This window comes from Simochromis diagramma, unplaced genomic scaffold, assembly GCF_900408965.1.
Source record: "Simochromis diagramma unplaced genomic scaffold, fSimDia1.1 OVJJ01000705.1, whole genome shotgun sequence".
NCBI classification, from domain to species: Eukaryota; Metazoa; Chordata; class Actinopteri; order Cichliformes; family Cichlidae; genus Simochromis; species Simochromis diagramma.
The window spans coordinates 5855187-5961015 of record NW_024387448.1 but is presented as its reverse complement, the minus strand read 5'-3'; the positions used below and the strand labels follow the sequence as shown (position 1 = coordinate 5961015).

Genomic DNA, 105829 nt, shown 5'->3' with positions numbered 1-105829 from the left:
TAAAATCTAATCTTCTATTTCTGAGAGTAAATTGCACTGTTAAAAAAAATGCAACTCGGAATTTGTAAGCCATTACATTTTTGATTCAGGATTTTTTGTTTGTTTTTATATCCTGTGCTGTCTGGCAGGTTTCGCAATCAGATTAGGCTTAACTCACATTCCAGAATTAAGGAAACTGACTCACACTTGGCTTTTCTCAAATCATCTTATCCTCTTTATCCTCAAAATACTATTTTGAATTTAATGTCTAAAATTTGATTTTAGTCTCAAAATGATACATTAAGATAATATGTTTATCCTAACATGTCATTAATACTTAGAGGTGGGAAAGATGGGAAGCTCAGATGTTTTGGAACTGTGTCGGGCCTCTGAAGCTCAGATGTTTCGAAACAGGTTCTAAACACCCAGGTCACATGACCACGACTAAATGAGGTTAGTGTACATCACCCTAGTTTCAAAAGCCAGTGAAGCTGCTTCAGGACAGGGGTGATGTGGTGAATAGAGGGAATCTTAGTGATAACATGGGCAAGCAGAGACCCGGACACGTTGAAGCTTATTGGTAGAAAACAGTCATTTCTACAGTCATTGGTTAGACCAAAAAGAAGGTAATTACAGTAACAAGGCTATGAACTACTAGTACGATTTTCCGTCGTATTGAGACTGCAACAAAACGCTGCTTAAATTTAGAGTATTGAGACTTGCCATTGTGAAATGCACATCTTAAATGGTTCGTTGTAAGGCTCTTATTTTGAATGAATTTTTCGGACACTCCACGCCAGTTGGTGGCGGTAATGCACCATTTTGATGTTTACTAACCTTGTGAAGAAGAAGAAGAAGAAGAAGAAGAATTTTCCGGAAGTGTCGTCTGAACTCACTGTGAAGGTATTCGGTTACACTCTTTGGACTGCTCTGTGTTGTTTTCTGTTTAAAATTTCGGATTCTTCAGAAAAAGGAAACAGATAAGCAATCTGTAATCTTGGTAATTTAATCAACGGATATACCGAAAGCATTTATTGCCGTTTTCCCTAAAAGGGAGGTAAGTACACGGTTGAAGAACTAGTGTGCTGCGTCATTATGAGTTAGCGCCTTAGTGTTTTAGCAAGGCTAGCCGCAGCTAAGAAGCATGTGAGCGGACGGTAAAAGAGGACGTTTTATACTTCAACTTTCAAATTAATTAGACTGTATGTCTTGGATATATTTTACTCTCTCTTTCAATGTATTAGAACATTAATGATTAAATCAAAGCTAACCGTATTTTACGAATATTAGCTTGACGGTAAGGCGAACGTGGTTTTAGGACAACCAGGGCTCTGTCAGCAAGCTCACTATAGAACTATAGTGAGCTTGCTGACAGAGCCCTTAATATTTGTGATGATGTTATTATTTGGTATCTCAATCTGCGAATGTTGCGATAATGCGGAAATGTATCTTTATATTGAACAAACGACTTTCTGTGGTGTGTTGTCGAGCACTTACTGTAAAAAGTACCTATTGTAGGTGAAGCTAATGCTGAGCCTTAGCTTAGCAAGAGGCTAGGTAAAGCTAGGCCTTAGCTTAGCAAGAGGCCATTATACGTTCCTATTACGTTTAAGCAATAGATATCTCAGCGCGCCTGTAAGGAGAATGTGCCAGTACCTAACACGAAGTGGTTCATAAGTGATTTAATAGGAGTGAATTATTTTTCGAGCCCAAACGGGAAAATACTCTAAACGTCTTTCATATTAGTTTGGTAGAAAATAAACACTATGCCGACAATTTTATAAATGTTTGGATTATTCTGTACAGTTGTAAATTAGTTATTGTTCATTGGCCTGTGTTTACTGTATTACCTTTGTTTGGTAATCAAATCTACGCCAACATAATTGTATGTTTCTGTCTTTACATGTTCAGGTCTTTGTGGACAGGTTTCTTGCAGTCCAGCTGACAAACCACAATGATCACTAGAAGAAGAAGTCGCACTGTCACCAACACAGAAGTGCAGTCTCCAGAGGTTGAGGCGGTAGATGTGGAAAGTATGAAAGATCTTCCGATTCCATGTGACGGATTCCAAGTTAAAGATGTGGATGCTGCTGGAGTAGAGCTTGATGACCTGTTTGAAGACTTAAAATGGACACTAGACAGAGATGCTTCATCCTCGCTCTTCAATATTGATTTGGCTGATCTCTGTGTGTACAACACCAAAGATGGAGACTCCGGGCTTGAAGCTTCAACTGCCTCATCTCCTGAGAGATATTCTTCTGACTCCCAGAACAGCAGGCAAAAACAGTCAAGTCACGTGACTAACAAAAATGCAATCGCTGCCAGATTAAATCGTCTCAAGAAGAAGGAATATGTCAATAGCTTGGAGCAGAAGATCGGCATGCTTTCAACGGAAAATAGCACGCTCAAAATAGAAAATTCTCAGCTGACCAAGAGAGTGGAAGAGTTGGAAGATGAAACCAGGTACTTGAGGGCTGTGCTGGCAAATGAGAGCATGTTAGCCCAGCTCTTGTCCAGGCTGAGCGGTGTGAATGGGATGAAATTATCTTCCTCACTTTTCCAGGGGCCCAACTCAAACGAGCACGACTACGCCCTGCCCAGGAAACGGGCCAGAGTGGAGGAAAAAGAAACATCTGGTGGCGTGTGTCTTCATGTGGACAAGAATCATGTCTCAGTGGAGTTCTGCACCAAGTGTGCAGAGAGTGCAAGCACGGTGCTCAAAATGTAGGGTCAAGTACTTCTCTTTGTTTTCAGATATTGAGACTGAGCTTGATGGGGCTCAGTGTGCTGAACTTGAGGCTGGATGAACGCTTTGAATTGATTAATTACCTAAGAACTGTGCATGTGTTTTTGTGTGATGATGGAGTTCATGTTGCTGCTAAACCTTGTTGACAGTTTCTTCTAGGTAATTGGTTGATCCACCATGCGGGATGAGTGGCTTTCAGAACGCCTTTGTCTGCTTGACTCCATGGTAAGGATCAGACAAGAACAGACATTTTCTGTTTTGTTTTATTTCACAGGGTATAGCATTCAGCCGCGACGCCAGTGTTTTTGTTTCTATAACTTTATTTTCCTGCTAGTTTTTGAGCACGTCTTTTCCATATGGATTGTTGTTATAGGAAATAACTTGATTAAAGTTAATTAGGTTTTACTCTTAATTGTCTTTTATCGTCTTTTATCTTTAATCTTAAGATGTTAAGATAAAGGTGCGGGTCCACAAAGAGTGATCTTATATCGTCTCAAATTGGAAAAGCAATAATCTGTCGGAAGACAATTTTTTGTATGTTCAGTTTTTGTAGAACTAATCTCTTTGTGAACCTGCACCCCTGTACAAAAGAATACTTTCATTTAGCGCCACCTATTTTTCTTTATGCTAAAGTGGATTCTGCTGGTGGAAGGGGAAGAGGCTGGACAAGCGGCTGCCATCGTGGCCTGGTATTTTTTTAAAGGTAGTATCGGTATCAAATGGTATTTGTGATCCTATTTCATCACTACTCCACAACATCTGTAGCTGCTGATCCTGTCAGCATAGCTCCCGCAGCATTTTTAAGGGCTGACAATAGCTTCTCGTTTATGCAAACACAAGTTTAACAGTCTAAGAATTATAACTTGTATATATTGTTGGAATGTATATTTAACATACTCAGACAAATCTGCTGTAAGTGGAAAAAAATGTGTAAATGTGTACATAACTCTGAACACATACTGTTTTAGGTAAATGGCCTTTGAGAAATGTTGGACAAATAAATCTTATTTACAGTACTTTTGACTTAAAAGCATCTGCTGGTTTTGTTTTGTTTTTGAGTCTTGTTTAGTACTGTTGATATTAATGTGTCTCTTTTTCTCTCTCTAAACAGCAAGCTCTCTGCCGATAAACTGAACATTTGGGTCAAGTCTGGTAAAGGTTGTCAAAACAAATGACCAAGACCTCATTTGATGGAAGCACAAAGCATGAGGGCCCACAGGGGTTTTCTTGCCCATGTTTTAGCCCATTTACTTCAGATTACACAGCCACATCCTACACCTAAAATTAGTGGCGTTTTTATAGGTCTCGGTCAGTCCACTTAAACTGTACCAAGCCAGTCCCTGGTGATCTTTTCACTCCTACGCGTCAGGGTATATTTACACTGCTGGGATTGCCAGCCCTGTGACTGTCAAACACCATTTTCAGTAGTTGTGTAGTTACTTTGGAACAGGAAACCTTACTTTGAGCTTAACTCATTAGTTCAATTCAAATGTTCGGCTTTCATAAGTTGCTCTATCCTTAAGTTTGCGTCACATGAAAAGCTGTCCATGTGAAAACTAGTGGAAAGCTTTTATTTTCAAGTGAAAATGGGTGTAATGAGTCAGATCTCTACACAGTAAAGTGTGGTCTGTAGACAGCAGATGGATTTAAGTGAATTGCTTTAATTTCAATCACTAATATTGTATACATTGTAATATAGTTTATTTGAAAACTACCTTTGATCCACTGAGATCTTTCATTTTTCTTCAGTGCGCGTATGCAGACTGGAATGATTGATCAGCCAGGCATTAAATTGTGATGCATGTGAAAGTGGAGTCTATTAGGTGAGCTTAGCATGGAAACCAAATAAGTACATAGCTTCTCTGACTGTCCAAAGTTTATTTATATATTTTTCTTCTCATGATGGTTAGCTACAGGCTGTTGGACTCTGATTTGAAAGTGTTGTATAACATTGCAGAAAACCAAAACCATCGACAGTGGGAAACTCATTCACTCACAAGTCAGACTGTAAGATCTGTAGCTTAATGATCATCTGTGTCAATCCTCATGGATATCAGTCTGCATGTGAGCTGTATACTTAAAAAAATTCCCCCCACTTGTAGTACAAATGGCAGTGTTTTTTTTTTTTTTTTTTAAATGTATGAATTCACATACCTCATGTATGCCTAAAGAAGTCACCCCCTGCTGGCAATGAGGAATAATGCATATTTAAGGTACTTGAAGCATTGCATGTGACATACGTGGACATTGTTGACTATTTGTTGTACAACTGTGTAAGAAATGAGCAGTCAGTTTAAATCAGGGGTGTCCAACATAAGGCCCGGAGATCAGACTTGATCCAGGAAAGATGCCAACCTACTAGATGTCTTTGGAAAATGTGGAGGGCATAGAATTTGGACTTTATTTACATAGCTTTGGCAGCTGCCTGTGCTGCTAATAAAAACACTGCCACAGACATTCATACTACGAAGTAATAGACAATTAAATGATAGAGAAGTTTCCTAATTACAAGGCAGTCTGGGTAATTTTTTTAATAAAAACTGTCGTTTTATGTTTACTTCTTACAGTTTAAGACCAAAGGATCATGCTGAGCTGCATTTCTTTGTCATGTAGTAACACTGAGATGTGCTGTTGGGATATTGCAGGGATTAGATTTGCAGTTAAACAACTTCTTGTGTGTGTATAGTTTATTAATCAATGGGGGGGTGGAATTACTCTCTCTGCCTTTAACCCATTCACTCAGTGAAGCAGTGGGCAGCCACATAAGGTGCCCGGGGAGCAGTTTGTAGGGATGGTACCTTGCTCAGGATAGCCGTTCAGCAGATTTGAACCCCCGACCTTCCAATTATGGGGCAAACACGCTACCTACTGAGCTATCACGGACAGTATCCCGCATTCTTGATTTTTAGTTCACAAACACTTCTTGTAATGGCTTACAACTCCTGAAACTTTGGAGGCTTTTTATACAGCTCTTTATACAGTAAAGTTACAGTGGGATACAAATAATATCAGGGTGATCCTGCCACAATTTGTTCCCCCTGTCCAAATCACAGAAAAACACTAGTTTATGTTTCTAAAACCAGTTTGCACAGCTGCATTTTTTTTGAAAAATGTATCAATAGTAATGTTGAATATTATCACACAGAAAAAAAACAACTACACGTAAAATAATTCCATCGTGACGCCTGTCTTTCTAAATGGAGGGACAGTAACTGCGTGTGTATATGTAAGCGTGTAAAAACTGCAGATAGGAAGATTATCCATCTGCCATTGTAGAAATTCATCTCATGTAAACATGGCGCACAGCGTGACGTGAAAAAAGGCACATACCTTTTGACGTTGCTTGACGAACTCCTCGTCCACAAATACAAAAACTGAGTTTTTGAAAATCTCCAAATCTGACAGGAGTTCTCCTTTTTCGGCACTTTGAAACGGCGTTTACGTGTAGACGAAAGGTCCAAACGCATAGAAAAAGCTGCATTTTCAAAAATACCCGTGTAGATGTGGATGTAACGTAAAACAGTAGTTTATTGCTACCTGTAATTTATTGCAGCTTTTATTTGTTTAATTGGTTTACTAAATGTTTGAGGTGTGAAATAAACTAGGGGATTTAGGTGGTGGGGGGCGCGAAGATTTTCTTGTAAAACAAAGGGGGGCCAAGCAAAAAAAGTTTCAGAACCACTGTTCCAGTGAATGCCATATTTTAATTCATTTTTGTGTTTAATATATTTTGTGAAAGCACTGTTTTGACATCGACCTATTTGGTCAATGTTGCATGTTATACAGTGCGTGTTTCAAGTTTCACATAAACTGGTTAACTTTCAGCACTTTTAATGGAACCACCAGGCATAGAAGTGGTTCGCTTTGCACCAGGTCCAAGTACAGAGCTTTCCATCAGTTTCAACCCCAATTCTGAAGAAGCTGACAAAGTGTAATGACATGCATCTCTCATAAACCTACAGTTTAATCACAATGTATCTCAGGTAACATCAAATGTTTAAGCTGAGGAAATGTACTATTTTGAGAGAAAATTACTCATTTGAAATTTTGGCAGCAGCACGTGATCAGAAAGTTGAGGCCAGCCCATGTTTACTACAATGTTGCAGTAGTCCTTTAACCTCCTAGGACCTGCCGTCCACATATGTGGACATCACATTTTAGGTTATTTAGACCAAAATACTCAATTTTGCCCTACATGGGCCTGATATCTACTTACGAGGACATTATACTGCTACTGTTCTATCAAAATTTTAAACGAGTATCCTCATATGTGGTTCTCATTCTTCTTAAAAACAAAAATAAGGTAAAAAAAAAAAAATCTGGTAATTCTTTGTTTTTACATTCATTGGGCCCTAATATGCCCAAATATCAAAGAGAAATTAAAAATGCATGTTGTGGAAGAGTTCGGGTCTTAGGAGGTTAAACATCTGAGAACTGAGACCAGTTGTTGGATTTTGCTGGAATCTGATACAAGATTCCAGCAAGAGCTTCACAACTGTAAGAATAAAATAAACATGAATTGGATGTACTTGGGGGATTGTATTCAAAACTCCACTTATCCTTATCACAAGGCCATGCCCTTATCAAAACTGCATTAGAGGATAAGCAGCAGTCATATACAGTGGGGCAAAAAAGTATTTAGTCAGCCACCGATTGTGCAAGTTCCCCCACCTAAAATGATGACAGAGGTCAGTAATTTGCACCAGAGGTACACTTCAACTGTGAGAGACAGAATGTGAAAAAAAAATCCATGAATCCACATGGTAGGATTTGTGAAGAATTTATTCGTAAATCAGGGTGGAAAATAAGTATTTGGTCAATAACAAAAATACAACTCAATACTTTGTAACATAACCTTTGTTGGCAATAACAGAGGTCAAACGTTTACTATAGGTCTTTACCAGGTTTGCACACACAGTAGCTGGTATTTTGGCCCATTCCTCCATGCAGATCTTCTCGAGAGCAGTGATGTTTTGGGGCTGTCGCCGAGCAACACGGACTTTCAACTCCCGCCACAGATTTTCTATGGGGTTGAGGTCTGGAGACTGGCTAGGCCACTCCAGGACTTTCAAATGCTTCTTACGGAGCCACTCCTTTGTTGCCCGGGCGGTGTGTTTTGGATCATTGTCATGTTGGAAGACCCAGCCTCGTTTCATCTTCAAAGTTCTCACTGATGGAAGGAGGTTTTGGCTCAAAATCTCACGATACATGGCCCCATTCATTCTGTCCTTAACACGGATCAGTCGTCCTGTCCCCTTGGCAGAAAAACAGCCCCATAGCATGATGTTTCCACCCCCATGCTTCACAGTAGGTATGGTGTTCTTGGGATGCAACTCAGTATTCTTCTTCCTCCAAACACGACGAGTTGAGTTTATACCAAAAAGTTCTACTTTGGTTTCATCTGACCACATGACATTCTCCCAATCCTCTGCTGTATCATCCATGTGCTCTCTGGCAAACTTCAGACGGGCCTGGACATGCACTGGCTTCAGCAGCGGAACACGTCTGGCACTGCGGGATTTGATTCCCTGCCGTTGTAGTGTGTTACTGATGGTGACCTTTGTTACTTTGGTCCCAGCTCTCTGCAGGTCATTCACCAGGTCCCCCCGTGTGGTTCTGGGATCTTTGCTCACCGTTCTCATGATCATTTTGACCCCACGGGATGAGATCTTGCGTGGAGCCCCAGATCGAGGGAGATTATCAGTGGTCTTGTATGTCTTCCATTTTCTGATGATTGCTCCCACAGTTGATTTTTTCACACCAAGCTGCTTGCCTATTGTAGATTCACTCTTCCCAGTCTGGTGCAGGTCTACAATACTTTTCCTGGTGTCCTTCGAAAGCTCTTTGGTCTTGGCCATGGCGGAGTTTGGAGTCTGACTGTTTGAGGCTGTGGACAGGTGTCTTTTATACAGATGATGAGTTCAAACAGGTGCCATTCATACAGGTAACGAGTGGGGGACAGAAAAGCTTCTTACAGAAGACGTTACAGGTCTGTGAGAGCCAGAGATTTTCCTTGTTTGAGGTGACCAAATACTTATTTTCCACCCTGATTTACGAATAAATTCTTTACAAATCCTACCATGTGAATTCATGGATTTTTTTTCACATTCTGTCTCTCACAGTTGAAGTGTACCTCTGGTGCAAATTACTGACCTCTGTCATCATTTTAAGTGGGGGAACTTGCACAATCGGTGGCTGACTAAATACTTTTTTGCCCCACTGTACCAATAAGTCAGTAACAGACTATTCAGTCTGTCATAAGGACTATGTCTCTGTTAAATAAATGCAACTGATGATATTTTTCAAAAGCTGTCACATCAGAAAAATTGGCTGGCTTTGTAAGGAGCTTCTGCTGAAGTAAAAGTGGGTGGGTTACAGTTGCAGTCTCCTCTAAGAATAACTAGTACTTCAAGAAGAAAAGAGAAATGACTAAAGCATCTAAATAATTTTTACTGCAGATATGTGGCTTTGACCTAAAGTGTCATGAATCCCACCTGTATTTCTTATGATGTTATAATAATGTCACAGCTGAGTCTGTCCAAATATCACTTGAGAGACGAGGACAATGCTATTTTAGTTTGTTTAAACAAGTTACATATTCAAAGGAGCTTGCAAAGAAAAGCGTCTGGACTTCTTTAAGTTACTTGAAGACGTTTCACCTCTCATCCGAGAAGCTTCTTCAGTTCTAAGGTCAAATGGTGGAGAGTCCCAGATATAAACCTAGTGGGAGTATCCCCCCACAGAGGAACAAAAGGACCCCCTGATGATCCTCTAATCGCCTGAGCCAAGGTGTGAAACTGGGTGTGGGTCCCAATCAGCCAGAGTTTTGGGTGAGTTCATTGTGAAACCTGGCCCCACCTTATCATGCGAATTCCTGAGATCAGATGGCCCAGGATGTGAGTGGGCGTTAAGGTGTCTGGGAAGGGATCTCAAAACTGGATTATAGATGGCAGAGAATTGGTGTCCACTGTGAGCGACCATCTTTGAACAGAGGCGGTGGTTTACGACACCAACTCTCTGCCATCTATAATCCAGTTTTGAGATCCCTTCCCAGACATGGTCAAAAGTATTGGCACCCTTCACAAGTGTCTTTTGCAGTGATATGTCACACTTTAGCATTTTAAAAATCCAAAGCAAAGGTTATAGGTAGTCAGACGTCAGCTGACGCTTGGTCTAGCCCTGAGTCTCGGCCAGGCTTGGACCCGGATTCAGACTGTTATTTTATTAAAACAAACAACAAAAAACAACTGAATCCGGCTCCAAAGCCGACCAAGACTCCGAGCCAGACCAGGGGCCCGTTCTTCGTACGTCGCTTACTACATCCAAGATCAAATGACACATCCAAGACCAAATCATCGCGCTAACCGTGAGCTCGCTAATCCGGTTCTCCTATATATCCCCTTTCACATTAGAGCCACAACAGGACCCACTAGAACATGGGAACAAGTAAAAGTGAAATATAAGAATATTCTACAAAATGGTAATATTTATCACTTATATTGCTTTTCGTCTCTTGGAAAGAGACCCTGGAATAATCTGTTTGTTTGTTTATAACAGCAACCAAGAAAAGGGCAGAGCAAAAAAAGACAGGTGGTGGTCCTGCACCCCCTCGTCAACAAGTTGGTTAAGTAAATAATACCCTCACGGGAAAATCGATATCTCTCAATGAGCACACTGTCGCGCTGAGCTAAAGGATCCTGTCTGTCCCGCAATATACGCTGAATTCTGAGGACTCTCCTTATCAATCTTGCACCTTCCGCAATGGGTTGCTCGCGTAAACGGACAGGACATGGCTGCGACAGGCTTCCCAAATCCACCTTCGCTTTTATAGCCGTGGTCTCTCATCTTGATTACACGAAGTAATTTACAATTACTACTCTGAAATATGAATTACATCTGTAATAATCACATACATGTAATAGAATGTTAATAGTACATTTCCCTTTTTTAGGAAATGACCTGTATGTATCTGTGTGAAATCAATAAAAGGATCAAGTGCTGCATTATCTTCAGTTTACATTGATGTTATTTATTTATGGTGAAACAGTGGTGGAATATCGCTGTTGCTTTCGTATAAATGAAGCGGACCTACCTGCGTGGCTGCGATCTAATCCTGTTTACATAAAGTAAACCTGCTCCCGAGCAGGTTTACGCTTACGGCTCTGTTGCTATGACAGCAAGTCCCGGATGAGCTTCGGGGAACCGAACGATCCAGGATCACGCGAAATCGTCAACAATCAAATCCAGCTAACTTACTTAGCGAGGTACGAAGAACGGGCCCCTGGACTCCAACCACATCAAAGCCAGACTCCAGATCCCAGAGTCTCAGTTATGAGTAATAACAAAGCCATATTTGCTCACCTCTGAAGAAACTCTAAAGTGGAAGCCAGCTCAGATGGATAATGGATGTTAAAATTGTAGTAGCTCCCACAAATAAGATCCACAATGTCTTTCAACTGGAGAGCTAACTGCCATACTTCATCCTCATGGTTTTGTACTTTGTCACCAATCAAAACTGGCAGCGATCTCAAAAGGTTCCAGTTTTGAACGGCTTGCCCTGATAATTTGGATCCGTCAGGTTTGACAGTACATGGCTTTGTAAGTGCTTCGGATCCTTTATATTTAAACTGTTTAATGACAGATAGACTGGAAGAAGTTTGTGCGTCTTTTTAGCAGAACCCAGGGGATTCACTACCTCAAATGAATCTTGGTACAAAATCAGTTTGAGGCTTTCAGGGTTTTCATTAAAGAACTGGTGACATTTGAAAATTTTTCCATCATATAAATCCTTAAAAATTTCTACATCAGGACCCCCAAACTGTTGTGACTGTGTATTCCTCCATAACTGTGACTCTAAAAAGCTCTTCAGAGTTTCTCCAACTGGTATGTAGTAAGCAAATTTTTCTGTCATGTTTTCATCCATCCCCAATGGCACTTTCTTGGGTTCTGTGTATTTAAACATTTTTTTGAATGTTTGATTTCTGGTGTGTGTTGTTCCTAGTTGTCCCTGATGGCAAGCAGAGAACAAATCTGACTCTTTAATGCAGTCACAGATTTTAGTGACTGCTTCACCTGATAGGTTCATTTCATTTTTTAGTAAACAACTTACCTTATTTATTGTGTAGGCTTGACCCAATTCGTGCACATTCTGCATTTCCTCAGCAATAGTCTGTATAGTAGAGGCAGGAATTAGCAGCTGTCCTTGCAGTTTAAGGTAAAAGAGACACATGCTTCTGAGATAAGAATGACTATCCTTCTCTGGCATATCACTGGCTGAACTAGCAGATGGCATGGCTTCATGTGTGTTTTCTGAATATTCTGCACTGTCATTTGGGGGCTGAGGACAATTGTACATGTCATCAATACCATCTGGGGAACAAGCTTTATGCTTCCTACACATGTGAGAAGTAAATGATGACTTTTTTGTAAACATATGCTTACAACCACTTACTGGACATGACACAGACCTGCCCTCTGTAATATGATCGTTTAAGTGAGACACTAGCTCTTTCACTGTTTGGAAATGGCGGGCACATAATGAAACCGCACATTTTAAATCTGCAACAAGAGCTTTAGGAGTAGCTTGAAGTGCAGGTGCATTGTGCACACGATAAAAATGCCGCTTGAAAGCAGAGTACGTGGTGAATGTTTGGCTGCAATTAGCGCCAACACATTTAAAAAAACAACAAGGCTCATTCTTATGTACTCTGCAATGTAGTACATAGCCTCTTAATGTGACCAATACCTTTTTACAAAAGACGCAGATGATCATTTTTAGTATTTCAAAAGTTTGCCTTTGCTTTTCAGCTGAACTAGCATGCTAGCGCTAGGTTATTGAGCATTGGTCTAAATATCAACTGGTGTTTTTATCTCGGAAAAAAAAGTCGCCAAGATATTAAACTTACCGTGCAGACTTTCTGACGAACAAACACAGATCCTCAAAAAAACACTTGAAATCGTATGTTTGTAATTTGTCCTAAAAACGTAGTTGCTAAAAGTTCGACGTTTTCTTCTCCCATCTTCTCTCTCGTGCTGGCTTGTTAGCTATAGTCATGAACTAGGCGCTCTTCTCCTCCCGCCCTCACGTCATTATCCAATCAGAGACGAGCTTCAGATGCACATTCAAAATTAGGCGCGCTCAGTGCAACGGAGAGTAGCCTAAAGTAGCTTACAGCTCTGTGGAGATGAGGCACCATAGAAATCCTATGGGAGGCACTGTAAGTTTGTTTAGCCTGTAATAATGAGACATTGCTAACCTAACCCAAAAAAGTAGTCTTGTCTAAGTATCACATTGCAATTAAAAGAAACATAAAGAATACAAGCATTACTTAGTCGTTAAATAATAATTTCTTATAGGTTACTCTACAATAGGCTGCAAATAGCCCGAATGATTTAAAAAAAAAAAAAAACATAATGTACACAATTTTAATTGTATATTTTTATATAGCCTATAAATAGAGAGGCAACCTCTCAGGTTCACAATGACATCTTCTGTGAAAACATTTTTATTAGTCCTATTCCTGAATTTGCATTATTTCATGAATCATGTTAAAAGTAGGCCCAGTACATCCATGCAGTTGTAAAGTGACTTACATATAATTCTTGTATTTTTAAAAACAACTGACTAAAACTATAATTTTTACAATATTTGCATGTCAAATTAACATAATTGTTTGGTTATGAGTATTAAGGTATTTCACTGTTTTTATTCAAAGTATTTGTAGTTTTAGCCAATAAATTTGATTATAATCACACATTTAATCTGACAAAAGCCGAATGACGAATTAGCGCTTTCAGTCAGAGATTGAGCATGCACCGGTTTATTGTATTTCCAGACTTGCTTTCGGCACAATTTACAGTGCGCGCTACTCTGTTTTTTGTCAGACTTGAAATAGCCGAAATACCTTCACACTACGGAACTTCTATGGCTCTTCCGTTCGACAATCTTTTCATATTTTCAGTTCTTACCCTCCCTGACTAAATCGGTTTCAGTTATGTACTGAAATATAAGAATGGACATTAGAGGGTTCTTTCAAAGAAAAAACTCAGGTAAATGTTATTTTATATATTATGCTTTGTATGTTGTTCAGTATATTTCTATGCAAAACAAGAGGGATTTCAGTACACAGCAGGATATTCACATTTGTAACCAGATATTTACATACACTTTAGGGAGAAAACATAAAACATTTTTACTGTAAAACATCAATTTAGAGTAAACTTTTGTTTTAGATAAATATTGAAATATCTTTTGAATTAGTTAAATGTCAGAATAAAGAGAGACAGAGCTTTCTATTTATTATCACTTTGATCAAATTTAGGAGTACATGTACACTAAGTTTATTGATAATTAATAAGAAAACTCCAGACGATTCCATTCTGAGCTGAAGAAGCTTCTGATAGGTTAGTAGAGTCCATGTGAGTAAATTGGTGGCACAGCTGTGGATGCATATAAGGCAAAACACAGAGCCTGTTTTTTTGAAATGGGAAAATTAAGAGATATCAACCAAAACACCAGGAAAAGAACTGTGGAGCTCCATAAGTGTGGCTCAAGTTTGAATACAATTTGGTGCCATTTGCAATTAAGAAATACAGATAGTTTCTCTCTTTACTCTTAAAGTTAACAAATATGTTTTTTATATTTATCAATCTAAAAAAATAAACATTTAGTCTGATTTGATGTTACAATTAAAAAAGTGTTTGTGTTTTGATCTGAAGAGTATACAAATATGTGGTTTCAACTGTATATTTGATGATTGTCAGCACAAAGAGGGAGAGAGAGGAACAGAGAGGGAGATGGAGAATGAGGACAGAACAGAGATGGAACAAGAGCAGGTGAGACACACATGTTAGTCAAATGGTCGTTTACCAAAAGTATCACCGTATCATAGGTCCTCATGTATCTCGTACCTAGTGTTTCTTTTTAGGTTTGCTATTTTTCAAATTCTATATTTATTAAGTTATGCAGGCTTGTTTGCACAACAAGGCTAAATAATTATATAAACTTTTCTCAATCTAAATAGTGGAGTTTGGTAGAATTAAAAAAATAAGTGTAGTGCAGGTCTATGATGATTTTTAGTGCTACTATCATCTACACTCAGAAAAATTATGGTTCTTAAATGGTTCTTCAGATGTCTTCATGGTTCTTTAAAGAACCATCATACGTCAAAGAACCTTTTTATTTTGTGGATGGTTCTTCAGCTATTACAAATGGTTCTTTAAAGAACAAAAGGTTCTTCATCCTTAGCAATCTAAGTTTGATGGTGTAAATGGCATAAATATTTATTCACTATAATGAGGCTGTGAATTATACTGTGTGTTTTCTTTGTGTGCATGTGTGTGCGAAGGGGGAGGGCGGGATACCTGGCAATTACCCTTTAAGAGAAGATGGTAGGAAACTGAATATTCAAATAAAAGTTAGAAATATTTGCAAACAGTAGACACAATACACACATTCAAATACTGTACTTTCGTTTTAAATTTTAATAAAGCATTACTATTTTCTACTCCAAGGCATTACTTTTGAGATTATTATATATTTTTGAAAATATAGCATAATGATAATACTAGTTATTGTAAACTTTACAAACCACCCAGCAGTATGTAAAGTCAAATTATAAAATACAAGTAAATAACAATTGCAGAACAGAATGTCAGTGTAATGAACACACTTATCTGTAATGAACACACACTTCGTTTTGACAAAGCACACTGCTTAGGTAAATGATCTGAGTAGTTGTTCATCACTGAGCAATTTGTTAATATGTGTTTCGAGCCAAATAAATGACAGGGAGAGAGAGAGAGTGACGTTAGAACACGTCATACTATAACCTCCCGGGAGCGGACGGAGGGGGTCAGTCGTTGGGATGCGCATGCGCAGACAGAGTGTGCGAGCGGCGGGCCTTGACCTTTCGGGAAAAAAACTCACGGACGGTGACAGCGAAACGGATAACAGTCTTCAGTACCTGCTGGACTTTGAAGCTGTGGATTCTGGGACTGTTAGAAAAGGTAAAACATTTTCATTAAAACCTTATCACTGTTTTGTTTTTGTTACTCGTCATTGTAGCTTGCTGTTAATGTTGTGCTAACAGTAGCGATTAGCGATACGTTAGCCGTTGAGGTCAGCACAATTTAGTATCCAACTGTTTTCCTAACAAAACCACTGTTATAATTAAGTGAAGCTGCTCCCAGCTAATTTGAACCTTTGGCTTCTAAAATATGTGGTTCAATTGCGTGCTGCGTACATAACCTAATGTCAGCTAGACCGGAATTAAAATTTAATATATTGTTAAAGTCACTAAAATGGCGCCTGAAGCCTGTTGTGACGTGAGCTCTGTGTCTGCTCTAGAAACTCTGAAATTCTGTAGATCTGAGCCGTACATTAAATACTCACATGAACCTGTACTTTTAATTCTGTATGAGCTGTATAAAATACAGCTATGCATAAGAGTTTTGAATGAATAATTAGATTAGATAACTCTTTATTGTCTAATCGAATTATATAGAAATGAATAGAAATGTGACATGAGAAGGTGTGTCTTTGACTGTTCCTGCATAACTTAGTTTCGGACTAGTTGACAAGTTATGCTCCGGTCATTTGATGTTTCCAAGATAGATGTTCTTTTGTAATATAGTTAATTTTTTTGTATATTTCATTTATCCACCATCATACATACAAGCTAAGAAGAGGTCGTTATACTAACAAGAGGTATCAGCGCTGGGCCAAAGTTCAGCACATGGTTAAAGTTTGTAATCCAGCCAGGGTGTAAATATCACTCAGCAGCCAGAGCTGAAGCAGGTAGCATCAACACATAAATCTACTCTACCCGGCTTAAATCACAAGAGCACCTCTGACCAAAAAGCTGTAGATTTTTCTTGTTTGCACAAATTAATCCAGATTCACATTAATTGTGTTCACAGCTCCAACAAAATGAGGAAGAGGAGGGGGAGAAACACAATTAGGTTGAATTACAATTGGATGGAAGGCGAGGACAAGGAGAAGGAAGCTTAGGATGAGGAGGAAGAGAAGCAGCAGGAGCATCTTTAGGGATCCCTATGATGTCATCGAGGTTTGTTTCATTAATATGGTCCTCTCACAAAGAAAGATGACTTGTTTTAGTTCACCTACTTCCTGTATTAAATAGTGATGTGCAAAATGTTGTGAAAAACCATGGAGCAGGCACGTATAGTGCATCTGCAGGTAAATGAACATCAAATCTCTAAGACAGACTGAAATCTGTATATTTATCACCCTTATGATAAAACCCACGTCAGCCATTGGTTTATGGACTTTGTATTTTTTTAGCCTCAGCATCTGCTTTATTGCTGTTGCTATGTTGGGACCATATTAGGATGAAGGATCAGAATCTGGAGTCATGCACACTATTGTTTCATTTAGTGTGTATCCATAAGATTCGTACAGCAGATCCAAGTTGTGCCTTGAAAACAGGAAAGTCGTCTGCATAGAGGAGAACTGAAATAGCAGGCTTGTACAAAGTGAGGCTTTGTGCACTCGTTTTACTTCTGTCACCCTGGTTTGATGCAGATTTCACTTGAAATCAGGCAAGAACTGGACTTATTTTTTATAATGTGTTCTTGTGAATTAATTGTGTATCGCATATGTTTGATTTAACTTTCTGCAAGACAACAGTCGTCCACTGGCCAAAAAAGTTTTCCAAATACCTTCACGTGATCTAGCCTGGATTTAGAAAAGAATAGCAAAAAATCTGCACCTCCTGCTTCAGATGCAATTTGTGTTTCTGTGTTCAGAGGCAGCGGCGAGAGGGGAGACCTCGGCTCATCCAGCTGGAGAGCCTGACCAGGAGGAGTCGAACATTAACTCAGCTCTTCCAGGGCACCCTGCAGACTCGGCTGCTGGCATCGGCGAGGGATGACGTGAACGCCAAACTGGAGTCCATCACAGGTCAACTGCAGGTATGCGAGTCAGACCTTCTGAGGAGGGTTTCACTTTTCTCTCTTCTTTATAATTGACTCTTTTCTCTCTCTTTCAGCTCCTTGTCTCAGAGTGGGAGGGATTTGAAGCACAAAGGGAGGAGCTTGTCATTTGGTTGGCTGATATGGATGTCCGCCTGAGTGAGGTTGACCAGCTGACAGGAAACACCAGTGAAAAACTGAAACAACTGCAGGTGTGGGCTTGTTTTGATATGACATATGTTTGATATGAAACATACGTCAGAGACATTGTCCTAAACTGGACTAACAAAGGACCACGAGTACAACATGAAACGTACATTACATAGTGTAATGCTAAAGTTCATTGATCATTTTAATCATAAACTTGTTGTTGAAATATTTTTACTGAACATGCAAACATCTGCTGATGAAAATGTGTTGATTTATTGGTCTGTTATGAAGCTATTGCTATTTCTAATGTGTTTTATCACTTTCTGATGTTTTATTAATTAAACAATACATGTATTATTTGTTGTGTTATCTGTAGCTAGTATTTATATATATATATATTTATTTATAGTATAGCAAATATATTTAATTATTACTGTTTAAAACACTAATATGTGACATGTATTAGTATTGATGTTGTGCTGAGGGCTAAAATGCCTTTTTGTCTTTTGGTAACTACAAAATGACAATAAATCATTAATATATGTCTATGCTGTGCTCGTATTTATTTTACCCTACTCAAATTCAATTTATGATGCATTTTATTTTGAAAGATTTAAAATGTTTTTTTAAAGAACCACTCAAAAAAGGTTCTTTAAAATGGTTCTTTTAAAGAACCATTTGAAGGACCTTTTTAAAAAAGGTTCTTTAAAGAACCATTTTTAAAAAGGTTCTTTGAAAAACCATTAAAGGTGCCCCAAAGAACCATTTCTTGATGGTTCTTTGGGGCACCTTTAAAGGTTCTTCAATGAACCACTGAAAGAAATGGTTCTTCAAAGAACCATTGTTTGAAAGGTTCTTTGTGGCACCAAAAAAGGTTCTTCTATGGCATCAGTCTAAAGAACCACTTTTGGTTCCAGTTGGCACCTTTATTTTTCTGAGTGTAGTTCTGATTCTGGTTCTGTCTTGGTTAAATCCTAAGTAGTCCTGATTTTGAACTGTTGCAGTCCTGTTTTAATTCCGGATCAGTTCTGGGTCTGGTTGAATTGGGGTTTAGTCCTCGTGTCTTGATACAGCCCCGACTTTGTTCTGCCTTGCTGCTTAATTAAAAAACTAGTTTAAGGTGTCCTGCACATGTGATATATATTTTTCCCTATATGAAGTCATTCTTTTTTGAACAAAACTCAAAACAGAGCCTATTAATCTTTCAGTCATTTCTAACCCCCCCCCCCCCAAAAAAAAAAAAAAAATCCCACATGCCCCGGGTGTTTCAAATGTCTGGCTCCGCCTCTGGAAGAGAGTGCTCGGAGACGCATGAGAAGGGGTTGGTATAGCAGTACGTGGCGAGGGCATACGACGGCCAGTGTTCGGAGAGACAGAGGGAGCTGTGCTGCTGCTGGAACAGCTTGAGGCCAGAGGACGCTACGGTGGGGGATTAGTTGGCAGCGGGACAGCGCCCTACCTCCTACGGCGAGACCATAGTGCTGGCGTGACGTCGCTTTTCGGTGTCACGCCAGCACTATGTCTTTAGGAGCTCTGCCCATTCGGGGTAAGTCCTGCGACATATCGTGCTGCAGTATCCCGAGCCACTGGAAAGAACAGTGACTGTCGCTGCCCCTCTCTTTTCCAGTACCCCGGAGCGGAGAGACTGACAGGACGGCCGGGGACGCCGCCGGGCTTTCCTTGCCCGTTCCGATTTTGCTGGACTTTAACGCCGTGGCTGACACAACTGGACTTTTAGTATTTTATTGTGTGTGTTCTCCCTGGCCAGGGTTGTTTTAATTACTTTTAAACTTTTAAACAGTTTTGTATAATAAATTATATTTTAGTCATACAGATTCATATCGTTCTATTCCCTTGGCTGCTCCACTGATCCGTTTTGTTTTTTTGTTTTTTTTGAGGGTTTCCCTCAAAGTAACACCTGGTCAATCCACTTTACATATTCCCATCTAGTGATATTATTTTATCATTATGTTAATATACCCCAAGGTTCAGTTAGCTTTGCACAAAAATGGAAACCTCCAAAGAGCTACTTTTCACCTTGAGTACATTTTTACTTGAGTAAAGAGGTTGAATCAGTACTAGAGTATTTTTTTTTTTTTAACAGTAGTATTTGTACTTCAACTTAAGTACAGAATGTTTGTACTTTTGTCAACTCTGTTTATACATACACAAACCTCGTTAACTTTAATATCTGAATTCACCATTGTGACAGGATGTATTACAGAAAATGAGAAACAGCATAACAAGCCCACTTTAATACTATCCACTCCACCTGTTTGACAAGCCACCATGTTTGTTGCGCAAGAGGTTTATTGAAGAAAGTAGCTGAAGCGTCAGGTTCATTGATGAAGAAATCCACACAGATATAAATCCTCGATGTTCATCAGGTGATTTTAGTTACCTTTGAGGGACAGGATGATACATCACCTTGTGCAGAGGTTTAAAAATGGAAGGGCATTCCTGCATTATTGTGAACAAACAACAGGACCACACAAACTTTGTCAAAGTTATTATTGTAGAATACTTTGATTTTTTTTCTTTCATACAGACAAAAGGTGTTGGACTTAATTCCCATTAAATTCTCTTAGATTTCCATACAGACTTAGTCTACAGTATACAGGTGTGTTCTTTCTCATATATAGATATTTATTCGCTTAAATAACAGGCAGGTAACTCTTTAATATATTCAATAGTCTTCATGGTTTTTTTTTTTCTTTTTCTTTTTTTTTTTTCTTTTTTTTAAATTTCAGCACAGTTAAGGCTGCATTTTCTGTCTGCAGAACAGGACTGCTTTGTGCAAGAAGGGGGACCATTCCACACATAATATTTACAATAGTATGTATAATGAATAATGTAAAAGCCTTCATTTGTTCCTGTGGTAACATGGCAGTAAATACTGGTGGCAGATCTAAAAGAGCAGCCTAAACAGCACATGGAAGCACTGCACTTCTGCAGTCTCTAGCTCTGCATCGCCTTCTGATTCTCCATCTTCTGGGTCCCCACTTTGTCCAGTCTTTCAGACTATAATGAGGTACATTTGTATCTCCTGTTCTCTATTTATAGAGTGGTGTCTCTGGTCTTAAGAGACTGTAAGCATCTCTGCACCTCAGCACACTTCAAGGGCTGTTCACTGGACAGAAAACACAGCCCTCAGAATATGCTCAGGAGAATGTGCAACTGTCTTTCCATCAGTGGGAGCACCGGTGGAGAAAATCAAGAATAATAATCATAATAATAACAATATAATACAAGCGCTTCCATTTTGTTGTTCCTCTCTTTACAAAAAGCAATTCAAATAAAAGGAAGAAACATTTTAAAAAAAAGTGTAACAGGAACATAGTACCTGTAAATCAAAGATCCACATGTGCACATTTGGGCGATCTGTACAATGGTGCAGTTGTACAATTTAGAATTTTGATAAATAATTCTGATAAATATATTCTTCTTCACATTGTTTTGTCTTTTGTGAATCTGGCTCACAACATCATGATGTAACATGGCTGGACAGATGGACAGAGATGGCTGGACAATCAAATTTACACCACTTGAGATTATCGCCCTGTAGTCTGGTGTGTGTGTGTGCGTGTTTTCATACATACAGAAAAAAGCGCTGATGTAGCTGTGCTGAAATAGAGGAGACTTGAGCAGGATGTGCGCATGCGTGCGTGTGTGTCTGTGTGTGTGAGAGACAGAAAGAGAGTGAGCGAGAGGAAGAGAGCAGATGTGGAGAGATCAGTAGCCTAAATGACTTACCAACACATAAAGTGTGACATTAATGATACCAAATGCATGCTTCAAAACAGACAGACCAATACAGTGTCACCACCTGCCCCACCCAGCTCAGGTCGGTTTAAGGTGGTGACGATGATGATGAGCATTCAAGAAGACAAGAGTTCTGTACAGGTAAGGGTGTTCCCAGAAAGCCCTGCGCACTTACTGAAACAGAACTAGCAGGACAGATGCGTTCTCTCGCTGTGGTTTTAATCCAATGGTTGGGTGCGTTTGTCGACATGGCAGCCTTTTGCATAACGTCTGCCCTTGCCTTAGTCTGGCGGTGGGACAAGTCAGCTGCAGGGGAGGTGGAGGGGCAGAGAAAGGGGAGGTAGCAGGAGTTTGCATTGCTTTGAGGTGTCACACTCTGAGGCAACATGAAGTCAGCGGGCCACCCACACCTAGTACAATATGGGATACAGGAGGGCGCTCTCACAGCTGCTCTGGAATGTGATGTTTGGAATGTATGTTCCATGGAATGTCAAGGTGGAGGTGATGTCACTGGTGTCGTCACTATGGTGGCTATCTGATTTTTTTTTTTCTCTTCTTTTGTTGTTTTCGTTGGGCTGTGTGCTCATGCAGTGTGTTATGGCCTTTTAGGTTGGCAGCTTAGACATAATGTCTGGCAAAGTGGCTGACTGGGTTTCTTGTAGTGAGTTAGATAAAGGCATGGGTTCAGCAGGAAGTTAGCTTAGTTTAGCTTAGCTTGACATAAAGACTAGAAACAGTTCAGTTCTTCTAGCAGCACGTATAAAGCTCACAGGTTAGATGTGGTTTAATACAGAAGTGTACTTAGCCTGGCCCATAAATCACTCTGCACACAAACCTTCCTAAAACCATGACTTATCCTTCTATTTCTAACCATTTCTTTTAGGGATTCTCTCAAAGTTTAGATGATTGGTTTCCAGCTTAGCAAGCCTACATTTACTTCACTGTTTGCAATGTCTAACCAGATGTTTTTTTATATGGGTAATTGTGGTTAATTGTTTGTTTGTTTTTTAAACACTAGTGAGCTGTTCTATTTTTTTTACACTGAAATTGAGTTGAGTCATATCTCCTTCTGCACTGCATCACACCATGGTGTGATCCACAGATGTACAGTAATGTAGTTGCTGGCTATGTTTTTAAGGGCTATGACCTGGAAAGGACTTGGTTGATACTTGTGTTTGTTACCAGAGGCTTTGGCCTTATTTCCTGGATGTGTGTTGAAAAGTGAATGAAATGCAGCAAGTTTAAATTCCATGCCCTTTCATCTTTTATATGATGAGGCACCACAACAGCAAACCTTAAGAAAGCTCTGTTGTAAAAACTGTAATAGATCTAGATTAGTGTCACAAAGAAAACTTACTACCTGTTTCATGAGCCTGCTGTCCAGAGTCTGGCTGGGGATGTTTTAAGCCCTGAAATCTTTATTGCATCCAGTTTTAATTTTAAAATAATTTAATAAATGAGACTTGGACCTGCATAAACAGCATAAAGTGGAAATAAATGGAAATAATGTGTCAACAACTATGAGACCATTATTGGGACTGTGAGCTTTGTGGTGTAGCAGGAGCAGTTCCTCTTGTTTGCTATCTAAAACATCCTCCTGCAGCACAGTCCACTGTCACCACAATGCTGCTCTTTCTTGTAGCAGTTTGATGTCTCTTGACAGCCAAGAGAGAAGAGATTTTGACCTGCACGTGTCCTGTGTTTTTTAAAGGTTACAGAACCATCAATGTATAGGCTTAACCCCTGTATCAAACACTATCAGCCTTCACTCACTACTATTGTTATATCTGCATTTAGGATGGCATTTACAGATCCTTATCTGTGTGTCATATGTTTTCATAGATATTGTGACAATAATAATGGATTGGATTTATATAGCGCTTTTCAAGGCACCCAAAGCGCTTTACAATGCCACTATTCATTCACTCTCACATTCACACACTGGTGGAGGTAGCTACAGTTGTAGCCACAGCTGCCCTGGGGCAGACTGACAGAAGCAAGGCTGCCATATTGCGCCATCGGCCCCTCTGGCCAACACCAGTAGGCGGTAGGGTAAAGTGTCTTGCCCAAGGACACAACAACCAGGACAGAGAGCCCGGGGATTGAACCGGCAACTTTCCGGTTACAGATACGCTTCCCAACCCCCTGAGCCACGGTCACCCCAACATGAAAAGCTGTCAGACTTTAACTAAGATTTTGCTTGTTTCCCTGGCACAAAACAAAAGCAACAAAATTGCATAACTCAAAAATTTAAAAGGGAGATGTCATGTGGTAATTGGAGAGCTTTACAGGTGTTTCTGAATAAGTTAGGCTAGCTCTTTATGCTAAATGGAGCTAACTAGCTAAAACACATAGCCTTATATCCTTAAAGGTATCCCAATCGATGACCTGTACATAGTAATGAAGGGGAATGCGCAAGGACATAATAACATTTACAATACGCTCTTGTTGGTTGTACCTGATATCTAAAAGTGAACACTGACATTAGACGCGGGCATGTGGTTGAGACACTGAGCAGGTTAAAATGGCACAATCCTTTTGTCTGCGCAGAGGGCGCTGGTTATGTAACAGAGACGACCTGATCATGTGAGCAGGAGGGGCTTCCAACCAAGTGCACGTTAAGTCTTAAAGGGCCTTCGCCTGTGCATTGCGTGTTTGATGGCATTTAAAGGGTTAATGCTTCCCAAGCATTCAGCTTTTTTTCCAAAAAGAAAAAAGCTGACACACACGCACCGACAAACTCTTGGACGTAATGCGACAAAATGAGCAAAGGAGGAACAGCAAGAGAGAAGACGATGGGACACGGAACAGAAATGAAGGGACTGGAAGAGGATGTCAGCCATGGAGGTTGCCCAAGGTGACAGGTGCAGATATTCCCCATGCATACTGGGGATATGGCAGGAGGCTTGAAATGAAATTTACACAGTACGTAGACATGTATATATATCCAAATTAACATGACATCTCATACACTGTTCATCTCAGAGCAATATTCCAGATAACAGGTCATGTGAACAAATGGGGCAGCATTCAAAGACAAAGTGAGGTGATGAATGAGTTCTGTGTTGTTGCTTCCCAAACATTTATATCTATGTATCTATAGACAGATACATAGATATAAGTGCCCTGATCTTTTAGACATTGTCGCAGCCATTGTATTTAAATGAACAGCAACCTTTTTTTGTTATGCTTTTGTTTGTTTTTTTCAGAAGAGACAAGACAATACACGTACACACAATGAACGAGAAAGAGGGATGAAAGAAAAATAACTCAAAGTTTCTGAGAAGAAATAAAATGATATATAAGAACGAAATAAATGAGCACCATTATGTTGGGAAATAAATGAATGGGAAATGGAAATGACTGTTAAAGCATTTTACTTATATTACAAGCAAAGTAGTGACTTTGAAGCGGCTGCAGAATCTACCCAGATAAATGGTGGTAGATAAATGGTGGTGGAAAGTGGGTGACAACAACATTAATGATGAACACCAATAGAAATGGAGTGAGTCAGCCCCCATAGCCGCATGGCCTTGTTCTGCTGAAGCATTAGGGAATGTGTGGTTTTCTTCTGGACGTCTGCCCCCCCACTCAGACCCTGCCAAAGCAGACCTGCAGGTGTGTGTGACAAGAGCGTGCATGAAGTCGGTGTGCAGCTGGGCAGGGTGAGTGGGGTTCCACAAGAAGGGGGTGACAGACTGAGTTGGATGGTTTTGTGGGTAAAGGAGGGGAGGGACTGGGGTGAAGGTGGGGAGTCAGACTGAGAGGGCTGGAGTAAGGGCAAAAGGGGGGAAAGTGGCAACATGTTCTCAGGGAGTTGTAAGCAGAAGTCTCCGGCCATTGTCCACTCCCTCCTTGTCCTTTGCTCCCTCTTGTGAGCTTGTTGAAAGGGCGATTAGATGAAAATGTCATGTGTGTGTGTCCTCAGCCCTCTCTTGTTCTCACCCTAACTTCATCCCCCCTTTTTCCACCCCCCCTCCCAAACCCAAGTTCAGATCAGTTATAAGGAGGTCTCCACACAGTAGAGATGGGCCGGGTAGGGGGTTGAGGGTTTCACCGGCCTGTCCCTGCCATGATGATTATGGTGGAGGTGGTGGTGGTGATGACGGGGGCTTCGGTTGTAGGTGATGACTGCGTTGGTGCTGTTTCGGTTGCTGTAGGCGACCATTGAATCAATGCTGCTGCTGCTGCTGCTGCTGTTGTTGTTGTTGTTTCGGTTGCATGGGGTCACCGGGAGGCTGTACTGGCGGTAGGGACGGGTGGGATGGGTGCGAGGTGGGGGTTGGGGCTGCGTGGGAGGCGGGGGCGGCTTGCGGAGGGCCGGGTGCAGGTGCTGGTATCTGCTGAGTTCTGATTCGTCATCCACATCGGTGTCGTCGATCAGCGGGATGTTGTGGATGAGGTCATTGATGAGGAACTCTGGGTGGACCATGAAGTTGTGGATGGAGTTGCGGGATTCCGGTTTCTCCCGGCCCTCGTACAGTGAACTACGGAATGCTTTCACCACTCGCATCTGCCCAGAAGAAAAGAGATCAGGGAGAGACCACAAAAAAGACAGAGGAGAAAGTCAGAGAAAAAGAAGAGAAAAAGGAGACATGGGACCCCAAAGACAGACCCACTTGTGTCCTCCAGCAGACAAACAGAGTGAGAGACAAGCAGACACTCAGGGCCAGGTGGCTGCAGTTACAATAAAGGCAATGTAACTTCTAATGGTCAGTTAAATTTTTGACCAAGAGCTGCTGTGGAAGCTGAAATTAATAGGACTCGCTCAGGACAAAGGACAAAGGCACATCAATCTTCCACTTTTTAAACAGAGTACAAGTAAAATAATATTTTGAAATGATAAAATATGCTTCATTTTTTTTTTTACTAAGATTTAAGGTGTTTTGACACTGCAAGTGACTAGTGCTCTTCAGAATGATATCAATCATTCTAATCGACACATCAATATTATTTTCAAGGATAAGAAACCCTTAATTGTATGTTAAGTTCATTCTCTTAACTTTGGATATGGTTAGGCTAGCGCTATATCTCTTGCTTTTTTTTTGTTTTTTTGTTACTTAAGTTAAGCTAAACCTAAACATCAAACTCTTAGTATGAAGAAAGATTTTGAAAAAGATTTTTAAAAGGCTTAAATACACAAATCTGAACTGATACCCTTCTTGTGTCAGTCTGCTAAATATAAATGTACAGCTAGCACACTGTTAGCTAGGTCTTGATTTCTGATCTTCTGCTCTTGATTTATCCTGTTTAAAATCCCCATCGGAGCAGTAGCTTTTAAAAAAAAAAGAATTTATTTATTTTACATGAATTACATTTAGAATTTAAGTAAAAACACAATAAAAGCATTTAATAAATGATGAATAAGTGATATTATATTTTAGGCTTTAAGGTGCTAAATAGTATGTGTCATCTGAACAACTTGACAAATTAGTTCAAATCCCTACTTAGCTCTTTTCGCTCTGCCCCACAGATGCCTTTTTGAATCATGCATCTTTAATTGCCCAGAGTGATCAAACCCAACTTCTTCATGCCCTAAGCCCCTTGATGTCATAGATTTTAACACTGTATTCTTAAAAGCAGCATAAATACTGTAAGACCTATGTTTTTAATATTTATATTATGGCACGGATTCAAGTAAGAAGCAAGTTAAGAAAATGCTATAAAGATGACGTGAGAGCACAAATTGATACAATCATTTGACTGGTATGGAAGAAGGTTGACAAATAGCCATGGAAAGGAAAACATGGATTAAATAAATATATTTATAACTTTGTTTAGATAGATGTTGTTTTAGGTAGTTTATTTCTACACCTGGATCTGCATGATGTCATTGAAAGTGGACATCCCTAACATAGACAAAAACAGCCCTGGCTATGAGCACAGAAGTCTCTTCTAGCTGTTGCTTAGACCTGTTGTTTATGAAGGGAGGCCAATCAAAAGAAAGTTGGCTTAAAGTGAGGGTAGTGTTAAAGGACGAGTTTCTTTCAGACAGGACCTCTATGACCTGAGAGGTTGTTATAAGACAGCAGAATAGGTTATCTTGAAAATAAATTGGTGCATTTCATTTAATTGAGATATATCACCATATCATGTAATAACCACCTAAGTCCTTTGTGTTGCCTGCATGTATGATCCGTTCTGCATAGAAACACATTTTTCAGAAGCTACACCACATTGTTAAATAAGCAGAATAGATCTTGTTTAAAGTTTTTAACTATATCACCATCCAAACCATGGCACTGCACTAATTTAATAGCAATCTGTCTGACAATTGTCCATTTGAAGATTAATTATACTGGGGTAACATCATATCTGGATTAATTTAGCGTCAGCTAGACATCCACCTGATCCTGTGTGTCTCCAACACACAAAAGTGAAAAATAAATAGTTTTAAAATGAGTTGGCTGATGACATGTTTCTGTCAGTTCTCACACATCAGTCACACCTTACAAGACAAAAACATTCAGTAGCCATCATCACAAAAAACACAAAAGCTGCAGAAACTTTACATCACACACACTTGGCATATGTGTCTATATGGCTGTGTTTGTGTGTGTGCATCTGTTGGGCTGGTGATACATTATGCATGGGAAAAACACTCATACCGCAGCACACACAGATGAAGGTGTTTGTTAGGCACAAATGGAGAAAGAAGCAGGGATGGTGAGTGTGTTAATTCAATATACAATAAAAGAAGAATTTTGCAAGAACCTATAGCAGTGACCAAACACACATACACACATAAATAATACATGCATGCAGCAGAGTGGACCAGAGTTATCTCCACATCGTGCAGTTTGGAGTCTGAATTCCGCATGCATCGGGCAGCTGTCAGTCATGGGGGCTGTTTGTTAAAGAGAGCTGCTTTATAAACACAGCCAAACTGTGAGTCATTCAGTCAGCACCCCGACACGTGTGCTCATGCACATGTGCAAAGTGTTCTGTGTGCCATGCAGCAGTGACAGACAGGAGAGCAGAGTGACAAGAATGATGACGATGAAGTTGCTGCAGGATGTAAAATAACAAATCTTGCAAAACAGAAAAGTGACATCATGAAGAATCAGCAGGTTAGAACACTATGTGATTAGCTAGATTACTAGTAACAAAAGAGTGAAGCTTGGGTGTCAGCCCTGCCACACAGAGAGAGACAGTCAGGTCATGCTTAATCAGATCTTTGTCACTTACACTCTCTTTCTGTCTCTCCCTCTCTCTCACACACACATGCTCGCACACAAACACACGCACAAGTGAGTTTTACGAGTGCACTTCAAGGTGGTGTATGCGTGCATAAATACATTCCTTTGCCATAGCAGTTGGTCCATGCACCCCTCTCCAACGCCCAAACAGAGGAAAAGAAGCAGCATGAGCTCAAAAGAAAGAGAGACAGTTTAATGCAAATATACTGACAGGCAGAGGCAGACAGAGCCTTATACAGAGACAGTTTGGCCGAATGAGATCGGCAAAGAAAAAGCTTCATGTTCACTGCAACACCTACTGGAGTCCCAACTGTGATTATGAGAGGCGGATGGTCAAGCAGCTGAATGGAGTTCAATGCTGCAGTTGGCCAAACTAGGAGAAGTCTCTATATATGACTCTGGCTCATATGATAGACTGAGAGACATACAGATGTACAAGTCAAGCGGTAGGTTCAGTGCTTATCTGTTTTTCCAAAGAGCATGTCAGACAGTAGAAAAACACCTCATGCAGCCTGAGAAGGTTTCAGAATGTTACTTTCTCACTTCGTCAGTGCTCGGTTTGTTTTCATTTTGTCTCCATGGTAAGAGTAAACTTTCGAGTATATGACGCCCACCAGTGTGACCAGAGAGGCCCGGAGGTCAGGGCACTGCTGTGTTACTTATTTCTCTCAACCATTTCTTTTCTCTCTCTCCCTCTCTCCCTGTTGGCTCTTTCAGCAGTGCTTGATGGAAAAACAATGATGGTTAAAGTACGAGGAGAAAAAAGGGCGCTGGAAGATAGAGAGGCAAAAGAACTGCTGATGAGAAGAGACTGCAACATAAATACTGGGAGAAGCTGTGAGGTAGATGACTGGTTAATGGTTCTTATTTCCCGAAGTGAGGCCCAACTGAAGAGGCATTCACCCCTGGATATAATGAGCTGTAATCCATAGCGACACCTTGTGGCATTAAGAGCATCTTTTCTTCATATGTCATATGCTCACATCCCATTTAAGGGTGGAGGCTGATGTATTTTTTTAATTTTTCATTTAAAAATTCTTTACTAAAGAACTGAATGGATTAGAGTAAAATATCTTATTGCCCTTTGTTTTTTCCCGACAAAAGTAAACTTAAAGGTTAATCTCTTTAATGGGACTTGCTCATGGAATTAACTAACTCAGCTTGAAATGAAACGAAACTGGATCCATAGATCACTTCTAAAGATCCAGAGGAATCTCTAAGATCCAACACAGCTCAGGTGAATGACGGCAATAAACAAAGACTTTTATCATTTTTATATCTCCACTTATTATTTGTGATATTTCCTTCGGATTTGCCTTTGCTGTCTTCTCATAGAATTGGTCAGGGAGTCAGTGGTGTCAATGTCAGGGTGTAGGCACACCATAATTCAACAGGGCACAAGTCTGGTTGCTTTAGAAAGAACTTTGGGTAGTGGATTAGAGTCTGTCCCTGAAACAAACTGTGGATAAGCAGCAATGCTGGGGGACAGGCCACTCTGTGTGGATAGCACATGGGCATCTGCAAGTAATGTGAATTTGGTGCTTTGGTCCAATCAGACAACCAACCCCTGGCAATGAAGAGGACATTTCCCTCATCTTAAGAGGTAAATTTTTTTTTTTTTTTTTTAAAAAGGGTGATAATATAAAACAATTTCCTGAATTGTGACAGCTTCACTGCCAACTTAAACTTGTGGTCACTCATAGTATTACAATCCAAATCTCTTTCACACTGTTAACAAATTAATATAAATAATCATAGAGTAAAACTGTTTACAGGACAGCCACAACTACTACAAGGCCAATTTTACCTTAAACATTTTTTAAAACAATTTTCAGTCCATTTGCCCCAGAAGTATGACTATCCCAGCTGACACTGGACGAGTTGCAGGGTATAAACTGGACACTGCATCAGGTCATATGCGTACATGTTTGCACTGGCATAGAAGAGGAAAACACTGAAAAAAAAGTGGGGATTTTATTTCTAAAAAAATGTCACTATAAAAAGATTCATTTATACCCCTTGTAAGCTGTTATGAAATCCAGTTCTAGCTATGTGTTATGTGTGCAACTACGCTTGCTTACACACCACTTGTGAAAAAATAAAAATGGTGCTCACAGATTTCCAATTTCCAATAAACATTCAAATTAATGTAACACAAAGTCAAAAGAGAGCCATGACTTTGATTTTCCTCCGGATTGTGGGTGTAAAAGCACACTTTACCCACTGTAAGCAGGTTAGAATGCGGACATTCACTGATAGCAGTAATGTCTACAACCAAAGAACATCTGAATACTCACAAATTTCTCACAAAAAAATGGTTAAGCATTTTTATCACGATTTTGACCAAAGGGACTATAGATGGCATATTAGGGCCACATTAAGAACAGAAACATTACTGTTAATTTTGAGAATAAAGTCAAAATCTTGAGATGAAACTCAAAAGACAAAAGCTAAAACACAATTTTGACTATGCAAGTTGTAGAGCGTATAGCAGCTGTGGCAGTGTTTGATTTGAAATGACAACTTAAATCTCAACATTCTGACTTCATTCTCAAAATATTATTTTAACTTTTATTTTAATAATATTTAATCTCAAAATCTCTTTCTGTAATCATTACAGAAAGCACTTAGAGTCCGTGGTAAATCTTTAACAGAAGAATCAGCATGCATTAGCTGAATGGTAGCATTTTATGGCAAAATCTTGGCCCACGTAAAGAAAGTGTTGTTTGGTTCAGTTAATACAGAGGGAAAGGTTCACCTTGACTGGCACATGCATAAAGAGCCATGGCTGAATACTCTTCCAGGCACATTACAATATGTGTTAGCACCATACTTTCATTGTTGGTTCACCTGACCTCTCCTTTAAGAAAAACCCTTTCTGAAATATATATATATATATACATTTCTCTGGCTTAGGCTTGTGACACATTCGGATTTATATTTTCTGCATAAACCAAGCTGGAGTTGAGAACAATGGGAGATTTTATTTGACCACTGGATGCCTCCAGACAGCACAAAGTGATTCAGAGAACACAACCTGGGTCACATCAGACTCAAAGTTAATGCTTGGTCCTTCACATTCTCTCCCTGTTCCATTTGTTTGTCCAAATCCATTTTGTTTCCCATCAGGGGCTCAGCCACTACAGGATGGCTGCAAAATGTAAAAAGTATGTGTCACGCTGCTGTTGAGTAACAGATTTGGACATAACAAGCTCTTCGAATTAAGGTAGAAGACTAGAAAAAGCAAGCAAATGAGCTAGCAGACCTAAAAACTTGCTTCATACTTGGACTGTACATCCCTCCTTCCACTCCTCTACAACCAACTTTACACCAAACCAATGTTCTACTTTCAGTGTTGATTTTTTTAACATGCTATATTATAAAGTGTTGGAGTGAAGGATATGTTTCCAAAGTACTTAAACAAAGCCCAGGTTCCTCCTACTGTCTGCACAGGGTGATTGTGACAATGAGGTGTCAACAGTGCTGCCTTGGGCCTCTCTGTATTTACACCTACATGTGATGAGAATGGTGGAGAGGAGGTCAGCATGAAATGGAGGAAGGGAAGGATGGACGGAAGGGAGCAAGAAAGGTAAAGAGAAGCAACTGAGAAGACGGTTGATGACAATCAAATGAAGAGACAGCACAAACACACACATGCATGCACGCAGTCACACAGACAGGTATACGAGCACAGGTGCACACACTCACACGCCAACAGAGAATACACACAAGTCAAACTGCAGCTCTCGGATATGTCAGCCAAGAACACGTGTTCAAACAGGCTTTCACACAGACGTGCAGAACTGACATACAAAGAAATCAAGAGAAAAGATGGAAGGGTGATTGCTATTCTAGTAAGAAAATGGAGGATGACAAAAAGGGATGAGGTAAAGGACAAAGTAAGGTCCAAGAAAACTGAGAAAAAAAAATTAAATGAAGAGAAACCTACTAAAGAAATCTTATCAATATGCTACACAAGAGCCTGTATTTAGATCTGATAAAATCTAAATACCACTACAAAAGAACAACTCTACTTATGAAGAACAATTAGAAAACATTTCACATAGTATTTCTGCAAACAGGGAACCTGTAATATCTCATAAATAAGGAAGAAAGACAAGAAAGAGAAAACTGCCATTGAGAGAGAGAGAGAGAAAGGGGTGAGGAAAAACAGAGTGGACAGAGAGAGAAATTAGGACTTTTTGGAGACGTCAGGGGGCCAAACTTGTGACGTTGGAGCTGGAAATACTGTTACAGAAATAACCAGTTGACAACAATTTCAGCACCGAACAAAAGTGAGAGAAGAGGAAGAAGGAAAGCTAGAAAGATAGAGGCAAAAGGAACCGTTTCTTTATAAAACTACATTCTTAAAAAGAGCAGTGTGTTATAGGGCTTTTATACTCGAAGGTTTACAGTATTGCTGAAGCCACATGGAAGCCTTTTGTTAATGATAATGAATTCTATGGCAGTGAAAAATATTTGTAGCATTTTCCAAAGTATGTAGAGACTCAAGAATGTATTAGAGAAGTACTATATTGTGTTGTTGTTAAGAGAATAGAAAGACACCTTTACAATAGAGATTTTTACAACAGAGGCAAACCACAGTAACTACGCTTGATCTCAGTCACGGACAAGAAATAACACATTGTGCAGGAGGAGCTGTTATCTGCTCTCTAAACTTCAGGATGCATCCATAGCTTCTGAGAATTATGCATAACAAACTCCTTGTTTTTTTAAAATCTGAGTCACTTATAAAAGTGTTGCATCTTTTGCATCAGGGCACATCAGACAGAGAGAGAACAGTTAGCTCCCTCCTGCACTGACAAACAACAAAAACAGTCCCTGGCCTGGGACCAGGAGTGGGTTGGGACCAGACCAGACAATACCAGAACTACACAGCCGTGGCAGGATTGGGTGCTGTTTGAAAGGGAGAATAAGAGCAAAGAACAGAGGACACATTGCACACAACACGAGTAGCGAGCGAGCCGGAGGGACACAACCATAGAGAGTCAAAATACTGCAGTCCACGTGCCGTGCAGCTGTGTGGCAGTGTGTGGGTGGTTGAGTGGGTGCGAGTGTGTGTTTCTGTGTCTCTGAATGAGTGTGTGAGTGTGTGCATGTATGCACGAATGCTTCTGTATGTGTGTACATGCGTTCGGCGGACTCACTCCCAGGGGCTGGGCTGGTATTGGCTGTTGCAGTGGAGAGAGCTACGTGAGAGGGGGTAGAGATAGTGTTTACGTCGTGGAGCTGACTGAGCACAGAGGAGCGCCGTCTCACCGCTCCCTGAAACGAACCGCTTCGCTTGAACGTGCTCACTACCTCCATCTGCAGGACAGAGATACAAACAGCATCATTCAGTAAGGGCAGGAAAGTCCAGTCTGAGTGTGTGCGTGTGTCTTTGGTCCTTTTAAAAGATTCTCCTGTCACAGACAGAGTACAAAATTCTCTGATTTCAGTGTATCATAACTGATTCATGAATATTACTAACAAAATCTGTGCATCTACACACTACGCACTCAGACCAAACCCTCTTAATGAAAAACTGGCCACTTTATGCAAAGACAGGCACTTAAGCAAAGAGTCTGGGCTGGCTCTCTGACACTCCTTAGGAGGAGACTGCTGTCGTTTCCCTGTCTTAAAGTCCGCTCTCACACAAAGTTGTGGAAGAATCAATCAAAGCAATCAAGCGAATCAGTGGCCTGTCTAGTTGCATAAGCTTGCGTACAACATGTAAATACTCACTCCTGCACGCACAAACATATACACACACATACACTCACACCATTTATCTCCTGTTATGTTTCTGAGCATCTAAAATAGCACTCTCAAGGTAGAGAAGGCCATTGTGTGATTGTGACTTTGTGGAACAAAAAGGTTAGCTGCGTTGGGGAGAGAGAGAAAAACAAAAACCTGAATCATTATGTTTGGCACAATTCAGAAGAGCACAACAGCATGGATGAGAGAGACTGACTTTTGAAGAGTAAGAACAAATCTAAAATTGTAACTCTCAAAGAAGAGTCAAATATGCAGCACTTCTTTCTTTCCAAAAGTCTCTTTAGTTAGCGTGTGACGGCCATGATACTAACAGTTTATTTAGGCAGTAAGAACACTCCCATAGTAATGTGGATTTTATCATGCTGCACATGATTAAAGAAGTGCAGCTCTTTGTGATTACATACCACATCTTTTAAAGATTCCCCAATCTATCTGTAATTAACCTTAAACAAACTGCTTGTGGTCATGACCAAGTGAAGCTTCTGGCTGACATGTCTAGAAATCTGTTGGTGAGACTTTTGGTTAGGGCCTGGTTAAACAGTACCTGGGTCTGGATACGGTTGAGGCCTCTGAACCAGAGGATCTGTCCACGGCGCAGCTCTCTTTCTGCACAGTCGATCTCCTCCTCATCCTCTGCCAGCTCCTCCCCTTCCTCCTCCCCTGGTTCTAGTCCCAACCCCGCCTCCTTCAAACACGGCAGTCGCTCTGCAGGAACTGTAGCGATTACCTGGAAGCCAGATTTGTAACAATGTTACTTGACCAGAACAAACCAGAGTGACAAAATAATGAGCAGCGTGTGTGCTTTTCCAACCTTAGTTCACATGCAGTGGTTTATTATTTAACTGTCAGTTTTAGCACAAAATAGCTCTGAAGTGTTCTCTCAGGCAGTGTGAATATATTTCCTTAGCCTCACCTTGGAAAAAACCAGGTCTGCCAGCCTACACTTGCTTAGTGTTGTTTGATTCAGCAGGCTGAAGAGCTACTTACCTGCCCCCAGAGCAGCTCTCCAACTCCCCCCCACCTCCACAAACAGACACCAAAGCCACTGCTCAATGTTGAGAGGAGCACAGCTGAAGGGTTTCCCTCCAAACTGCACAATCACGATCTGCAGCAGAAACACGGGAAAAGAACTCATTATACATATACACAAACAAAGCAGAAAGCAGTGCTACACCATGTAGCTCTGCTCTATCCATCACTAACTTTCACACTTCTTAGCATATGACACAAGTCCCATCATAGGGGCAGAGTTCTTATGCCACCAAAACTTACAATCCCAACAAAAAGGGGAGTCCTAAGGGCTTAACACTGAGCCCTATTTCATCATGCCCAATTTCATCTAATCTCGCAAACTAATTAGGGTCGAGCTTGGTTAGTACATAGATGGGTGATTACCGTTGAATACCAGAGCCTATTTGAGTGGTTGTGGCTTAGAATGGGTCAACAAACAAAGAAAGTTTGTGATTGATCCTTGGCTCCACAAATCTATATGCTGAAGTATCATCAGGCAAAGTACTAAAGCAAGAGGTTCGTACGGAATCAGCCATTGGTGTGTGTGTGAATGTGAATGTTGTTGTTGTTTTTTCTACTCAGAGGACAATGTCTGAACATCAGGCTTTTCAATATGTTAGTGCTAACACTGATAAGTAAAAACCACAAATGATTATATTAAATAAAGGATGATATTACTTTCAGGTTGTGATTAATGTGGCAGAGGTATGTACACATACATATGAGGTCAGAATTACTAATCTCCCACCCAGAAAATGTCTGTTATTAAAGTAACTCTCAGGTGTTGTTAAATGGAACAAGAGAATTTCAACACAGCCAAATATCCTAGTTTTATGTGGATGCTTATATTATTTTACTTTGAACACAGAAATACTTTTTTTTCCACAAAAAGCAATCATTTGCCTATCCTTTTTGCTCGATAACAGCCCGCAGTCATTTGTTGTCTCACTCATGTCTCCTGAGCAATCCACGCGGATTCTTCTTTGGTGAATCTCTCAAGCTCCTCCAGATTTTATGATCTTCTGGCATGGACCTTGGTCCACGAATTTTCAATGTGATTCAAGTCAGTGCTTGGTGCAGGCCAGCCAGTAATATTCACTTTGGTCTTCTGGAGGTATAATTTGGAACATTGTCGTGGGGGAAGGTGACAAAGCGACAACCCAGACCCAGTTTTGCTTCTGACTACTTAAAGCTTTCTTTCAAAATCTTTACATATGCTTCTTTCTTTATAGTTCCTTCCACATTGATGAGATTCACAATTCCAACCGCTGAATAATATTCCCCCCACCGTGTTTCCGTGTAGGAAAGGTGTTCTTGGATTGTACATCTCGCTTTTCATTCTCCAACCAAAAGAGTGTGTCTATTCAATTCAATTCTATTTATACAGCGCTAAATCACAACAGTCACCTAAAGGCGCTTTATATTGTAAGGTAGACCCTACAGTAATACATACAGAAGAGCTAGCTCTATGGCTAGAATTCTAGTTTCATCTCATCTTAACAATGGATGCATAATTGTTATGACTGCCGTCGTGTGCTGGGGTTCTGACATGTAAATGTGAGTGTGCAGGTGCGCCTCCAGGAGTGGTGGATCCCGAAGATGGTGTGCCTGGATTGGATGCTGCTCTGGAGGCGGAGTAGAAGACGGCGCGGTTGAAGACGGCAATCCATCCATCCTCGGTTTTACCCCAATCGGCTGGGGCTGCGTCATGCCCTGTGTTGCTTTGTGAATCCAGGAGGAAGTTGGGCACAGTTTTCTCATATTTTGTTAGTCAGGAAAGTAAGTGATTGTTGTTTGGTTATTTTTCTCTGGGGCTAGGCAAGCAGTTGCTCCTCTGAGTTAGTTTCCTTTTCTTTGTTATTTTGGCATGGGTCCACCCCAAAGCCTGAGTGACTCCTATGAAACCCATTTTTGTTTCGTTCCTGTAAATAAACCATTCCTTATTTTAACTGATGGTGTGATGTGCTGCTTGGGGTTGAACTGGGGGTGGATCATTCCTCTTGCTGCGGTCGGGTCCCCTAGACCGGCCGTAACAATAATCTTTTCTCAAGGTTGTCGATAGTATGCTGCAGTCTAACTTGAACTCGTCTGCAGAAGTGGTTTTTCTTGGTCTTGTTAAAGGTAAACCTTGTTAGAGAAACCATAGTTGGCAAGCACAGCAGTAATGCATATCTTATAGCTGATCACCAGGTTTGCACAGATCTTAAGAATGATTCTGGGAAACGCTCCAAATTCCTTAGTTGTCTTGGCTGCCACTTGACAGCTTAAAGCTTCAGCTCCCTCCACAGCTTTTCTATAGGACTGAGGTCTGACTTCTAGATAGACCTTTATGTGGTTCTTCTTTAGCCACTCCTTTGTTGGCTTAGTGGTGTGTTTTAGGTTACTGTCATGCTGGAGAACCCATCCATTGCCCATTTTCAGTATTCTGGCTCAGGTAATTTGTCCTGTACGCTTAGCACAAATACAGCCCCAGAGCATAATGGTTCCACCTCTGTGCTTGAGGGTGGGGATGATGCTCTTTGGATCATAAAAGCATTTATATAGCTTCATTTGACCACAGCACTTTATTCCAAACCTTCTCTGAATCATTTAGATGGTTACTGGCAAATTTAACACAGGCGACTGTGGCTCAAGAGATGGCAGTTCGTCTTGTAATCAGAAGGTTGCCAGTTCGAGCCCCGGCTCCGACAGTCTCGGTCGTGGTGTCCTTGGGCAAGACTACTGGTGGCGCCAGTGTCCGGCAGCCCTGCCTCTGCGCCCCAGGGCAGCTGTGGCTACAATGTAGCTCGCCATCACCAGTGTGTGAATGGGTGGATGACTGAATATAGTGTAAAGCGCTTTGGGGTCCACAGGGACTAAGTAAAGCACTATACAAATACAGGCCATTTACCATTTTTTTATATACATGTGCCTTCTTGAGCAGGAGGACCTTGTGGGTCTTGTCGCTGCAAGATTTCAATCCATTATGGTTTTTTCATCATTTGTCTCTGCTGTAGTAAATAGGCAAATATCCGAGTCAGCAAATAGGTTTGATAATAAATAATATCAACTCATTAATATACTGGCCTAAAATGTATAAGGGCATCTGCACCCAAAAGCCTGTATCAGGCCAGCTCTGATAAAATGTCCTTTATTTCAGGGTCACTGACTTTGTACAACACAAAAGACTGCAAGTGTTTTAGTCTTATTGCTGCAGGGAAAACACTCAACATTGACAAACAGAATATGTTCCTGTTGCAGTGTGCTGATTTAAACGAATGAGATTTGAGTTTAATGGAGTATATAGTCACTGAACACTTTAGTCATTGTTTGTATTTCCCAGATTTCTTTGAGTGTGGATTCTTCTGATTCCAAAAACAATCAACTGGAGAAGAGGCTTGCAGTTGCCCTTTACTGGGAGATGGAGCTTTTTTGTTTGTTTGTTTTATAGAAACAGGAAAACATGGAGTGGGCTTTGAGAAGAGTGAGTGAAATCATATGACCTCCATATATGTGAAATATATTACTTTAACTTATCTCCAACCATCAGATGTACTGCTCTTGTGTCACCCTGCAAATATTTGTTGGTTTCTAAAAGCACACTTAGATCAAGTGACACGAGTTAAAACTTTGCGTGAACTCTGAACTCTTCTACAAGTACAACCTCTTCTACTTTTTCCAGATTATCTGTGATACAGATAAAAACATCAACATTACATAATCATACAATGCTGCTCTTAAAACTGGATTTTACCACTACTTGAGTTGTGGAAACTTCTGGACCCCTGGAGATCTGTGACCCCTGGGCTGATTCATCTTTGGTAACTCAGACTTGATTGTAAGCTGAGAACAGGGAATCTCTGCCATATTAGGCAGAGCAGTCAGTCTGCCCCAACTTACATTACTGTGTAAAAAGATGTATATAATGTATAGAACTAAACTTTAAGAGTAATTATTCCAAAACAATATATGTGGCTTGCTCAAACCACTTCTTTAAGCTCAAAGTAAAGCAGCACTCTTATGTCCTCTAAGGTCTACATGCCTCAGTGGATGTACCAACAGCACTTGATCATTTACACGTGGAACAAGGCTTATCAGTGACACTGCCATCTTTGGACCAACCCAGAGAGTCAGAAATCACACTGTGAATACGATCCATCATATCACATATAATATCATTTTGTAGCTTTCTTACTTATTTCTTCCTCTTTCACCTCTCTCAAGCTGCTTCCACTCTTCAGCTCTCTCTGATTTTTTTTTATACAAATCTGTTTTTTCATCACTATTATACCCCAAATCCCTTCTGCTCCCCTCAAGCCCCCCCTCTCTTGTTTTTCTCTACCCAGGGTAACAACAAGCACGGTAGAGTTCTGAAAATATTCTTCTTCTTTCTTCCCTCCTCTCAGTCTCTCTTTGTTTTCTTGTCTGTATTTCTGTGTACACAGAGTTCCTTTCTCATTGCATTGCTAATGTGTTCAGCATGAGTCAATTGATCCAAATATGGACTGAATCTATAAAAGTGACCAAAACAGCAAAATAAATGACTAAAATATAAAACCCAGTTACAGTCTTACTTCTTTTGGGAACATTACTTTTTACCCCAAACTAAACTATGTTGTAATCCTTTACCAAACTGTTGAGAAGAGACATTCATTTATGTCTCACTATAAATAATTATGATACAAAAAGAATTTAGAGTTCTGGATATGGAAATGTTAAAATAAATGACATGTCAGTGACATGCCATTTATGTAATGAAGTTCCAGTAAAAAAAACATGTGTTTTGTAGACTATGAGCTTCCATTGCTAGTCTTGCATCTTAGAATAGAACTTAACTGAACCAAATGCAAATGGTCATTTTTAATAGAATTCATCCCTCATACGGTTATTATAAAGGTGAGAATCTTAGCCATAAATCCAACCCAAGCTATTTTTGTAGCATGCTGTAAACACTTTAATTTCATGGACTTAAGTGTGACATTTTAACACTGGAGTCTGTGAGGTTTGATTCACTCTTGAAACAGCCACAAGTGGTCATTGGAGGAATTAGTTTTTGGCACTTGAATAACACAGTATGCTGTACCACAAGAAGGACAAAACATCAGCGGCTCAAAATTTCCTCTATGAAATACTAAAAGGTGTTAAAGGATTAACCTGACCTGCACAGCAAAAGTTCCCAAAACAATGGAGCAGAAGATTGGGTTAGAAAAAATGCCATCAAAAACATTTCTCTCTCCATGGATTTTGCGAGCATTGATCTCGTTGAAAAGCTGCATGAGGACAAAGGTGTTGAAGATAATGGTGTAGTGCTCAGAGGGCGGGGAGTGAAGCGGAGCATTACGACCACTGTCAATGTTGAACATTCGTTCGCCTGGAGAGCACAGAAAAAAGGAAGAAATAAAAGAACATTCAGACTTGGTCTTAGGGGTAAGATTATAGACAGGTTTAGGTTAGGGCTAGCATGGCCAATTAATTCAGGATGTTACCATGCTGCCAAAAAACAATTTTAAGTACATAAAGTCACAAAGAAAGGTGCAGTTGAGTGTGTTATATTATTCTAAAAATTTTCTAAGGTTTTCTTCCATATTGCCCAACCCTACTTCTGAACTCGCTAGTCCTCAGTGCAAAACAATATTTTACCTCAATGATATAACACACTGTTGGCATTAAAGAAATTGTTCATATTTATTTGATAGATTCCAAACTGAGCATGTAAATGGGGAATTTTCTTCACACATAAAAGTTATGGAGTTCCACAGGGTTCTGTGCTGGGACTAATATTGTTTCACTTAGACAATATTATTAGAAAAAATTATAAATTTTCATTCTTTCTCCATGAAACCAGATGATACAAATCAGCTAGTAAAACTACAGGTATGTCTTAAAGCCCTAAATGCCTGAATTTATTTCTTTAAAAAACTGAATGGCAATGGGCCTAGAAAGAACAACCATGTATTAGCTTATGCAGTGGCTCCTTTTAAAATCCAGAATTGAATTTAAAATCCTTTTCCTCATAAATTTTTTTTTTTAACAAGTCATACTTTAAAGAACTCATAGTACATTATTATCCAATCAAAGCACCTAGAATGCACGCTTACTTGTAGTTCCTAGAATTTTTAAAAGTACAAAGGAAGACAGAGCCTTTAGTTGAGGCTCCTGTGGAATCCAGTTTGGATGTGGAAGAAATACACTCTCTAATTTTCTGATGAAAAACTTGCCTTTTTGATAAAAAGTTATTGTTAGGTGACATGATAGGTGTCCTTTGTGTCTCTCTGTTCTCTTCCCTTTCCCCTCACCCTTAACTGGCCATGGTAAATGATCGCCCCACCCTGACCCTGGTTCTTCAAGAGGTTACTTCCCGTTAAAAGGCAGTTTTTCCTTCCCATCAAATGTTTCCTCACAGGGGATGTTGCTATTTCTTTCTAATATTGTCGTACATATTAGCCTACAATACAAAGTGTTTTTAGGTGACTACTGTCGTATATTGGGAATATAGAAATAAAATGGAATTGAATTGATTAACCTCTTAAGCCCCAATGCCCCCTGATACGGGGGCAAAAGGCAGGAGATCAGTTAGGCTTGGGGCTTAAGAGGTTAAGGTTAGCATAAAGGGAAGGAGAATACATTATACCCTTAAATATCCTGAGCCTGTGTATCAACCAGTACTCAATCTGAGTATATAGCCTGTATGTGTGTTTATTTTTAAGTGTATTTCTGTACCTATGAACAGCAGGGTAAAGATGATGACCAGCTGGTACACTCCATGGCCCAGGATGTTCTTCATCATGGTCAGTGAAATGAGCGGGTTGTTCCGGCCATAAGGCTTTCGTAGCAACAGGGCCTCAGTAGGGGGCTCGGTAGCAAGGGCCAGAGAAGCAAACGTGTCCATGATCAGATTCACCCACAGCATCTGCACCGCCTTCAGGGGAGAGTCCTGCAGAGAGATTTGCAACCATGGGTTGGTATCACAAATCGTGCATAAAGTTCTCCTGCAGTAATTTATTTCTTCTACAGTTGGAATTACTAATTATTTTATTAATTGTCTATGTGTGTCTGCGTGGTAAAAGTAATCTAAAAGTGACTCTAAGGTTGCTGAGGACAGACTGTCTGCAGTTAAATTAGTTTTGTATTTTCCATTTGTTTTTATTTAGTTTAACATTTTTATCTTCAGTTAATTTCAGAGTAGGTTTACTAATTTAACTTTTGTTTTTATATGTGTGTGTAGGTTCTCGGTCATTCTGTCATGAATCGCTGTACGATAGGCAGGAGTTGGACCCAAAATGCAGGCACTCAGGCATGAGGTTTAAACACAAAGAACTCAGCTTTATTTGCTGGCAGGAGTTAGGATGCCTGGGTCGTTGACCCAGGGTTTTTGAGTTTATTATATTATTTATAATTTCTAATCTTGGGTTTCTTTGTTAGAGTTCTCTTTTATGGTTTATGTCTCTGTGCATCCTTAGTTGTTGTCTCCCCTGTCTGCGATATCCCCGTATCCAGTCAGTGTCTGTGTCTGTCCTGGTCCCACGTCTCTGTTCCCTCTGTTGCAGTGCCTGCGTGTGAGTCTTTGTCTTTAGTTCAGTCTGTGTTATGTTTCCTGTTTTATTTTGAAGGTCCATGTCTGATGTTAATGTATCTGGTTTCGCTTCCCCTTATCTCGTTAGGCCTGATTTGCCCCAGCTGTGTTTCCCTCCTGTTACCCATTCCCTGCCTGATTGCTCCCTCTGTGTATTTAAGCCCTGTGTTTCTCTGTGTCCGTGTCGTGATCTACCCTCATTCATGCTGTGTGACCTGAAAATATTCCCGCCCGGCTGCCTGCCTGCCTGCCTGCCTGCCTGCCTGCCTGCCTGCCCGCCCGCCCGGCCGCCCGCCCGCCCGGCCGCCCCGCCAGCCCTGCCAGCCCTGCCAGCCCTGCCTGCCCCGCCTGCCCTGCCTGCCCTGCCTGCCCTGCCTGCCTGCACACAGCCGTTACTTGACAGCAGGAGAAAGTCATACAAAAGCAAACTAAACTGGAAACTCACAAACTAAACTCACAGTGAGACACAGGGATATCCCAAGGTAAGTTTTCTGTTCCACATTCGGAACAGAAAACAAAAGCAGTGCACAGTAAACACCGGAGCCCAAGAAAACAGCCCAAACACAGTTCAGTTCAGGGGGCCGACCGTGCGGACGGCTACGGCGGCGGCATGGAAACAGTTCAGGCGGCCGACCGTGTGGACGGCAACGGCGGCGGCGACTCAGACGAAGGAGATCTTGGGGAAGAGCCGGCCATGCAAGGTGTGAACGAGGAAGTGGCGAGTCAACCGCAGGACCAGACCACACGGCAGCTTAGAAGCTGCGGAACCAGAGGAAGCTGAAGCTGACGCTGCAGATGAAGATGAAGACTCGGATGAGGCTGGACCAGACGTGGATGAAGACTCGGATGAGGCTGGACCAGACGAGGATGAAGACTCGGATGAGGCTGGACCAGACGAGGATGAAGCTGGACCAGGCCGTGGCGTCTTGGACCCTCCAGCGGAGACGAGGAGGTTCTGGCCAGGCTGACCAGAGCCGCCAGCGGAGACGAGGAGGTGCTGGCCGGGCTGACCTGAACCCCCAGCGGAGACAAGGAGCGGCTGGAGAGGTTCTCCTGAACCCCCAGCAGAGACGAGGAGCGGCTGGAGAGGTTCTCCTGAACCCCCAGCGGAGACGAGGAAGTGCTGGCCGGGCTCACCGGAACCCCCAGCGGACACGAGGAAGGGCTGGCCGGGCTCACCAGAACCTCCAGCGGACACGAGGTAGATGGCGGCGTGGGAGCCGCAGAGTGCTGGACCTGCTCACTCGAGCCTCCAGCAGGAGCAGATGCAGGGCCAGAGGGTGTGGGGACCCCTGACTGAACATTAGGCTGACTAGGTGGGTGAGTGTGTGGCTGACCAGGGAACTGAATTGCTACAAGGGACTGAACTGAAGTCTGAACTGGCACAGGGGACTGAACTGAAGTCTGAACTGGCACAGGGGACTGAACTGAAGTCTGAACTGGCACAGGGGACTGAACTGGTAAATGGCCTGCATTTGTATAGCGCTTTACTCAGTCCCTAAGGACCCCAAAGCACTTTACACTACATTCAGTCATTCACCCATTCACACACACATTCACACACTGGCAATGGCAAGCTATACTGATGGCTGTAGTGAGAGTGGTGAAAATGGAGTAGGTGGTGGAGTTGATGACTGCACAGGAAAATGAACTAGGGGTGACTGCACAGGAAACCGAACTAGAGGTATTAATGACGGTTGGGGAGAACGTGGAGCTGGTGGTTGAGTAGATGACTGAGCTGGAAACTGAGCGGCGACTGGGCGACAGACTGTACTGAAGGAGACTGAAGTGCTACAGGGAGCTGAACTGGTGGCTGCTGAGCTGCAGGAGACTGAACTGGGGACTGTAGTGACGGTTGTGGTGACAGGGACACGGGAGACTGAGCTACAGGGAGTGGAGACACTGAAGACGGAGTTATGAGTAGCAGGGCTATAGGCTGTGCTGCGGGCAGCAGTGACGATTGTGGTGGAGGTGTAACGGGTGGAGGAGTGGCCGAATTGGTTGCGGGCCGGGCGGCTAATGGCTCAGCCACAGAGTGCATTAATGGCAGGGCTATAGGTTGAATGACTGAGTGAGTAGCAGCCTGAATGGCTGAGTGTAGTGATGGTTGTGGTGGAAGAGAAGCAGCTGGTAGTGTGGATGATGGAGCTAAGGGCGACTGAGTGGCAGACCGAACTGATGACTGAAGCAATGGTAGAGGTGAAAATGGAGCTTGTGGTGGGGTTAATGACTGTGCTAGCGGGGACACAGGAGACGCAGCTAGCGGGGACACAGGAGACGCAGCTAAGAGAGCTTCAGGAGGCTGGGCAGATTCACATTACTATCCGTAGCACAAAACACAACCCCTGAATGAATAGTCCCACGGTTCGACACAGAAAAAGAGAGTTTATGAGAGTGAGGAGAGAAAGTCAGGAGAGAATGGAGCCAGCTAAGAAGAGGAGGTTGTCCTCCCCTGTGTGGGAACATTTTGATTTTATTCCTCCCAACAAGGTATGTAAATTTCTACAGAAGATGTATTTTCATAATACTGATGGTGCAATACAATTTATGTTAAGCGGCTTTACTTTTGTACAAGGTGAAGTGTTTGCTATGTGCCAGGGAGCTGGAATATAACAACAACACCTCATCCATGCTTAGGCACTACAGAGCTTTGCATGAGAATAAGGGGAACACCAATTGTGGAGCAAGACCAGATGAGCCATCAAATGCCATGATAATATAGCATGCAGTAATGTTACTATATGATATAACAATATTATACAGCTGTTATAAGTTACGTGTGTGATATTTGTATTTGTGCTCTGTCTTTATTGTCTTTCCTCAGGCGAACAATCTCAAATAGATGAAGACCTGGTTAGCATGGTGATTGAGGACTCCCAGCCATTTAGCATTGTGGAGGACAAAGGATTTAAAAGATTTGTTAAATCATTAAATCCTACCTATGTTCTCCCCACTAAAAAGGCCATAAAAGCAGTGAAAATTTAGTTTTTACAGAATAAAATGTGGGCAGGACTGAGGCTCAAAGCCTCAGTGTGTAGCTGTCCATACCTCAACGTTACAAAAGCACAACTACTGTCCACACCCCAACCACACCTCACCTCACAGTAAATGATCGTTTCCATATTAAGCATTTCCAAATAATCATTTTCCATACTGCCAGTATAAATATACACAGTATACTGCCATCACTACAATATACATGTTTTACACACTCCTTTTGTTGTTGACATTTACAGGCTGTGTGCAAAAGGCCACACTCTTCAAATTCATGCCAACTAATATTTTTACATCCAGTAGGTGTCCTACTAGAGCAAATGAAGCTTCAAGAAGCTTTGCGCTGGGGTGAACCAATTGGATGAAAAGCTTCAGTGCTTCACGAAGCTTCATCTGCCCATCACTAGTTTAAACACAAAGAACTCAGCTTTATTTGCTGGCAGGAGAAAGTCATACAAAAGCAAACTAAACTAAACTAAACTGGAAACTCACAAACTAAACTCACAGTGAGACTCAGAGAAACACAGGGTTTAAATACACTGGGAAGTAACGAGGTGAATGAGACACAGAGGGCACAGCTGGGAGAAATCAGGACTGACGAGACAAGCAAAGCAGGACGCATTCACATAAGACACGGACCATCAAAGTAAAACAGGAAGTATGCCACAGAGACGCGAACTTGACACGGTGGAGACAGCAACTAAGAAACACAGAGACATAAACCATAAGAACCGAAAGACACAGAGGGAAACTCAAACATGCAGACACAGACTTACACAGAACAGAGGGGACACAGAGAAACATGAAGGGCAAGGGATCGAAACTAGAAACCATGGAATAACTCACACAAGTACAATAATACAAAAATCACAAAGAACTAAACATGCTGGGTCAGGAGACCCAAGACCCTGACAGATTCAGGTCATGGTAATCTAAGGAGCTTGGAAAAAAAGCCAAGTCACTAAAAGAAATGTCTTTGGAATCCTAAGTTAAGTTTCAGTTGTATCCCTACAACTGAGGCAGTGGAGATGGTCAGAAAACGAGTACAGCAAGACAGCTCCTTAGAAAACAGAACCAGCTTCACCCCTGATCAGATGTGCACCTTGTTAGGCCTCTGGCTTACCACCACATATTTTAAACGCAATGCAGGTTTCTGTAGAGGAAAACCTAGAAGTGCCATGGGCACATTCTTTACATGGAGGAAGGGGAAAGTAAAACTCTTGGCTCTTATAAAGGGACAGCACCTAGCCACTGGTACAGACACCAACTAGGGATGAACAGAATGACAAACAGTGCTGAGAAGTAACTAGGGATGGGTACCGGTATCCGGTGCCATGATGGCACCGGTTCTGACATAAACGGTAGGAGACTACTAACATGGTTTAGGGCTGTCTTTATCCTAATTTCAGTTCACAGACTACAGACTGTTAGACTTGATGGACAGCATTAACAACCTGCTAGCTGCAAACAATCATGTAGAGTTCTGAAAGCAGACAAAAAGAAAACATATTACTGATGAAAAAGTTTTCTATACGAAATCACTGCAAGAAGTGCAGCCTTACCTACTGTTTTTTTACTGTTACTTATTATTTATATCTTTAACATGTTTCTTTCCACATGTTTCTTTTTCCATAGCCGACAGCGCCTCTGTCACTGTGGACGGGTCACTATCACATGTTGAAATGTAACTGATGCAGTTTTAGAACGCTCAAAAACAGCTGAATTTAATTCTTTCATCTAGATTTTAATAGTACAGAATATAGCCATTTTTAAATATGTTTCCAGCTTGTTTCTAATGATATGATACAGTATGAAAGCATGTAATGTGAGATAAAAAGATATATGATCTGATACTCCTTTGCAAACTGACCAGAACCATTGGTGTCCTACAATAGTCCACTCTCAGTGAAGTAGTGTGTGTGGCTGTCACCTCCAAGAACAGGAACTATTCTTTGAGAACTAGCCTTCTTTCTAGTTACAGCACCTCTTCCATTGTGTCTGCCTGTAATGGCAGATCTAGAAAATTGTACTTTACATTGGGTGGGGGCAAATCAGTCTAGGCAGGGTGGCACATACCTCTTAGTGAAGTATGTGGAAATCTGCCTGGTCTCCTCTGAGTTTCAGCCATGACTTAGGGACTGAAAGCAGCAGTTGCCCAGCTGACCGGAGGGAACTAGTGGTTACATAAGGCTTCAACAAATCTGACAAATAAACGGGGCCAAACCATTTAAGGATTTAAAAAACAATAAAAGAACTTTAAAACTGATCCTAAATTTGATTGGAAGCCAATGTAGAGAGGCCAAATGTGGTCGAACTTTCTTCTACCAATTAAAAATCAAGCTGCAGCATTTTGAACTAATTGTAAGACCAGCCCCTATTAAAATGGAATTACAGTAATCCAGGCGTGAAGTAATAAAGGCATGAATTACAGTTTCTAAGTTACATTTGGAGAGAAAGGGCTTGCCTTCGATAGACGTCTGAGGTGGTAGAATGCTGATTTTACCACCCCATTCATGTAGTCATCAAAGGTAAGTGCAGAATCGATCTTTACTCCAAGATTTATGTTTGAACTATTCAAATGAGAGGTCAGAACAGCGAAATCAACATCTGGAGGGTTGGAAAATTGATTTGGACCAAGTAAAATCGCTTCCGTTTTACGATCGTTAAAATTAAAAAAAAAAAAAAAATTGTCATCATTAAGGAGAGGTTGAATTGGGAAGGTATCCGCATGACTAAAAGGTAAATAAAGCTGGCAGTCATCAGCATATAAATGAAATGACACATTATGTTTTCGGAAAATCATGCCAAGAGGGAGAAGATATAGCCAAAATAAAAGATGCCCAAGAATAGATCCCTGCGGCACGTAGAGGGGCCACAGAGGATGAAGCCGACCCCAACATAACACGAAAACTTTTGTTAGACAGGTATGATTTAAACCTCAACAGTGCCAAGTCAGAAATTCCCACACAATGGTGAAGGTGGGAGATCAATAGATTGTGATCCACTGTGTCGAAGGCAGCGGTCATGTCCAATAAGACCAGCACTGCATATTTACCACGATCAGCAGCTACCAGAACATCATTGATAACTCTTTCAAGGGCTGTTTGAAAAATTTCAGACAACTGGAAGTCATTCAAGTAGTCCATCAGCTGAGTATAAACAATCCTTTCCAAGATCTTACTTAGAAAAGGAAGCTTAGAGATAGGTCTAAAATTTGACAAGACTGAGGTATCTAAGCCAGGTTTCCTAAGCAAGGGATGTATAACTGCGTGCTTAAACTCACTAGGTACTTGACCTGACAGAAGAGTAGTGTTAATAATGTTCAGAATTTGAGGTCCAATAATACGAAATACCTTTTGGAGAAAGCGGGGAGGAACCACATCATTCGGAGAACCACACGGTTTAGCATTTAACACCAGTTTCTCTAAATCAGGCAGAGCAATTGGTAGGAAGGCGGATAGCAAACATGAGCACGAAACATGCTTAGAAGGGTCGGCAATAGAAGGAGTTGGAGGTCTCATGCTTTCAACCTTGTCCACAAAGAAATTAATAAACTTATTACACAAAGCCTCAGAGGACGGCACGGAAGCATAGCAAGTACAGAATTTATAGTGTTATACAGAACACAAGGGCTATGCCAGTTTTCTTCTGAGTGGCTGCTACTCAGAAGAAAAAACAAACAAAAAAGAAAAACAAAATTAAGTGCATGGTGAAAACTAAATGTCTGAGATGACCTTTAGTACAAATGTACAAGTTACGTCTGACCCAAAAGCTCAGACTGCTTTCAAATACTGTTTCAGAGCATTTTTCTACTCTTGGCTACCAATCTCATTGTTTGCAACATTGGCCAAATTCAATATGAGCATCAAGATGCTTGGAAGCATGATAGTTCCTTCTTCGTAATTAAAGATTGTTAAAGTTGTTCATAATACAGAAATACAAACATGTAGTTACTAGGGGTGGGCTTAAAAAATCGATTTTCCCAAATCAAAACTATTTTAGTTTGAATAATGCGATATCGATTCATTAAATCCTGTATAAATGTATTTTGCCAGAAACACCAGAATCTCAGGTTTAAGCTGACAAAACTATTTCAACAACCATCAAACAGCTAAAACAGCAAATAAGAGCAGGTAAACAGATTCCGCAAAAAGATGTAAACACAAAGCGCGGATCTCGCCGTTCACCCGGTGGCACATACGCGACACGCCATCGGGTGCCGAAAGTTGACATGTCACAGATTCTGAAACTGCAGGTTTTGTCACTCTCCCACCAAAATTCACTGAACCAGCAGCAATAGAAGATCAAAACTACGCTTCATGTTTGAAAAACATTAACATGATTTCTCTCTTGCTTTTGCTGTTCTGCTTCCACCAAGATAAAAATCATACTTCCTGCACAGCTATGTGTAGACCAGTTTACCATCAGAAATCAGTTTTCTGCATTATTCGTTTGCTTATCAAACACCAGTCTACGTTGTGCACAGCACTGTCGCCCGCTGTTTTTTTTTATTCAAAAATGACCTCCAACTAGAAAGTCTAATTTCTGCTGTTCAATATCGAAAAAATTTTAGTTTTTACAAAATATGCCTAATTGCAAAATACTTACCTCTGCCTCTAATAAAACCCCTGCAAAAAGCCAGGCCAGGAAAATCTCCTTTATGTTTTTCTATGCTTTATCCTCAGTTACTTTGACACAATTTTGACTGTCTGAGTCAAAACTGAATCAAATCAAATCAGTTATAGAAATAGAAATCGATACCCAGCCCTAATAGCCCTATTACATAACTGTACATTTCTAAGTTGATCATCGTTACTTGTCAAACATATAGAAATGTTTCCAAGTGTCAGGACATCACTGCTTATATAAGCTTGGTGTACAAATGCATAAAAAAGCATTGTGCATTACGTTTGCCCTAGCAGGTATAAGTGAGCGACATTTACAGAAGTGATATCTGTGTGTGTGTGTGTAGGAAGGCACATGTGTCAGCATATATGTGTATTCATCTGTCTGTCTACCTGGGTGATACAGGCCCCGGTGAAGGCCACGATGACAGCCACTACGTTGACTGTGAGCTGGAACTGCAGAAACTTGGAGATGCTATCGTAGACGTTTCTTCCCCACATCACCGCCTTGACAATGCTGCTGAAGTTGTCATCAGTCAGGATAATGTCAGACGCCTCTTTAGCCACGTCCGTCCCTGCGATACCCTGACAGAGATTGAGACAGAGTGAGGGGGAGTCAGAGACTCATGACATGATTCATGCAAGCATTCAAGCATCCAAATTACTTTGGAGTGCTACTGTCTCAATATCATGCTGTCCTGCCTCCAAGTGCTACCACTTGGCATGAGTAAGAGCTGTGGCCAAAATAAAATGCACACTACTCAAAACACTTGTTATTACAAAGTACAATGGAAAATACTCTGTCCTTTACAGATTTATAATAGATGTATTTTATACATCTTGAATCATAAAAAGATTTACTTCAAAAATACAGAATAAGAGACTGATTACTACAAAAAATGTCATGACAGAAGCACATTAATCCCAAATAAACACTAATGGTGAACAGTATCTCAGGTTACCATGGCAAAGCCCACATCAGCCTTCTTCAAAGCTGGGCCGTCATTAGTTCCGTCTCCTGTTACTGCAACAACCTGCCTCTGTTCTACAACGCTGCTATCAATGATGCCTGGGTGCAAACACAAAGGAGGAAAAAAAACAGTTTTAATTGGCAGTGAATCGGTTTGTATATGAGTGTGTGTTTTGGTTTATGGACTCACCTTTAACCAAAGTGTGTTTATCAGTTGGTGAGGACCGAGCCAGCACGCGCAGTTTGGGCCAGATTTTATCGATACGCTCCTGTTCAATCTGTTAGTTTAAAACAAAGAAAAGCCATAAACTAGTCTCTGCTTTAACTACATGTCACTGTGGATTCAAAGCGTTAAACATGTTACAAAGGTGTGACTGACAGAAAAAAATAATAAGGAGAAGAAGCACTTGATTCTTATATACTGCCCTCCCTCATTCAGTGTAACCATCCTGCACCCTTGTATAATGATCACTTACACACAGCATTTTTAAGTGTACATTTAAATTCATACTCCATAGAAAACTAGAGCCACAGCACTAATCAACAGCCATCTATCCCATTAAGCATTCTGCTAAATTCAAAGCCTAAAGCTAAATAGGCGGGATAAAAGCATTGCCCATACAATTTTTGCCTTTTATTGTGTGCACTAACTACAGTGGATACAGCCATGCCAGAGGTAATCTGAATCTCTTTATATTGGTTGCAAACCTAAATAGCTTTCCTTTGATAATTTAACTGATTTTAGATGCCATCTTGGTGCAAGTGGACTATGAAAATAGAGTAGCTAATATTCTGTGTGCTGCATCCTGCATGCTCTGTCTAAGATAAGATAAGATAAGATAAGATAACCTTTATTAGTCCCACACGTGGGAAATTTGTTTTTTCACAGCAGGAAGTGGACAGTGCAAAAGTTATGAGGCACTAGGCATCTACCTCGCACAGTGTACTTCCTGTAATTAGAATGCATCTGACTCCTAGTGTGTTTCATTTTAGATTTGTGAATTATTTGTGATTTGTGAATAGTTTCTCCTCCTGTCATGGTTTGGCAGCCCTCGCCAGTTGACCTTCACCCGATGTGTCTGTGTATTGTGTTTTGTTTTGGTCTTGGCTCCCCTCTGGTCTTCTATTTCCCTGTTTGTGTGTATTTGTTTTTGGATGTGTGTGTGTTTCCGGAAGTCCAGTTGTGAACGTCTGCAGACCCTGAAGATTTCCTGCGCTGAAGTCAGCCACACCTACTGCTCAGCAGTTCTCGCCAGCTGCAGCTGCTTGTCATCGCGGGCAGCCTCCCTACTTAACTGTGTGGCTGAGCTTCAGTCGATGCTGGATTGTTGAGTTTAGTTGTCAGTATAGCCCCGGCTCAATAGTGAAAACTTTGTGTGTATATCTGTGTGTTGCTCGCTAGACTAATCGTTGCGTCTTGTCTTGCCAGGATTTGGGATTGGAGCCCCTGTACAGATTGAAATTTGGAGTTTCCCGATACACGCCACAGACATGAACACTGTGTGGGATTTGGGAGAAATCGCCACGGGGGCCACAGTGCGGGGATTGTCACATTGTTATTCACCTTTGTTCACTGTAAATAAATTCACTGTCTCTCTTTTGGAAAAGTCCTGTGTTTGGGTCGGATTCTTACCACAAATGTCACACCTCCCAAATGTCATAAATTCACTACAAATTTATGACAGAAAGTTTTTTAGAAAATTGAGCCACCTATGACTTGTCAGTTTATCAGCATATTTTACATATTGACACATTAAATAATCAGGCCCCATCTTATCTTAATGACCTTGTAGTACCATATCACCCTATTAGAGCACTTCGCTCTCGCTCTGCAGCCCTACTTGTTGTTCCTAGAGTATTTAAAAGGCAGAGCCTTCAGTTTTCAGGCCCCTCTTCTGTGGAACCAGCTTCCAGTTTGGATTCGGGAGACAGACACTATCTCTACTTTTAAGATTAGGCTTAAAACTTTCCTTTTTGCTAAAGCATATAGTTAGGGCTGGACCAGGTGACCCTGAATCCTCCCTTAGTTATGCTGCAATAGACGTAGGCTGCCGGGGGATTCCCATGATGCATTGAGTTTTTCCTTTCCAGTCACCTTTCTCACTCACTATGTGTTAACAGACCTCTCTGCATTGAATCATATCTGTTATTAACCTCTGTCTCTCTTCCACAGCATGTCTTTTATCCTGTCTTCCTTCTCTCACCCCAACCGGTCGCAGCAGATGGCCGCCCCTCCCTGAGCCTGGTTCTGCCGGAGGTTTCTTCCTGTTAAAAGGGAGTTTTTCCTTCTCACTGTCGCCAAAGTGCTTGCTCATAGGGGGTCATATGATTGTTGGGTTTTTCTCTGTATCTATGAAGCGCCTTGAGGCGACTTTTGTTGTGATTTGGCGCTATATAAATAAAATTGAATTGAAATTGAATTAAATAAATACAAGCTTATATATAATAAATGTAACCCGGATTAAAAAGATGCATAAATAGTAAAAGATAAGTAAAGTCTGAGAATATAAATACCAAAGAGTAAAATTCATTTGTTCAATTTTCTTGTATATTAAAAAGATCAAAGTTCATGTAAAATGATTAAAAACATGTTTGCAATGTTTAAAATAAGTTATCTTTCTTTTAATGGGAATTGCTTGTGAGAACTGTAATTTCCTACGGTCTGTGAAGGTAACACAGGGTGGAGAAAGAAAAGGAGAAATAAAAAGACAAGACAAGGAGAGAGGGCGGTCTTGTTTTTATGTAATGTTAGTAAGTGTGTTTTGACTTTTCGTAAAGACAAGTCACAATGTCACTAGTAGTGACATTACACGTAAAGTTTCAGCGTGAGTCTGCTGGACTGTGTGTTTTGTTTCTTGTGGCCGCGCACGCATTGAGTTAAAGTGAGGCTAACCCAGCCGTTCGCTAATAAGGACTACTGTAGACTGCCGTTTCGCTAAAGTTGTGGAACGTAACAAGCTGCAGAGGATCGTTACTGAACTGGATAACGACAGACAGACGCCAGATAGTCACTCAGAGTACCTCTGGCAACGTGGGAAGCTAAAACAGGTAGCTTGTGGAGCACGTGGAGATCACAGACCTTCCTCATCTTTGTGCTACTGCATCCTGTTGCCTGGATTAATCTGGTGGGAGTTACAAGTTTCACAAGGTACTGAGTTTATTTATTTATTTTTTGCTCCTTGAGTGAAGAACTTCCGGTTGGGAGATCTTTTGGATTTATACTGGCGCAATACAGGCCTGCAACGTAGGGTGTATTTCTGACGGCTTTAGGTTTAATTTGGGACTATAATTGTTTTATCACTGGTGGTTTACATTGTATATGAGGAGATTCTGTGTACAGCTGGTAAATTGCTGTGTGTGTTTTGCTTTGCCTGAATACTGAAACCTGCCATTTTATTATTTTATTGTTTTCATTGTTTGGTAAATTGAAGGAGGGTTGCAATGCTCTACTTTACATGGTGTATGACATAATTTACTGCACTGTAGACACTAGTGTTCATTTTCCCGTGTAGTGCTACTGTTAAGGAATAAGCTTCATTGATCCCAGAAACAAAAGAGAAGTTAATTTAAAAATATCATACGAGAGTACACTAGAAAAAGAACCCAAAGCCCATTTATTTAATGGTATTGAGTAAATGAGGGCTACATAAACATTTGGATAAATGAGTGTATAAACGATTCACACTGCATTAGAGAAGTGAAACTAATGCAAATGTTCTGTAAACCTGCATTATTTTTAATGACCAGCAGGTGGCGACTCCTATGATTGTAAAAGACCTCTCCAATTGTGTAGAAGTCAGTGGCAAACTTGCACTTAGCTCTCAGGAAACATTTTCACTTCAACATGAAAATGATTTTATAAATTTAATTAACTAGCTCATATACAATAGCTAATAGCTTATTATTGACAAATCGTGGCTGGTGAGTGTGCAGTGTTATGCTCTCATGATGATTTCAGAAAGCAAAGTTGGCAACACATGTGTCTGCTTCATTCTTGTTAAAAACAGGGTCAATAATTCAAAAATCTCTGTTTTAAGTGTCTTTAAAGGAAAGAGAAGCCCAGCTGTTTGCCATGAAAGAGATGCAATCATTTTATAGTTTTAAAACAAATGTATTAGTGTGCATGGAATCCAGTTGACAAGGTATTCAACTAATTTGAGACCACCACTTACCTCTCCTTTCTCGTTCCTGATTCGTCGGTTAAAGTCTTTGCCCTCTAGACAGATAAAATCATCTCCGGGGTGGATGATGCCACATTTAGCAGCAATGGCCCTGGCTGTGTTAATGTTATCGCCAGTCACCATCCGCACTGTAATGCCTGCACGCTGACACTTACGGATGGCATCGGGCACCTTGGAGGACAAGGACGTTTGTTCACAAAAAAATATAACAATATTATTTTTAACAGCACAGTCGCATTATGGCATGAACAAACCCAAAGAACCAATTCAAATTCCAACTATTCCAAAACACATGCTAGCTCTCAAATCCCATACTTCCATACTGACACTTGGAAAAAGTGTATTCACTCAGTAAAGGACACCTAAATGCTAAGTGTTTGACGAGTGGCCAGATGGTGTACTCAGTTGCTGAGTGGACACATCTTGCCCTCGACTGTCACTGTCCTGAGTAATACAAAGCAGCAACCGAAGGACCACCAATTTCCAGCCAGTGGAAGGAGCAGAAATCATCAGTACAATAATCATACTAATGCTAGCTGGCTACCTATATGGCTAACAGCACAGTTTACTTAATACACAAGTATATATGTAGTGGACTATACAAAAATGAAAATGGATTTATCCAAATTACCCAAACTGAGGCAAACAAACACACTTCGTTGTATCCTACCTCAGGCCGTACAGGATCCTCTATCCCAACTACAGTGATGCAGGTCAACTCCGTTACTATCTCTGTCTCGTTGTCCCATTCTGGTTCCGGATTGGATGGAAGGTCACGGTATGCAATGCATATGGTCCTCAACCCCTCACATGCCATGGGCTCAATCACCTATTAATAATCATTATTGCAGCAATAATCAGGAAGATTAGACCACACTATATTGTCCTGTATATAACATTTAAATATGAATACACAGCTGGAAGGAAAAGACCTCAAGCTGCAGACAGCAGTAATGTAAAGATGAGGTGACTAAAGCTGCCACAGTGGAAACTGAACTACTGAGCTGGAACAAAATTGTGTAAGAAATTATTTTTCTCACGGCAGAAGTTGTTTATCAAAACGCAAATGTAGGCCAGTCAGGCAGTCTGTCAATTAACAATACTCAGCCTGCGCAGGCTTAGAACTATGTGGAACAAATACATGTGTTTTGCTGTTAAAAGTTTTAGTTACATCAAAGCTGATCTGGTGAACACGTATAGCAGATTTAGAATGTAAGTCTACCAACGCTGGTCTTAACTCACATTCTGTTCTGTGATGCTTATGGTGTTTAGTGTGACTCCAAGTGTGACTTCTTATCTATAATGTGTGAAGAATATTTTTGCTAGTGGATATTTAGGGTACAATATGGGCAGACTGAGTCAGGAAAGCAGTGGCCTTACAGAGTTTTTATCTGGTTTCACAAAGTAACAGCCAAACGTAATGATGCTGCAATAGGCCTCTGTCTATCAGCAGAATACTGGTACAAGAGATCCTTGAGGCAGCACCACTGGTGAAGCTTGTGCTTATCATGACAATTTCACGATGTAATAAGAGGTGTCGGCATCTCAAAGTTTGTCCTACACAATAGCATAGCTCCTCACTAACATCACGCATCTAACAAGATTATTAAACAAAAGAGGTACAGTATTCAACTCTGTACAACTCGGTATTCTGTTTTATTTCACTTTCTTAGCTTTCTCATATTTCTGTTTGCAGCTTTACCTGCTTGGCATAAAACAGCAGAAAGGCACAGTTAGAGACTGTGACGATTACTTTAAGTTTTGGCACTCAGCACTCAATCTGGATTTTAGTTTCTGTTTAAGTCACCCCTCTGGATGGAATTTCTGTTTGATGTTTGTGGAAAACAAAAGAAAATCTATCATGTTTTGTGACATGTAAAATCTTCTAGTTTCTGAAAATGGAAAGTCTTGAAAATTACTGAGAAGGTAGCTAAAATCTATTAGGAGAAGGACTTTTAGAATGATACAATGAAGGAATCAGAAAGTCTTACCTGTTTTACCATCTCATCTCTGTCACGTGGGCGGAAACTGCGAGATTCTCCATTGGCATCAAGAATGTAGGAACACCTGGAAGACAGATGAAGATTTTTGGGGAGGAAAAAGAGCAGCTTTTATTTTACAGATTAAAACCATTTAAACAATTACATTAAACACAGTGTGAGCTGTTGCTGTTATATTAGTTTACATAATCTCGTGTAACACCAGACCACTTCCTCCTTTGCTCATCCTCCCCTATCACTCACTTCTTTAACATGATTTCAGATGCTCCTTTGCTGTAAAGCCGGAAGGAACCATCAGGCAGCTTGATCACCGTGCTCATGGATTTACGCACTGAGTTGAATGTATACACCTGAGAGAGAGGGGAGATGTGTGATACATAAGAGTACAATCAAAAATAGACTTTAATATCTCTGACTTAACGCCCCACGGGGTGTGCTGAAGGTGTACTTAAGGGTTTGAATCTTTATCAATGTGAGAAATCATGCTTGCTGCACTGTCAGCATGTCAACTCATCATAAAGTAGGGGAAATCAGCTATACCCTCATCATTTCATCACTGAAACGCGATTGTGGTTTATGTAGCTATGAATAAGTGATGATTTGAGTCATCACTGTGATCTGCCAGCACCAAGGAAAACAACAGGCTTGTTTGTCTCCCATCATTGTAGCGGAGAGAATGCTGTTGAACCCAATCGTCAAGAGAGTGTTTGAAAATCCTGTAAGATTTTACAGCAGAGGTGTCAAACTCAGATTTACCAAGTCTGATACCCCTTCTCATTTAGTAAGCTTAAAGATTGCACAATGAGAATCAAATCAAGGGCCAAATGTACAGCATAGTTCAGTTCAATTCCATTTCAGTTATTCAGCAACAAATCACAATTAAGTATAATCCTTGCGACCTGCTTACATCATCAAAAGTGCAACAGAATGCAGTTCTTGCTTTGTTTTGAGTGTGATTAGCTCCCACTTGATTTTGTTTATTAAAGCATATTGTGAAAATGTATAATTTAATTCTCAGACTTTAAAAAACACAATATAAAGTCTGTTGATTCTTTCAGTTAGATGAGTTCAAATACATAGTGACCTAACCTTCTGGCAAACTTTTACTAAAATGTTCTAAAAATAAAAATTTAACTGGTAAAAGTGAAATGTGCTGCATGAGTTCCTACCTTGTACAGTCGCTCCTCGGGGATCTGCTCTCTGATGGGGGCATAGTCCTGTTGTAGGTCTAATACAAATCCCAGCAGGCCACACTCTGTCTTGTTGCCCACCTGCTTTGCCAAACCCCCTTCCACATCAGGTGGCTGATGGAAAGTTAGTTGAGGTGTTTGATTGGAGAGTGAGAAATGATGGAGGGCAGAGAAAGTACAAAAATAAAAATGACATTAAAGAAAAGGAACAGGAAAAAGAAAACCCACAAGTCCAATTAATTAGTGACAACCAAGGACCGGTAAAGCATTATTAAACCAGAGAGCAACCTGCAACATAATGGCACCTCTGTCAATACATGACTCACTAAGATCTTGGAGGTGTAGGCGCTGTTGATTGCGATAGCATTGACTAACAGATTCAGTGTCCGGGGGTTGATTTGTCCAGGTTCTGGGATCACACGGTGGTGCACATCACCTGAAAACAAGAATATCACTTTAATCCCCATTGGTAATAGATTTTTTCTGTGCTGCTATTGTGCCATCAAGCTGTTAATGAGTCACCCATGACAGAAAGTTGTTTTGTCAAGACAGAAGACTGCTATGCTGCTAAAGCTTTTTTCCCCATTGTTTCCACTGGTGAGTTTTTGTAAGAGGAATGTATGTAGTACAGTTATGTGCCAATACATTACTGACGGCATTTCACAGAGGCACTGTTTTCATCATGCAGAGTGCTGCTGAGCCTGTCAGAACAGTTGTATAACGTATTCTGTGGCTCTGCAGGCGCTTTGTCAAGCCCTAGAAAATAACCCTGCCGATGTCATCACGTGACTACAAATTTATGACAGAAAGTAATTGTTACAAACTAGGACATTGTGTTTGAATGACATTGCTAGAAACTACTGAGTAAAAAGGATTCAGTATGTTTTGGAGCTTGACTCATAGCAAGAATTAAAAGTCAAAAGTTCATCTTAGCCTCTGCCAGTCACTGTTAACCAATCTTTTTGAAACACGTTTCTTAACTTTGTAAAAGTGAGAAGTCTGATTTTGAAAAAGGAACATGAAATATAAACAGCAACAAAAAGGAAGAGGTGGCTGTAACCAATTCATTGCGGATGTAGAGAAACAGTCAACAACTAGCATGTAAAGTATTAACTAACAACGACAACTATTATTGTTGTAAAAGAGTTATATAAAGCTGCGCATCATCTGCAAAACAGTCAAAAGATCTAATATTTCTGGACACACTGAGCAGGCGCATGCATAAACAACAGTTCCATCTCCTTTATACCTTGAGGCAATGTTAAAAGGGATGTCATATATTTATTGTTTCAAATCATAGATCAACGTTTCAATTAATGAGGTCAGTTTATAGAATCTTTCAATTTATTTATTTAACTAGAACTAGACTGTCACTAATTGCAATACTGAACTACACTACAGAATATTAGAATGGATGAAAGTTTGATTCATTCTAATATGAACTAAGGGAGAGGCCAGCCACCCTTCGGAGGAAGCTCATTTTCTGCTGATTGTATCTCGTGTATATCTCGTTCTTTCAGTCACTACCCACAACTCTTCAGCATTCACAAATTTGTTCACCAATCTTCAGCATGGCATTTATGAATTATCACTTGTACTCACCGATGTAAGCCTGCACTACAGTCATGCGGTTCGTGGTGAGGGTGCCTGTCTTGTCAGAGCAGATGGCCGTAGCATTACCCATGGTCTCACATGCATCAAGGTGCCGTACAAGGTTGTTGTCTTTCATCATTTTCTATAAATGACATAGCAGTGTGTGAGGGGAGGACAGGAGGGAGGGTGGGATGGTGTGAATGAGGATAGATAGATAGATGGATAAGGATAAGGGAGGATATGGAGAAAATGTTAAATGTAGAATTAATGTATTAATAGTATACACTACGACACCAAACCCTTTTTCTGAAACTAGATGGACACTTTCTTAAGGTTCTCAATTATATTCTTTTAGAAAACTGATTTAGACACACCTCCTCCCCATCTTACCTGCCACCAGTGTCTAGACTCCGGAGGGTCCTGTTCTAATTCCTAACACCACTGGGATTCTGTTCTGCTATCATGGGTCATCTGAGTCTAATTGCCAAATATGTTAATAGAATTCTGTATCTCAATAAATCACTTCACTTCTTACAAATGAGCTCTCTTCATTGAACTGGCACAGTGGGATTCTCATGGTCTCAGAGCTCTTAATCATTTATTTATTTTCATAAGGATTTCTGCTCTTTTATTAGGTTGCATTTTTAGTTTTCACTTTTCATGTGTTTTAAAGTATTCAGCAAAGAGTTTTTCACATTTCCTTTTATCACAACATGTAATTACCCCACTTTACCTTACATTTGACCTTGTATACATGACTGTAAATGTCACTGGAACAACATGTGTACCACTTTGCAAGAGGAAAGAACAAAGATTGCAATCATGATTTAATGGATTAAAGACTGTGTGAAAGAACCACTGAAATCAGTGTAATATCACCCTTTTTGGGGACTTGCCTAGCCCTAGGGGGGACCTCACAGATGCCAATCCTCAATTTCCCTGGCCCTTCCTCTGCCCGACCCTCCAGTGATAAGAGTGGGCAGGTTCAGCCTGTCATTCTCTGTCCTCTTCGCTCTCCAGATAACCTCCAACATCTCCATCTATATTCAACCTTGAGGAAAAGGGGCTTGGGGCAGCGAAGAAAGGCTGGTTACAAGACTGAGTACGGTGGCCTCACACCAGAGAAGTCTCTCTTTCAATTTCTGAGGATTCAAGATTCAGGAGCCTGCTCTCCTGCCTCAGGATGGCCGTTCAGCGTACCAGAGCTCCCGCTGCCTGGCCCGTCAGCCTTGTCGTTTACATGGGAACATACAGCACAGGACTGTTTGCCAGCCTGTGTCAGCCAAGCTGGGTTTTCCAAGACCATGCCTGTCATGAGTAAGACTGACGTGTGCCTTTTCTGAGTTGGCCAATCTAAAATTTGTGTTTCCTCTTCATCAGTCGGTCGATATGTCTGGGACCATGAAGTTTGTTTCTTTAATGAACATTAAGAACGTTGAGTCTTGTCTTCCTGAGCCAGCTAATAAACAAAGTGTGTTTTGTATTTCAGAAACTGTTAATAAGAAGAACATGTTTGGTGCTTCTGTACTGGCCAAATTTAAAACAGTGTTTCCTTTTGCTAAGCTAGTAGACAAGATAAGTCCATATGGTCTTACAGAGTTGATCTTTTCAGAAAGTGCTATTGTGTTTTGTCCAGCCTTTTTAAAGCCCGTTTCTGTGACTGAGCCACTCTCCCCAGAGACTGTTAAGGTTTCACAGCATGTCTCCCCAAGAACTGATTCACAGCACGACTCCCTGGAGACCATTAGTGGTTTGGCTGAGCTGGCCTCCCCAGAAACTGTTGCCCTGCTGGGGGTTTCCTCAAAGACTGCTAAGAGCGCAACTATGCTAAGCAGCCTAAAAGACTGTTCCGCTTCCTAGCTTGGTTTTGTAGAGACTGCTGCTCCACCAAGGGCCACTCCAGAACCTAACCCTTCACCTTTCCCATCCCCCAGAGTGAGCGTAGCCAGGATCCACCCTGTCCCTGCATCCGTACCCACTCCCAGGGTGAGGACAGCTGTGGTTCCTTCTACTGGTCCCTGCTTCCCAGGGAAGCTAGTGCCCAGACAGGGCTCAGCATGTCCCTACTCCTGTTCCAGTCCCCAGGATGAAGGTGGCTAAGTCTCTTTTAGCTGACTTTTTTTCCCATGACAGTCTCAGCATGAAGCCAACGTGACCAGCTAAAGAAGTAGCAGTTCCTACATGTCCATGTGGTAATCATTCATTAAAGCTGACAGGCGAATGTACCTTGACAGAGTAAGCCAGAGAGATTGTGACAGCGAGAGGTAAGCCTTCTGGGACAGCAACAACCAACACAGTGACTCCAATAATGAAGAACTTGACAAAGTACTGGATGTAGACTGGAGTGCACTCTGGCAACCATGAGTGACCTGCAACACACAGCAAACTGCATATTAAACCTACACAACCTCTGTTGAAAGCCTAAGAAATGTTCGACATGACAAGAAAACACTGTTGTGTTTAAAACAGTAATGAGCGATTGTGTATGTTGGGAAGCTGCATAAACACAAACCTTCAACGACAAATGTGTTGATGACAAAGAACAGCACCAAAATGATGACAGTGATGGCTGACATCACCAAACCTGTAGGGAGATTAAGGAAGAGACAACTCATCAGAGTTGCTCAGTCAAGACTGCATTGCATTTTATGTTGGGCCTGTAGTGACACATGCCAAGAATAAAAACATGTCGTTCACATTCTTGTAGCAGTCAAGAACATCATCTTGCACACATGCCTGTCTCTAAACAGTAATACAGCATCTTTCTACCCAAGTCTTCACACTTTCACACTCAGACCTTCACACTATTCCCACAATTTGTTTTTCATACTGAGAAACCCATACATTGTTGCAACAAAAGCTCAGTAGGACATACAGCTGCAGATTCCACTTTGTGTGCTGATATTTTAGAGGACACTGAAACTATAAGGGCGTGAAATTCTGCCCGGTATAGGGATGAGTTGTGTACCTGCTTTGCCAATCTGAACAGCCAGTTTTGTGAGCTTTCCCTGCAACACACTCTTCTCTTTCTTTGGAACATTGGTCTTCTTCTTCTCTCTGTCCTCTACCTCTCCTCCTTCTGCACTCTTCAGAGGTTGCATCTCCATGGCAACTCCCCCATCCTGTTTTTTGGCTGAAAAAACACACACAGCAAAAAGATTTGAAAACTGTAAATGTCTTCAGCACCTGACAATAAAACAAACTCCCTCGACATGCAAACCAAATTCCAACCAAACACAAGCCTCTACCTTTGTTCTGATTGTTCTCCACTGCACCATCAGGTTGCTTTCCTGAGACAAAAGGAGGCCAAGTTAGACAGGGCCATAAAGGTCAAAGAACAAGAACACAAAAAATAATAAAACAAATAGTGCATTTTTATTGTGACAACTTGCAGAAACAGAAAACACACAGAACAATACTAAAGGGAACAGTTCATACTTCATACACTGGGTTATACAAGAGAGTGAGAGGTATTTTCAAAGGTATTATCCAAAGGTAATCCACATAATCTGATATCACCACAATGGTGTTCCTACAACATGATGACCAATGTTGCTCTGGTAGTCACCTCACACAAATGGTTTTGGCTTCATGACATTGTTCCAATCAGTGTTTTCTCCATTACAAAAAACACAAAATAGCACTAGAAACAGAGATCATGCTTCCCTTATATAGGCTTCTCTTGACAAGCTTCCTGTAAAATATAAAATTGAATTGAATTTAAAATCATTTTCTTCACATACAAAGTCTTCAATAATAAGGTGCAGCCATATCTTAAAGACCTCATAGTACCACATTATACTAATAGAGCACTTTGCTTTCAGACTGCAGGTCTAATTACTGAAGGCACTCTTCTGTGGAACCAGCTCTTGGTTTGAAATTGGGAGACAAACAGTTGATGATTAGATTTAAAACATTCCTTTTTGATAAATCTTATAGTTACGACCGCATCAGGTAACCTTGTAGCATTCCTTAGTTACACTGTCAAAGGCTGCTGGGAGATTTCTTGTGATACACTGAGCATTTCTTCGCCACTAACTTCTTTTCAAGCCCAGATGTTAATGTCCCTACTGCTGCATATCATTATTTTTTTGTCTTCTCTCTTTCCAATAGATTGTATTTTGTCCTTGTTTCTCCATGCTCTCATTTTTCTTCCCCAACCACTCATGGCTGCATCTCCATGGTTCTGCTGAAAGGGAGTATTTTCTCCCTATCATCATCTAGCCCTTACTCATAGGGGATCTTCTGATTGTTAGTGTTTCCGCTGTAATATTGTGGAGTCATCACAATATAAAGTTTTTCTGTAGTGATTTTAGGATAAAAAAGGTGTGTGTGTGTGTGGGGGGGGGGGGGGTGGAGGGTGACAGCTGCTCTCAAACCAGTGTGGGATAAAACCAAACAACTTAAAATTGGTTAAAAATTCTACAGCACTTGCCATAATCTTTGACTTGTTGTCTTGTTGTTGTCTCTTGAATGTTTACTATGTACTGATGAAAAAAATAAAAGTCCACTAAGTCTTAATATTTTGTTTCCCCACTCCTGCACACCCACCACAACAACATGAGTTGCAATAACAGTTCCAGAGTAACATCATTATGATACTGCAGGATGAACATCAACACGGTGATATCAGATACAAAGTGGCATCATACGGCACTGTCACTTTTACTGTGTACACTATGAGTTCAATTCATTGGTTGAGGAAAGGAGTGGGGCGGATAACTTTATGCTCACATACCATTGGTGACTGTGCTGTAACTGGCATCTGTAGTGATGAGCAACTCAGTACTCTCCTCTGTTAAATGTGTGACAAAGGAAGGTTTTTGTGGGAAGGGGCACATGAAGGATTTGGCAAAAAGGGAAAAACAAAAAACAGCAAATCTGTATAAAAAAAAAAAAAAACTCAAGAAGTGAATGTGGTTGTATGCACAGCTCTGCGTGCATAATGTGTATTGCATAGAATGAAACCTCAATATAGGAGACAGATTAAAGAAGAAACGTAAACAGCCCCACAGCAAAATCCCACTGCATGAGGAAAAACTAACAAGTTCTGGCATTTGTAGAAGTCTTCTGAATAATGTATTAGTTCCAGTAAACGAGTGTCTGAATGATCCAGCCCACAGAGGCAGCTGCACTGAGCTGCAACACATTCCAGGATGCAACGAACACTTTGGGAACAGAACGAAAACAATAAGCTGTAAGAGTATTCTTTAATAAAATAAGTGTCATCAGGCCTTTTGTTGCTGTCTATTTCTGCATTCCAGGAACATGCGTTCTCCTTTTTCAAGACGTCAACAGTAGCAGACACATTTCAATGCAGAAGTGCCTCTACAGTACTGCAGCAGTACTGTAGAGGCACAGAAGAGTGCACTAATAATGATATTAACCTTAAGTGCTTCTGAAAATATTTGTAGCTTCTGCTGTCTGCAGCTCTGCTCTGACTGCATGGCTCCTATGGAACAAATATGAGCACAGACTAATGCTTTGTGCACTGACCAATCAACACTCTTCCCTGAAACTCTCCAGCTGCCTCACTCTCCCCTGCTCTTTCAATAATTGATTCAATCTGCAGCCTCAACCTCTCTCTCTCAGATTAAGGGTGAGGAGGAGAGACAGTGGAGGGCAACGCCAGAGAGAGGAAAGTGAAAGAGGGCACAGGAGCGGGGTAAACAAGAGAAACAGTGAAAGAATCGGAGAATGACGGACAGGCTGATAGAAGAAAGGGAAAATGAGAAAACAAGTGGGGAAAGAGAAAGGGAAACAGGTAGTGGAGAGAGAGATGACGAGGATGTGGGCTAAATTATCTATGAGGTTAAACTGGTGTGTTTCCTGCTGAAGCTCTTATCTGAAATCATTCAGGCATTCAGCTAACCCCATACACACACATCCCAGCACACGCATGTCACAATGTGTGAGCATGGATGGATTATGAAACAATAGCCCCCTGGGCACAGACATGTAACAGCCTCCCCCCCCCCCCCCCATAAGAGCAAGACCTCCCTATTGAAGCAGACACAAAAGAAGATGGCTGTGTTATTTGTAGTTTCTGGTCTTTTCTTTACCATATTGTCTTATTTTTATGCTGGGTTTTATGTCTTTTGTGTTTGATTATTTTGTTTCTGTTGGTGTGTGTCTCTTTGTAGTCATCTTGGATATTCAAAATGTATAATATACATTTTGAATGTCCTTATAGATTTTTCACATCAGCACAGTCTCATTTAGTTACAATTTCAATGTAATTTCATTTATATAGCATCAAATCACAACAACAGTTGCCTCGAGGCTCTTTGTATTAGTGAGTTTTTTTTAAGCTTACCACACTGTGAATTTTCATTTTTTGTTTTGTTTTGTTTTTGTTTTTGTTTTTTTTAAATTTCAGTTAAATAATGTTGTAATATGTGTGTCAGATGCTAACCAAAAGATAGTAAAGAAAGGGCGACTAAACCAAAGGTCACAGAGGTGATAAAAGAGAGAGCTTTATCTGCTTCATCTTTTTACATCCTCTACTGGTTTGAATATATCAACAACAATACTGCACGTATTAATAATAAAGATGAAAATATTTAAACCTATCATAAAGGTGAAATGCATCTTCAACAAAATTATCTTAATTATTCTCATTTATTGTCTCCACTGGGTCACTTACCTTTCTTCTCTTTCCCATCTTCCTCCACATCTCCAGCTCCCAGGAGAGTGAAGATGATGCCTGTCTGTGAGTTGACACCAACAGCTGTCACCAGCATCCTCCCCGAGCCCTCCATCACATGGGTACCTTTAATAGTTTAGATGAGTGCTACATGTAAAGTGTTGGTCTCAATAGTTACAGTAAAAAAAGACAACCTGGAGGGAAAAAATTAGTTAAGGTTAAACCCTAACCCTCAGGAGCAGGGTCACAAAAATACTGACTTGTCTTTCATTGACTTGAATTGATGGCAAAAAGCTTACAAGACTTGACTTGGTGACCCATAGTATTTATAAATTGAATATGTTTGTATAGTTTTACAATCTGTTACTTTACCAGACAGTTATGAATAATAAATAACATCACAAGGATGTGCTTTATCTTCATAGCTGCATGCACACTTGTAGTTGCAACTGCTGGCGCAAGAGCAACATGAAAAAAACTCAGACTGCACAAGCCAACTAAAAATTAGCCACTGGATGTTTCATTCTGTTTAAAAGCTACAGCTTGTTTCCGCCTGATGTTTGGCGTCAGGCCGACAGGTACTTTACCAGAGCTTTTTCATTGGTTGCTGGAAAAAAAGTAGTGACACAGACAAACAACAAGAGCAGTCAGAGAACGCAACTCCCCCCAAAGGGCAAGTGCTATACTAAAACTTTGATGATGTTTTTATTACAACATGTTGATGAGGGCCTGCTTTTATAACATGCTGATGTATGACCTTTGACCTATGAACTTGAAGCATTACATACTATAATTGTGTATTGTATTACCTTTACCCATATGGTTGGAGCAGAAGTGGCTGAAATCTTTGGCTTCTATAAGCTGTAAAACTTAAGATTTAAGATATATTCATGCAGTGTGTAATTTTCCAAAAGTTTATGGTGTCATTGTGATGTCACAGGGTGTTGTACTGAAGAAAGAAAAAGTGTGTTGCATTGTTCTCTCCATAATATACTGATTTTGACATTTGGTGTTGGTGTTGACTTGACCCAATTTTCACCAAAATTAAATCAGCTCGAGCTGATATTGGTATCTACCGCCACACAAACTGTAATTAGAATGTTGATATCTTAATAACTGTGGACTCTAGTCTGCTAACAAACAGACAGACAAAAAAGCGAACAGAATGATCTCTCTGATCTCTCTTTTTGGTGGGAGAATTAAATATAATAAACAGTGAGTTAAGGGGCATTAAATGCCCAGTACATTTAAGTACGTTATGTACTTAAAAATACCTGGGGGGAAAAAAACACTTGCCACTTTTTGAGCAAAAAAACAACAAACCTGAGAGCAGCATGGGGTCCTTATCCACAGATTTGCGTACATGGTCAGACTCTCCGGTAAGAGAGCTCTCATCTATCTTCAGATCATTTCCTTGGACCAAGATACCATCAGCTGGCAGTAGGTCACCTGAACATAGACATACACATATCAGTGTTTTACTCAGCTTGCTTGCATTATATATCCTCACTATTACTGCACAGCACCAATTAAATTCACTTGACTTTAACTGCTTTTTATGCCATTTCCCTCTCTCGCTGTCTCTTTTTTTCTCACTGCAGATAGTATCCCCATCAATGCATGCATGCAAATGGCGTGACATAAATTCTACAACAAACACAAGAAGGAACAATAAATGTATGGAATGGATGGTGTTCTTGATTATTTGTGTGTCTGCTCGTTTCAGTGGTCACTGTGGCTGGTAGCTTGACTAATGAAAAATGCCTTACCTAAAAAAAAAAAAAGCTTTTAAACTCTTTACTCTGTGGCAAGAAGTATAATCATTTAAAAAATAATTACTTTCTATCAATGAGAAGAGTGTCCAAAATTTGAGTGTACACGTGTGCATTCACTGTTGAGGTATTGATTGCCATCTCCCCCTGGTTCTTTACCTGACATGCAAACCCATATTATAAATGAGTGGGGAAATATCAGTGATATTTTTATGTTTTAGCATGACACAAATGATTAGCATCATCTAAAGGACATTTGTGATTCATAACTGAAATCAGTGTTATTCAATCATCCACAATCCAGGGTTGATTCTCTTTCCTTCTATGACCTTCACATTTTCTTTTAGACACTGCTGATTTGGAAAAAACAACATCCCTCTTAGTTCCCACTCATTTTACAGGCTGTCATTCTGGATGCTTGAAGCTTTGCCTTGATTCCTCACTTCCAGTACCAGCATCAACAGAGAGTATCAATAGCTAATGGTATCTTTGGTCCCAGTCTTAGAGACTTAGAGACTTGTTTGGTGATTACCTGGCAAACACTGATCATTAGGGTAAAGTATTCCCCGCAAGTGGTTTCTGAAGGTTCCTTGCTGTCTCTATGATTTTAGCTGAACCACAGTCATGCAGGCCTACAGAATGATCAGTGGCTCCAAGCCATGAAAAGTGTGTTTCTGGGTGGTTGGTGGTTGGTTGCTGACACTAGGTAAATTGGTCACAAAAAGGTATATGGTGATTCACCATGGTCTCCTGGTGACCAAATTACATGGAGGTTAATGGTGCAGAAGCTTCTTTGTGACCAATTTGACCTAGCAATATAAGCAACTTCCAGCAACCAGCTGGTCGGAAAGGCACATTTTTCCCTAGTGATCAGAATTTGCCAGGACTGTCTCTAGGCATGTGTGACTGAGGCCTTACCTAAAAAAACCCTAAACATATCTGAGTGCAAATGCTGGTTAGCTAACCTGTTGAATTATTGTTATTATTGAACAAGCTAGCACAAGCATATGTATGACGTCAAATAGTATTGATTTTAGCCATAAGGAAATCATATAATGACCTAAAGTGAAAATGGTGCCTAGCATTGGTTAATATTAAGTTAACACCATCTTATACAATATCTATCATATCTTAGTTGTTGTACAAGATACATAACACACAGTACATAAAACAGAGCCTCGTGCATGTCTCATCACTGTTTTGGATGACAGTAGCAGACACATGAATTCGACACAGGCAATAGTGTTGATGTGGTTCATTTATTGCTATGGGTGTCAATAATTGCAATGGTTTTCTGAGGTTACACAGAGCTCCCCTAACAGCATACATTACATCTGTGTTTTACTAAACTGAGGTAGGTTTTGTGAAATTTGTACATCAGCTTTCATTCTTTATCAGATATGTTTGTGATTGACTCTTGTGATTAAGTTTTATTTGATCTGCAGTGTCCTTAGATCTTCTAAATTAATCAAAATACTTACAAAAATGAAACTGAACAAATCATTTAATTTGTTGGTATGTTGTTGGGTTTTTTGTATGGGAAGATCTTATAATGGATTCCTTACCATATTTGACCTGAGCCATGTCCCCCACCACCATGTCAGCCACAGGGATCTGGATGACGTTTCCTTTTCGCACAACAGTGAACTTCTGCTCTTGCTCAATTCGACTCTGTAGACCCCGGAACTGCTTCTCTTTGGACCAGTCGTTAAACGCTGTCACCAAGACAACACACACAACAGAAAGCAGGATGGCAGCGCCCTCAATCCAGCCAGCATCTGCCTCGCCTTCATCCTCTGCACCCGCCGACACATTCCCGCATGCTGAAGATGGAGCAATTGTTTAGAGTCAGATATTTTTTGAACATGCCTCAGAAAATCAATAGCTGTTTTCCCAAAAAATATCTAATTTCAAACGGGGAGGAAAATAACAGGGAAAAATATAATAAAATGGTCCACAAGAAAAACTCATATTAGGTAAATATCAAAACCTCATCATTGTTTCTGGTGAGTCACAGAGAGCAAAACAATATGGCTTAAGCTTAGAAGTGCAGAGGCTACTTTTGGCTGTTATTTTCAGCATCATCTAATGACTACACATGGTCATTGCTCTTTTTAATTTGCATGTGTGGCTGGTTTAACACAGAGCCACAGTGTCCCATATCTGCATCCTCTGATGAGACCACTTCCTCTCTATCATGACTCTTCATTGTCACTGAATGGCTCACCAATCAAACAGACCCAATTTGGTGAGCCATTTCACTTTCTGTCTCTTCAGCTTTTGTCTATTGTGTGCTTGTATTTTTCTTCCTTATATAAAAAGATTCTTATTTTTTTCACTCCTCTCTGATTTCACCAAACAACAGGAAAATCAACAGCAACAAAGTATAATATTTTGCCAAACAGAACATCTAGAGGCAACATTTGAGAATGTTTTGATGGAAGTACTTGTACATCTAAATGAGATAATAAAACAGCATGCGAATTTGTCACAAGAATAACTTAAATCATCCTGGTCTGATCCTAAGTAAAATGGGTCTACTGGAATGGGTCTCTGTATACATAGACAATTTGATGTTTAAAAGTCTCAATGCTGATGCCATTTTGGGCGTCAGCATCTTGGTCTTAGTTGGCTTGCACTTCCTTTTTTCCAACAGCATTTAGTTTTTCACTAGCAGATTGGATTTGGATGAATTTAGCTCTTCTTTATTAACTTTTGACTTCTCTTTTTCAATTGCCATCAACATGTAAATGCAAGCTGGACCACAGTGCTGAGCAAAATAGCTTGCTACAACCCTCTCCCTTTGTATTCTTTTCCAGTGTTTGTGTGTTTTCTTCATATAACCTTAACTTCTCCTCTGTCTTGTTCCTCCTCTCTTATCCTACTGTATGTATACTGACAATGTCTTACTTTTACTTCTCTCTATCTCGTTTTCATTTTTCACGTCCACCTTTTTCACTCTTGCTGACAGACCTTTTGTCACACCCTCCCAAACCAGCAACCACACCCTTTGTCCACATCCTCACATTCAGTTTCTTTTCCAGGAGGCTGGTAGAAGGAGAGGCCAAGGGAGATGATGGCAGCGGCCTCCAAAATGATAAGTGTGACATCCTGTAAGGCCTCCCACACAAGTTCCAGGAACGTCTTGGCCTTTTTGGGGGGAATGAAGTTTTGGCCGAAGGTTTGGCACCGACGTTCCAGGTCTGCCGGCTCCCCACTGAGACCTGATAAAAGAGGATGAGGCACGTGAGGCAAGACTGAGACAGAAAATGCAATTTCGTAAAATAAATGCTTTAAGATTTACATAGCCAAGTGAAAAAACAAAACACATTTGCATGCACAGATGTGCAAGTTTCATTCCTAAGTGAAGATATATGTGGAGATAAACCAACAGTGTACATAGGGACAGTAAGACACTTGGAATGCGACATACATGCACAAAGCATCACCCACACTAAATTTAACAAAAGCCCTTTGCCCAGTAAAATAATCTCAAAGTCTTTAAAAAATGTAGCTAAACATGGCTCTATATTTCGTTTAAGGATTTTGTGGACAAGAGACTAGGCGTTGAGTCTTGTTGTACTCTCTCTGGGAATTTTAATGGGTGATAGGGGGTGTCACCTGAGTCCACCTGAAATCAGGAGGACTGTTGTTGTCAAAAGTCTATCTACACTCATCATGTGCATGGATATCATGGTTAATTTGGGTGTTTAATGACTTCTTTGAACTGTTCCTTTTCCAGGGTGGAATGATTGTACACCACATGTCATTATGACTTTAAATAAGTTTGAATTTATTTGGGATTTTCTCCAATATAGACAGAGTTAAAAGCATACATACAGACTTAAATATATACATACCGTATTTCCCGGACTACAGAGCGCACCTGAATATTAGCCGCACAAGCTAAAATCAGGGGAAAATCCTGTTTTGTACATACATTAGCCGCACCTGACTAAAAGCCGCAGGTGTTTCAATGTTGACTTATCATATGTAAGAGAATATGCACAAATCGAATTGTCAGGAAAGAGATGGCTGTTTGGAGACACACCACTTTTATTAATATTTTGAAAAACAAGTTATGGGTACATATTTGCATAACCTTTTAGGGTATATGTACAAGTAGTGGTAATTACAAGTACAAAACATGTACTGTGCTTCATAAATGAGTAACAAATGTAGTACATAACAATAACCTACAGCACACCAGAAAAATAGATTCAGACTACCTTTTAGGCTCAGGTGCAGTGACACGGCTTTAACAAGAAGAAAAGTCAGTCATTCACCACCATCTTTCTCTTCTTCCTGCGCACTAAAACCACCAAAGTCCTCTTCTCCAGTGTCGGAAACGAACAGGCTCAGGGTGGCTTCATCATCCACTCTCAGCTCCTTTCTTTCGTTGTCACTTTCAAAACCAAAGAAATCCTCATTGTCAGTGTCAGAGTCGAACACCCTCTGAAGAGCCTCCTCTCCATCAGGCAGCAGTCCAGCCCTTCGAAATCCGTTGGTGATCGTGGATGTTTTCACACTTTTCCACGCTGTCAGAATCCAGTGGTGGAGTTGGGCATAACTTGCTTTTTGAAAGTTTATCGCCGCTCATCATCCACGCCTCCAGCTGAACGCGTAGTGCTACTTTGAAGTTTGTTTTTCGCGCTACTTCGTACGGCACTACGTTGCCTGGCGGATGGACATGTGACCAACATACCACTCTTGAACTCCGATCCTTCCGCCAGGCAACGTAGTGCCGTACAACAGCGGAACAAACAAAACAAATCCGCTCATGGACAATCCATAGAAAAGCCGCACCTGACTAAAAGCCGCAGGGTTCAAAGCTTGTGCAAAAAGTAGCGGCTTATAGCCCGACAATTACGGTACACTTAAATCTTTTAAGACGTGCTGCTCAGTGTTCTACAATTTCTTTTAACTAGACAAGGCAATGGCCTATTAACATGATCATGTTTGACTGTAACTGTAACTATCATCCAGCACAAAAAGGATATGTTTGAAATAACTAATCAATATTCAGGGAGAAGGGAGAAGTCAGTGAACTCAGTAAAGATTTACACAGATTAGGAAGGTCTTTGACAACGTCTGAAAGAAGAAACAGATGAGATCTGGCACTATATTAATTGACTTGAATTGAATTGAACAGAACTGAATTGAGATACATTTACTTACAATGTAAAGAATAACCCAAGAACCATCAAGGCTCAAGCTTGCTATGAACTAGTAAACTAGTAACTACTGAAACATCTCTGACTGTCAGCAGTAAAGTGAATTTTGCACCGCTATGGACTGAGAGGGTGCCAACCAAGAAAAACTGGCACCTTCAAGCTCAACTGAAATTTGCAGTTGCCTTCTGGAGAAAAACAATTGAGCTACTTGGCCACAAGGATGAAATGCATGTTTAGAGGAGTGAAGGTGAGGCTTTCAGACCTAAGCACAATACACGGTGGTGGTAGCCTCATGTTCTGAGGTTGTTAATAAATTAGATGTAATAATGGAGAACTACCTTCAAATTTTTCAACATTGCTTCAGATTAACAGTTAAATAGTTGAAATATGGACACAATCGGGTGGACCGACACAACAATGATCACAAACCCACTGGTTTTTGAATGGATAACATTAAGCTAAGAATAATTAAGAACAATAAGCTAAGAATTGGCCTTCCTGAAACTACAACCTCAAACCTATAGAACGTTTGTGGATTATGCTGAAAAGCCAGATTCAGGAAATACAGCAAATTTAAATAAACCTGAAGAGATTGATCAACTATCCAAGAATTGTGCCAGCAGCTTGTTGATGGCTACCAAAAGTGTTAAGGTTCAACTTGCTTAGAGATATTTAAACAAATATTAATGGGAGCTCTATGTATTTTGATCCTGTGTGAATTAGAGAAAATCCTAAATAAATTTACATTTAAAATTGTGCAGCCAGTTCTTTAAAAAGTAATTAAAGCTGTATGCTGTACAGCCATTCCACCCTGTAACCAAAGGCTCAAATTTACCATGACATTTATGCCCATGATGAGTGTACGCAAACTACTGACTACAACCATCCATCTATGAAGGTAATACATCTCCATACTCACCCTCCTCTCCCCTCCCTAAATGATTCCGTTTCCATAGTGACTAGGACATCAGGACCAGGGCTTCCTGTCTCTAAGAGGTTTCTGCCCAGCAACAGGTGATGTCATTTCTCCTGCATGGTAGGTTTGAAACAGAATCATTTTTTTCTTTTGTGATTGGCCGCGGGGGATAGGAAATGGCAATTTGTATGCTACTGTGGTTGGCTGAGCTCAATGACTCAATGACACACATGCATGCAGTGCATGCATGTGTGTGTTTTTAGACATCCTGCTCCAGCGCGCTTGCAGGAGAGTTGTGTGGCAACAGGAGAGAGCGAGAGAGAGAGAGACAGAAAACAGGTGACCTTATGCTGAGTAATTGTATCCTCCTTTTATTAGTCCCACCTCTTCATTCTATTCCATAGACTCTCTACTCCTCCTCCTCTCTCTTTCTCCCTCACTCAATCTCCCCTTGATGTGTCCTTGACAATGCGGCAAGCTGTTCTAGCTTTTCCTCCTCAACCACATCACACACACACACACACACACACACACACACACACACACACACACACACACACACACACACACACACACACACACACACACACACACACACACACAGTTTATCTTATGCCCTCTTTCTCATCATTTCTTCTCACATTCCATGTCTTCAGTCTTGGTATAATGGTCACACACTGCAGTGTTCTAGTATCCATACACTGTGCGTAAGTGAGAGAGAGAGAGTGCTTCCATGCTGATCGGTGGATCATGTTACAGATGATGTTCAGCATTAACTGCATCATAATGTATACTTGTGTGGTGTGTTTTCCCTGGTGTGTCTGTTCAACACTGTATATACCCATAGTCTCCAATATGATCTGTCAATACACATTCCAGCTCTATGTTCGCCGTGATTGTAATCATAGAGAGCATAAGAAGCAGCTTTTGTTGGTGTGTCAGATCTGGAGCAGAAAATATTTCACGGAAATTATCAGCCACAAGTTTTTAAGCAGATCATTACAAGGTGGTGATAGGAGCATCTTTCTTCATGTGTGTTTGCACTTTGGCTGCTTTGAGATGACACCATATGTGATTTGTGAAAGCGAGCACAGTGCAAGAGAAGATGGTCAAAGTGTGTGGAGATCACCATTTGTGTGTGTGTGTGTTTGTGTGTTGTTTGCCAACTGTGCTTTGTAGGGACATCTGCAGATACATGACACCGTGTCAGAGAGGGAGAGAGTGACCGTGTGTATTTATGTGTGTGTTTTTGCATTAGGTTTGTTGGGACTTGCTGCACTGACTCCTGCCCAGCTCACAGTATCAAATTAGCAACACTCAACACAGACTTACTGTAGCTCAACACCCACCACCCCTCTCGTGTTTTTTCAATCTCTCTTCTCTGTCTCTCATTCTTACACACACATCTCACAGATTTTACTTACACTTGAGTACACACACACACACTCTCTCTAACTTCTTGCTCTATTCACCTCTCTCTGTTCATCACCATCTCACTCTTCTTTCACTCTCTCTTGCTGACTTCCCAAGCCAACTTCTCTCTGCCGTTGTGTTGCTAGGTTACAAACTAGTTGAAGGAGTGGGCGTAGTGTGGTACCACACCCCTGGTAGAATACACAAGTGTGCGCATCTACACATTCAAAAATATTAAAGACACAAATATCCAAAATCTAGTTTGGCAAATTCATTATAACTTGATCTTTGGGAATCATGTGTGTCAGAAAAAGAGACTGCATGAAAAATTTAAGCACTGCAGAAGAAATTAGTTGCTTAATCACTTAGTTGTATGAAAAGATCAGCTGACTTGTTTAGTGTTTCTCACACACACACTTTGCATGTTCTTTTTTTATCCGAGACAAGATGTAATCAACATAGTTTGGAATAATACACAAACTTTTATTTTGAATAAACTGGTTACCAGCTAACATAAGGTCTGTGTTGTAGCCAATTTGAACATCCACCATTTGAAATGCAGCTGGCGATGGCAATTGTTCTGCTATATTGGATTTGGATTTCTGCTGCAAGTTGGAAGGTCAGTCTAACCAGAACCTGAACCAGCTGGAGAGCCAGCGATGCTGTGTTGTAGCTCACTGAGTCTGTAGAACGAAAAGAGGAATACTGTTGCCAGTGGCAGTGCAAGACTATAAAGATGAAATGGGAAGAACTCATAAGACAAACACCTGATTATTGTTATAATATTATTATTATTGTTTTTATCGTGCGATCGTGGCTCAAGAGTTGGGAGTTCGCCTTGTAATCGGAAGGTTGCCGGTTCGAACCCCGGCTTGGACAGTCTCGGCCGTTGTGTCCTTGGGCAAGACACTTCACTCGTTGCCTACTGGTAGTGGTCAGAGGGCCCGGTGGCGCCAGTGTCCGGCAGCCTCGCCTCTGTCAGTGCGCCCCAGGGTGGCTGTGGCTACAATGTAACTTGCCTTCACCAGTGTGTGTGTGAATGGGTGGATGACTGGATGTGTAAAGCACTTTTGGGTCCTTAGGGACTAGTAAAGCGCTATACAAATAAAGGCCATTTACCATTATTATCATGTTACAATATATTGGTAGCATTATGAATTCATTTAAGAAAGCGTGTGTGCGCCTTTCTCTCATGCACAGGAACACACATGCAAATGCAATACAATCTAATTCTGGGGGAAACACTTATTTATTAAGTTAAAGTTTGTCTCCTGGCATTGTCGATCTCCTTTTGTCTGCTAGAGTCTTTCTGAATAAGCAGCTGAATCAGTTTAAACACCTGAGAGGGGCAGGGAGGGCTAGCTGGTTAGCAGAACTATCAATATAACTGTGACAAAATTAATTCCTAGTTAATGTTTTTTCCTAAGTTAATCACAGATCAGCTGTTCACTATAGTGTATAAAAAGATAAAAGCTCAAAATACACTTGAGCCAGACATCATTCTACCTGGGCAACCCTACCAAAGTGTGATAAACGCTGACATTACATATTTAAAGGTTTCATACTCTGCCATGAATTATATGTGTGTAAAAGTAAACCTCCGTGTCCCTGAATAGGGGCAAATCTTTGAATATGCAATTTGGTTCAGTTCCATCTCCACCAACACCTACACCATTCACTCAAGCCTAGCTCCCCGCCTCCTCACAGACTGCAAGCTGTAATAATTCATCCATAATGTTCTACTCAAAAACCAGAGGAGGAGCAAACTGAACAGGTATCAGAACGGGCATGAATTTTATGTGAACTACAATGTTATAAATGTAACAACAGTTACCAAGCATTACAAAGCATTACCAATTGATGCATTAATGTACTCACATTACAGTTTTTCTGTGACACAATAATGATGCCAGTATGTCACATGGTCACATAATGTAGAATTATCAGCTTCATATATTAGAAGAAAAACAGAAGAAAATCAACTATTTTTATCTGGATTTACATAACATACTTCTTTTGAGTGGAGATATGCACATTCCTTCAAATTTGTTACCTAAAAAGACAATAATGAGATAGTTATACGTGCTGTTATTGGATACATATGTGGAACAATAGGATGTCAACTGGCTATTACAAGACAGTGTATCTCAGGCCATGTTGCAGAATAAGGCTATATAAGTAGCAGCGGAACGAATTACCTTCTACAGTGACCAAACAGAAAAATAATGTCATTTTTACTACTTAGCATTACATCTATTTTTTTTTTTTTTTTTGCATTGCAACCGCACTACAGTACTGCACAGTATTAATATTGGGCAGTGGGCACACCTCAGGTTTGAGGGGTGTGTTGGCTGCTAATCTCCAGGGCAAACTAATGACTTCAACCTAACAATGACAACTTACCACATCCCTATGGGTTGTGAACAAAAATGGCCATTGTGCACATCAATTAACTTTCACTATTGTGTCATGATAAGCGACAGTTTATTACACACTGAGAAGAAGGACTGATGTCCAAATTTAAAGCCTTGTTTTCCTGTTACTATGATGTTGATCAGTGTGAGCAATTTGTCTAATGCTCAGCTTGTGTACAGTTGTGTACAACTGTAAACAAGCTTCGTCTTGATAGTTATAAAGAAGACAAAGCAAAAGAGGAGTAATGTTGTTGGTGTAGCTAGGTCGAACTGAGACGGCATAAACAGGCAGTAAACCACAAAACACTTGGTTGCCATTGTCTATTTATATCTTTTTCTGGACCTTGCTAGTTAACAACATTAAACATGACTGATACCCTTGTCTTTCACAAAATGGCAGGAGTTTGTGCCTCTGTAATGGCCTAATCTCACACGGTGCCCACCATGCCTCCAATAGCAGTTAGTGTGAGACTGGAGGCATGGTGGCTAATGTTAGTGGTTTAACTAACATTAAATATAACAAAAAGGTGAGATATCTGACAACAATGATGAACTTCACCTCCATCAACCGCCAAGTTCTCCCAAGATATTAACATGATTTGAGATATTATTTCCACATACTGAATAAAACATTCAGGTCATTTTGCAATTTTTAGTCATTATACATGCCAGAAAGGAGGAGCAGACCAAGGATCTGATCATTGACTAATGGCTTGCAATTGGGAAGTTGTTAACCAATGAGCAAGCAGCTTCATAGTCAGAGCCGCCATATTTGGTTTCAAAACACAAAGCTGTTGTTGCCAAAAAACACTCATCTTAACGCTTCAGAACGAGTGCTCACAAACCTATAGATGGCATTATGGTGGCTATATCCATCTTTTATACCATCAATGTTTAAATTTAGAATATTACATGAATATTGATATTATTATATATTGCTGATAATATAAAATGTTGTAAATATGATAAATCAGCAACTCTGGCAAGTTACCGCCACCAGGCAAGTCAATTTGTTACATCACGTCTCCTTTCTCAAGCTGTCAAACTCAATTCTGTTGTCATCACTCTGGTCCATTAATTTGCTTGCCCACCTTCTGCAAGCCAGTTAGCTTTCTCTGTTCTCTGTGCCTTAATTCTGTGCTCCTCTGTCATTCTACCTTTCAGACTCTCATTCATGCCACCTGCCTCCCCATCTACACCTCATCATCTCTCCAGTCACTAGTATCTAGGCCCCAGGAGGTCCTGTCCTACTTCCTACCATTGTTGGACTCCACTCTGCTGCGTAGCTTTATCACAGTCTAATTATCAAATAGTTTATTACCCAAACTCATTGTTCCTTTAAAAAAAATAGTTTTCAGTTATTTCAAAACATCCTATTTATTCATTGTTTAAGTCTACAAATAATCAAACATTAGCGATAACTAATCTCCAATATACACCAATCCAACTTTTTCCAGTTCTGTACTGATGATATTGGCACTTTGGCTTCAGGTATCTGCTGATACCAAATACTGAAATCATACCACAAATAAATTAATAAGCCTAATTTATCACTGTTCTCATTAGTCGTTTTTTTATGATAAGCAACAGACTCATTTAACACCTCTTTGTAAATTAGCAGTTTAAAACCTAATATAGAATGCAGAAAAAATCACTAAAAAATCGAAATAAATTTGTCCCAATTTCAGCCTCTACTTATCTCAGTTTGAGAGTTTTTAGTGTGCAGCTCTTCACATCTAAGAAAGACAATGCTAACTGAGTTGACAAAAGAGACTGTTGGTGCTTTTCATTTGTGTCAATGCACTTTGCAGTTCATTCAAAACTACTTTAAACATGCAAAAACAAGCTGTAAGCCTAGCAGGTGTGAAAGACCTGCAAACTTGAAAAATGGGCAGTTGAAAAAAGTAAACGAATTCAAAGACAAAAAAACATAACAAAACATTTATCAAATTTGAAAGCAAGGGCGTAGATTTGGCATGGACGGAAGGGACACGTCCCCACCAATATTCAGCGATTACTGAATCGTCCCCACCAATAATTTGATCTCTTCGAGTAAAGAAAAACAAAACCTATAGAACGAAAAGAAAAACGATCTGTCAACGTCTCGTTCACCTGGCGGTGCAGAAAGAGTTAAATTACGTTCTCTACTGGAGTCCTACCTCATGTGACAAATATGGCCAATGTGATTGGCTGTGCCTTTCAGGGAGCTCTGTTTAGTTTTATCAGCGGCAAGCCTGCGCTGCCAGGACCTGCAAGGAGGAGAGGAGGATGGCAGCAACAAGGAAGAAGCTGGATATAAGAGAGTGTTTCAAAGAAACCTGTAAGTCACTTAAAGTTAAGTTCACTCATAAAATGTGTCCGTCATAATAACGTTACAGGCTATGCTAGGCTATGGCCCACATCAGTCTAAAATTGTATGTAACCACGAATAACGTGTTTTGGAAACTAACTGCACAACAGGCATCACTATTAGTTATTTCAGTCTCCCAGAGTAGCATTTCTAATTTTGATTGAAACTGTCAGAGAAAACGGCAGCCTCGAGCAAGCCAGGATATTAGTTTACAGAGGCTGTTAACATTATATGTCTAACGTTAAAATGTTGGTGACACAATAATTTCATCCTAATGGCACTGACGTATTCATAGGGTTAATTTTTGAGACAAAATATCATGAGGTAGTTATGATTTTGCAAATATTCCACCTTGTAGTGCAGTTTGCACAAATTGTTTTAAAAATGCACTCACCCTACAAACATTACTGATGTGTGACTCATCAGCAATGTTTGTATGGTGTGTCTAAAATGTTGCATAATTTTGCTGAGAGATCTTTTACTTTGTGGTAATCTTAGATGAGTAGTTTTATGGACAAAAACCACCAGGTCATTCAGTGTTCCCTTAGTGCTAATGTATAAGAGATGTTGGTGTACTATAACTGAAGTAATGTTGTTAAGTCCTTAAAGTCATATTCTTTTATTGTCATGACTCTATTTTTATTTTTGTATGATACTTGATTTGTCTGGAATATGGCTGAAGTAAACTAAAGCCTAAAATACTTAGTCATTTGTTTAATAGTAATTTAACATTATATAATTCACATATAAAACTATGAATTTTAATTGTAAATGGTTTAAAAGCATGTAGAATAACATATGTAGGCAAGTATATTTCTCCTTTTTTATCAAGAAGCAAAAACAAAAAGGAAGAAAAAAAAGAATCAGGGCAGGGTTCGGTGGTTGAATCATCCGTCCCCACCAATGCCAAAACCAAATCTACACCCTTGTTTGAAAGGCTCAAAAGAAATGACAAGCACATCCGTGGCCAGGTGAGGCCAGAACCCTGAGACTCAATGACACATTAAGCAGATAAAAGAAGTGTTGTACTTGCATTAGCTGTTTAATTAAACTCTCAAAAGGAAGTCCAAAGAGATCTAAAAGGAGGCCTTTATTATGCTGAAAAACCAAAATAAACCTGTCAATCTATTGGGTTCTCAAAAATAACAGTAAACAGGCTAAACAGTTAATACTTTTGTTAAGCCTCTTGAACTAAAACGGAAAATCTGTAAATAATAATAATAATAACAATAACAACAACAACAACAATATAAGAACAGATATAAGTTAAAGTACTTCTTATCTTGATGGCCTGAATGTATTACTTTAGTGAGTGAGGGTTTATAACCGTCCTGCAATCACCCCTAACTTCATGAATGTTGTGATGTTCAGTATTTGCACAAACCACCAAAATGAGTAATATAGAGAGGTATATTAAGGCTAACTTCACTGATGTGAATAAGACAGGAAAAACACTAAGCAAACACAGGTATAGCTGAACAGCTTCAACACCTGCGAGACAACATTTGGGCATCATAATAACTTTGAAAAGGATTTATCAAAGGTTTATTTTATTAGCATGTCCTGGTAACTGGCAGCCTATGAAAATGATTATTTTTTTCCTTTTGCCTCCTTGACAGTTGAGAGACAAACATAACAGACTTGCACCTAAACCACCAGACACCCTTGCAGGTATACTGTTAGAGATTGTAGTTCATCCATTTATTGATTTACTCTATCAGCTTCCCATTCACCCATCCAATATAATCCCATCATCCCTTCACCAATCAGACCATCCGCCCATATTCTCTTTACACGCACCTCAACCAGAAGCTGCCTTCCAAGGTCAGGATTACAACTACAGGAAAATGGAGGCACCAGCACTTAATTCAGAATTCATCTAACATGTGTTGCACTCATTTGTGTATTGATATTGCGCACAACAATAAACATCATTAGCAGTTTTAGTGTATGTTCGTAGCTTGTTAAAATAAAAGGTGGCTTTGTTCTAAAATGACTGGTGACCACACCTAATCTGTTTCTGTTGGCCAAATGATGCCAAATGATGATGAGACAGAATCCCCACCAGTGATGGGAATAACGGCGTTACAAGTAATGGCGTTACTTTTTTCAGTAACGAGTAATCTAACTAATTACTATTTCTATCGTTACAACGGCGTTACCGTTACTAACAAGAAAATGCGGTGCGGTCGCATTACTATTTTTCAACAAACAGACGGTTGAAGCTGTCTTCAGCTTACCGCACCTTATATCAGTTGCATGGAAGTAGCTGTCCATGTAAGTAATCTGGGCGCTACAGCTTTTTAAAAAAAAACAAAAAAAAACAGCCCTTTTGTGTTGGTGGAAAAATACACCATGTCAACCAATAAAAAAATAATATGGCAACATGACATTTGGTTGTTTAGGAAGAGGGGGAAGATTGAGGAGTGACCACGAGAGAGAGAGAGAAAAAGACAGCAGAAAAAGAGAGAGAGAGAGTTTTGAGATGTGAGAGATTTGTGACGTTTAGCGTGTTTGGAGTGTGTAGTTAATGTGTTGTCTTGTGTAGTTAGCGTGTAGTGTTGTGGATAGTTTTGTGTTGTGTGTCAGAACAATGAGGCGACTGCTGTCTCCAGATAAAAAACAGGATGAGTGACACACCTGCTGCTGTCAGACCTGCAGGTATCAGGTTGTGATGTTCTCCTTTATAGTGGACAGAAATTATTTTTTTGGGGAGTGGCACAAATAATTTAGGTAGCATCCTATTGAATGCAGAACACCTGATTGTTATGTAAATAGTTTGAAATGGTTATTAAAAAATGGGGTAAAAGGTAAATGGCTGCTAATAACTTTGTTGTTTGCAAAACTTGTGCATATGATTTTAAAATTGACAATTTATATTTACATTTAAAGTTATGAAATATGATTCATTAAACATGTTTGTGGTTGTTTCTACTTGGATTTTATGTTTTTTGTCTGATTTTAGCTCAATTGTGTTAATACAGTATGTCAAAATGAAAACATAACTGTAAATTCAGACACGCGAGGTTGTGCTGAAACGGATGATACCAAACAAGGCAAAGTAAATCGTTTTTAAAGGAGAAATGGAGAGGTAAAATCAAAAGTGGTTAAAATGGCCAATTTTACCCTGGACCCCAGAGGGTTAAACTTTTTTTTTTATAATGCAGTAGTTACTTTTAAAGTAATTAATTACTTTTAGAATCTTGTAACTCAGTTACTAACTCAGTGACTTTTTTGAAGAAGTAACTAGTAACTATAATTAATTACTTTTTCAACGTAACTTGCCCAACACTGATCCCCACTGATGCGCTGGTGCCTGTGTTTGACTCCAATCAAGAGTACAATCTCATTCATCCTCCATCTTCTGCTCTATAAATTCATCCAACCAGCAACCACCTACTCATCCACTGTACCATTCCTCCACCAGCCCATTCATCCATCTAGGCACGTCTTCTTTTGTTATCAATTCTTCCCACTGAACCATTTCTACACCCATGTCTGCTCACCATCAGTGGTATTGGACTGTAGTCGCCGGCAGAGACCCTCTGTGTCTCCATAGCTGTCCTCTATCTTCTGTAGGGCATCAGCCCCTCGGAGCTCCATCAGCTCCCTGAGCTCCTTCACTGTGACCCCAAAGTCTCCCCCTGCATGGCTGCCATCTGCCCTTCCTCCTCCTCCACCCCCACCTCGTGTCCCTTTGGGGTAAAACTCCACAGCGCTGTTTGCCATTTCACCCATTGTGGCTGTTGTTGACATGTCAGTAAAAGGTTTTGTGTGTGTGTGATTTTCTTTCTCTCTGTTGTCTACTCAGGCCCCCTTTGGTTTGGATTCTGGAGGGTTGTTCATGTGCTCAACAATCCTGTTTCTGACTAAATGTTTTATTCAAAAATGATTTTATATCAGGGTAATATGTATTTTTTTCACTTTAATGGCAATAGTCTCTCACTGCTCCTTTAAATCTCCATAACTGAAGAAGGCTGAAGAGGAGGGTGAGGGGGTGAAGGACAGCGAGCAGGGCCACTTCAGAAGCGTGACATCTGAATGAATCCAGCTTTCTCTTCCGTCGTCTCCTCTGCGACTCAACTCTTTCCTTGTTTCTGTCCCCCTCCCTCCAGAGTCACAGCCAGTCCATGGACAGACGCAGGTACGGTCAGGTGGACCAGCTGTTGGGCTTACTGATGGGGATGAAGTGATGATGAATGGATGGAAAGAGGGGCGATCAAGGCAAATAAGAGACAGGATGTGGAGCCAGTTCAGAGGTAGCTACACCAGGACCTAAGAGCAAGAGAGAGAGAGAGAGAAATTACCAGCCTGTTCTACCAGTCTCAGTCATTGAGATTACATCAAATCATTTCTCGGGGCAAGTCGGCAGAGTCAGATGCAAAACTGGTGCTTTCTATGCAATAGTTAAAAATGAAAGCATTAATCTTAACATAAATAAATGTACAAAGAGGAAAAAGTCACAATAAAACCCTGAAACACACAAACCAAAGATCGTCACCCATATAGTGTTACGTTCCCCTGAGGGGTCTAGGCAGTGAGGGGGAAGTAACAAAAAGTGTCCAGGTCAGAAAAAGGAGTCAAGGAGGCAAAAGGGTTAAATTAAAGAGTTTTATTAAAGTAGCTCAACTAAAAGAGACGGACAAGCCGCTATCACCATTTAAGAAAACAAACAAAACTCAGGCGTTGGTCAATAAAGTAAAACCTAAGTCAAAAAGAGAGAGCAGCTCACTAACTGTAAATACACCAAACACTCAGCTCACTAGCTGCAACCACACTAATGGCACTCTGGCCCAAAGCTCACCTTTCCCTGGGCTTAAATCTCTTTAATTACTGACGAGAGTCAGCTGCACAAAAGGGAAAGGTGGCACCTCAGGCAGAAGAGGTGGTGGGACACGCTCACACAGGCACCTTCAGGAGGAGGCCCAGCTAGGGCCGTAACACCCCCTCCCATAAATACAAACCCGTGGTTTGTCACATAATTATGATAACCAAAACAACTAATCAAGTCCGTAACCGTTGCATCACCAAATTGCAGGCTTTCCACCTACCAAACCCCATAGCAACGGTTAGGCATTGCCTGCGGAAGCTGCCAACCCCATCTCAATGGGTTCATAATACGGACTGAGGGTCGCCGCAGACCCTCAAAACAGTGTCCCATGTGATAGCCAGGGCTTGGAACGATCACATGTGGAGAACCCAGGAGGCAGCTAGCAGGCTTTACTGAAACACAGACATGTTTGTTAGCAAGGGGTGCAGGTCTGAGGGGTGGTTTTATACATGATCTTTCTCCCTGCAAATCATTTTGAGGACCGGAGAAATGGTCAACCAGCGGCAGCTCAGGGTTAGTTGACCTCTTACACTGACTACTTGACACTACTGAGCAATTATGCTCCAAGTGTAGCCTTTTACTAGGCCTGGCAACCTTGTCGGTTTGAGAACCACGACTAACTTTTCTCAAAGCAGGCTCTTTTTGCTTTGAGTGGGCTTTCTGTTTGAGTTTCAATTTCAAACAGTTAGCAACGAGGTGTCCAGGTTTGTGGCAGAAGAAACAAAGCTTCGTTTTGGGTCTCGAAACCACAACTTTTTCAGCCTTGTTAGCTGGCCCACTCTTACCTCGCCAAGATGTACTATGGCACAGAGGGGTATCACATTCTACAGCATTTATTTTATGACTTAGGGTGAACTCCTCTGCCAGTGTGGCAGCCTGCTGTAATGTGGAAACCCTTTGTTCACTTAAAGAAAGAGCAATACACTCAGGAACAGAGTTTTTAAAATCTTCCACAAGCATGAGCTCACGTAACGACCCCAAACTGTTAACCTGGCTTGCAGAGCACCACCTACCAAAAAGCTTTGCCTTCTCCCGAGCAAAGTCAAGGTAGGACTGACCCTGTGCCAACTCCAAACCTCGAAAAAGCTGCCTATAGGCCTCAGGTACAAGTTCATAGGCTAGGAGGACGGCACTTTTAATCTTTTCATAAACTAAGCAGTCATCCCCAGACAGACCAGAACAAGCTTCCTGAGCCCTACCTGTGAATTTACACAGCAACATCACCCCCCACACGTCTTCAGGCCACTGTAATGCAGTTGCTATGCTTTCAAACACACTGAAGAAGCTCTCAACACTGGATTCACAGAAAACGGGAACCAGGTGGATGTTATTACTTACAAACAAGCTTCTAGACACCTGTGCACTAATAGCCGTATCATCCATTTCGGGGGCGGAGATATAAGCTGGGGATGAGCTGTGAGCAGTGTGGGGTGTTCTTGGTGTGTAATTATCCTGCCTGAAGTGTGGAGTTGTGGAAAGAGTATAGCTGCTTTACGTGAGTAGTGTGGGCTTGTGGGCCTCGGCAGCAGTAAAGCTAGCTGCTGCTAGTGATAGGGTGAGCTTGTGGGCCCCTGGAAGTGCCTCCTCGTGGTGTGGAGTTTTTGTTTGGTTGTTGTGTTCTTTGTTGTTGCAACCTTTTTTTTCCCTTTTTCCAAGTGTTATTGGTAAAACGGCGTTGCCGGCTCTTTATGTTAAGATTATCTATAATAAAGACTATTTTATTTACTAAAAACACCTGTCTTTTTTCCTTTCATTCTGTTCTGGACTCATTTGTTACTGGTCCCCTCACTCACATGCCTAGACCCCTTCGGGGGGACGTAACACTCTTAAAAAATGTTTTAGTACAACTTTAGTAAGCTGCACTGCTTGATGGATTGTCAGAGCATTACGGCTGCCGTAGTGAGGACCTTCGCGGAGTAATCTGGGTCCAAAACTCAAAACTGTTCAGGTCCCAAAGTCAAACGAACACTAAGAGTTAAAAACGGTCTAAATTATTTCATCTTTAAGAAAATCATCAGCGTTGCTGCTTTATCGGGTGTAAGAATTAAGTTTAACATCCATGCATCCATGAAAACAGAATTTATTAAATTTAACGGAGTTAGAAGTTAACAGGAAGTTAGCTCGCTAGTTTACACCTAAACATTTCATACCATGTTCTGACTGAAAGATTTTTGAAACTAATTAAAACGTACAGCTCTGCTACCACTTCCAACATAAATGAAGACAGAAAACTAAACAGCAGTGGCGTTTGCAGGGTTACTGAAGTTGGACTACCTGGTATATAATATTGTGCTACGTGATTGCTAGCGACACAGCTATGTTAGTATAACATTAGCACAGTGAAGCTGGAGGATGAACGCCAACTTTTTTTCCACTCGATAAAAGTTAACGTGAGGGATTCTGGTGGTTGGGGACAAATGCAGTCGCATAGCAGGATGCTATACACGGGCCAAACTTCAGTCAGGAGAACAACTGAGATTATTCATCCACAATACGGGGTTAGTTATTAATATACTGCAACAACATGGGAATAGAACAGCTGCGAGAGAATTCACCATTAATGAATCAATGTTACGGAAGTGGAGGAAGCGCAGTTTTTGGCTTTCCCCATATTTCAAAAGTGCTTCATCTCTTTGCTATGACTGTCGCCCACCATAATTTGCAGATGATAATGGTTTTAGCCGCTGCGATGCTTTCGACCAAAACAGGTGCAGCTTGATGACATCATCAACATGCGCTATCGCGATAGAGCGATATAGTCAAAATCTCTATCGTTGGCCAAATTTCTATCGTTTCTATCGTATATCATTTATATCGCCCACCCCTACTGTAGACCATTGTCAATCAATCTCGTGCCGTGTCTCCTCTACAGTACAGAATGCGTTCAGCTTGTCAAATTTACATAAATCTTCGATCGCTAGCAGTGTGACTCTGAAGTGCTGTACTGTATGTCTGTAAGTTTTCTCCCCAACAAACACAACAATGTCGTGTTTTGCACCATTAAAGGCAACCGCGGGTGCCTTGGTTTCATTCTATAATACTGGAGTAATTTTTCTACGAAGGTTTGAACTTTGAGTGTTTAAACAAGTGAGAAAAGTGTGAAAATGCTAATGCCTGTCTGAGAAATGTGTATAATGTGTGTAATGAGGAGTTTTACAGCCTATAACTGTAAAAAATAAAGTTGGCTACTTCGCGGATTTCACCTATCGCGAGTTATTTTTAGAACCCAACTCCCGCGATAAACGAGGGACCACTGTAACACTTAAAGGTTTTGCTTTAGTTTGCTATTTATACCCTTGTTATTAATTTAAAATACAGTTGTTGCAGTACATTTATAATGTTCAGCTTCTGACAGAAATAATATTTAAACCATAATTAACCTTATATTTTCACATCTCACTTAAAATTAAAAAGGAAGAGAAAAAGTCATCCTTGTATTTTATATCATGACATATATCAATATGAAAATAGTTAGATTGTTTTCCATATCTCCCAGCCCTACTCTGGTGCTTTGTTGCTCAGTACTTCTCTGTCCTGTCCATGTTACTGAGCCACAAGCTGTGGGACAGAGAGCTTTTTATCGAAGATGTAAAATATTGGTCCCAAATTCAGAGCTCTTTCCTCCCTTTCCTTAAAGTGGGTCTGAGAGGGTCTGCTCATTTCAAACTTAATATGCTTAATCTCTACTGTTTACTGTGTGTGTACCCTTTCATGCTTCACAGTTAGGGCTGCTCAATTAATCGAATTTTAATCTCGATTACGATCTGGGCTTTAAACGATCATTAAAAATGACTGAGCCGATTATTAGCCCCTCCCTCGTGCTTTACTCTCGCGCTGCTCCGTGTGGCAAATCGAGCGCACCTCTCTGCATTTCGAACATGTGTCACAACAATTAAGAGCAGCGGTCCCCAACCTTTTTTGCGCCACGGACCGGTTTATGCCCGACAATATTTTCATGGACCGGCCTTTAAGGTGTCGCGGATAAATACAACAAAATAAAACTAGTACCGGTACCGAAAAAAAGAAAATTTATTCATAACACACGTGAAAAGACCAAGGAAAACCGAGTAAACGATAAAAACGATAACAAAATAACGCTGAAAACCGATAAAAACCCTGAAAACCATACATTTCACACCTGAGCCTCAACTCTTGCGGCCTGGTACCAAACGACTCACGTACCGGTCCGAGTCCCAGGGGTTGGGGACCGCTGATTAAGACTACCCGAGGGAAGCTCGGAAAGCTAAGCAGAAGTTATTTGGAGAGGAGAGTGACTGCTGTTGGTTGAAAAGAGAGGTAAAAAAAACTTCAGTGGCGTGGAAAGATTATGGGTTCGCGGAGTCAGACGTGGATCAAGTAGACATAGTGTGTAAACTTTGCTACAGTGTCGTAGCTGCACCACAGAGCAGCACTGCAAAGTTCACTAAACATAGATGTTTACATTTTTCATTTATTTTTTATATTGCAAACATTTGCACTGTTATCAGTATTTGCACACTATTTTATATTATTTTTGACAATCTTTAAAGTCATTATTCAATACATTGTTATTGTTAAATAAATATCGTCAAATAATCAAGATCTCAATTTCAGTGAAAATAATCGTGATTAGCATTTTTTCCATAATCGAGCAGCCCTATTCACAGTTCAGAGTAATCTTACACTAATCATTTATGAAGCTCCTCAGCTGATGCTCATCTAAAATAATCTGTTTTCAGTCCCCTACCGCTCCCTTTCAGATAACTTTCTTCTGATTGGCCGCCCCTTACAAAGTTTTATAAAGTCATGTGAATAAGGCTTATATGCGTACCACCAAACCTACTCTCACTGACATCACACAGAGTCAAACAGAAAACAAAAGACTGTGTCAAAGTACGTGAGTGAAGCAGTCTGAATCCTGAGCTTTTCACTCAGACCGATTACTTACATACGATAACCACATTAATTGAAAGACTGGCTATGTTTTACAGTATCATGCACCTTTGGAACAGTATACAGGGAACAGAAATACGGGTAAAGCAGAATAGACCCATTTAAAAACAGAGCACTGCAGTTTTTTATTGCTTAAAGAGGACTAAACTGATGTTTTACAGAGAACTATTTACAACTGTGGGTCAAAATGTGAATGTGTGCAAACGTGGGAGAGCATGTCACCCAATGTAACACTGTGCCTAAATAGCAATGAATCACAGCGAAGGCAGCACATCTTCCCCATTAAAAAGGCGCTCGGGTACCCGGGGTAAATAACAGTAACGCACGCGAGCACGCACGGACTCATCGACTCACCGTCCAGGATACGAGACTCAGGACATCAGCATCCAGAGCGCGGGTGGGGAACAGATACAGGGAACAGAAATACGGGTAAAGCCAGAATAGACCCAATTTAAAACAGAGCACTGCATGTTTTTTGCTTAAAGAGGACTAAACTGATGTTTTACAGAGAACTATTTAACAACTAGTGGGTCAAAATTTTGATATGTGTGCAAACGTGGGAGAGCATGTCACCCAATGTAACACTGTGCCTAAATAGCAATAGTGTTTGTTTTTTTTTCTACAGCCATCCATTCTCTAACTTCTTTACTTTACAAAGGAGGACTTCACACAAAGTATGTGTGAGACGTTATTTCTTTAATTCTACCACTCAATAAAATAGTTTTGTATTTACAGCACTGCACTGTTTTAGCCCTACTATCCCCGGGAATCTTGTCCTGCATCATACATGGGGTCACCATATGGTTATAGGACAGCCACATGTCCTACTGTAGAGCCCCTTGATGTAGTTGGGAGGTCTGTGATTATTAATGTCGTGGGAACTCACTGAATTTGCAAGTAATTTTAGCTGGTTTGGTTTTACTTCAGATGGAATTTTCTAATCCCATCCCCCCGGTTCGCTGGGGCTATTACATTAAAAAAGGGGGGAAAAAATTAAAAAAAAAAAAACTGAAAACGCCACTGGTGGGGAAACTAGATATATTCTTTTTCCTGCTTTGGATATTTTGATATTTTTGTGGGACTTCTAAACAGTAAGCTAGCCTGTCATACTCCGATAGTATTAATTTAGACCAGTTGAATACACTACATCTGGAATTTCCTGAAGTGAGCTCCTCATCTTAATCTATTGAAAAACAATTTCCTAATCACTGACATGTTAACCTATCTCTGGGACAAATTTCATTAAAATAAATCTGACACCAACAACACTCAGCATCGCCTAGGACAGCAGCACATTCCTTTCTCTTTCCACTGCACCAACACTAACGAAGCTTCATCCTGCATGAGCAAATAGCACCACCTTTAACTATTCTCAGCATCACACATGACACATCAGATTCTTTTTCCCTATAAGAGTATTTTACATGTGGACGAGCAGAAAAACCCCCCAAAGTGAAACTGATTATTAATTCCTTTTCTCCTCCCTCCTCTCCACTCTTCAGTCTCTGCCTCTTGCATCTTCTCCCTCCCCTTTTTCTTCTCTTCCCTGTCATGCTTCTATCCTGACTGAGAGTGTTAGTTTATGACTGAGTCACCCTCCTTTGCCTTTGAAGCTTCTTCTTGCTCTATATCTATCTTTCTGCTCCATGTATATGGTTTTACCACCTTTTTGTGTTCTTCCATTCTGTCTTGTGGCTGTCTCATTGCTTGTTATTATTTTTACCTATTTTTACCTCCGCCCCAATCCCAACACCCTTTTCTTGCTGCTCTCCCCGTCTACCTGCTTCCTGCTACTGCAATAATTTATTTACTCAGCCAGTTGCACATTTTCTTATCCAGCCTGATGTCTTACTCACTGATTCCGTCTGATTTTGTAACAGTCACGTAACAAACAGCTTCTGTTCATCGTCCAAACTACTGCACCCAACTCTGAATGTGGCCTTCTGCTTGACTCAGCTTTGATGTGTGCAACACACAAGTGCATGTAAGGCTGCATTACATACATAGCAAAAAAAGAGAAGCACTTTGTTTTGTCATGCATTTCTAACTCTTATGCACACAAACCTTTAGGCACAGGATGCAAGCATCACAAATGGACAATAAGCACACAAAGACACAAACCCTCATGCCCAGAGACATCAATTATATGATCTGTCATGACGCACACAAATGTGTCATACATAACAACGCTTTCAAAATAAGAGAGTCAGCAAAGGGGGTAGGGGTGTCCTGTCCTGACTGAAAATGTGTCTGAACATGAAAAGAGTCAAACAAAAGGTCACCACAATTGTCAGCAGCCTGCCCATTTATACTGAATGCTGGACCTGCTTGTCCACACACTATCCCTTAGAGGGTTGAAGCAATTTGATTTTTTTTAAAAAGAGAAAGTGTCCGCTCTGTTCCCTCTAGTGTTTTCTCTTCATTGCAGCAGCAAGGAGGTTGAGAAGTGTGCAGAAGACACAGGAGAGAAGATCCTCATGGGATTTGAATTCGGGCCAGGAGGTCCATGTATGCTTTCTGACTTTGTGTGTGTGTGTGAGTATGTGTGTTGTGTGTGGTGGATAGAGGCAAACAAGGCTCCACAGACTTGAGCATGTGTAACTGAATAAGTTTGTGTGCAGCAGTGTGTTCACGTTTCTAAATCTTGTGCACACTGTTGTCATCTGGGGTGAGATTGTCCACATTCCGTGTATGTGAGCGTGTCAGTATTCCCTATAGCCCGCTGCAGTCCACCTGTGCACCTGCAGTCCTACTTTCCGACAGGCCCTCTGGTGGGGCCTTTGTATCTGGGCAGCTGCCTGCCTGGCTTGGTGCCAGTCACACTTCTGTTATTCCCCAGTGGGAATAGCACACTTAGAATTGAACACAGTCAGAGGCTGAAGCCATTAAAGGTGGGCCGCCAACAGGGCTTAGATATCCACATTACGGTAGAGCCCGTTAAAGAAACAGGATAATGATGAGGGGGGTGGGGATGGAGAACGTTTGAGAAAGACAACAAAATGTGGGCATAAATTTGGGGAAAGAAAGAATGAAAGAAAATGGCCTGGTGATAACTAGTTAATGGGTACTATCGTGTATCCATCTGTATCCATCACATCCAGCACTGATATACTCAAGGTATCCCATGTCCTTCCCACATGAGCGCATATACATCTCCACCCACCCAAAGCTAAAGTCACATTCACACACATTACTAATTCTTGGTGCACCTGGAACTGCCTCATGCAACAGTGTATTTCCCATTCAAAACGACCTTTCCTGGTCACCTTCACACTTACTCAAGCTTCATCTCTCGGCTCATCTTCAACACATACAGCAACAAGAGGAGGTTATGAATAAAGTCGAGACACTTACACGGCAGGCCCGCTAAAAGGCAAGGAGAGACAGAGTGAAGCCAGTGGTGCGCCACTAGCTTACCCGATGTCCCTCCGCAAGGTTACTGGCCCGGCCACCGCCGGCCCACTCTGCCTAACTCACACCCACGCGACGCCGGGCGACATGTGAAGGTCCCTTGGGCCACGGATCATTACCGGATCAAAATGAAACCCCCCCCCCGCAGTTGGCGCTGCAGGTGCGATGCGCCGTAACCGAGACAAACAACGCAACTGATCCCAAATAGCCCTTACATGCCTGCTGCATACAGCGCCCGGGAAAGGCAAGAGACAGGCGCGAGAACAGCGCGTGCTGCTCGGTGATAATGTGGGACTGTAGCCCTTCATCAACTGACACGGGACACGGATGAGTGGATGGATGGAAGGATGAATATATATGTAGATTTACACACGCGTGTGCACGCACATCGGCGCATAGACGCGCGTACACGCAGGCACACACTTCCTTATAATGTCATAGCGCTGCTCGCCAGGTTATTATGGTATGCTCTACTGTATAGGCTTTATTATAGCTGTGTAAGGCCTGCGATGACAAATGCCACATCAGGCCATGTTGCATATTCTGTAAGCCCGTAAAAACCTCCCGACATGCGAGTAATGAATCACAGCGAAGGCAGCACATCTTCCCCATTAAAAAGGCGCTCGGGTACCCGGGGTAAATAACAGTAACGCACGCGAGCACGCACGGACTCATCGACTCACCGTCCAGGCCGAGCTCAAGGACATCAGCATCAGCGCGCGGGTGGGGAGGCAGAATCCCCGTTAATCTGCGTGTGCGTGGAGCGGAGAATGTCCCAAACCGGATGAGAGGACACGGGGGGACAGGGAATGCGGCAGCTCCCGTTGCCTGGAGTCCGAAGGAGTGAAGGGATGAAAGTCGACGGCCGTGCGGGTGAATATTCCGCTCCGCGCGGTCACCTGACGGTTGGTCGGCGGAGTTCTGCGGCGGTTGGAGAGTGAGAGAGAGAGAGAGAGAGAGAGAATGCGCCGGTTGAGGGTTTAAACACCTCCGTTGTGGGGAGGGGGCGTCCGTGTGCCTGGACGAGGATAGCTACTCCCTGCTGCGAAAGCAGCTAATTTAACCAAATTCGGCGAACTGTGAAGGGCAGTGGGAGAAAAAGGAAAGAAAAGAAACGTGTGAGGAGAAGCTCATGCGACATCTTTGCAGGATGAGATTGAGCTGCTACCAGAGCTCGCGCGCACAGGAGCTCAGTCTCAGCATCCGTTAGAGGGGGTTGAGGGATGCTCTGTACGTCACCCCCACCTACTCGCCTGCGTCATGACGACACCAGACACACCGCAACGAACGTTTTTCCTCTAGAGCAGTCTCTGTTATCAGTTGGCATCTAAAGCCATCTTTTAAAAAAATCCCAGCACGGGCACGCATTGATCTCAACATTGCCTTTTAAAAATAAAGCTTCCAGTCGTTCACTTATAGACCTAAAGCCACAAACTAACCATTCTAATCCACTTCACCACTGTTCAGGTCCTTAATTTGGCTTAAATCGAGTTCTCCAAGTTACCAAAATAGGCAGCCATTTTGGTAATTTGGAGAACTCATTTTATGCCAAATCAACTAACGGCAAATCTTATAACAACGGAAAACATCAAAACTCTTATTCTGCAAACAGCAAAATATGTAATCCAGCACCTTTAAACAAAATGGCAATTAGTACTACATTTAAAGAACATGTGGATCAGATCCTGTCCATTTAAATTCACTACAATCTTTACATGTCTGGCATTTGAGTTACGAACACTTTATACAGAAAGAACACCAACATTTTCCTTAAAGGTTTACATAAATGGTGTGGTGTTTGTGGTGATATGTTATTTTGCCAAATGTGTGCATTATGATGTGCCTTCACTAGCTGGGACCACATCCTCATTTAGAGTTTCAGGTAGATAATGGTTAAGCAAGAATTAAGGCTGCAGTTTAGGGACAATCTCAGCTTCTGGGCCAGGCATACAGTAGCTTCATGTGCTAATGAAAGGTAAATGAGTTTTAAAAAGGGAGGGAGGATGTGCCATAAAAACAAGTAAAAACAACAAACAGCTTGTCTTTCAGGAGGTGGGGGGTCATATACAGACAGACAACTGGAAGGGGTGTGTATAAGGTGTTGGCCCACTCCTGAAATTCAGATAAATTGTCTCCAATTATGAGCTGCATTATGGCCAAACATCTCCACTTTTGTCTTGTCCATCCAAAGGACATTATTCCAAAAGTCTTGTGACTTCTTCACATGCAGTTTTGCACCTCTAAGCCATGCTGCCATGTTCTTTTTAGAGAGGAGGCTTTCTTCTGGCAACCCTTCCAAACAAGCCAGACTGGTTCAGATTTTTTGTTATTGTACTTTCATGAACTTTAACATTTAACATGCTAACTGAGACATGTGGAATCTGAGATATAGCGCTTGGGTCTTTCTGTTTTTGGTTTTTTTTTTTTTCTCTCTGAGCATTGCATAGTCTGACAGGACAGCCAGTCCTGCGAAGATTGTGACATTGTTTTAACACACACCTGAATGCTCCATACAAGCAAACTGCCACAACTTCTTTTATAGAGGTGTTCACACTTGCTCGTTGAGTGCTCGATTAGCAGCACCTGGATACTAATTACCTTCTTAATTCCTGGCAGCACTAATGGTATACTTACCTTTCACAGGACTGCATAGAGTCCCGTTAACACTTGTTTTGTTGTTTATCATATTACTGTAGTAGCTCTGTTCCAGTCTTACTAACCAACATTTGATTGTATGGAAGTCTGTGAGAAAACAACACATTTTAATGACCTTGTATTGCCCCCTAAGTAAACAGTGTCCTGATGACTTTATGTTCTCTATAATGCCACACAATGTTTCAGGTAGGCCTGCTTTGTTGTAGAAATGTTACTATTACCAGCATGCAGAGTCATTTGGTTTCTTCGTTGCTCTTTGTTTCTAATTTCAAAACACCAAGAAGGCAAAAGCTAAATTCTCAACTTAAAGCTCCAAAACGAGACTTCACTAAAGAACAGGTGATGAAATGATGGATAACTTCATTGTGTATAGTTTACAGTCAGATAGATTTTTTTGTTTGTTTTTTGCTTAAGTGTGTAAAATCTTTAAACCTCTGCCATTTATTTAAATAAAGTTGTGAGCTTTGTTACAACTGCCAATCTGAAAACTGACCGAAAAGACAAACACTATGCGTCTTTGTTGTTACTTGTTTTTCAGCAAGTTGTAATTATTTTTGATTGTGGACAGACCTACTGCCTCCATAAAAATGCATTAGAACATTTGGCTACTTTGTAGCAATACAACAGCTGTACTGTAATACAAAATTCCCTGTAAGGTGGCAGAGGGAACAAAATGGTGTCTGGGGAGAGCCAGAAATATGTCTTATTCTAATGTGTCACACATTCATCTTTAAGTTCACCTTTGCAAAGTAAAGGAAATGTTAGGCAGTCGGCCAAACCGCTGAAAACCGCATAAGACCTACCTAGTACCATCTGAGGTCCTCCACCTGTACCACCCCTGCAGTACAGGATATTAATAAATATACCATGTTACTCTCCAACTTTAAACTTTAATACTTTAAAGCTAACATGCAGACAGTAGCTGTGCTTAACTGTGCTTGCATGCTTAAGCAATTTGTTTGAGCACCATTTGTATCCAGTTAATTAAAGCCCTTCCTGTTCTGTTTGCAGTGTGTGGTTCTGGGAAATCTCCTCTGGGGCACAGGAGAAGATGAGTTTATATTTCTGGAAGCAGGAGCAATTCTTATGACATGAATGGAAAAGGATGCCCTGTTATGTGGAGTGAGATCAACTGAAGAGACAAAGTGTTCTTTTCATGCAAACTCTATGAAGTCAAGTGCAAAAACAATGCTCTGCACATACAAGCCCTGTAGATAGTGGCCTCCACACATTGGGAAGCTGGTCCACAGCTCATGTGTCTGGGTGAGAGGGACCAGAGTTAATCCCACTTTAGAAGCTGGGGGCTGTTCTTCTGTTCTCTGCAACTCCACAAAGCTCAGGAACTGTCCACTGTGCTGAAAGCTTGCATATCCTGGCGCTGAAGAACAGAGAGTCATATGTTCACTTCATGTAATCTCCAGCCAACACACACACATACACCAGTCACCCAGACCCACACCACCCTCCCCCATCCACATGCATGGCTATTGTCAAAGCTGTTGTACAGCATTATACAGCACGCCAGTGTGAGGAGAAAGAGGAGAAATGTATTTATAGATGAATCAAATGAATTTATTAATAGATATCCTCTACACTGCAAGGAGATGGACCACAGACTGTCCATGCAGACACACACACACACACACACACACACACACACACACACACACACACACACACACACACACACACACACACACACACACTGGCACGGCATGCACACACATCTTGATGAAAGCTTTGGTGCTGATTTTATAGTTTCGTCTTGTTATCTTTAATTCAAGTAAAGTCTTACGTCTTTATTTGAGGTTCACATTTGTGTTGTTATCTCAATCACAGTTGAGAGTGATTTGCATTCCACATGATGAATGAGAGATAGTATATCTTGATTTCAGGAGCGGGTTCTCTGTCCATATATGACTCCCCTGTACTACAAGCTGTTTGTTCTTGTTTTAGTGCCCCACCCTCCCTCCGTCCCTTTTTCAATTCATTTACCTCTCATTAGTACATGAGGATCTGCCCTGCCTGGGAGCCGGCGCCAGTCCCCTCTGAGCCCTTCCCCAAACTGCAGGCTCAATTCATGCACACACCATCTGCCATTATCTACTCGAAACACTGCCAAACCTAAACGTGGATGTGGTCCCAGGTAGTGAATTGTAATTCCTTTGCTGATCGTTTTAATCTAGCACCAGCTTCAGGTCAAAATTTTATCCTGTCAAATTCTGTACCTTACTGATAATTATCAACATGCTGGAGACATGCTTATGATTACAAGTTAACAAACAAGCTCCTGCTTCCATTTAAGTTTCATTTGAGTTTAATTAAATTTCCAAAAAATTGAGAAGCTATAAAAATTTATATTGCAGAAAAGACAGTGCAAAGTTACATAGTGGAGCTACTGAAGTCTCCGAGGAACAAGACACAAAATTCTGATATGACGCCTCTTATTAAACAAACCTTTGTCATTTGTCATGATGTGGCAGGTAATTGAGGGGATCCAGTGAGTGAAATATGTTCATCTGCTTTAAAAAAAAAAAAAAAACAAAAAACATCTCAGCAGTAGATATTGTAGTTAACTCTTGCATTAAAAAAGAATAAAAAAACAACAACAACAACATATTTTCTAGTCAAACTGAAAAGACGACTTGGGATATGATATCATCTGATGGATGATACAAATCTTTTTTTGTAAATATATACTTTCCCACCTCGTACCAAATTTGAATATTATTCTTGACAACTGGATCACCAGCGTGCATTTACAGGTTTTTTCATATTAGCATATCTGCTCAAAGCACGGCTACATCCAAGTAAAGCTTCCAAGCTGCTGGCATGCCTAGAGACTCTTGGCCTTGAGTCTTAACTCTTAATAAATTATAACTGAAGATGTTTTTTCAGAACACTTTGTTTTTGTTACATAACATCTATTTTTACAAAGAAATGCTTCACATTTGAACAGTTTCTTTATAATTATATTCCCACTAAGAAAGGCTGTGTCTCATAAGGCCTTGACAGACCTTCAGCTGACAGTACGATGGCTTTTTCTGTCTGCTGACCGATCCATCTTTTCATTATCTCTCTGTTTACACGAACGATGAATCATGCAAACTGCTCTTTTTGCTCCTCCCCTAAATACTAAGACCAGGCACACACGCACACAAACTGACAGACAAACTTGCTCTCTTCAATCTATTGCCTGTGCATTAGGCATTTAGTGTGTTTAGAAGCACTTGGTTGATCTCTAATAGGTCTGAAGCTGAAGACTGCAGGGCTTTTATCAGGTCAAGGACACTCAGCTCCTAGACTGCAGGCTTGATACAGCTTCAACATCCCAAACTGTCATTTTGATATAAACACTCGTGCACATGGAGATGCACATGAACACAGCTGGTTGTGTGAGTATGACCTTCTGACTTGCCCTCAAGCCCAGAGTAAAGGCTGAAGTGATGTGTAAGCAGATCAGAAGTCGACAGAGGAGAGGGGAGGCCATCCGAGCAGGCTGGAGAGTGCTGAAGATAAACTCTCCAATCCTCCACTCGTCATTTTACCTTCGTTTTTGCCTCCTTCTTCTCCTCACCTACCAACCTTACTTCCACTCCTCTCACATCCATCTATGTTGCTCTCCTTTCTCCCTACTCCTCTGCTCCTTCCCATCTGATGGTTAATTTATGGAGCCTGCCTGAACGTGCACCTTCTCCATTATTAATACAACATTAGGGAGACAGAGGGAGGAGGACAGCAGAAGGGAGGAGAAGCAGAGAAAAATGTGGGAGATGCAGGGACACAGGACAGACGGTGAAAACAAAAGCAGTGGAAGGAAGCTGAGGATTTGGGCAGAGGGATAAGTACGGAGATGGACAGGAACAGAAAGAGAAGAAAAAAAGAGACAAAGAAGACAGGAAAGGAGCAACTGAGGAGAGAAGCAGACAGATTTTTCCCAGTACATACACAAGGGGGGGAAAAAGCTGGAGTTAAACGAGAGTGACAGATGAGAAGGGAGAAAATGTGTCAAGAAGAGGAATGCTACATGACACGTGATGCTGTTGGGATGCATGCAATGTATCCTGCCCCATGAAGAGAGGCAGAATGCACGAAGAGGACGAGGAGAGGGGGGGCAGAGACTCAGATGTGTCACAAATGATCATGTGACTATCTTCAACCTGGACAAACACACACGTACAGGCAGACCTGATTTTTTTTTTTTTGCAAGCTAAATTCAGGAAAGTAAGGTGCTCATCTGCTAAATATATCACATCTAAGAAGCTTTGAACAGAAGGAAGAAAAAAAAGACTTTAATAGTATCCACAATTTCAGTTTTCTCCTCGCACACAGCAGCAATGGCAACATACAGTTGCACATTGACCAGATCCTTCCGGTAGCCATCAACAAGCCTCTGGTATTTGCTGGATATTTGATAAAATTTTTCAGTAGGGTTGAAAACGGGGCTTTGGGAAGGCCATTCCAGCAAGTTAATATTAGCCTGCTTTATCCAGTCCAAAACCAGTTTTGGTGTGTGTTTGGAATCACTGTTGAAACACTAAGTTGAATTCAAGTTTCAACTGTCTAGCCATTGATTTGAGGTAAAGGTATTAAAGATGTACAGATGAGGATTACAGAATTTGTAGCTCTCTATGAAAATTTATTGGTAGTTAAATATTTTCCAAGTCCTGTTAAACAGAGCAGGGAATTTTTGACACAGCTTTCCCAAACATTGTAGTTTTATTTTGGATACTTTGATTATTTTTACTCTGCTTACTGAAACAAAATATTACACAAAACCCCCAAACTACCAGCGCGAAAGTTATTAGCCCCCTGATGCTAATGGTGAACTTTATATGAGTTTGCTAAATAACAACCTGCAGTCATTTGTTGCAGTATTAAAATGCATCCGAATATTAACAGCGAGAAGTCCAATCATTAGGTGATGCATTTTGAACAAGCACTTGGTGATAAGTAAAACTACATTTTAACAGGAAGATAGGTACAGCAGAACCAGCCTCAGAGAGGGAAAAGCAGTGTGCCTAAAAAAAGTTGGTTGGTGAAGGAAAGACAAGAATATGAGGACTGAGGACCAAAGAAAAGTGACTTCACAAACAGTGTTGACATATTTTCTTTTATTTTCTTTTATTTATTATTAACTTTGTTTGCTGGTATTTGTTGCCATAAAAACAGCTGAACACCTGTTCAAGTCACATTAGGTGACACAATGCAGTGAATCAAGCATTTTTGAAATGTAAGAAATTACATTTAAGACTTGTTGAGGACTTATTTATATACCAAACAGAATGAAATTTAATCCCTGCTTCATGATCAAACCTTCTAAAGAATCAAGACATCACTAAAATCCAGTAGGGATTTACAGAGAGCAAAAATTGCTTTAATTTTTTTCCAGTACTTCCCAGCAGTCTTAGATAAAACAAAGCATTTCAGTTGTGAGTCGAGATGGTTATATTTAGTATTGATGGAGATTTTTCAGTCCTTAACCCTAAAATGAGTAATAGGTTTGCCATTAACTTCTGCATACTCACTCTTGATAATTAAAAAAAAACAAACAAACAAACAAAAAGCCGCTCTTAAATTGGACCTATTCTGCTCATTTCCAGCTCAGTAGTAGTATTATTATTTGACTAAAGGAATTTCATATGCCCTTACAAGAAATAAGTGGAACTGGATTTAAAAAATATATACTTCTGCCAGGTTTCTCATCATTGTAGAAGTTAATCAAATGAATTTAATTATTGTCAATGTATGCCATATTAGATTATGCTGAAATGTTATTTTGTATGTTATGTTGTTTTGTCACAAAACGCATCAGACTCTGCAAAATGTAGTGATGTTCCAGGGAAAATAGCAGCTGCATTGTTGTGGCTAATGTGAATCTTACTAAATGAAACATGCTATGTAACCATAAAAAGCACTAAGAAGGGAATAATATACCTGTTATGGACATCACTGTAACATCATTATCTTCATTTTGTTTATTTTGTCAAAAAACAACACAAGAATTTCTTAGTCTGTTTCTCAGTATTTCCCTTTATTGTCTCTCACTCTCAGTCCCAAACAAATTGGTTACAAATTTAGTTCCTTTTTATAGTTTCCTTAAAAAGATCTTCTTATTTTCATTTCCAACACCATATTTTCATTTTTGGGTGACACAATGTTAACTTTAAATGATTAAACTTTAAAAGTTCAACATCATCTTTTCCATTCAAAGTATTTCCTTTAAATGAGCTTGAAAAAATATAAGTAAAACTTGGGAATAAAGAACCATTTAAAAATCTCTTAACACTGTTTTATCTATTCATTTGACATCCATGAACTAGGATGGCTCAGTCTTATAATCATACTGTAAGTGAATGAGGTCAGCTCTCCCCTGGTATATAGACATGTTACTTTCTCGCCATGCTGGAAGTGGGAAATATACTCCCTCGTCTCCCCATCTACAGAGCTGCACTTACTCAGCTTGCTCATGTCTGTGCATTTTGCAATAAGCATTTTAGTTGCTCTATAGCACTATACCCGACTCCACTTGCTGGTTTAACATCTTTCCTGGTGGAAAGCCATTGTAACACAATGTATTTCTGACAGAATATAGGGGAAATCCATCTTCTTCATCCGCTTTATCCGGGGCCGGGTCGCGGGGGCAGCAGCCTAAGCAAAGAGGCCCAGACCTCCCTCTCCCCAGCCACCTCCTCCAGCTTATCCGGGGGAATACCAAGGCGTTCCCAGGCCAGCCGAGAGATATAATCTCTCCAGCGTGTCCTGGGTCTGCCCCGGGGCCTCCTCCCAGTGGGACATGCCTGGAACACCTCACCCAGGAGGCGCCCAGGGGGCATCCTTGTCAGATGCCCGAACCACCTCAGCTGGCTCCTTTCGATGTGGAGCAGCAGCTGCTCTACTCTGAGCCCCTCCCGGATGGCCGAACTTCTCACCCTATCTCTAAGGGAGAGGCCAGCCACCCTTCGGAGGAAGCTCATTTCTGCCGCTTGTATCCGCGATCTCGTTCTTTCGGTCACTACCCACAGCTCGTGGCCATAGGTGAGGGTAGGGACGTAGATCGACCGGTAAATTGAGAGCTTCGCTTTTACACTCAGCTCCCTCTTCACCACGACGGACCGGTGCAGCATCCGCATTACTGCAGCTGCAGCCCCAATCCGTCTGTCGATCTCCGGCTCCCTTCTCCCATCACTCGCGAACAAGACCCCGAGATACTTGAACTCCTCCACTTGGGGCAGGAACTCATCCCCGACCCGGAGTGGGCACTCCACCCTTTTCCGGCTGAGAACCATGGCCTCAGATTTGGAGGTGCTGATCCTCATTCCCGCTGCTTCACACTCGGCTGCGAACCGTTCCAGTGCGAGCTGGAGGCCCCCACCCGATGAAGCCAACAGAACCACATCATCTGCAAAAATCAGAGATGAGATTCTGAGGCCACCAAATCGAAAGCCCTCCGCCACTTGCCTGCGCCTAGAAATCCTGTCCATAAAAATTATGAACAGAACCGGAGACAAAGGGCAGCCCTGGCGGAGCCCATCACCCACCGGGAACGAGTCCGACTTATTGCCGGCAATGCGAACCAAGCTCTTGCAACGGTTGTATAGGGATCGAATGGCCCGTAGCAATGGGCCAGACACCCCATATTCCCGCAACACCTCCCACAGGACACCCCGAGGGACACGGTCGAATGCCTTCTCCAAGTCCACAAAACACATGTAGACTGGTTGGGCAAACTCCCATGCACCCTCAAGTATCCTGGAGAGGATAAAGAGCTGGTCCAGTGTTCCGCGACCAGGACGAAAACCGCTTTGTTCCTCCTGTATCCGAGGTTCGACTAACGGACGAACTCTCCTTTCCAGCACCCTGGCATAGACTTTCCCAGTGTGATCCCCCTGTAGTTGGAACACACCCTCCGGTCCCCCTTCTTAAAGATGGGGACCACCACCCCGGTCTGCCAGTCCACAGGTACTGCCCCTGATCTCCACGCAACATTGCAGAGGCGTGTCAACCAGGACAGCCCTACAACGTCCAGAGCCTTCAGGAACTCGGGGCGGACCTCATCAACACCAGGGGCTCTGCCACCAAGGAGTTGTTTAACTGCCTCAGTGACCTCGCCCCCGGAAATTGGCGGGTCATTCCCCTCATCCCCAGACTCTGCTTCCTCCTCGGAAGACGTGTCAGTGGGATTAAGGAGGTCCTCGAAGTATTCCTTCCACCGCCTGACAATTTTCTCAGTCGACGTCAGCAGCGCTCCGCCAGCACTATACACAGTGCAGGTAGAGCACCGCTTTCTATAGGGGAAATGAGTCCCAAATATTTGTATTATTATCAGAATGAGCCCCCTTTAAATTACAAACAGTTTCTAATCATAATATGTAAACATTATTATACATGGAGAAAATGCATGAATATGTAAAGATTTGCTAGCCCTGAAACAGACTTGCAAGTTGTTTAGCATACGATGCCTCTTGCCCTAAAGTGGCTGGGATAGGCTCCAGGCCTCCTGTGACCCTGAACTGAACAAGTAGTTAATAAAAATGAATGGATTAATGGAAATTACACTGCTGCCAGATAGATATTCCTCTATAATACTTCATCCAACCAATGCATTTGTATGTGAATACTATGCATTGTAAAAATACAAGATATTTATG

At 41.0% G+C, this 105829-nt stretch overlaps 2 protein-coding genes and 1 long non-coding RNA gene across 5 annotated transcripts; 2 read left to right on the top strand and 1 right to left on the bottom strand.

Annotated features, from left to right (window-relative positions):
• The first annotated feature begins 858 nt into the window (after positions 1–858).
• On the top strand, positions 859–5253 carry crebzf (CREB/ATF bZIP transcription factor). Of its 3 annotated transcripts, none has more exons than XM_040013871.1 (4): positions 859–1036; positions 1891–2703; positions 2875–2950; positions 3359–5253. In XM_040013871.1, the coding sequence occupies exons 2-3, from the start codon at positions 1934–1936 to the stop codon at positions 2882–2884; spliced, it is 780 nt and encodes a 259-aa protein (XP_039869805.1). In that variant the 5' UTR covers positions 859–1036; positions 1891–1933; the 3' UTR covers positions 2885–2950; positions 3359–5253. The 3 variants fall into 3 exon arrangements, with proteins under 3 accessions (XP_039869805.1, XP_039869807.1, XP_039869806.1); XM_040013873.1 differs by lacking the exon at positions 3359–5253 and having other exon boundaries at positions 1891–2442; positions 2543–2703; positions 2875–3351; XM_040013872.1 differs by having other exon boundaries at positions 1891–2950.
• A 13794-nt stretch (positions 5254–19047) lies between these two features.
• LOC120722780 lies at positions 19048–21123 on the top strand. Its single transcript, XR_005693591.1, has 2 exons — positions 19048–19355; positions 19437–21123. It is a non-coding gene; the product is annotated as an uncharacterized LOC120722780 (long non-coding RNA).
• Positions 21124–25140: 4017 nt separating this feature from the next.
• On the bottom strand, positions 25141–95739 carry atp2b3b (ATPase plasma membrane Ca2+ transporting 3b). Its single transcript, XM_040013705.1, is given in 26 exon segments — positions 25141–26084; positions 35093–35275; positions 35536–35571; positions 35573–35653; positions 40698–40909; positions 42259–42472; positions 51124–51315; positions 51693–51799; positions 51891–51978; positions 55873–56052; positions 56552–56710; positions 57873–57948; positions 58125–58231; positions 59051–59185; positions 59398–59507; positions 60674–60806; positions 62891–63033; positions 63177–63248; positions 63633–63797; positions 63913–63954; positions 67311–67436; positions 68634–68759; positions 70648–70905; positions 72109–72306; positions 84856–85624; positions 95207–95739. Coding segments are annotated over 25 exon segments (3906 nt in total). The 5' UTR covers positions 85106–85624; positions 95207–95739; the 3' UTR covers positions 25141–25571.
• Between the last annotated feature and the right edge of the window lie 10090 nt (positions 95740–105829).

What these genes read in the sequence shown, in the direction of transcription:
- crebzf (XM_040013871.1), top strand. Translation starts at nt 1,934, where the DNA reads ATGATCACTAGAAGAAGAAGTCGCACTGTCACCAACACAGAAGTGCAG.